This window comes from Anomaloglossus baeobatrachus, chromosome 6, assembly GCF_048569485.1.
Source record: "Anomaloglossus baeobatrachus isolate aAnoBae1 chromosome 6, aAnoBae1.hap1, whole genome shotgun sequence".
Classification (NCBI taxonomy): domain Eukaryota; kingdom Metazoa; phylum Chordata; class Amphibia; order Anura; family Aromobatidae; genus Anomaloglossus; species Anomaloglossus baeobatrachus.
Genome location: NC_134358.1, coordinates 427,250,140 through 427,394,318, shown reverse-complemented (window position 1 = coordinate 427,394,318; position 144,179 = coordinate 427,250,140).

Genomic DNA, 144,179 nt, shown 5'->3' with positions numbered 1-144,179 from the left:
TGTGAGAGGCGAGCAAGCTCGGTCTGAGGTGACGGGGCAGAGTGTGGGAGTGAGACGAGGCAGTCAGCCTGAGTGAGTACTCTTGGCTAGAAAGCAGAGGAAACCCATGAGAAACGGTGGAAGAGTTGGGACTAGTCCGGAGCCGGTGGTGTGTACTAGAGTGGAGTGCAGCTATCAGGGGGATAACAAGTGGCCCCTGCAGGCGAAGGTTAGTGCCCTGACAAAGAAGTGGAGAGGTGAGAACTTATCCAGAGCCGGTAGTGTGTGCTGGATCTGCCCTACAGTAAATCCGGGTTAGAGCGCAGCTACTAGGGGGTTAACGTATGTCCCCTGCAGGCAAAGGAAAGTGCCCATAGAGAAAAAGGAAACTGTTTTTGTAGAAAAGGACCTGTAACTTGTAACGTACTAAAGTAAACTTGCTGCAAACAAAAAGATGGAAGCTTTGTTTAATAAATCGGTGTTTGGTTTACCCGCTGCCTGCAATTGTCTCTTTCCTGAAAGTGAAAAAGGAGCTGGAGAGCTGAGAAAGAACGCTGTCATGAATGGGCCCCATGCATCCACACTCTGCCCCAACAACACACCTGTTTTGCAAGTAATGGCCGGACCGGGGTTCAGCCTGCGGCCCACAAGGCGAGGGGACCCGACTACACCCCCTGAGGCGCCCCCTGCCCCCGTTACATTTTGGCGTAGTCGGCAGGATCAAGCCCGCAGAAGAGAAACCCCGAGCAGAGACCAAGTGGTGCCTGATGTACTGAACAGGCCACAAGATGGCGGCAAGATGGCGGCCGTCCTCATGGATTTAGTGAAGGCGCGAAAAGTGGGCGCCAAACGAAAAGCGCTGGGCTGGCCTGTAAGGAAGAAGCCCGGAGTGCACCACCCAAAGAGGGGAGGTGCTTGCCCCGAGATACTGCAGAGGTCTAGAGACGTCGGCAGCGCCGCAAAAAAGAAGAGGCGTCGCAAACGCTGTGCCGACCTGGTGGGTGAGGCCGGGGGCGGAGTATGGGCAGAAGCGGGAAAAGAAGAACCGCCTCCACCTTCCCCGGCGCGATTGCAACCCCGGCAGTGGAAGAAGAAGCAAACTCCAATACCTGGACCAAGCAGAATGGAGAATAGAGCGTGGCGCACTCAGCATAAGCAAGCGCTCGCTGAAGCCTGTGGGCTGAAGAGTACCCCGACGGTCGCGCCAAAAGCGGCCGCCGAACCTACGGCTGGAGACAAGCCAAGAGAAGCATCGGCATTACTGTTGATACATCAGAGTATGGTGTCGCACCCGGTAGTTGTTGTCGGCAGCCCACTGCGGTCCCGTCCAGCTACCCCCTCACCCCCGCAGGAGGCTGAAGGGCCTGAACCGGAGTAGGAAGTACCGGAGCCACCGGGTTATGAGCCGTTTCGTAGGCTACCCCGCTTACCTGGACAGTCCCTCTCCGACCATGTGAGGGCCCAGCGGGCCGAATGGCTGCGTGCATACCACCCAGCGTGAAGAGGTGGTCATCCGGAAGAGACGTCTGTTTGTTGTTGGGAGCCGGTGCTGTTAGGAGCCAGCGAATGTTACAGCTCAAGCAACGTTAAAAGTACTGAACCCGGGAGGAGCTTAATACAGAACTGTGCGTGGACTCCTTCCGTGACTGTTAAGAAGGAATCTTGTTGTCCTGTTGTTTTCTGCCCACCCAAAGACCGGGAGCGCTTGGAAATAGCCTCCGGGCAGAAGGTCAGCTAAGACCGGGAGCGCCTGAGGAGGGCCTCCGGGCAGATGTGCGACTAAGACCGGGAGCTTCCCTGGAGGGACTCCGGGCACCAAACTTGTGTGCCAGTCTGTGTGTTTTAAGTATTGTGTTTTCCTACATGTGTTGTTTTGCAGGTACGAACCTCGCCAGGAGGCTGAGGTAAAAGAGGGGAGGAATGTAAGGGGTAGTCAGACCCCTGGTAGTGAAGGAGCGGTTTTTCCCCCCCTGAAGACGCCAAAGTAGTATGGTGGCAAATTGTAAATGTTGATGGTAAAATGTTACCTGTCATAAACTGTTTCCCCACTAGGTGCCAGTGTAGAGCAGTGGTTCCCCTGGTAACAGTGGCAGGGAAGGAAGGGGCAGGGCAGCCTAGGTGGGGAAGGAAGGGTTCTGAATGCAGAGTCCAGTGTGCAGTGAGATGTGAGAGGCGAGCAAGCTCGGTCTGAGGTGACGGGGCAGACTGTGGGAGTGAGACGAGGCAGTCAGCCTGAGTGAGTACTCTTGGCTAGAAAGCAAAGGAAACCCATGAGAAACGGTGGAAGAGTTGGGACTAGTCCGGAGCCGGTGGTGTGTACTAGAGTGGAGTGCAGCTATCAGGGGGATAACAAGTGGCCCCTGCAGGCGAAGGTTAGTGCCCTGACAAAGAAGTGGAGAGGTGAGAACTTATCCAGAGCCGGTAGTGTGTGCTGGATCTGCCCTACAGTAAATCCGGGTTAGAGCGCAGCTACTAGGGGGTTAACGTATGTCCCCTGCAGGCAAAGGAAAGTGCCCATAGAGAAAAAGGAAACCGTTTTTGTAGAAAAGGACCTGTAACTTGTAACGTACTAAAGTAAACCTGCTGCAAACAAAAAGATGGAAGCTTTGTTTAATAAATCGGTGTTTGGTTTACCCGCTGCCTGCAATTGTCTCTTTCCTGAAAGTAAAAAAGGAGCTGGAGAGCTGAGAAAGAACGCTGTCATGAATGGGCCCCATGCATCCACACTCTGCCCCAACAACACACCTGTTTTGCAAGTAACGGCCGGACCGGGGTTCAGCCTGCGGCCCACAAGGCGAGGGGACCCGACTACACCCCCTGAGGCGCCCCCTGCCCCCGTTACAACCTCTCACCAGCAACCTCCTAGCAAGTTACCAGGGATCCCTATCAGGTTGTATCATTGTTGGGATCACTGGTAAGTTGTTTAGTGTGATGGTACCTTAAGGCAGGACAGGACAATTACCTGATAAGCTGGGTGACAAGATGAACACAGGAACCAGCCCACAAGTGTAAATACAAGCCCATTAGATCATACAATCAGGCACTAATGTTCCCAATGCAGCACAGGGAGGCTGTCAGATAAAGTTAATGAGATTACCCCGTTATCAAAGATAGCCTAGTGCATTCATATGATGAAAGCTATTTACAAGGAACACCAACATAAGGCATCTAAGGGAGAGTAGTAGAGTAGGGCTTTCAAAGCCGCGCCAATGAACGCTATGACCGATTGTAAGATTAATGTTACTTTTTATTACATATTCAGGTCAACGCATTTCTGGAGTCTCTGCTCCCTTCCTCAGGACATACAGGAAAAAGTACATCAAATCTGCCTTGGCTGGGTGAGTTGCTGTTCGTTCGCGCTGCCGTGGTGACAGGCTGTGGATCGGCCTGTCGCGTCTATAGGGTCATGTGACTATGAGTCATTACTCTGTCACGTGCCTCTGATGCAGCCGCCGTTCTCCGTCCTGTTTATCCATGATCGCGTGAACGTCATCATGCTCCTCACTCACGATTGGCTGCTTTAGCGGTTATAAACCACATGCTCTCTGATGCTGTTACCATCCCCTGACGAAGGTTTTTCGAAACGACTGTTGGGCTGGTTCCTGTGCTTATCCTGCCACCCAGCTTATCAGGTAATGGTCCTGTTCTGTCCTAATCAGCTAACTGGCTGGTTATCAGATGCCTTATGTTGGTGTTCCTTGTAAATAGCTTTCATTATATGAATGCACTAGGCTATCTTTGATAACGGGGTAATCTCATTAACTTTATCTGACAGCCTCCCTGTGCTGCATTGGGAACATTAGTGCCTGATTGTATGATCTAATGGAATGGGCTTGTATTTACACTTGTGGGCTGGTTCCTGTGTTCATCTTGTCACCCAGCTTATCAGGTAATTGCCCTGTCTTGCCTTAACCAGTTAACTGGTTGGTTGTCAGATATCTTATATTGGCATTTTTTGTAAATAGCTGGCTGTCTTTGATAATGAGGTAATCTTATTAACCCTATCTGACAGCCACCCTGTGCTGCACTGGGAACATTGTGCCTGAGTATATGAGTATATGATCAAAGGCATGGGCTTGCATTAACACTTGCTGTATCCTTATCAAATTTTGAGTGTTCTTAGCCCATCAGCTAAATGGATACTGATTTTTGTGTCCCCAGTACACAGGGTAAGGGGTGCTTCACACATAGCGAGCTCACTGCCGAGATCGCTGCTGAGTCACGGTTTTTGTGACGCAGCAGTGACCTCATTAGCGATCTCGCTGTGTGTGACAATGAGCAGCGATCTGGCCCCTGCTGCGAGATCGCTGCTCGTTACACACAGCCCTGGTTCGTTTTCTTCAAAGCCGCTCTCCTGCTGTGACACACAGATCGCTGTGTGTGACAGCAAGAGAGCGACAAATGAAGCGAGCAGAGGGCAGGAGCCGGTGTCTGACAGCTGAGGTAAGCTGTATCCAAGATAAACATCGGGTAACCAAGGTGGTTACCCGATATTTACCTTAGTTACCAGCCTCTGCAGCTCTCACGCTGCCTGTGCTGCCGGCTCCGGCTCTCTGCACATGTAGCTGCTGTACACATCGGGTTAATTAACCCGATGTGTACAGCAGCTAGGAGAGCAAGGAGCCAGCGCTAAGCAGTGTGCGCGGCTCCCTGCTCTCTGCACATGTAGCTGCATTACACATTGGGTTAATTAACCCGATGTGTACTGTAGCTAGGAGAGCAAGGAGCCAGCGCTCAGTGTGCGCGGCTCCCTGCTCCCTGCTCACACTGGTAACTAATGTAAACATCGGGTAACCATACCCGATGTTTACCTTTTTACCAGTCTCCGCAGCTTCCAGACGGCGGCTCCGTGCAAGCGCAGCGTCGCTTGCACGTCGCTGCTGGCTGGGGGCTGTTCACTGGTCGCTGGTGAGATCTGCCTGTTTGACAGCTCACCAGCGACCATGTAGCGATGCAGCAGCGATCCTGACCAGGTCAGATCGCTGGTCGGATCGCTGCTGCATCGCTAAGTGTGAAGGTACCCTAACTGTTGCACATACAGTAAATCTAAAAAGAGAGGCATATAATGCCCAGCTATTATTAAAATTACTGCTGTGGTCTGTGTAGGCTATATATGGTGTTTATATAAATAATAAATTGAGCCCAATATAGTCGATTATTGTTTGGACGGTTGCCCTGTGGGACTGGGTTACACAGCCATATATGTGCTGATGTGACATATAATAAGCCTATGCCATCTATAATATAGCTGGTTGATCTTTGGCAGATATTCAGCAGGTACTGCGTGATTGTATGCTTAATTTTGTTGTTTATTGACTTTTATTGTTGTGCCTCCATCTCTTGTTCCTTAAAGATCAATATGCATAAATTTATGTAATAAATACCTTTGTAATAGGAATTGGGATTGTGTTCGCCTGTTTCTTGCTCTTTTCTTGTCTGTGATATAGTGAATGTCCAACATAATTATTATAATCCATGTTTTATTGTGACCAAATATGTAAGAATATGAAGTTTTCACTGCATTCACTTTTCTCCATGTATAATGCAGCCCCCCAGGTGTCTGACCACAGTGTATTCACTAATTTATCTAAAAAAAACCCAACAACAAGTACTCACCTCTCTCTCCTCGTTCCACCGCTGTTGTCCACACCTCTTTCCTTGTTCCCCCGCTGCTCCGGTCAGCGTCCTCCCGTCCTGTGCTCTGTGCTCTCAGCACAGCAGTCGCACAGGAGTGATGTCACCACGCAGGCAAAGGGGGAGGCTGATGAAGCATGGAGCGGCACAGGCAGCTCTATGATTTATCATTGCTGTGCGTGGCGATGGAGGAGGGGGCCCCGGTGCCCGCTGGAGGCTGGTGTCAGCGGCGGCAGCGGGTCATATAGCAGCCGCGTGGTCTGAGACAGATCAGCGCAGTTCCTCTCTCACAGAAAGTAGCTGGCTGCTGATCTGCTCTACAAAGCAGGCCCCTAACCTGCCGGGCTTGGTAGCAATGGCAATCTCTGCGACCACGCTAGTTACACCCCTGTGGATGACTACATGGCAGCAGGATTATTAGTTCTGTAGTGAAAAAGTGATTTTATCACTGCTGATAAAAAGTGATTTTATCAAAATAACAGCAAGCAGACCAGTAAGGGACAAAACACTGGAATCAGGGTCTATGTCTCTACATTATGCTCCTCTCAAATTAGGTGGCAAATATCTGGTGAAGAGATTCCCTTTAAGACTGTTTTCAAAAGGTCTAATAAGGCGTTCCATATTCTGCTGCTAAAAAGAATGGTTCTCACTCTGGAGCAGGGGTCCACCACCTATGCCTAGGGAGCCACATGTGGCGTGTGGGCATATGATGTGTGATTCACGGCTGTCTGCCAGCTAGGTGCATTTGCAGCAGGTCTAGCAAACAGCTATGAAGAGCTATGAAGAGCAGGTCTCCAAATGGTGAAAATTGTAGCCCCACACGGAAGAGCAGATCTGGATGGAGGTAGGAATCCCTGGATATTGGTATGCTGCCTTGATGTGGGTATTTCTGTGGAAAAGCTTTGGCCGTTATTATACTGGTAATGGGTGCTCTGGGTGTCTACTGTGAGGGTGCAAGAGCTGAATGTGGCACTCAAGGTCAGAAAGGTTGAGGAATTCTGCTGTGGAGCGTCATATGTGTCCATGCAATAGATGGGCAACCCATTGATTTTAATGGGTGCCTTCAGCACATAAGGGTTTAAATGAGAAAAGAATAGCCAAGGAATGTGAACATTCTTATTAGTATATTTGTTATTCAAAAATATATATTTGATTTTTAGACATTTTCCGTGTGATAGAGAGAACATTGGAACAAAACAGTACTGGAGAACTAATAAAGAAGTAAGTGTGGAAAAAACTTTCAGAAAGTAAACCTGATTCTGCGAGTGTATAAAGTAACATTTGTTATAATTGGATTCCAAAATACAAAATGTAACTCTTTCTTGGGAACAGTGGGTCACCTTCTAGTCTTTGAGTCCTAAGTTAAGGGAAAAAAAAAACCTTTAACCCAATGTGATATGTTTCCCTGAAGTGTTATGTGCATTATTCTCCATGTGAACAATGGCATCAAAGAACCTTACACTACAGTCCTAGCAATTGAGGATTTTATATAATCTACCTGAAAACATTGTGCTTCTTTCCAGATACAGTGGAAGAACAATTTTAAGTATGCAATGTTCTCTTTTGGTTAGGCTAAAAAAATAATGAATGCATACGCTGAAATAGATGGCATTATTCATGTAATCCTAAATCCCTAGCTAATGGAAACTGCATTTAACAACATGCAACATGTAAGCCTCAGAGTAAAAGAAAATATTCTTTAGTTACAGAAAGGGTTAAAGCTTTCAAATGTGATATGTATATTCAGTACCGTAGATAAAGGTTAGGCAAATATGGAAAAATTACTGCAAAATGAGAATGTTTCAAAAGTAGAAGTGTTAAGAGGGTTTTTTTATCAATTAACAAAATACAAAGTGAATGAAGAAAACAGCAATCTAAATAAAATCAATATTTAAATTTAAACAATGTATAATGACATTGGGATTCACAGGAGGATCATATTGACAGACACAGAGGTCAGCAGTAGAGTTGAGCGCGGTTCGCGGTTCGAGGTTCTCCAGTTCTAGGCTCGAGTGATTTTGGGGCCTGTTCTAGATCGAACTAGAACTCGAGCTTTTTGCAAAAGCTCGATAGTTCTAGAAACGTTCGAGAACGGTTCTAGCAGCAAAAAAACAGCTAATTCCTAGCTGGCTTTCCGCTGTAATAGTGTAAGTCACTCTGTGACTCACACTATTATGACATTTCAGTGTATAGTGTGCGTGAACAGCGCCTTCAGATCACTGCTGTTTGTATAATGGCGATCACCATTTTTTTTTTTTTTTCCTTGTCTTCCTTCCCTAAGCGCGCGCGTCTTGTGGGGCGGGCCAGCATGTCAGCCAATCCCAGACACACACACAGCTAAGTGGACTTTTAGCCAGAGAAGCAACGGCATGTGTGATAGGATGTCCATGTCACATGTCCCTGCATTATAAAAACGAGTATCTGCCCATCCGGACGCCATTATCTCTTCTGCGTCCTTGGTGTCAGACATCACTGGCGCAGCTCTGTCCTTTGTCCTATCGCCGATACTGGATACGCTGGACAGCATAGAAATAGCACTATCTATCAGTCCTTTTAAGGGCTCGTACCGGCAGGGTCAGAGCCATAGGTGACAGGTCCTGAAAACAGAGACAGCGTCTGTGTAGCTAAGGTCAGGGATTTCGTCGCTGCATTTCCCCATTAGGAGGGAATAGAAAGGCAGGCTTCCATTCCTCTACCCAGAGCCCCACAATCCTGGCACTGTACCCTCCTGTCCTCTGCACACTCCAACTCATTATAACTAAGCCATTATACTAGCAAACAGTCAGTGTACCTAGTGGCATCCTAAACGTGGCTATTGTACTTTTGTCTAGTCACACTAGTGCAAAGATATTTGCAGCACATCTGCCTGCATTGCACACTCCAACTCATTATAACTAAGCCATTATACTAGCAAACAGTCAGTGTACCTAGTGGCATCCTAAACGTGGCTATTGAACTTTTGTATAGTCCCACTAGTGCAAAGATATTTGCAGCACGTCTGCCTGCATTGCACACTCAAACTCTTTTAACTAAGCCATTATACTAGCAAACAGTCAGTGTACCTAGTGGCATCCTAAACGTGGCTATTGGACTTTTGTGTAGTCACACTAGTGGAAAGATATTTGCAGCACGTCTGCCTGCATTGCACACTCAAACTCTTTTTAACTAAGCCATTATACTAGCAAACAGTCAGTGTACCTAGTGGCATCCTAAACGTGGCTATTGTACTTTTGTCTAGTCACACTAGTGCAAAGATATTTGCAGCACGTCTGCCTGCATTGCACACTCAAACTCTTTTTAACTAAGCCATTATACTAGCAAACAGTCAGTGTACCTAGTGACATCCTAAACGTGGCTATTGGACTTATGTGTAGTCACACTAGTGGAAAGATATTTGCAGCACCTCTACCTGCATTGCACACTCAAACTCTTTTTAACTAAGCCATTATACTAGCAAACAGTCAGTGTACCTAGTGGCATCCTAAACGTGGCTATTGTACTTTTGTCTAGTCACACTAGTGCAAAGATATTTTCAGCATGTCTGCCTGCATTGCACACTCAAACTCTTTTTAACTAAGCCATTATACTAGCAAACAGTCAGTGTACCTAGTGGCATCCTAAACGTGGCTATTGGACTTTTGTGTAGTCACACTAGTGGAAAGATATTTGCAGCACGTCTGCCTGCATTGCACACTCAAACTCTTTTTAACTAAGCCATTATACTAGCAAACAGTCAGTGTACCTAGTGGCATCCTAAACGTGGCTATTGGACTTTTGTGTAGTCACACTAGTGGAAAGATATTTGCAGCACGTCTGCCTGCATTGCACACTCAAACTTTTTTTAACTAAGCCATTATACTAGCAAACAGTCAGTGTACCTAGTGGCATCCTAAACGTGGCTGTTGTACTTTTGTGTAGTCACAGTAGTGGAAAGATATTTGCAGCACGTCTGCCTGCATTGCACACTCAAACTCTTTTTAACTAAGCCATTATACTAGCAAACAGTCAGTGTACCTAGTGGCATCCTAAACGTGGCTATTGTACTTTTGTCTAGTCACACTAGTGGAAAGATATTTGCAGCACGTCTGCCTGCATTGCACACTCAAACTCTTTTTAACTAAGCCATTATACTAGCAAACAGTCAGTGTACCTAGTGGCATCCTAAACGTGGTTATTGTACTTTTGTGTAGTCACAGTAGTGGAAAGATATTTGCAGCACGTCTGCCTGCATTGCACACTCAAACTCTTTTTAACTAAGCCATTATACTAGCAAACAGTCAGTGTACCTAGTGGCATCCTAAACGTGGCTATTGTACTTTTGTCTAGTCACACTAGTGCAAAGATATTTGCAGCACGTCTGCCTGCATTGCACACTCAAACTCATTGTTACTAATACATTATAATACCAAAAATTGAGTAAACTTAGTGGCATACAAGAAGTGGCTGTTGTACTCCATTAATGCCCCACTGGTGCAAATCTATGTGCAGCACCTCTGCATGACACCCTCCTGCTCTGTTTTTAATAAGCTATAATGATAGCAAAAAATACTGCCATTTAGTGGCATCATAGAACTGGCTGTTGTATTCCATTAGTGCCCCACTGGAGCCAAGCTATTTCTAGCACCTCTGCATGACACCCTCCTGCTCTGTTTTTAATAAGCTATAATTATAGCACAAAATACTGCCATTTAGTGGCATCATAGAACTGGCTGTTGTATTCCATTAGTGCCCCACTGGTGCCAAGCTGTTTCTAGCACCTCTGCATGACACCCTCCTGCTCTGTTTTTAATAAGCTATAATTATAGCAAAAAATACTGCCACTTAGTGGTATACAAAAAATGCCTGTAGGACTCCTTTATTGTGCCACTGGTGCCAAGCAATCTCAAGCACCTCTGCATTCTACACTCATGCCCATTTTGCTATGCTAATTTTATAGCAAACTCAGGGAATTCCTTGCTGCATTTGATCATTACGAGGGATAGAAAGTGAAGCTTCTTTTACTGTCCTGGTACCCACAGAACACGGCCACTGTACCCATCTGTCCACTTTTGCCACGCTATTTAATTTGCACAAAGAGCTGACTCTTTTTCTGCCTTCCTAAAATTGTCTGGAATACTAAGTTAGTGTTCCTTTGCTGCCAAGCAAGGTACAACACATGTGCATTCTACACTCCTTTCCATTTCTGGAATGCAATTATTAACTGCAGGTAGTCCAGGCAATCTGTGACGAAGGTGCAGGCGTGGATATAATGTAGCCTGCATCCAATGATGGTTCTCTCGATGTCTGACAGCTCAACAATACCTTCTGTTTCCACTTCCAAAACAAGTGATGACCTGCCAATCATACTCCCTGTTGCGGGTTAAGGAGTGGAAGTTCAGTGTGAAAAACCATGTGTGACTGCTGTCCCCACAGTCACAGAGGATGAAGAGCACGCAGATGCACTTGATGGGGCAGGCGGTGGTTGCACAGGCACGCTAGTCCGCATTGTAGCACAGTGAAATTCACATTGCGACTTATGCTTCATTTTAAGTCGTGTACAGGGTGGGCTCCCCAGTATGCAGCAAAACCAGGCAAAAGGAAAAGGACTCTAGCCAGTTGGGTTGATAAATCATTGTTTAACTTTACCAAAACAAACAATAAGAACCATGCATACAATTAAAATAATTGAACAATCTATTCTGTTGCCTACTACCTGCTAATCCCTCTGTGTAGCAGTAATTGTGTGTTTGTGCATGTGTGTGTGTGTGTGAGCACGACTTACCAGTGGCGCATCACAAGAGCTTCCAAGTTATCTACCTAAACATAGACAAAACACATGACCCCCCCTGAATACCCTTGTTAGCTGAAGCCTCACAGATATTGCAGATAATAACAGTGTGAATGCAAACCACACAGCTCTGCAACACAGTCATGGAAATCTTGAAAAGCAACAGTCAATGCAAACATGTGTTGCTGTCCCTCTATGATTTAAACTGTACGTGACAATTTGACAGTGCAGAGGCAGCAAGTCTTATTGTCTATATAGTCGGCCTACCCAGAACAGATATGTGTTTTGCTAATAAAACAAAGTGTTTTGTGCCCGCATTATTGTCTGGGCACAGCCTACCGTACCCGGGTACTGTGATGTCCAGTTGCCAGAAATACAGACTTTACGCTCCTCTCACGGTAAACAGTATAGACAGCACTGTAAGAATGTTGGTCTGTGGCACAGGATGCTGCTCACTGACGTTACAGTGCTCATCATCAAAGTACAACACAACTCCCCTCACCATTGAACAAAGTGTTTCCGCGGTGGCTCCTTGCTGTAACACACACCTTTAGCTTTTCATTCTGTTCATAGACAGCATCTCCAAGTCCACCCCCGAAGAGCAATTTTCTATTGCTATAGTGACCAAAGGCTGATCCAAAAAAACAGCAGCCCCTTGTGTGTAGTCTGCAACAATGCATGCAATGAACGGCAAATATGCATATTGCGTTGACAGTTGTTAAAGCTGAGCAATACACCTTCACGCTGTCAATTCATATCCATGTGATACTTCATGGAGGAAGTACTCAAAAGTGTGAGTTTTTGCCTTCTACTTACAGATTGTTGACAAATCTTACAGATTCCATGACTTGGGTGATCCTTTGCGATGTCCAAAAATTCACAGGCTAGGAAAGGCTTACAGCCCATGCGACCTGCATAGCCAACACGACATCTGCTCAGAGTCAAAGTTGTGGTCCAGGATTCAGTTGTTGACGTGCTTCCAGTACTTTGTCTCTGGCCAGGAAGACGCAACGTAACCTCGTCGTCAGTAGCATCCTCCTCCACCTCCTCTGCTGACCTCATCGACTGGCTGACTTTGGTTTGACAGTAAGTGTTGTCTCCAACCTCATCAATAACCCTGTGTGTTTTCATTCCCCTCGTCCTGAGTCCTCCGAGACAACCTCTTCCTGCCCTGACCGAATAGTAAAGTTGTCCTTCCAATCAGGTATCTGTGCTCCTCATCATGTTCCCCATTGTCTCCACCAGGAGGATTTACTATTTGGAAATGAGGGTGTAGATTAGGCTCAGCACCTTCTTCATCGGGGCCTGGATCCCAGTCACAAAGCTTCAGGCTATCTGCGCAGATCATTTCCCCTGTCTCATGGAACTCGCTACCTCAACACGTTAGATTATCTGCTACACACGCAAGCTTCAAACTGAATCTGAAAACTCATCTGTTCAGAAATGACTATAACCTTCAATGACACCACCACCATACGTACTTGACGCTCAACCTAAACAACTCCTACTGTCTCCTCCCAAAAATCCTTTAGAATGTAATCCCGCAAGGGCAGGGCCCTCTTCCCTCTGTACCAGTCTGTCTATAGTTACTTGTATATGTATTCTGTATGTAACCCCCTTCTCATGTACAGCACCATGGAATCAATGGTGCTCTATAAATCAATAATGATAAAAATAATAATAACTTCCTTGTCTGTACTCATTGCAGCTTTGGAGCAGACCTCTGATTCCCAGGCTATAGTGCGACTGAACAGCTATGCAAACTCAACCATCTCTGTCACCCCATACTCAGCAGGGCTGGTGGAAACTTGAGAGCTGTTAGGAAGCAAGTGCGATTGGATTGACACCACAGAGGAATGGAGTATTTGGGATCTTGAAATTGGGGTGGAGGAGAGGCCACTTTATGGAGCAATTCAGATCCATTGAAGCAGCTGCTGATTTGGCCTCATCTACATTTGTTAGCGATGGTCGTGTCCATGAAAAAAGGGATCATATCAGATTATCCATGGGAAGAAGTACTCCTGTTCTTTTGGATGTTATTTGTTGTTACAAAACGGTGACGCCTTAAACTCAAGCAGCCTGCTGCGGTTTCAGTTGCGCCCAGGCATCAGCTGCCATTTAGGCCTGTGCCTCGGGTTGTCCAGCTGGCTGCTTTCTCCTCCACGTGTAAGTGTGGAGAGGCAGCTAGTGCGCATGCGTGTGACGAATTACCCCAGCCGCAGCCTAACTCCAGTGTTTCGCCTAGTGAGTATGCTCAGCCTGACTGTGCCATTCCTGAGGCTAAGTCTTCATTTCGGGCTACAGCGCATGCTCCCACACTTAGAGCGAAAAGCCTCTTTGTACAGGTACTTGCACTCCGTGACGGGTCTAAGTCCTGTGTTGTGCATAGACACCATGCTAAAGCTGATAGTCTTTTTTCAGAGACTGTATTTCATGCAACTGACTATGGTCAGGCACTTACTGCATCAGAAACTAGGTCCGGTAATGAACTCTTTGGCCCTGCCCGTGATGTAGGGGGCCCATTTAGACCACAGGGCATCAGGTGTCCTGACGATGTGGCCAGGCCACTCCCAAATGGCTTGCAGAGGCCCGCCCCTATGACTTGTCACCTCATTATTGATGGTCAGACGATGACTTGTGAGGTGTTTGGGTCATGACAGCCATGAGGTCATCATTGAAGTTGTGGTTCCAAATAGGACGCTAGTTATGCCACTCATGACGTGTCACTCTGCTTTTGTCTCCAGGAGGTGCATTGTGGTCCACCCTGGTTTGGGGCGGACCCAGGTTATAGAAGGTGCTGGAGACAACAAGGAGGTGCGCAGTCTTCTATTATGCTCCGAAAGAGCACACCTCCATGTGTTGAACCCATTGTGGCTTTAGGCCAGAGGTAGGCAAAGATAGGGCGTTGATGCAGGCCGCCACCACAGTTGGTAACGCAGAACGGTTAAGACCAGCTCCTGTCCTACAAGTCCTCCTTGTGCAGCCCAGTGGCATTAACAGGCCTGCTGCTGCTGATGCGCCTGCTGTTCACAGGTGTGGCCCCAATGCACACGGTCAGCATACTGAATGGCCCCTGTGATGTTAACAGGGAGTTCCTGGGCTGGGTGGGCGTGTGGACCCTTTGACGCTAACAGGGCTCCCAGTCTCAAGATCCGAGTGGCGTCTAACTTGGATCAGGCTACTATTAGTTTCATAGCCACACAGCTCTGTATCCTCCACCGAACCTTCCAGTTGCCAACCTCTCCTTTTCCATCTGGGAGCACGGTGGACACTGACTGCTGATGGGGATATATACCTTTATCTTTCTTTTCTTATTAATTTTCGTTATATAGCGGTAACATAGTATATACCACCTTATCCAAATCTGCCGGTCCCACCGTAACAGATGGTGTTTCTTCATCAAATGTTACTTTTGCTTAACCACCAAACCCACGGACCAAAACTTTTTTCCCCTTTCCAACACACCTGTTCCCCTTTTTACCAGCATCTGTCCTTTTTCAACTCATTTTGTATATGACCAAAAGTGCAACTCTGCAGGGACACCGTACTCAATGGCATCTCAGCACAACAGCCACCCCTCGGTCCCTCAGATGTGGACAAGTAAAAGACCATTTCCTCCTATCCATGACAAACCGTTGAGATTCACTCTGTGCAGCACTGGTGTTTAGTGGAAAAGCAGATCGAAGATTGCGTAACACCTTCTGAAGATACTCCTGTACACATGCGTCCCTTTATATGGCAGGAATTATTTCGCCAAATTTTGTCTTGTACCGGGGATCTAACAGTGTGGCAACCCAGTAGTTAGCATTTCTTCGAATTCGTACAATCCGAGGGTCATGTTGTAGGTAGTGCAGCAAGACGCTCATGTGTCTTGTGCATCCAGGAGGACCAAGTCCTTGGTGTGTTGGTGGCAGAGAGGTGAGAATCGTGCCTCCTTCCTCTGCCCTCTCCCCCCAACCTCGCACAACCGAAATGTGAGCAAGCTCTCACTCATCTGCTGAGTCTTCCATGCCCATCGCAAGTTCGTCCTCCATTTCTTCATGGCTCCTGCACCTTCCTCAACAATTTTTGCTGATACTATGCGCCCTTGTTAATCCCTATCCCCCACCATAACTGCTGCCTAGGTACCGCTTACCGTATGGACCTTGTAGATCTTATTATCCCTTCTGCATATGACTCCTCCTGTACTTCCTCACCTTCCTCTTGGACCAATACCTGACTCCGAATAATGCTTACAGTGTGCTCCATCATGTAGGTGACCAGAATTGTCACGCTGAGAATGGCATTGCCAGTGCTAAACATCTTCGTCGACATTTGTAAACTGTGTAGAAGGGTGCATAGGTCCTTGATCTGACACCACTCCAGCAGCGTGATCTGCACCACCTCTGGATCAAGTTAGCCCAGGGTATACGTCATACCGTATTTCAGCAGGGCTCTGCAGTGCTGCCACACACGCTGCAACATGTGCAGATTCCAATTCCTGCGTGTCGGAACATCGCACTTCCGGCGTTTAACTGCCAGACCCTAAGACTTCCGGAGCGATGAAAGTTGTTGAGCTGCTGGGTGCGAAGGATGAAAGTGAGCACATAGCAGCGTGCCCGCTGCACAAGGCCATGTAGGCCGGGATGGTATTTTAAAAATTGCTGGAGAATCAGATTCAACACGTGAGCCATACAAGGCCCGTGTGTCACATTGCCCTGACGAAGGGCCGCAGACAGGTTTGCATCATTGCCGCACACAGCTTTTAAGTCACCAACGTAGTCCACTCAATCAATTTGTACTCTGGTCCCAATGGGAAGACACCACACCCTTTTTTAGGCCCCTCCTGTCTGCAGACCACTGCCAGACAAAGCTATGAACCTCTTGTTACTGTTACCCCCAGTTCAGTTTTATGAGTTTGTGTGCTTGTTACCTGACTACGTTTCCTGCTTGCTGTTTATGTACCTCGTTGGCCGATCCGCATTTCACCTCTGCTTGTTTTCTGATTAAGTCCTGGCCATCCCATTCTGTTCCTCTTCCTCAATTAATGTTTTTGAACCTGCATGACTACTATTCTCTGGAACTGAAGCCTTCCACAGGTATTGATCAACGTGGGCCCTGTGTAATTCCAAATCACTGTATAGGGGTTAAAGGGTTTCAGGGTTCTGGGTGTCCAGCTTGGTGAGTGGCTTGCCTCTAGCCTATCCTTTACAGCCCATCTGAGTGTGTCGATCCAGGCAGGCGTTACACCGTGCCCTCTGCAGAAGGCCATGTAGGCAGGGATAGTGTTTTAAAAATTGCTGGACAACCAGGTTCAACACGTGAGCCATACAAGGCACGTGTGTCACATTGCCCTGAAGAAGGGTCGCAGACTGGTTTGCATCATTGTCGCACCCGACCTTCCCTGACTGCTGGTTGACTGTAGACAACCATTGATGAAACTCGGTCTCACTCTCCAGAGCTAACCGTCCACAATTCCTCAGCGGTGTCTCACATTTCCCCTACATTTCAAAGTAAACATTTGACCGCATGATGGCCTTGAGCTCTGCTGCCAGCATAGTAAGGAGGTGTGTGGGATTCCTTGGGCGCAGTTACAAGGAAGGGTGGCCTGACCACACAGGGTTTGGGCCGAGGTGGAGGACCCACACGAAGTTGAGGAGGCAGAAGCAGTGGAGGAACTTGTACATACAGAGGAAGGATTGACACACAAGTCGTGGGGACGGCAAGACTTGTACAGCAAACCCTTCTCCATCTCTCACCATAGTTACCCAGTGCCCAGTCAGCAACATGTAACTCCCCTGTCCATGCTTACTGGTCCAAGTATCTGTGTTGAAATGCACCCTGTCACACACAGAGTTTCTCAAGGAATCGGTGAGGTTGTGTGGGACCTACTGTGGTAGCGCGGGCACGCCTTTCTTGGAGAAGGAGTGACGACTGGCCATCGGCTCTTGGGGCACTGCAATGGGCATAAGGTCTCGAAAATCCTCGGTCTCAAAAGGGTGTAAAGGCAGCCTTTCTGTTGCCAACAAGTTGCAGATGATGAAACTTAACCTCTTAGGCATGTCATGCCCTTCGAAAATCATGTAAAACATAGCGAGGGGACTCCAACCACAGTCTCCCTCGTTTCCACTAATTGGGCCACACACACCCCACTTGACTGGCATCAGTTGACCCCCATTTTCAAGATGAAAAAGATGCTTTGCATGAAGCACTCTCAAAAATACGCGTGCCTTTCCCGTCCCCTGGCTGACCCAGGGGAAGAAAAGTCCTCTGAGAGCCATGACTTGTTCATCTTGGTTCTTTTAGAAACACAGCGAGGGGACTCCAACCACAGTCTCCCTCGTTTCCACTAATTGGGCCACACACACCCCACTTGACTGGCATCAGTTGACCCCCATTTTCAAGATGAAAAAGATGCTTTGCATGAAGCACTCTCAAAAATACGCGTGCCTTTGCCGTCCCCTGGCTGACCCAGGGGAAGAAAAGTCCTCTGAGAGCCATGACTTGTTCATCTTGGTTCTTTTAGAAACACAGCGAGGGGACTCCAACCACAGTCTCCCTCGTTTCCACTAATTGGGCCACACACACCCCACTTGACTGGCATCAGTTGACCCCCATTTTCAAGATGAAAAAGATGCTTTGCATGAAGCACTCTCAAAAATACGCGTGCCTTTGCCGTCCCCTGGCTGACCCAGGGGAAGAAAAGTCCTCTGAGAGCCATGACTTGTTCATCTTGGTTCTTTTAGAAACACAGCGAGGGGACTCCAACCACAGTCTCCCTCGTTTCCACTAATTGGGCCACACACACCCCACTTGACTGGCATCAGTTGACCCCCATTTTCAAGATGAAAAAGATGCTTTGCATGAAGCACTCTCAAAAATACGCGTGCCTTTCCCGTCCCCTGGCTGACCCAGGGGAAGAAAAGTCCTCTGAGAGCCATGACTTGTTCATCTTGGTTCTTTTAGAAACACAGCGAGGGGACTCCAACCACAGTCTCCCTCGTTTCCACTAATTGGGCCACACACACCCCACTTGACTGGCATCAGTTGACCCCCATTTTCAAGATGAAAAAGATGCTTTGCATGAAGCACTCTCAAAAATACGCGTGCCTTTGCCGTCCCCTGGCTGACCCAGGGGAAGAAAAGTCCTCTGAGAGCCATGACTTGTTCATCTTGGTTCTTTTAGAAACACAGCGAGGGGACTCCAACCACAGTCTCCCTCGTTTCCACTAATTGGGCCACACACACCCCACTTGACTGGCATCAGTTGACCCCCATTTTCAAGATGAAAAAGATGCTTTGCATGAAGCACTCTCAAAAATACGCGTGCCTTTGCCGTCCCCTGGCTGACCCAGGGGAAGAAAAGTCCTCTGAGAGCCATGACTTGTTCATCTTGGTTCTTTTAGAAACACAGCGAGGGGACTCCAACCACAGTCTCCCTCGTTTCCACTAATTGGGCCACACACACCCCACTTGACTGGCATCAGTTGACCCCCATTTTCAAGATGAAAATGATGCTTTGCATGAAGCACTCTCAAAAATACGCGTGCCTTTCCCGTCCCCTGGCTGACCCAGGGGAAGAAAAGTCCTCTGAGAGCCATGACTTGTTCATCTTGGTTCTTTTAGAAACACAGCGAGGGGACTCCAACCACAGTCTCCCTCGTTTCCACTAATTGGGCCACACACACCCCACTTGACTGGCATCAGTTGACCCCCATTTTCAAGATGAAAAAGATGCTTTGCATGAAGCACTCTCAAAAATACGCGTGCCTTTGCCGTCCCCTGGCTGACCCAGGGGAAGAAAAGTCCTCTGAGAGCCATGACTTGTTCATCTTGGTTCTTTTAGAAACACAGCGAGGGGATTCCAACCACAGTCTCCCTCGTTTCCACTAATTGGGCCACACACACCCCACTTGACTGGCATCAGTTGACCCCCATTTTCAAGATGAAAAAGATGCTTTGCATGAAGCACTCTCAAAAATACGCGTGCCTTTCCCGTCCCCTGGCTGACCCAGGGGAAGAAAAGTCCTCTGAGAGCCATGACTTGTTCATCTTGGTTCTTTTAGAAACACAGCGAGGGGACTCCAACCACAGTCTCCCTCGTTTCCACTAATTGGGTCACACACACCCCACTTGACTGGTATCAGTTGACCCCCATTTTTAAGATGAAAAAGATGCTTTGCATGAAGCACTCTCAAAAATACGCGTGCCTTTGCCGTCCCCTGGCTGACCCAGGGGAAGAAAAGTCCTCTGAGAGCCATGACTTGTTCATCTTGGTTCTTTTAGAAACACAGCGAGGGGACTCCAACCACAGTCTCCCTCGTTTCCACTAATTGGGCCACACACACCCCACTTGACTGGCATCAGTTGACCCCCATTTTCAAGATGAAAAAGATGCTTTGCATGAAGCACTCTTAAAAATACGCGTGCCTTTCCCGTCCCCTGGCTGACCCAGGGGAAGAAAAGTCCTCTGAGAGCCATGACTTGTTCATCTTGGTTCTTTTAGAAACACAGCGAGGGGACTCCAACCACAGTCTCCCTCGTTTCCACTAATTGGGCCACACACACCCCACTTGACTGGCATCAGTTGACCCCCATTTTCAAGATGAAAAAGATGCTTTGCATGAAGCACTCTCAAAAATATGCGTGCCTTTCCCGTCCCCTGGCTGACCCAGGGGAAGAAAAGTCCTCTGAGAGCCATGACTTGTTCATCTTGGTTCTTTTAGAAACACAGCGAGGGGACTCCAACCACAGTCTCCCTCGTTTCCACTAATTGGGCCACACACACCCCACTTGACTGGCATCAGTTGACCCCCATTTTCAAGATGAAAAAGATGCTTTGCATGAAGCACTCTCAAAAATACGCGTGCCTTTCCCGTCCCCTGGCTGACCCAGGGGAAGAAAAGTCCTCTGAGAGCCATGACTTGTTCATCTTGGTTCTTTTAGAAACACAGCGAGGGGACTCCAACCACAGTCTCCCTCGTTTCCACTAATTGGGCCACACACACCCCACTTGACTGGCATCAGTTGACCCCCATTTTCAAGATGAAAAAGATGCTTTGCATGAAGCACTCTCAAAAATACGCGTGCCTTTCCCGTCCCCTGGCTGACCCAGGGGAAGAAAAGTCCTCTGAGAGCCATGACTTGTTCATCTTGGTTCTTTTAGAAACACAGCGAGGGGACTCCAACCACAGTCTCCCTCGTTTCCACTAATTGGGCCACACACACCCCACTTGACTGGCATCAGTTGACCCCCATTTTCAAGATGAAAAAGATGCTTTGCATGAAGCACTCTCAAAAATACGCGTGCCTTTCGCCTCCCCTGGCTGACCCAGGGGAAGAAAAGTCCTCTGAGAGCCATGTCCACATTGTCAGTGGACAGACGCGTGTGCTTATCTGCCAGCAGACCCCCAGCAGCACTGAAGACAGTTTCCGAGAGAACGCTGGCTGCAGGACACGACAAGATCCCCAAGGCGTACGTGGCGAGCTCAGGCAATTTATCCAGATTGGAAGCCTAAAATGAGCAGGGCTCAAGTTGTACAATAATGGAATCGATGTTTCCTTGCATATACTCATATATCTGTGTGTCCTCCTCTTTTTCCTTGTCCAGCTGTTTTGTTTTCGCATGAGTATATGTCCTTGTCACTTTCCCATGTGCTTGTGTTGTGTTGTGAGTTGTTTGTCACCTTTTGGACACCTTTGAGGGTGTTTTCTAGGTGTTTTTATGTGTTTGTGATTGCCTGCCATTGTTTCCTATGCAGTTCGAGTTCGGTTCGTCGAACGTTCGCCGAACCGAACTCGAACGGGACCTCCGTTCGGCGAACCGACCTCGAGCCGAACCGGGACCGGTTCGCTCATCTCTAGTCAGCAGCTTACACCAAGCTGAAATAACAGAAAAAGAAGAAAATGATCCAGCTGAGGAAACACACAACCACGAGGATCAAGAAATAAAACTTCACAGTTATTTCTTCTTTAAAACTTCATATATGGTTATTGACAGTCAAAAACATGCATAAAAATGCACGGGGGTGTGCAAAAAATCATCACATCAACGCATTTTGGCTGTAATATAGCATTATTCATGTTCATGAGTATTCATGCTCCAAATCACGAATAAGGCTATATTCTAGCCAAAACGCGTCGATGTGATGATTTTTTTATGCACCCCTGTGCATTTTTATGGATTTTTTTGACTGTCAATAACCATATATGAAATTTTATAAGGAAATAAATATGAAGTTTTATTTTTTCATCCTTGTGGCTACGAGATTCCTCAGCTGGATCAATTGACGATGTTAAGGCATGGATTCTGCAGACAGGTTGACAGCAAGTAAATCTTTTTCTTCCATACACACACAAACATACAAATAATCTCAGATGATGGATCAGCAAAGGAACGAGACGTCAACACACCAGAACCTTGATATACTATAATATGCAGTTTTTCACTGCTGTACAGGTGAGCAGAAAAATATCTTTGAAATCTAAATGTAGTACACCTCACAATACCTACATGAGGCTTTGCTCACTTTCTCTCTTTTATTTAATTTTTTTCTTTAGTACAAAAGCATTGATGATTGTCTGAAACATACACTATTGGCAGGAAGAGTTAGATGTAGCTGTTCTGGAACTTTTTGAAAATGTGTTTTATCATTGTTATCTGATGGAAGGCAGACATTAAGTCAGTATACAGAGAAATTAACAGGTAGATCACAGTTGTTGGAAGGGCACACTTTGATTGTGTACATCTGCATCAACAAAGAGGTGCAAATTAATGCTCCCACCTTGTGAATCCATTCCCTGTGTACATAGAAAGGACAGGATCTAACAATATTTTAAGGTTTTTTGTGCTATAATTTTAGTTTTACAGAATTCATGGATGTATCCATGATCAGGGAACATATTCACATCTGTGAGCAAAATCGTAAAGGTTTTGGTAGCTGGCTACCCTCAGGAATGCAAAATCTCGCCAAATTAAGGATATATCATATTCATTTGTGATATGCATAGAAATGCTTGAAAGATGGTCAGTAAGATGACGAACATATTGTTTCTCTAGAAGGTGTCATGCTAGGTACGGGGAAGTACCCAGTAAACAGCGAAAGACCCTGGTGTCTAGGGAAAGTGGAGATGGTGACCCCTGACCAAGCCTACCACTGGGCCGTGGCTTGCCTCACCACCCTAGAGAGGTTCCGCACCTATGCACCGAGCATGACACCTGGCCCTAGGCTGACCATGATCTAGACCCTGGGTTGGGAATGGATGGGACGATCTCTTGGTTATCCCCACTAGGAGCTAAACACACAAGGATAACAAACAAGGAAAAATAAGTTATATGTTATCTCCAAGAAGATTCAGAGGGAGGGACTGCAAAATGCAATGAAGTTACTCCAGATGATTGCAAGCCGACTGCTTGCACTCAGGATCTGTAGGTAATTAGAGCTATCACCAGCACACACCAGGAGGGAATGAAGGAATTTACGGACACAATGAAAGTGCCGATGAAAACAGATGAAAGGGTGAGGAACTCTGCAGGGTCCTAAAGGGAACGGGATGAACCTCAAGCAGAGGAGAAACAAAAGATACCATAAACACCAAGCAGGAATAATAGAAGGTGAGGGAACAGTTTGCGCAGCCAAATGCTATGACCTTCTATCGCTGGACACCACAGAACTGTCTGTCACTCATGTCACACCCACAACAGGTTTCAGAGGCAAAATATGGCGGACCATATAGACATGGCCTTAAACTGGGTTAGAATCAAATCTAATCAACAGTTCTCATCTGACCTAAGTTGAAGGAAAAGTGAGAGGTCTAGTAAGACCCTTTTATAACATTTCAGTCAATGAATATCTTTGTCAGACCCAATATGTAAGACTTATCTGTATTTTATCCCTTTTATTTTACACTTTTTTACTTTATGTATGTCTTTTTATTATTACATATTTTGTAACCTTGTTTTAAGCACTAGTGATGAGCGAGTACTAAAAAGCTCGGGTGCTCGAAGCTCGGGCCGAGCCTCCCAAGATACTCGTGTACTCGGCCCGAGCAACGAGCCCAATGTTATCCTATGGGAGACCCGAGTATTTTTGTGAAATGACCCCCCGGCAGCATGGAGAAACCCTAAAAATGTCACAAAAGTCTCAGAAGAGTGCTCAAATGACATGGCAACAGCATGGGGAAGACCCCTTGAAGCATTTATCACTGAAAAGTCACAGCTGTGAACAATTTTGTCCGCGTTTTACGCCATTTTTACGGACTCACCAGAAAACCTTCCAAAATGACCCCAAAATGATTTTTCATGGCGGAAATGTTAAGGGCACATACCCAATAGTGAGATAGAGCTGGTGTATGTTACTTTTTGAGATTAATACATGAAAGATTTTACGTGAAAACATTGTGTGGCACTCCGATGTCCCTGAGAAGAGACGTACATGAAGGCCTCTTGAGTCTAATGTGCCCATTTTGAGGAAGTGAGTCTTTGTAGTATTTTCCTTTGCCAGGGCAGTCCAAAATTGTGAGGTTCACCAATGCCCCTGCATACAGACGTGCATGAGGGCCTGTAAACCTGAAGTGCCCATTGTAAGGAAGTGGGTCTATTGTAGTATAGCCCTTAGGCAGGGCAGCCAAAAATTGGGAGGCTCCACGTTGTCCCTGGGTAGAGACGTGCATGAGGGCCTGTAAACCTGAAGTGCCCATTGGAAGGAAGTGGGTCTATTGTAGTATAGCCCTTTGGCAGGGCAGCCAAAAATTGGGAGGCTCCACGTTGTCCCTGGATAGAGACGTGCATGAGGGCCTCAAAACATTAAGTGTCCATTGTCAGGAAGTGGGTGTATTATAGTATAGCCCTTAGGCAGGGCAGCCAAAAATTGGGAGGCTCCACGTTGTCCCTGGGTAGAGACGTGCATGAGGGCCTCAAAACATTAAGTGTCCATTGTCAGGAAGTGGGTGTATTATAGTATAGCCCTTAGGCAGGGCAGCCAAAAATTGGGAGGCTCCACGTTGTCCCTGGATAGAGACGTGCATGATGGCCTGTAAACCTGAAGTGCCCATTGGAAGGAAGTGGGTCTATTGTAGTATAGCCCTTAGGCAGGGCAGCCAAAAATTGGGAGGCTCCACGTTGTCCCTGGGTAGAGACGTGCATGAGGGCCTCAAAACATTAAGTGTCCATTGTCAGGAAGTGGGTGTATTATAGTATAGCCCTTAGGCAGGGCAGCCAAAAATTGGGAGGCTCCACGTTGTCCCTGGGTAGAGACGTGCATGAGGGCCTCAAAACATTAAGTGTCCATTGTCAGGAAGTGGGTGTATTATAGTATAGCCCTTAGGCAGGGCAGCCAAAAATTGGGAGGCTCCACGTTGTCCCTGGGTAGAGACGTGCATGAGGGCCTCAAAACATTAAGTGTCCATTGTCAGGAAGTGGGTGTATTATAGTATAGCCCTTAGGCAGGGCAGCCAAAAATTGGGAGGCTCCACGTTGTCCCTGGGTAGAGACGTGCATGAGGGCCTCAAAACATTAAGTGTCCATTGTCAGGAAGTGGGTGTATTATAGTATAGCCCTTAGGCAGGGCAGCCAAAAATTGGGAGGCTCCACGTTGTCCCTGGGTAGAGACGTGCATGAGGGCCTCAAAACATTAAGTGTCCATTGTCAGGAAGTGGGTGTATTATAGTATAGCCCTTAGGCAGGGCAGCCAAAAATTGGGAGGCTCCACGTTGTCCCTGGGTAGAGACGTGCATGAGGGCCTCAAAACATTAAGTGTCCATTGTCAGGAAGTGGGTGTATTATAGTATAGCCCTTAGGCAGGGCAGCCAAAAATTGGGAGGCTCCACGTTGTCCCTGGGTAGAGACGTGCATGAGGGCCTCAAAACATTAAGTGTCCATTGTCAGGAAGTGGGTGTATTATAGTATAGCCCTTAGGCAGGGCAGCCAAAAATTGGGAGGCTCCACGTTGTCCCTGGATAGAGACGTGCATGAGGGCCTGTAAACCTGAAGTGCCCATTGGAAGGAAGTGGATGTATTATAGTATAGCCCTTAGGCAGGGCAGCCAAAAATTGGGAGGCTCCACGTTGTCCCTGGATAGAGACGTGCATGAGGGCCTGTAAACCTGAAGTGCCCATTGGAAGGAAGTGGATGTATTATAGTATAGCCCTTAGGCAGGGCAGCCAAAAATTGGGAGGCTCCACATTGTCCCTGGATAGAGACGTGCATGATGGCCTGTAAACCTGAAGTGCCCATTGTAAGGAAGTGGGTCTATTGTAGTATAGCCCTTAGGCAGGGCAGCCAAAAATTGGGAGGCTCCACGTTGTCCCTGGATAGAGACGTGCATGAGGGCCTGTAAACCTGAAGTGCCCATTGGAAGGAAGTGGGTCTATTGTAGTATAGCCCTTTGGCAGGGCAGCCAAAAATTGGGAGGCTCCACGTTGTCCCTGGATAGAGACGTGCATGATGGCCTGTAAACCTGAAGTGCCCATTGTAAGGAAGTGGGTCTATTGTAGTATAGCCCTTAGGCAGGGCAGCCAAAAATTGGGAGGCTCCACGTTGTCCCTGGGTAGAGACGTGCATGAGGGCCTCAAAACATTAAGTGTCCATTGTCAGGAAGTGGGTGTATTATAGTATAGCCCTTAGGCAGGGCAGCCAAAAATTGGGAGGCTCCACGTTGTCCCTGGATAGAGACGTGCATGAGGGCCTGTAAACCTGAAGTGCCCATTGGAAGGAAGTGGATGTATTATAGTATAGCCCTTAGGCAGGGCAGCCAAAAATTGGGAGGCTCCACGTTGTCCCTGGATAGAGACGTGCATGAGGGCCTGTAAACCTGAAGTGCCCATTGGAAGGAAGTGGATGTATTATAGTATAGCCCTTAGGCAGGGCAGCCAAAAATTGGGAGGCTCCACATTGTCCCTGGATAGAGACGTGCATGATGGCCTGTAAACCTGAAGTGCCCATTGTAAGGAAGTGGGTCTATTGTAGTATAGCCCTTAGGCAGGGCAGCCAAAAATTGGGAGGCTCCACATTGTCCCTGGATAGAGACGTGCATGAGGGCCTGTAAACCTGAAGTGCCCATTGGAAGGAAGTGGGTCTATTGTAGTATAGCCCTTTGGCAGGGCAGCCAAAAATTGGGAGGCTCCACGTTGTCCCTGGATAGAGACGTGCATGATGGCCTGTAAACCTGAAGTGCCCATTGTAAGGAAGTGGGTCTATTGTAGTATAGCCCTTAGGCAGGGCAGCCAAAAATTGGGAGGCTCCACGTTGTCCCTGGGTAGAGACGTGCATGAGGGCCTCAAAACATTAAGTGTCCATTGTCAGGAAGTGGGTGTATTATAGTATAGCCCTTAGGCAGGGCAGCCAAAAATTGGGAGGCTCCACGTTGTCCCTGGGTAGAGACGTGCATGAGGGCCTCAAAACATTAAGTGTCCATTGTCAGGAAGTGGGTGTATTATAGTATAGCCCTTAGGCAGGGCAGCCAAAAATTGGGAGGCTCCACGTTGTCCCTGGATAGAGACGTGCATGAGGGCCTGTAAACCTGAAGTGCCCATTGGAAGGAAGTGGGTGTATTATAGTATAGCCCTTAGGCAGGGCAGCCAAAAATTGGGAGGCTCCACATTGTCCCTGGATAGAGACGTGCATGATGGCCTGTAAACCTGAAGTGCCCATTGTAAGGAAGTGGGTCTATTGTAGTATAGCCCTTAGGCAGGGCAGCCAAAAATTGGGAGGCTCCACGTTGTCCCTGGGTAGAGACGTGCATGAGGGCCTCAAAACATTGTTCCCATTGCAAAGGAGCGGGTCTCCTGTCGTTGTAATGTCCATTCTGCAAAGAATGGGCGAAAAAATTTAACACTGGGGGTATACCTGAAACAAAGGCCTAAGTATTGCAATTTGTAACGGTCATCATCATGGTGGCGCATGAGGAGAAGGAGGAGCAGTCCAGCGATTATCCAAAGTCCAGAAGTGTGTACCCATGGGTGAGTGTAGGTACATGGCAAACTTTAAATTCCGCTCTCATTTGCTGGTGGTGTGGTGAAGTCTGGCCCAATACAACCCTTGTTCATCTTGATCAGAGTCAGCCTGTCAGCATTTTCAGTTGACAGGCGGGTGCGTTTATCTGTAATGATTCCACCTGCGGCACTAAAAACACGCTCTGACAAAATGCTAGCAGCAGGGCAGGCCAGGACTTCCAAGGCGTAGAGAGCCAATTCATGCCACATGTCCAGCTTGGATACCCAATAATTGTAAGGCACAGAGGAATGTCGGAGTACAGTTGTTTGATCTGCAAGGTACTCCTTCAGCATCTGGGCAAACTTAGGATTTCTTGTGGCACTACCCCGCACCTCAGGGGCTGTGGTACGTGAGGGGCTGAGAAAACTTTCCCACATCTTAAAGACTGTTCCCCTACCTCTATATATAAGAATAAGGCTGCACATCAAACTTAGATAATGGTATAATGCCTCAAGCATATGGAAAAATATTGGAATATACAATGAAAAATGCTACTTGCTAATTTGAACATGTGAATAATGAATTGCATACCTGCTATGAATATTAGGAAAAAGGAGATATTTAGCAATCGCATTGATCAATGTAACTGAGCCCCAAAACCTCGTCAAGGTATATCTCTATATTGGGGTCCCTAGCTCTGTGACCCTAACTGTGTGTCATCTCATTGCAATTAAAAACTGCTATGGGTGGAGAGGGGTAACTAAGGACTTTCTTATATAGGAAATGGAAAAAACATGGCCGAAAGGGGCGGAGCTGTGTTCACATTCAGAAAAAAAAAAACATATAACTGAATAGGATAACTGAAGTGAGCACTAATATATATATATATGAGTGCAAGCCAAAAATACATACTATATATAAGAATAAGGCTGCACATCAAACTTAGATAATGGTATAATGCCTCAAGCATATGGAAAAATATTGGAATATACAATGAAAAATGCTACTTGCTAATTTGAACATGTGAATAATGAATTGCATACCTGCTATGAATATTAGGAAAAAGGAGATATTTAGCAATCGCATTGATCAATGTAACTGAGCCCCAAAACCTCGTCAAGGTATATCTCTATATTGGGGTCCCTAGCTCTGTGACCCTAACTGTGTGTCATCTCATTGCAATTAAAAACTGCTATGGGTGGAGAGGGGTAACTAAGGACTTTCTTATATAGGAAATGGAAAAAACATGGCCGAAAGGGGCGGAGCTGTGTTCACATTCAGAAAAAAAAACATATAACTGAATAGGATAACTGAAGTGAGCACTAATATATATATATATGAGTGCAAGCCAAAAATACATACTATATATAAGAATAAGGCTGCACATCAAACTTAGATAATGGTATAATGCCTCAAGCATATGGAAAAATATTGGAATATACAATGAAAAATGCTACTTGCTAATTTGAACATGTGAATAATGAATTGCATACCTGCTATGAATATTAGGAAAAAGGAGATATTTAGCAATCGCATTGATCAATGTAACTGAGCCCCAAAACCTCGTCAAGGTATATCTCTATATTGGGGTCCCTAGCTCTGTGACCCTAACTGTGTGTCATCTCATTGCAATTAAAAACTGCTATGGGTGGAGAGGGGTAACTAAGGACTTTCTTATATAGGAAATGGAAAAAACATGGCCGAAAGGGGCGGAGCTGTGTTCACATTCAGAAAAAAAAAACATATAACTGAATAGGATAACTGAAGTGAGCACTAATATATATATATATGAGTGCAAGCCAAAAATACATACTATATATAAGAATAAGGCTGCACATCAAACTTAGATAATGGTATAATGCCTCAAGCATATGGAAAAATATTGGAATATACAATGAAAAATGCTACTTGCTAATTTGAACATGTGAATAATGAATTGCATACCTGCTATGAATATTAGGAAAAAGGAGATATTTAGCAATCGCATTGATCAATGTAACTGAGCCCCAAAACCTCGTCAAGGTATATCTCTATATTGGGGTCCCTAGCTCTGTGACCCTAACTGTGTGTCATCTCATTGCAATTAAAAACTGCTATGGGTGGAGAGGGGTAACTAAGGACTTTCTTATATAGGAAATGGAAAAAACATGGCCGAAAGGGGCGGAGCTGTGTTCACATTCAGAAAAAAAAACATATAACTGAATAGGATAACTGAAGTGAGCACTAATATATATATATATAAGTGCAAGCCAAAAATACATACTATATATAAGAATAAGGCTGCACATCAAACTTAGATAATGGTATAATGCCTCAAGCATATGGAAAAATATTGGAATATACAATGAAAAATGCTACTTGCTAATTTGAACATGTGAATAATGAATTGCATACCTGCTATGAATATTAGGAAAAAGGAGATATTTAGCAATCGCATTGATCAATGTAACTGAGCCCCAAAACCTCGTCAAGGTATATCTCTATATTGGGGTCCCTAGCTCTGTGACCCTAACTGTGTGTCATCTCATTGCAATTAAAAACTGCTATGGGTGGAGAGGGGTAACTAAGGACTTTCTTATATAGGAAATGGAAAAAACATGGCCGAAAGGGGCGGAGCTGTGTTCACATTCAGAAAAAAAAAAACATATAACTGAATAGGATAACTGAAGTGAGCACTAATATATATATATATGAGTGCAAGCCAAAAATACATACTATATATAAGAATAAGGCTGCACATCAAACTTAGATAATGGTATAATGCCTCAAGCATATGGAAAAATATTGGAATATACAATGAAAAATGCTACTTGCTAATTTGAACATGTGAATAATGAATTGCATACCTGCTATGAATATTAGGAAAAAGGAGATATTTAGCAATCGCATTGATCAATGTAACTGAGCCCCAAAACCTCGTCAAGGTATATCTCTATATTGGGGTCCCTAGCTCTGTGACCCTAACTGTGTGTCATCTCATTGCAATTAAAAACTGCTATGGGTGGAGAGGGGTAACTAAGGACTTTCTTATATAGGAAATGGAAAAAACATGGCCGAAAGGGGCGGAGCTGTGTTCACATTCAGAAAAAAAAACATATAACTGAATAGGATAACTGAAGTGAGCACTAATATATATATATATGAGTGCAAGCCAAAAATACATACTATATATAAGAATAAGGCTGCACATCAAACTTAGATAATGGTATAATGCCTCAAGCATATGGAAAAATATTGGAATATACAATGAAAAATGCTACTTGCTAATTTGAACATGTGAATAATGAATTGCATACCTGCTATGAATATTAGGAAAAAGGAGATATTTAGCAATCGCATTGATCAATGTAACTGAGCCCCAAAACCTCGTCAAGGTATATCTCTATATTGGGGTCCCTAGCTCTGTGACCCTAACTGTGTGTCATCTCATTGCAATTAAAAACTGCTATGGGTGGAGAGGGGTAACTAAGGACTTTCTTATATAGGAAATGGAAAAAACATGGCCGAAAGAGGCGGAGCTGTGTTCACATTCAGAAAAAAAACATATAACTGAATAGGATAACTGAAGTGAGCACTAATATATATATATATGAGTGCAAGCCAAAAATACATACTATATATAAGAATAAGGCTGCACATCAAACTTAGATAATGGTATAATGCCTCAAGCATATGGAAAAATATTGGAATATACAATGAAAAATGCTACTTGCTAATTTGAACATGTGAATAATGAATTGCATACCTGCTATGAATATTAGGAAAAAGGAGATATTTAGCAATCGCATTGATCAATGTAACTGAGCCCCAAAACCTCGTCAAGGTATATCTCTATATTGGGGTCCCTAGCTCTGTGACCCTAACTGTGTGTCATCTCATTGCAATTAAAAACTGCTATGGGTGGAGAGGGGTAACTAAGGACTTTCTTATATAGGAAATGGAAAAAACATGGCCGAAAGGGGCGGAGCTGTGTTCACATTCAGAAAAAAAAAACCATATAACTGAATAGGATAACTGAAGTGAGCACTAATATATATATATATGAGTGCAAGCCAAAAATACATACTATATATAAGAATAAGGCTGCACATCAAACTTAGATAATGGTATAATGCCTCAAGCATATGGAAAAATATTGGAATATACAATGAAAAATGCTACTTGCTAATTTGAACATGTGAATAATGAATTGCATACCTGCTATGAATATTAGGAAAAAGGAGATATTTAGCAATCGCATTGATCAATGTAACTGAGCCCCAAAACCTCGTCAAGGTATATCTCTATATTGGGGTCCCTAGCTCTGTGACCCTAACTGTGTGTCATCTCATTGCAATTAAAAACTGCTATGGGTGGAGAGGGGTAACTAAGGACTTTCTTATATAGGAAATGGAAAAAACATGGCCGAAAGGGGCGGAGCTGTGTTCACATTCAGAAAAAAAACATATAACTGAATAGGATAACTGAAGTGAGCACTAATATATATATATATGAGTGCAAGCCAAAAATACATACTATATATAAGAATAAGGCTGCACATCAAACTTAGATAATGGTATAATGCCTCAAGCATATGGAAAAATATTGGAATATACAATGAAAAATGCTACTTGCTAATTTGAACATGTGAATAATGAATTGCATACCTGCTATGAATATTAGGAAAAAGGAGATATTTAGCAATCGCATTGATCAATGTAACTGAGCCCCAATACCTCGTCAAGGTATATCTCTATATTGGGGTCCCTAGCTCTGTGACCCTAACTGTGTGTCATCTCATTGCAATTAAAAACTGCTATGGGTGGAGAGGGGTAACTAAGGACTTTCTTATATAGGAAATGGAAAAAACATGGCCGAAAGGGGCGGAGCTGTGTTCACATTCAGAAAAAAAACCATATAACTGAATAGGATAACTGAAGTGAGCACTAATATATATATATATGAGTGCAAGCCAAAAATACATACTATATATAAGAATAAGGCTGCACATCAAACTTAGATAATGGTATAATGCCTCAAGCATATGGAAAAATATTGGAATATACAATGAAAAATGCTACTTGCTAATTTGAACATGTGAATAATGAATTGCATACCTGCTATGAATATTAGGAAAAAGGAGATATTTAGCAATCGCATTGATCAATGTAACTGAGCCCCAAAACCTCGTCAAGGTATATCTCTATATTGGGGTCCCTAGCTCTGTGACCCTAACTGTGTGTCATCTCATTGCAATTAAAAACTGCTATGGGTGGAGAGGGGTAACTAAGGACTTTCTTATATAGGAAATGGAAAAAACATGGCCGAAAGGGGCGGAGCTGTGTTCACATTCAGAAAAAAAAACATATAACTGAATAGGATAACTGAAGTGAGCACTAATATATATATATATGAGTGCAAGCCAAAAATACATACTATATATAAGAATAAGGCTGCACATCAAACTTAGATAATGGTATAATGCCTCAAGCATATGGAAAAATATTGGAATATACAATGAAAAATGCTACTTGCTAATTTGAACATGTGAATAATGAATTGCATACCTGCTATGAATATTAGGAAAAAGGAGATATTTAGCAATCGCATTGATCAATGTAACTGAGCCCCAAAACCTCGTCAAGGTATATCTCTATATTGGGGTCCCTAGCTCTGTGACCCTAACTGTGTGTCATCTCATTGCAATTAAAAACTGCTATGGGTGGAGAGGGGTAACTAAGGACTTTCTTATATAGGAAATGGAAAAAACATGGCCGAAAGGGGCGGAGCTGTGTTCACATTCAGAAAAAAAACATATAACTGAATAGGATAACTGAAGTGAGCACTAATATATATATATATGAGTGCAAGCCAAAAATACATACTATATATAAGAATAAGGCTGCACATCAAACTTAGATAATGGTATAATGCCTCAAGCATATGGAAAAATATTGGAATATACAATGAAAAATGCTACTTGCTAATTTGAACATGTGAATAATGAATTGCATACCTGCTATGAATATTAGGAAAAAGGAGATATTTAGCAATCGCATTGATCAATGTAACTGAGCCCCAAAACCTCGTCAAGGTATATCTCTATATTGGGGTCCCTAGCTCTGTGACCCTAACTGTGTGTCATCTCATTGCAATTAAAAACTGCTATGGGTGGAGAGGGGTAACTAAGGACTTTCTTATATAGGAAATGGAAAAAACATGGCCGAAAGGGGCGGAGCTGTGTTCACATTCAGAAAAAAAAACATATAACTGAATAGGATAACTGAAGTGAGCACTAATATATATATATATGAGTGCAAGCCAAAAATACATACTATATATAAGAATAAGGCTGCACATCAAACTTAGATAATGGTATAATGCCTCAAGCATATGGAAAAATATTGGAATATACAATGAAAAATGCTACTTGCTAATTTGAACATGTGAATAATGAATTGCATACCTGCTATGAATATTAGGAAAAAGGAGATATTTAGCAATCGCATTGATCAATGTAACTGAGCCCCAAAACCTCGTCAAGGTATATCTCTATATTGGGGTCCCTAGCTCTGTGACCCTAACTGTGTGTCATCTCATTGCAATTAAAAACTGCTATGGGTGGAGAGGGGTAACTAAGGACTTTCTTATATAGGAAATGGAAAAAACATGGCCGAAAGGGGCGGAGCTGTGTTCACATTCAGAAAAAAAAACATATAACTGAATAGGATAACTGAAGTGAGCACTAATATATATATATATGAGTGCAAGCCAAAAATACATACTATATATAAGAATAAGGCTGCACATCAAACTTAGATAATGGTATAATGCCTCAAGCATATGGAAAAATATTGGAATAAACAATGAAAAATGCTACTTGCTAATTTGAACATGTGAATAATGAATTGCATACCTGCTATGAATATTAGGAAAAAGGAGATATTTAGCAATCGCATTGATCAATGTAACTGAGCCCCAAAACCTCGTCAAGGTATATCTCTATATTGGGGTCCCTAGCTCTGTGACCCTAACTGTGTGTCATCTCATTGCAATTAAAAACTGCTATGGGTGGAGAGGGGTAACTAAGGACTTTCTTATATAGGAAATGGAAAAAACATGGCCAAAAGGGGCGGAGCTGTGTTCACATTCAGAAAAAAAAACATATAACTGAATAGGATAACTGAAGTGAGCACTAATATATATATATATGAGTGCAAGCCAAAAATACTATATATAAGAATAAGGCTGCACATCAAACTTAGATAATGGTATAATGCCTCAAGCATATGGAAAAATATTGGAATATACAATGAAAAATGCTACTTGCTAATTTGAACATGTGAATAATGAATTGCATACCTGCTATGAATATTAGGAAAAAGGAGATATTTAGCAATCGCATTGATCAATGTAACTGAGCCCCAAAACCTCGTCAAGGTATATCTCTATATTGGGGTCCCTAGCTCTGTGACCCTAATTGATCAATGCGATTGCTAAATATCTCCTTTTTCCTAATATTCATAGCAGGTATGCAATTCATTATTCACATGTTCAAATTAGCAAGTAGCATTTTTCATTGTATATTCCAATATTTTTCCATATGCTTGAGGCATTATACCATTATCTAAGTTTGATGTGCAGCCTTATTCTTATATATAGTATGTATTTTTGGCTTGCACTCATATATATATATATTAGTGCTCACTTCAGTTATCCTATTCAGTTATATGTTTTTTTTTTCTGAATGTGAACACAGCTCCGCCCCTTTCGGCCATGTTTTTTCCATTTCCTATATAAGAAAGTCCTTAGTTACCCCTCTCCACCCATAGCAGTTTTTAATTGCAATGAGATGACACACAGTTAGGGTCACAGAGCTAGGGACCCCAATATAGAGATATACCTTGACGAGGTTTTGGGGCTCAGTTACATTGATCAATGCGATTGCTAAATATCTCCTTTTTCCTAATATTCATAGCAGGTATGCAATTCATTATTCACATGTTCAAATTAGCAAGTAGCATTTTTCATTGTATATTCCAATATTTTTCCATATGCTTGAGGCATTATACCATTATCTAAGTTTGATGTGCAGCCTTATTCTTATATATAGTATGTATTTTTGGCTTGCACTCATATATATATATATTAGTGCTCACTTCAGTTATCCTATTCAGTTATATGTTCCCCTACCTCTGGCGGATTGGACTTGTGCCTCTCTCGGCTGTACGCCTCGGTTGTCCACTGATTCATGACCTATGCCGCTAGCGTTTTGTGAAGGGAATGCTTTGCCTACTTCCGTGACTATGGCCTTCCGGAACTGCTGCATTTTGGTTGACCTCTCCTCCACGGGAATAAGAGACAAAAAGTTCTCCTTGTAGCGTGGGTCTAACAGTGTTACCAACCAGTAATGATTGTCGGCCAAGATGTTCTTAACGCGAGGGTCACGAGACAGGCAGCTTACCATAAAGTCAGCCATGTGCGCCAGACTCTTAACAGCCAGGACTTCAGTAGCCTGACCAACAAGATGACTGAACATGCTGTCCTCCTCCTCCTCCTCCTCCTCCTCCTCCTCATCTACCCTGTCCTCTGGCCAGCCACGCTGAACCGAGGATATGACTGGTGTGCATGTCATATCCTCAATTTGGCCGGAGAGTTGCTCCATGTCTTCATCCTCCTCCTCGTCATAGTCCTCCACTGCACGTTGTGATGAGACGAGGCTGGGCTGTGTGTTATCATCACCCACACCCACTACTGTTTCTTGCTGCAACTCATTGCGCTCCGCCTGCAATGCATCATGTTTGTTTTTCAGCAGAGACCGTTTTAGAAGGCAGAGTAGCGGTATGGTGACGCTAATAATGGCGTCATCACCACTCACCATCTTGGTGGAGTCCTCAAAGTTTTGGAGGATGGTACATAGGTCTGACATCCATCTCCACTCCTCAGGTGTTATGTGTGGAGTTTGACCCATTTCCCGACGGCTTAGGTGATGCAGGTACTCAACAACTGCCCTCTTCTGCTCACATATCCTGACCAACATGTGCAGAGTTGAATTCCAACGCGTGGGGACATCACACACCAGTCTGTGAGCCGGAAGATGCAAACTGCGCTGAAAGCCGGCAAGGCCGGCTGAAGCAGTAGGTGACTTTCGAAAATGTGCAGACAGGCGGCGAACTTTTACCAGCAGATCAGACAGCTCTGGGTATGACTTTAGAAACCGCTGAACCACGAGGTTGAGAACATGGGCCACGCATGGAACATGTGTCAGCTGGCCTCGCCTCAAAGCCGCCACCAGGTTCCGGCCATTGTCACACACGACCTTTCCTGGCTTTAGGTTCAGAGGTGTGAGCCAGTGATCTGCCTGCTGTTTCAGAGCTGTCCACAGCTCTTCTGCATTGTGGGGTTTGTCACCTATGCAGATTAGCTTCAGCACAGCCTGTTGCCGCTTCGCCGAGGCAGTGCTGCAGTGCTTCCAGCTTGTGACTGGTGTGGAGGGTACAGTGGATGAGGATGCGCAGGAGGAGGAGGAGGCTGAAGAGCATGACATTCCGGAGCTGTAGAGTGTGGGTGAAACCCTGACTGAGGTAGGGCCTGCAAACCTTGGTGTGGGAAGGACGTGTTCCGTCCCTCGCTCAGACTGGGTCCCAGCTTCCACAATATTAACCCAGTGTGCCGTCAATGAGATGTAGCGGCCTTGCCCACAAGCACTTGTCCACGTGTCTGTGGTTAGGTGGACCTTGGGTGAAACAGCGTTGTTCAGGGCACGTGTGATGTTTTGTGACACGTGGTTATGCAACGCGGGGACGGCACACCGGGAGAAATAGTGGCGGCTGGGGACCGAGTAACGTGGGACAGCTGCCGCCATCAGGTCACGGAATGCTTCTGTCTCCACCAGCCTAAAAGGCAACATTTCCAGCGCAAGCAGTCGCGAAATGTTAGCATTTAGAAGTGTGGCATGTGGGGTGTTGGCAGTGTATTTGCGCCTGCGTTCAAAGGTTTGCTGAATGGATAACTGAACGCTGCGCTGGGACAAGGACGTGCTTGATGATGGTGTTCTTTCTGCGTAGGACTCTGCAGGTGCAGGAGTGGAGGAGGCTTGTTCGCAGGCAGCATGGACAGGGGATTGGCTCGCATGCACAACCAGCGAAGACGTAGCAGTGACATCAGCAAGCACTGCTCCTCGACTCTGTTGTACTTCCCACAAAGTCGGGTGCTTGGCTGACATGTGCCTGATCATGCTGGTGGTGGTCAGGCTGCTAGTTTTGGTACCCCTGCTGATGCTGGCACGGCAGGTGTTGCAAATGGCCTTTTTTGAATCATCTGGATCCAACTTAAAAAACTGCCAGACTCGGGAAGACCTAACATTTGTACAGGCACCTTGTGTCGTCGTGTTGTTCCGGGGAACGGTTGCCTGACTTCTGCCTGGGGCTACCACCCTGCTTCTTACTGCCTGTTGTGATGCTACGCCTCCCTCCCCCTGTGCACTGCTGTCCTCGCTCTGCATATCCTCCTGCCAGGTTGGGTCAGTTACTGGATCATCCACCACGTCGTCTTCCTCTTCCGCACCCTGCTCCTCCTCCTGACTTCCTGACAATTGTGTCTCATCATCGTCCACCACTTGTTGAGACACGTTGCCAACTTCGTGAGAACGTGGCTGCTCAAATATTTGGCCATCTGTACAGACGATCTCCTCATGACCCACTTCAATATGAGCTGGCGAGAGGCCAGAATGTGTGAATGGAAACGTGAACAGCTCTTCCGAGTGTCCAAGTGTGGGATCATTAATGTCCGAGGAGGACGTGTACTCAGCCTGGTGGTAGGAAGGAGGATCAGGTTCAGAAATGTGCGGTGCAGTATCACGGCTACTGACACTTGACCGTGTGTAAGACAGAGTGTTTGTGGTGGTGCCAATCTGACTGGAAGCATTATCTGCTATCCAACTAACAACCTGTTGACACTGGTCTTGGTTCAAGAGCGGTGTACTGCTGCGGTCCCCAAGAATTTGGGACAGGACGTGCGAGCGACTAGATGTGGCCCTTTGTTGTGGCGAAATTAGAGCTTGCCCACGACCTCGGCCTCTGCCTGCACCACCATCACGTCCACTTCCTTGTTCCTTGCCAATGCCCTTGCGCATTTTGCAGTGCTGTGCACTGCTGACGTGTATATTCACTACTTGTGCGTTATATCAAAGTTTGTGGAAATTGCACACAAGTGCACCTGTACGCTGCCACCAACAGGCACACACGTGCGGTTTTAAAAACCAAGCACGGACGCAATAAGAACCTAACAGGTTTTTTTGGGGAGCGACAATTACAGACAAGTCAGACACTATCTGGACTGTTTTACACTGTGTACACCAGCCCCAGATATGATGAAGGCTGGTATACGGTCACCACTAGGAATGGCTATATATACCCTGCCTGCCTGCCTGCCTGTATACTGGTACAATAGTCCTGACAAGGACTCTTCTGGTCACTAGCCTGTATTCAGACCTGGCTATACCCTGCCTGTATATAGCAACAATAGTCCTGAGAAGGACTCTGCTACTGTACTCCGACCTGGCTATACCCTGCCTGCCTGTATACAACTAGAATAGTCCTGAGAAGGACTTTTGGTCACACTGTTTGCAGCCCTGCAACTGAAAAAGCTATAAAGGGCCGCAAAGCTTTCCCTGAATCAGCGACACTCTCCCTGCACTGACTGTCTGGATAGCTGTGAGCAGAGCACAGCGCGCCGGCCGGTATAAAGGCTCGGTCACGCTGTGCAGGCCGGCCAATCACTGCAATTCCACAACTAACAGGGCTGTGGCATTGCAGTGGTCTGCCAGCCAATCCCTGCATGAGGGCTGGCTCTCAAAAGAGCGCCAACATGCAGAAATGAAGACCACGAGTACAGCACGAGTATCGCGAGATTACTCGGTCCCCGCCGAGCAGCCCGAGTACAGCGATACTCGTGCGAGTACCGAGTAGTTACAAGCATGCTCGCTCATCACTATTAAGCACTGTTCTTTTTGTATATTACATCTAAAATGTAAAGTTTCTTCCTTGCTGCTCTAAACATACCCACAAATCCTGAAGAGTGCAAGAATAGCTTGGTTTCGTTACTCTGTGTAAAAAGGCAGAAAATGTCAGCATTGTACAAGGTAATTATCTCCAATATCTATGTTGTCAATGTCCATAACAAATGTATAATGCTTGTTAATCTGTTACTTGAATTAATTTAAGTTACTAAAGGAAAAGTATAAAAGGGAAATAAATTCTTGAAAATCTTTGCGGCAATGTATGACAATATTGTCATACACAGGTCCCATTACAGTCTTGCAGAAATCTTCTATTATGGTAAAAATTGTCGGTCAAGTTAATTTCTGACATTTAAATGTTGCTTCTTACATCTCCTATTTAAATGCTCTTACTTGCGGAAAACACTCTATAAATCTATTCAATTGAATCCAACTGTATGACAGTGTATTATTATAACTTCATATTCCTCTACTCGATTCTTTTCTTCTTCTAACAATTCTATACTATTTTTTACTTCTTCTACTGTAGTTGAAGACATATAATTTTAACATTGAAAAGCGATTTCAGCTTTTTTTCTAAAGAGAAGTTATTCTGTGCTCAATCTTAAGTTTGCAACAAAATACAGTTACAATGAAATTATCTGTACTTTTAAATTGATTTCTAGAGATGATCAAAAAGATTTGTAGGATTCTAGTTCAGCAGCTACTTGTGTATTTGTAGTAAAGGAGCTATGCTAGTTTTCTCATACATAGTGGACCAACAATGGACCAGTTGATGAAGCTGCAGTAGTATTTGCAGAATTTAAATTGAAGGGTCATAGTTAATGGTGAACATAGTTATGTGTGGACATATTTTTGGGCCTGTTGACTACAAGAAAGAGTAGTCTAGGCCTGTGAGGGGTGTGGATAGCACAAAATAATACCAAACCGAAGAACCTTTACAGAATGTTCTAGTCTTTGCAAGTTCCTTAGTAAAATCTTGTACATATCCTTTCCTTTTCTGTAATCTCAAGCTAGACACTTTGCTCATGGCTCTTGAGAAGTGACATGTCTTGGGCTGTTATTTTACTTTCCTCCCCACCAGTTGGCCCTGGGTGAGGCTAGAAATTCAACTTACTTTATGGCAGATGCACCCTACATACAACCCCTGGCAATTATGGACTCACCTGGCTCTGAGGATGTTCATTCAGTTGTTTACTTTTGTTTGAAAAAAGAAGATCACAGACATGGCACAAAACAAGTCATTTCAAATGCCAACTTTCTGGCTTTAAGAAACACTAAAAAAAAAATCATGAAAACATAATGTGTTAGCCAGTAACGGTTATCTTTCAAGACCAAACAGGGGGAAAACTTATGGAATCACTCAATTCTGAGGTAAAAATTAGGGAATCATAAAAAACAAACAAACAAAAGAACACTCCAATACATCACTAGTATTTTGTTGCCCCCCTCTGGCTTTTAAAACAGCTTGCAGTCTCTGAGGCATGTACTTAATGAGTGACAAACAGTACTCTTCATCAATCTGGCTCCAGCTTTCTCTGATTGCTGTTGCCAGATCAGCTTTCCAGGTTGGAGACTGGTCATGGACCATTTTCTTCAACTTTCTACAAAGCACGCCTATTGCGAAATGCGCGTCAGTTTGAGGGGTTGCCGCACCACTTTTGGAATTGGATCAGCTGCCTGTTGGTAATATTGGTTGTTCTTTGTATGATCATTTACTTTTTCTATCTTTTATACATATGGATAATTAATTTTTGTTATATACAACTTTATAACAGGCAACGTTTTCCTCTGCCATGTATAGTTTACTTAAACTGGATGTAACTTATTGAATACTATTATAGATTGTGATTTCTGCTTTGTTTGTGCTGGCTCCCCATATCAATACCATCCGTCATTTGGGGTGGTCCATTCGGGTTTTATGTGTTTATTATTTTTTTATTTAATAAAGTATTATTGAATTTTTGAAATCGGCTTGCTTGCTGTTAATAAGTGTTGCTATTGTTTATGCCTATAGCCTTCCATACTAGTTGTGGTATTGGTGTTAATCCCTTTTTTATACAACTTTTTAGTAATGGAGAGGTCAGAAAGGGACTGCTCATTAGCAGTCAACAGGTCCTCTCAGTTCAGCCAGAGTTGGGATGGCTAATAAACAAGGCCAAATGAAAGACAGACTCTGGTCAGGTCAAGATTTTTCTAGAGATCCATCTAGATTCAATCCATCAATATTCTTTCTTTCCATCCGAAGACATATTCAGGATAAGGTCGAAGGTTTTAAAGGCTCAGAGGCAGCAGAAAACTTCTCTAAGAAAAGCAATGTCCATGTTAGGCTCTCTGTCCACCACGATTCCTGCCCTTTAGTGGGCACAATTCCACATAAGAGATCTTTAGTGGCAAATTCTATCAGTCAAATCAATAGGATTGTGTCATCTAGATCACATGTTCCTGCTGTCTGTAAAGGTTTGGGGTCTGCTGGATTGGTGGTTAGACAAACAAAACCTTTTACAGGGAGTTCCTTTTACTATCTATCTTAGAAGATAGGATCATACTGAAGCCTGACCTACCTTTCCTGCAGAAAGAAAATTCTAAATTCCATAAGAATCACTAGGTCCACTATTGCTAGGTGGGTGAGAGGATCCATAAGTTTTGCTTACTCTGCCTGGGGTCAGGATGCCCCTCAAGTTATTAAGGCCCATTCCACTAGGGCTATAGCTGCCTTCTGTTTGGAAAGGGATAATGCTTCTGTGGAACAAATTTGTAGGACTGCAGTCTGGTTGTCACCCTCTACTTTCTCCTAGCACTACCACTTGGATTTGGGGCCTTCAGACCTCTAATTTGAATGGAAGGTGCTCTCCGTGGTGATCCCACCCTAGAGACTCTGCTATTTTATTCTCTCTCACATGGTGCTGTCATAAGGAAGGGAAAAGATGATAGGGAAAAGATGATAATTACCGGTAACCGGATTATCCAGAGCCATGACAGCACCATCCTAATCCCCTCCCTTCTTTGGTGGTGGAGTTTTTTCTCACAGATATATACAGGGCCGGGGTTAGCCTGAATGGCGCCCTGTGCAAAACTGCTCTTTGGTGCCCCCCCTACTGATTTTTTTACCCAGTTTTCCAGGAAACAAATGAGGACAGGAGGCCATTTTTATTTATATCCTATGAAAAATTATCTCTTCAAATGTACAATAAATTACAAATTTGTGCTGGAGAATCTGCACCTCAAATCCACCACGTCTGATCTCGTTTTTTTAGAGGTCTTCCGATTTTAACCATTTATGCCATATCCATGAATATTACACCCCACCCGTGCTCCAACTCCACCCCTCAAGACCTCCACGCTCACCACCATTCTTGGAAAAATGTATGTGTGTGTATATATATATATTTTATATACGCATACAGACACACACACACACACACACACACATACGGCCAAAAGTGTTAGCACCTTTGAAGTTGTTCCAGAAAATAAAGCATTTATCCTAAAGAAAATTAATAATACACCCCCTACACCTCCCTCTACATAATATACTCCCACACTGCCCCTATTTATAATATTCCCCCCCACTCTGCCCCTCAGTGTACCCCCACACGATATCCCTGTGTATAATATCCCCACACACTGGCCCTCTGTAAGATTTCATACACACACACACTGCTCCTCTGTATAATATCTCTCCCACACACACTGCCCCATGTATAATATCCCCCACAAACACTGCCCCTCAATAGAATATGCCCACACAAAGCCCGTGTATATAATATTCATACACACACTGCTCCTCTGTATAATATCCCCCCAAACACACTGCTCCTCAGTGTAATATATCCAACACACACTTTCTTTTATTAATTAATAGTACATAAAAAATATTTTTGAAATTTTTTTACAAAAACAGTTAAAATATTGTGCTCAGTATTATAGCAATTAAATCCCAGTCAAAGAACAAGGCCGGTCCATGGGGTCCATAAATTAAGCTAATTAAGCATCAATGCACATAGGCAAATATAGGGGGGCAGTTTTTTTATTATATATAATATGTAATAAAGAGATTCCCCTCATAATAGAAGTGAACCACGTGTTTCGCAACTCGCCCCCTTGAAGAAGCGAGTTGCGAAACACGTGTCGGGGTGCCGTCCAGGTGGTTCACTTCTATTATGGGTAAATATTAAACTGATTTAACTCCATCTATTTGAGGGTCATATGCATATGAGCTTTACAATGGTTTTATAAAGCTTGAGGAGTTTGTGACCTGACGGGTGACTGCATGCACTGTATATTTGCCACGTTGGTTATATTGAGATTCTTTTGCCGCATTTGCTACAGAGTGGCGGAGTATATGTTGTATAGCAGTCGCCTTTCAGGACGCAATCATATGAAAAGCAGGATATTAGGGGATCCTTTATTTGTTCACTAAATCCACCGGAGCTGTGGACATTTGAATGTTGATGTGATTAATTAGAAAAATAACAGAAAATAATATTTCAATAACTTTATTGTGGTAATATTTGTACCCCCGCTCCTGGTGGATTTGGGAAACTTCTCAGACTTAAATATACAAATATTCATATTTATGATAAATAATAGACGCTGAGGGGAATCTCTTTATTACATATTATATATAATAAAAAAACTGCCCCCCTATATTTGCCTATGTGCATTGATGCTTAATTAGCTTAATTTATGGACCCCATAGACCGGCCTTGTTTTTTGACTGGGATTTAATTGCTATAATACTGAGCACAATATTTTAACTGTTTTTGTAAAAAAAAATCAAAAATATTTTTTATGTACTATTAATTAATAAAAGAAAATATGTATAAATTGATACTGACTCAAGTTTCTCATATTCTGAAATCGTTGTTGGAGTCATAAGGTATCCAAAAGATGGGTTCTTTGAACTTATGTATTATAACCCAACACACACTGTTCCTCTGTATAATATCCTCCCCCCCACACTGCTCCTCTGTATAATATCCCCCCACACACCACCTCAGTACACTATCCCCCACACACACTGCACCTCAGTATACTATCTCCCCACACACACACACTGCTGCTCAATATAATATCCCCACACACACTGCTCCTCTGTATAATATCCCAGACACACAATGCCACTCTGCATAATACCCCCCACACACTGGTCTTTTGTATAATATCCCCACATACACACTGCTCCTCTGTATAATATCCCCCCTCACACTGATCCTCTGTTTAGTATCCCTCACACACACTGTTTAGCAATATAATATCCCCCACACCCACTGTTCCTCTGTATAATATCCTCCCACACACACTGCTCCTCTGTATAATATCCTCCCACACCCACTGCTCCTCTGTATAATATCCTCCCACACACTGCTCCTCTGTATAATATCCTCCCACACACTACTTCTCTGTATAATATCTCCCCACAAACACTGCTCCTCAATATATCACCCTCCACACACTGCTGCTCTGTATAATGTCCCTACACGTACACTGCTCCTCTGTAAATACCAACACACTGCCCATTGTATAATATCCCACACACTGCTCCTCTGTGTAGCATCCTCCACACACACACACACTGCCCTTCTATATATCCCCCACACACTGCAACTCTGTATAATATACACACACACAATGACCCTCTGTGTAATATCCCTCATGTACGCTGCCCCTTTTTACACTATCTCCCACACAAGCTGCCCCTCTTTATATATATCCTCACACACACAATGCTCCTCTGTATATCACCCCACACACACTACCCCTCTGTATACTATCTCCCTAAACACATTGTCTCTCTGTACAATTTCCTCCTGGTATATATGTCCAATTCCTTGTATATATGTCTGCATCCTGGGCCCTTCCTGGTATGCATGTCCCCATCCTGGTTTATTGTTCCCTTCCTAGCATAAATGTCATCTTCCAGGTATATATGTTCCCATCCAGGGACCCTCCTGTTATGCATGTCCCCATCCCAGTTTATTTGTCCCTATCCTGGTATATATGTCCAATCCTGGGCACCTCCTGGTATGTATATCCCACTCCTGGGCACATTCTGGTATATATGTCCCCATCCTGGTTTCTTTCCCCTTCTTGGTATATATGTCCTCCTCCTGCTATATATGTTCCCATCCTGGTTTATTTGTCCCTTTCCCAGCATATATATCCACATCCTAGGCTCCTCCTGATGTGTATATATATTCCCCTCCCGGGCACATTCTGGTATATATGTCCCCATCCCGGTTTTTGTCCCCTTCCTGGTATATATCTCCTCCCTCTTGTGTATATGTGCCTTTCCTGGGTCTCTCCTCGTACATTTGTCTACTACAAAAAAGAAAAAAAAACAAACATTTTACTCACCCTCCCCGACTCCAACGTCCTGCAGCGTCCTCTCTGAGCAGCGATGCATTTCAGCTGGATGTGTGCCCTCCACACATCCAGCTAAAGCAAGGCAGGGGCTGCAATCAGCGGGTGCCCCCACGACCCGGGGCTGGAACAGCACCCCCCTGCGGCTGTAGTCAGCGCCCTTCCCCGCCCCCGCGGCTGTGGTCAGCGCCCCCCCGCGGCTGTAGTCAGCGGCCCCTCCTGCCCCCCGCGGCTGGAGTCAGCGCCCCCCCGCCCCCCGCGGCTGGAGTCAGTGCCCCCCTTGGCTGGAGTCAGCGGCCCCCCCACCACCCGTGGCTGGAGTCAGCAACTCCCCCCGCCCCCCGCGGCTGGAGTCAGCGGCCCCTCACCACCCCCGGCAATCTTCAGCTCATAGAGCGCCTACCTCTCCCTGCCAGATGCCGCACGCTCGCCAGCTCCGCATTGTCCGCAGCACTATGATGAGGTGCAGAGTGATGACCTCATTACATTGGGCTGCGGGTTGATGCGCCGCCTTTCTGCTCTGCTCCATTCACAGTGCCTCCCCCACCACATGGCTAATCTGCATGCGATGCCCTAGAAGGACTTCGCACGCACCTTAGTCATGTGTAGACTGCAGTTGTGGCTGAAGCAACACCGTCGGGCCCCTCTGATGCAGCTGTGACTGGGGCTCAGTAAAGGTGGTGGACCCGTCTGGCCAGGGGCTACATAAACCTAAGTAACTGGTGGCGGTTACAATAAAAACGCAGTGCTGGGACCGGAGGAGCCAGGAAATTTACGACTTTTTACCTCTCTGCTGCGCCCCCCCCCTGAAGCATGGCCATCGGTCGCACAAGTCGCACATGCCTAAAGCCGGCCATGGATATATATATATATATATATATATATATATGTATATATATACATAAATAAAAAGGGGGAATATGTATATAACACGAAGGATGTCACCTGCATGGTGGTGGATATGTGTATTAATATGGCTTCTACCTCTTATGCTCAAAAAGGACACTGGGGCTTTGGAGAGGTTCTGCCACTTTTATTTTCAATAGGTGCGGTCATAGCTCTGGAAAATCCAATTACCGGTGAGTAGTTATCTTTTTTGCAATGAAGCAGCTATGCGCAAGAGCTTTACTCCTTTGTAGGAAAAACAGAAAACTTTCTCCATTGTTAGGTCTGCATTAAAGACTTGGTTAGTTGAGCTAACTTTCTATAGCCCAAGTCTTTGCTGAAAATAAGATACAAGTCAGGAGCAAATAAACTTTTACATTTTTCCAGATAATTACAGCAAAAATTCTTAATCCAAATTGTTTTCTGATTCAGTCCATCAAAGTGCCTGCACATTGTAGCCATTGTAGCTGCATAATTTTTGCTGATGATAATAATAATTTTATTTATATAGCGCAACCATATTCTGCAAAACTTTACAATTAACCTCTTCACCCCCGGGCGATTTTCCATTTGTTTGCTTTTTTTGCTCTCGAAATCCGTAACTTTTTTATTTTTCCATTAATTTTGCCATATGAGGGCTTATTTTTGTGGGACAAGTTGTACCCATCAGTTTTATCATATAGTGTACTGGAAAATAGCAAAAAATTTCAAGCGCTGAAAAATTGTAAAAGAAGTGTAATCGCACAATTATTTTGGGGATATTTTATTCACTGTGTCCACTATATAGTAAAACTAATGTGTCAGTATGATACCTTAGGTCGCTACGGGTTTGTAGACAATAATATATGTATATGTTTACTTTTATCTAAGAGGTTAAAAAAAATTCACAAGTTTGTCCAAATAAAAGTGGCACCATATTCTGAAACCCATAGCGTTGTCATTTTTTGGGATCTGGGGCTCAGTGATTGCATATTTTTTTGCGTCTTGAGTAGAGATGAGCGATGTTCGAAGCGAACCGTTCGCCAATTTCAAATTCGAGCTGTTTTGGGCGATATTCGAGTCGTTCAACGAACTCGAACGCTTTGCTTTACGTTCGACCGTTCAAGTTACCGTTCGATAACGGTTCGATCACCAAAAGCGTAGCTAGTTACTAGCTGGCTTTTCACTGTAATACTGTCAGTCACTGTTAATAATGATATTTTCAAACTTCAGCGTATAGTGTGCGGGGGGGACAGGGTTTAGATCAGTGCTGCTGAGTGCTGAAAGAATGGTGATCGCCATTTTTTTTTCCCTAACCGTGCATACAGTGGGGCAGGTCTGGCTGTCAACCAATCACAGACACACACACAGCAAAGTGGATTTTTGCCATACAAGCATGTTTCATTGGCTGTGCATGTCACATGTCCTTGCCCTATAAGACCTGGCCATTTTCCCCATCACCGCCATTATCTTAGTGCTGTGGGTGTGTGTCAGTCACCGCTCCCGCTGCTGCTGCTTATACAGTGCTATCGAGACATCGGTTTAGGGATTAGGGACTACTTGTAATTTCAGCACTTTTCAGGGCTAGATTAGAGCAGTTCATAGCCATTTTTGCTAGGCATGTCTGTGCCAGCGCTGTGCAAGTGTTTTTCACAGCATCTGTCTAAATCAGCTCAGGCAATTCTTTGGGGCATAGTATCATTGTCTGTGATAGTCAGTGACATACCTCTGCTGGCAAAAAAGTGACACCACCTCTCCATTCTACACCACCTCTCCATTTCAGCTGTGCAATTTTAATTGCAAAAAGTGCAGGCAATTCTTTGGGGGATAATATCAGTGACTGTGATAGTCAGTGACGTACTTCTGCTGTCAAGAAAGCTACACCACTTCTCCATTCTACACCACCTCTCCATTTATACTATCCAATTTTTACCTGCAGCAAACAGTGTCCAATTTGTTCACAAACAAAATGAGTGGCAAAAGGCCAGATGCTGGTGGAAAGGGGAACAGGAGTGTTGGAAAGGGAAAAAAGTTTGTGTCCGTGGTGTAGGTGGTAAAGCAACAGTAACATCTGCTGAAGAAAGACCATCTTCCAGCCAAAGTAAGATGTCCACTACTTTCCGTGGACAATCTGATATGATCCCTTTGTTACGGAAACGACCATTGCTACTAAAGGTAGATGAGGCACAAAAACAGCAGATGATTGAATGGATCTCAAGTGCTCCATCAAGTGGCCTCTCCTCCACCTGAACTTCAACATCCAAAGACTCCAGTCCTCTGATTTGTCACCCCAATCGCACTTGCTTTCTACCAGCTCTCAAGTCTCCACCCGCCCTGCTGAGTATGAGGTAACAGAGATGGTTGAGTCTGCAGAGCTGTTTAGTGACACTATAGCCAGGGAATCATAGGTCTGCTCCAAAGATGCAGTGAGTCCAGACAAGGAAATGATCTGCACTGATGCCCAGAAGCTTTGTAAGTCATATTCAGGCCCAGATGAAGAAGGTTCTGGGCATAATGTAGACCCTCATTAACAATCTGTAACTCCTGTTGATGGAGACAATGAGGAACATGCTGATGACGATGAGACTCAGATACCTGATTGGAATGACAACTTAAGTATTCGGTCAGGGCCGGAAGAGGTTGGCTCTGAGAAGGAGGGGAGTGCGAACACACAGGGTGATGATGAAGTTGTAGATCCCACTTACTGTCAACCCACAGTCAGGCAGTCGATGAGGTCAGCAGAGGAGGTGGAGGAGGTTGCTACTGACGACGAGGTTAGGTTGCGCCTTCCTGGACAGAGACGTAGTACTGGAAGCACGTCAACAACTGCATCCTCAGCCACAACTCTGCCTCTGAGCAGAAGTCGGGGTGGCTCTGCAGGTCGCATGGGCTCTAAGCCTTGCCTAGCCTGGAGCTTTTTTGACATCACAAAGGATCTCCCAACTCATGTCATCTGTAAGATTTTTCGACAATCTCTAAGTAGAGGCCAAAAACTCACTAGTTTGAGTACTTCGTCCATGAACTGTCACATGGATATGAAGCATAAGTCGCAGTGGGAAGCTCACTGTGCTACAATGCGGCCTAGCGGAGCGGACCAAGCCCGGTCTTCCCCTTCAAGTGCATCCATGTGCTCTTCATACTCTGTGACTATAGGGACAGCAGTCACACATGCTTTTGGACACAGACCTTCCACCTCTTTACCCGCAACATGCAGTGTGATTGGCAGGTTGTCAGTTGTTTTGGAAGTGGAAACAGCTGCTGGTGTTGAGCTCTCTCAGACATCGAGAGCACCACCTTTGGATGAAAGCAACATTATGTCTCCGCCTGCACTTTCCTCACAGACCAGCAGTTTTCCAGGGACACCCCACTCAACGCCATCTCAGCACAGCAGCCAGCCCTTGGTCCCTCAGATGTGGATAAGTAAAAGACCATTTCCTCCGAGCCATGAAAAAGCTAAGAGGTTGACTTTCAGCATCTGCAAGCTGTTGGCTACAGACATGCTGCCTTTCTGCCTGGTGGACACACAGGATTTTCGAGACATTATGTCCGTCGCAGTGCCCCAGTACCAGATGCCCAGTCTCCACTAGTTCTCCAAGAAAGGTGTGCCTGCGCTACACCAGCATGTCGCACACAACATCACCGCTTCCATGAGAAACTCTGTGTGTGACAGCGTGCATTTCACCACAGATACTTGGAGCAGTAAGCATTGACAAGAGTGTTACATGTCACTGACTGGGCACTGGGTAACTATGGTGAGAGATGGAGAAGGGTCTGCTGTACAAGTCTTGCCGTCCCCACGAGTTGTGCATAAATCCTCTGTATGTAGAAGTTTCTCAACTGTTTCTGCCTCTTCTACCTCGTCTGTGTCCTCCACCTCTGACCAAAGCCTGTCTGGTGAGGCCACCCGTGTTGTAACTGCGCACAAGGAATCCCGCACACCTCCTTACTATGCTGGCAGCAGAGCTCAACGGCATCAGGCGGTCTTTAAGTTGAAATGTCTGGGAAATGTGAGTCACACAGCTGACGAGTTGTGGTCAGTTCTGGAGACCAAGTTTCATCAATGGTTGTCTCCACTCAACCTGCAGCCAGGGAAGGCCATGTGCGACAATGCTGCAAACCTGGGTGCGGCCCTTCGCCGGGGCAATGTGACACACGTGTCTTGTATGGCTCACGTGTTGAACCTTGTTGTCCAGCAATCTTTAACCCACTATCCCGGCCTAGATGGGCTTCTGCACATGCCACGGTCACAATGTGCTCACTTTCACCATTCACATGCCACAGCTGAATGACTTGCATCGCTCCAGAAGTCTTTCGGCCTGCCAGTTCACCGCCTAAAATGCGATGTGCCGACACGCTGGAATTCGACTCTCCACATGTTGCAGCCACTGTGGCAGCACCGCCGAGCCCTGGTGCAATACGTTATGACATATAGCCTGGGCTAACAAGATCCAGAGGTGGGGCAGATCATGCTGCTGGAGTGGTCTCAGATCAAGGACCTATGCACCCTTCGGCACAGTTTCGACATGGCGACGAAGATTTTTAGCGCTGACAATACCATTATCAGCATGACAATTCCAGTCATTTACATGCTGGAGCACACTCTAAACAGTATTCAGAGTCAGATGGTGGGACAAGAGAAAGAGGAGGAAGTACAGGATGATTCATATGCGGAAGGGATACCAAGATCTACAAGGTCCAGACGGTCAGCATCACCAAGGCGGCAGGCATGGGACGGAGGGGGAGATGGATTAACAAGGGCGCATGGTAGCAGCCAAACTGTTGAGGAAGGTGCAGGAGCCCAGGAAGAAATGGAGGATGAACTGATGATGGGCATGGAAGACTCAGCAGATGATGGAGACATTGATCACATTTTTGTTGTGTGAGGTTGGGGGGAGAGGGCAGAGGAAGGAAGCATGATTCTTACCTCACCGCCACCAACACAGCAAGGACTTGGTCCTCCTGGATGCGCAAGACACATGAGCGCCTTCTTGCTGCACTACCTACAACATGACCCTCAGATTCTCGGAATCCGAAGTAATGCTGACTACTGGGTTTCCGCACTCTTAGATCCTCAGTACAAGTCAAAATTTGGCGAAATAATTCCTGCCATAGAAAGGGATGCACGTATACAGGAGTATCAGCAGTAGCTGTTACACATTCTTAGCTCAGCTTTTCCAATAAACACCAGTGGTGCACAGAGTGAATTTCACAGTTCTAACTTGCCAACCATGGGACTGTCGAGTCATAATCACTCAAACCGTACCAGCAACACCGTATCTGGTGGTAAAAGCAATTTTATGGAATCGTTTCATGAATTTTTTAGACCATCCTTTGCAAGGCCACAAGAGACAAGAAGTCTGACACATAGTCAATGCCTGAAGAGGATGATACAGGAGTACCTCCAAGTGAATATCGATGCTATGACACTGCAACTGGTGCCTTGCTCATTTTGGGCTTCCAATCTGGAAAAATGGCACTGGGTGTGTGTTGACAGATAAGCACACGCATCTGTCCAGTGACAATGTGGACAGACTAATGTTCATCAAGATGAACAAGTCATGGATCCGCAAGGACTTTTCTACCCCTGTGTCATCCTGGGGAGAGTAAAGGTTTGTGTATTTTTGATTGTGCTTCATGCAAATCAACATGTTAAGTTTGCAACTGTGGGACAATTGATGCCACTTTAGTGATGTCTGTGGCCCAATTTTTTGAAACATGGAGACTCTAGTTGGAATCCCCTTGCTGTGTTTTAGATGATCGTTCATCAAGATGAAAAAGTCATGGATCCACAAGGACTTTTCTACCCCTGTGTCATCCTGGGGAGAGTAAAGGCTTGTGTATATTTGATTGTGCTTCATGCAAATCAACATGTTAAGTTTGCAACTGTGGGACAATTGATGCCACTTAAGTGTCTTTTTGAAAAAATGGAGACTCTTGTTGGAGTCCCCTTGCTGTGTTTTTCATGATCTTAGAAGGGCATGACATGCCTACATCTGTGTCTTCTCCTTTTACTCATCCAGCTCTTTTCCTTCAGCATGAGAGTATATGTACGTTCACTTTTCCATATATTTGTGGTGTCTTCTGAGTTGTTTGTCACCTTAGGTGTTTTCTAGGTGTTTGTATGTGTTTGTGTTTACCTGCCATTGTTTTCAATGGAGTTTGAAGGTGTTCATCAAATGTTCGACGAACACACCCGGCGTTCAACGAACCAAACTGAACTCGAACACTAGGGGGTGGCTTATCTTTTGTCTTGAGCTGACATTTTTAACTGTACCATTTTTGCTCAGATGCTATGTTTTGATCACCTGTTATTGCATTATGCGCAGAATTTGTGGCGACTAAAAAATGTAATTTTAGAATTTGGATTTTTTTTGCTGCTATGTAGTTTACTAATCAGGTTAATTGATTTTATATTCTGATAGATTAGGCATTTCTGAACGCAGCGATACCAAATCTGTATATTTTTTATTTTATTAACCCTTTAATTTTCAATGGGGCGAATGAGGGCGATTTGAACTTTTAGGTATTTTTAAAATTTTTAAAACTTTTTTAACTTTTTTTTATTTTAATAGTCCTTCTAGGGGACTATAAGGATCAGCAGTCTGATCACTCATTCATTTCTGAAGATCACAGCTGCACAGCTGAAATCTGCAGAAAAGTTGCTCTCCTCTCACACACAGCTGCTATGTCAGGTGTAAGAGGAAGTGACTCATGATAGTTACAGGAGTCATCATATGATCCTGTCCTAACATGGCAACCATCGACTCCATGTGATCACATCATGTGACTTCCGATGGCTGCCGGTGAATATGCGATTACCACGCTGGCCATGTACAGCAGGCTGTCACAGTTTGACAGCCCGTTGTAAGGGGTTAATGGGCACGAGTGGATCGCGAATAAACTTGTGCCTGGGAGGCACACATGTCAGCTGTTCAAATCAGCTGACGTGTGGGGATCTCTGCTAGCTGCCTGCTGCTTCATAATAAAAGGTATGAATACATACGCAAGTGGCATTTTATCCCATAAATTTATTTTTTGCCTATGTTTTTCTAACATCACTTCACCAATTTAGACTATATAGTGCTGATGAATCACATACAAATCGGATTACAAAAATATTTAAACACAGATTGCAATGTAACAAAGGGAGTAAAAAGTCAAGAAGAGTGAATACTTTCGCAAGGCTCTGTAGTTAAACAGTTACAGGAGGATATAGAGACACAAGGGTTAGTGGGTGCTCTCATCCACTTGTCTGGCTGTCTTCAGAAAGACTGAATGGGACAGCGCTCATCCCACTGAACACTCGTACTCCTTCCCTGTGGGCATAAACTCATACAACACATGATGAGGAAACCACACATTGATAAGATTTTATTGGTTCACCATCAGGCATAAAAATATCATACATTCCCAGCAAGAACACAAGATTCTCACCCTACCACTGGCCCAACAGAGATTAGAATCTATTAGAACAGTTCACTCTCCCACATTCACACACACACAAGTGTCAAGACGCTGAGTCGTTACAGAGGAGAGAGGGCTCTGCTCATAAGCTTACAATCTATTATTATTATTATTATTATTATTATTTATTTATAAAGCACCATTGATTCCATAGTGTTGTACATGAGAAGGGGTTACATATAGAAAACATTTACAAGTTACAATATACAGACTGGAACAGAGGGAAGAGGACCCTGCCCTTTCAGGTTTACATTCTATAGGATATTGGGGAGGAGACAGTAGGTAGGGTGTTAGCCGGGCGGCAGTTCTGGCACAGTGGTGAGGCAGCAGCTCGGGTGGTGGTGAGTAGAGTTGAGCGCGGTTCGTGGTTCGTGGTTCTCCAGTTCGCGGCTCGAGTGATTTTGGGGCATGTTCTAGATCGAACTAGAACTCGAGCTTTTTGCAAAAGCTCGATAGTTCTAGAAACGTTCGAGAACGGTTCTAGCAGCCAAAAAACAGCTAAATCCTAGCTTGGTTTCTGCTGTAATAGTGTAAGTCACTCTGTGAATCAAACTATTATCACATTTCAGTGTATAGTGTGCGTGAACAGCGCCTTCAGATCACTGCTGTTTCTATAATGGCGATCGCCATTTTTTTTTTTTTTTTTCTTGTCTTCCTTCCCTAAGCGCGCGCGTCTTGTGGGGCGGGCCAGCATGTCAGCCAATCACAGACACACACACACCTAAGTGGACTTTGAGCCAGAGAAGCAACGGCATGTGTGATAGGATCTGCATGTCACATGTCCCTGCATTATAAAACCGGACATTTTCTTCACGAACGCCATTATCTGCCTTCTGCGTCTTTGGTGTCAGACATCAGTGTCGCAGCTCCGTCCTCCTGAGTCCTATAGCCGATACAGCTGTATGCGCTGCATACACAGCGTTAGACAGCTTAGGGAGAGCACATTCTAGCAGTCCTTTTAAGGGCTCAAAGCGGCAGGGTCAGAGAGCCATAAGTGACAGGTCCTGCAAACAGCAACAGCGTCTGTGTAGCCCAGGTCAGGGATTTCCTCCCTGCATTTCACCATTAGGAGGGAATAGAAAGGCAGGCTTCCATTCCTCTACCCAGAGCACCACAATCCTGCCACTGTACCCTCTTGTCCTCTGCACACTCCAACTCATTCTAAGTAAGCCATTATACTAGCAAACATTCAGTGTACCTAGTGGCATCCTATACGTGGCTATTGGACTTTGCTATAGTCCCACTAGTGCAAAGACATTTGCAGAGCACGTCTGCCTGCATTGCACACTACAACTTTTTTAAACTAAGCAATTTTACTAGCAAACACTCAGTGTACCTAGTGGCATCCTATACGTGGCTATTGGACTTTGCTATAGTCCCACTAGTGCCAAGACATTTGCAGAGCGCATCTGCCTGCGTTGCACACTCCAACGAATTATAACTAAGCCATTATACTAGCACACACTCAGTGTACCTAGTGGCATCCTATACGTGGCTATTGGACTTTGCTATAGTCCCACTAGTGCAAAGACATTTGCAGAGCACGTCTGCCTGCATTGCACACTACAACTTTTTTAAACTAAGCAATTTTACTAGCAAACACTCAGTGTACCTAGTGGCATCCTATACGTGGCTATTGGACTTTGCTATAGTCCCACTAGTGCCAAGACATTTGCAGAGCGCATCTGCCTGCGTTGCACACTCCAACGAATTATAACTAAGCCATTATACTGGCACACACTCAGTGTACCTAGTGGCATCCTATACGTGGCTATTGGACTTTGCTATAGTCCCACTAGTGCAAAGACATTAGCAGAGCACATCTGCCTGCATTGCACACTCCAAGTTTTTTAAACTAAGCAATTTTACTAGCAAACACTCAGTGTACCTAGTGGCATCCTATACGTGGCTATTGGACTTTGCTATAGTCCCACTAGTGCCAAGACATTTGCAGAGCGCATCTGCCTGCGTTGCACACTCCAACGAATTATAACTAAGCCATTATACTAGCACACACTCAGTGTACCTAGTGGCATCCTATACGTGGCTATTGGACTTTGCTATAGTCCCACTAGTGCAAAGACATTAGCAGAGCACATCTGCCTGCATTGCACACTCCAAGTTTTTTAAACTAAGCAATTTTACTAGCAAACACTCAGTGTACCTAGTGGCATCCTATACGTGGCTATTGGACTTTGCTATAGTCCCACTAGTGCAAAGACATTTGCAGAGCACGTCTGCCTGCATTGCACACTACAACTTTTTTAAACTAAGCAATTTTACTAGCAAACACTCAGTGTACCTAGTGGCATCCTATACGTGGCTATTGGACTTTGCTATAGTCCCACTAGTGCCAAGACATTTGCAGAGCGCATCTGCCTGCGTTGCACACTCCAACTAATTATAACTAAGCCATTATACTTGCACACACTAAGTGTTTTTTAGTGGCATCCTATACGTGGCTATTGGACTTTGCTATAGTCCTACTAGTGCCAAGACATTTGCAGAGCGCATCTGCCTGCGTTGCACACTCCAACTAATTATAACTAAGCCATTATACTAGCACACACTCAGTGAACCTAGTGGCATCCTATACGTGGCTATTGGACTTTGCTATAGTCCCACTAGTGCCAAGACATTTGCAGCACGTCTGCCTGCGTTGCACACTCCAACTAATTATAACTAAGCCATTATACTAGCACACACTCAGTGTACCTAGTGGCATCCTATACGTGGCTATTGGACTTTGCTATAGTCCCACTAGTGCCAAGACATTTGCAGCACGTCTGCCTGCGTTGCACACTCCAACTAATTATAACTAAGCCATTATACTAGCACACACTCAGTGTACCTAGTGGCATCCTATACGTGGCTATTGGACTTTGCTATAGTCCCACTAGTGCCAAGACATTTGCAGCACGTCTGCCTGCGTTGCACACTCCAACTAATTATAACTAAGCCATTATACTAGCACACACTCAGTGTACCTAGTGGCATCCTATACGTGGCTATTGGACTTTGCTATAGTCCCACTAGTGCCAAGACATTTGCAGCACGTCTGCCTGCGTTGCACACTCCAACTAATTATAACTAAGCCATTATACTAGCACACACTCAGTGTACCTAGTGGCATCCTATACGTGGCTATTGGACTTTGCTATAGTCCCACTAGTGCCAAGACATTTGCAGCACGTCTGCCTGCGTTGCACACTCCAACTAATTATAACTAAGCCATTATACTAGCACACACTCAGTGTACCTAGTGGCATCCTATACGTGGCTATTGGACTTTGCTATAGTCCCACTAGTGCCAAGACATTTGCAGCACGTCTGCCTGCGTTGCACACTCCAACTAATTATAACTAAGCCATTATACTAGCACACACTCAGTGTACCTAGTGGCATCCTATACGTGGCTATTGGACTTTGCTATAGTCCCACTAGTGCCAAGACATTTGCAGCACGTCTGCCTGCGTTGCACACTCCAACTAATTATAACTAAGCCATTATACTAGCACACACTCAGTGTACCTAGTGGCATCCTATACGTGGCTATTGGACTTTGCTATAGTCCCACTAGTGCCAAGACATTTGCAGCACGTCTGCCTGCGTTGCACACTCCAACTAATTATAACTAAGCCATTATACTAGCACACACTCAGTGTACCTAGTGGCATCCTATACGTGGCTATTGGACTTTGCTATAGTCCCACTAGTGCCAAGACATTTGCAGCACGTCTGCCTGCGTTGCACACTCCAACTAATTATAACTAAGCCATTATACTAGCACACACTCAGTGTACCTAGTGGCATCCTATACGTGGCTATTGGACTTTGCTATAGTCCCACTAGTGCCAAGACATTTGCAGCACGTCTGCCTGCGTTGCACACTCCAACTAATTATAACTAAGCCATTATACTAGCACACACTCAGTGTACCTAGTGGCATCCTATACGTGGCTATTGGACTTTGCTATAGTCCCACTAGTGCCAAGACATTTGCAGCACGTCTGCCTGCGTTGCACACTCCAACTAATTATAACTAAGCCATTATACTAGCACACACTCAGTGTACCTAGTGGCATCCTATACGTGGCTATTGGACTTTGCTATAGTCCCACTAGTGCCAAGACATTTGCAGCACGTCTGCCTGCGTTGCACACTCCAACTAATTATAACTAAGCCATTATACTAGCACACACTCAGTGTACCTAGTGGCATCCTATATGTGGCTATTGGACTTTGCTATAGTCCCACTAGTGCCAAGACATTTGCAGCACGTCTGCCTGCGTTGCACACTCCAACTAATTATAACTAAGCCATTATACTAGCACACACTCAGTGTACCTAGTGGCATCCTATACGTGGCTATTGGACTTTGCTATAGTCCCACTAGTGCCAAGACATTTGCAGCACGTCTGCCTGCGTTGCACACTCCAACTAATTATAACTAAGCCATTATACTAGCACACACTCAGTGTACCTAGTGGCATCCTATACGTGGCTATTGGACTTTGCTATAGTCCTACTAGTGCCAAGACATTTGCAGAGCGCATCTGCCTGCGTTGCACACTCCAACTAATTATAACTAAGCCATTATACTAGCACACACTCAGTGAACCTAGTGGCATCCTATACGTGACTATTGGACTTTGCTATAGTCCCACTAGTGCCAAGACATTTGCAGCACGTCTGCCTGCGTTGCACACTCCAACGAATTATAACTAAGTTACATTGTCAGGGATATTTATTCTTTATTATTCTGCTGTTAATAAAGCTAGACCACCACTGCAATCTTCACCACCTCTCAATTTTTACTACCACATTTTCAGTCCACAATCTTGTCGCAATCAACATGAGTGGCAAAATGACAGATGCTGGTGGAAAGGGGAAGAGGCGTGGTGGAAAAGGCAAAAAAGGTTTTGTCAGTGGGGAAGGTGCCAAAGCTCCATTATCATCTGCTGAAGATAGACCATCTACTAGCAAAAGTAAGATGTCTACTACTTATTGTGGACAATCCGATGTGCTCCCTTTTTTACGGACACGAACAAGAGGAACAAAGGTAGATGATGGGCAAAAAAGGAAAATGCTTGAATGGATCTCAAGTGGTCCAACAAGTGCCCTCTCAGCCACTTCATGTACCGCATCCAAAAAACACCATTCCTCTGAGTTGTCATCCCAATCACACTTGATTTCTCCCAGCTCTGAAGTCTCCATCAGCCCTGCACAGTATGGTGGAACTGAGATGGCTGAGTCTGCAGAGCTGTTCAGTCACACTATAGCCTGGGAATCAGAGGTCTGCTCCCAAGCTACAGTGAGTACAGAACAGGAAATGGTCTGCAGTGATGCCCAGAACCTTTGTGACTCAGATTCAGGCCGTGAGGACCAAGTTTCTGAGCATAATGTTGACCCTTTGTCACAAACTGTAACACCTGTGGTTATAGACAATGAGGAACATACTGATGAAGATGAGACGCAGATACCCAATTGGGATGACAACTTAAATATTCGGTCAGGGCAAGAAGAGGCTCGGTCTGAGGGGGAGGGGAGTGCGAACACAACAATTGATGATGACGTTCTAGATCCCACCTACTGTCAACCCCCAGTCAGGCACTCGAGGAGGTCAACAGAGGCGGTGGAGGAGGATGCAACCGACGACGAAGTTACCTTGCGCCTTCCTGGACAGAGTCGGAGCACTGGTAGCACGTCTACAACTGCATCCTCAGCCACCACTCTGCCTATGAGCATTATTCGGGGTGGATCAACAGGTCGCATGGCCTCTAAGCCTTGCCTAGCCTGGGCCTTTTTTCACATCGAAAAAGATCGCCCAACTCATGTGATATGTAACATTTGTCATGATTCTGTTAGTAGAGGTCAAAACCTCAGCAGTTTGACAACTTCTTCCATGAATCGTCACATGAATAAATATCATAAGTCCCAGTGGGAAGCTCACCGTGCTGCAATGCCGGCTAGCGGAGCGAACCATCCACCGCCCGCCCCTTCCAGTGCATCCGCGCGCTCTTCATCTTCTAGGACTGTGGGGACAGCTGTCACACCTGTTTTTCCACGCAAAACTTCCACCACTGTAACCGCAACAGGCAGTTTGCTTGTAAGGTCGTCAGTTGGTTTGGAAGGGGAAACAAGTGAGTGTGTACAGCTCTCTCAGACATCGATAGCACCAACGTTGGATGAAGGCAACATCATGTCTCCGCCTGCACTTTCCTCACAAACCTGCATTTTTCCAGGGACACCCTACTCAACACCGTCTACACACAGCAGCCAGATCTCTGTCCCTCAGATGTGGTCAAATAAAAGGCCACTTCCTCCGACCCATGACAAAGCTAAGAGGTTGACTCTATCCCTCTGTAAGCTGTTGGCTACCGAAATGCTGCCTTTCCGCCTAGTGGACACACAGGATTTTAGAGACCTTATGTCTGTCGCTGTGCCCCAGTACCAGATGCCTAGTCGCCACTACTTCTCTAAGAAAGGTGTGCCCGCGCTACACCAGCATGTCGCACACAACATCACCGCTTCCTTGAGAAACTCTGTGTGTGAACGGGTGCATTTCACCACCGATACTTGGACCAGTAAGCATGGACAGGGACGTTACATGTCGCTGACTGGGCACTGGGTAACTATGGTGATAGATGGTGAAGGGTCTGCTGCACAAGTCTTGCCGTCCCCACGACTTGTGTGTCAATCCTCTGTCTGTCCAAGTTCCGCCACAGCTTCTGCATCCTCCACCTCATCTGGGTCCTCCACCTCCGCCCCAAGCCTGCCTGGTCAGGCCACCAGCGTTCTCACTGCGCAGAAGGAATCACGCACGCCTCATTACTATGCTGGCAGCCGAGCGCAACGGCATCAGGCGGTCTTTAGCTTGACATGTCTTGGTAATAAGAGTCACACAGCTGAGGAGTTGTGGTCAGCTCTGCGGTCCGAGTTTAATAAATGGTTGTCTCCACTCAACCTGCAGCCTGGTAAGGCCGTGTGCGACAATGCTGCAAACCTGGGTGCGGCCCTTCGCCTGGGCAAGGTGACACACGTACCTTGTATGGCTCACGTGTTGAACCTTGTCGTGCAGCAATTTTTAACACACTATCCCGGCCTAGATGGCCTTCTGAACAGGGCACGAAAACTGTCTGCTCACTTCCGGCGTTCAAGCGCCGCAGCTGAGCGACTTGCATCGCTACAGAAGTCTTTCGGCCTGCCGGTTCATCGCCTGAAATGCGATGTGGCGACACGCTGGAATTCAACTCTCCACATGTTACAGCGACTGTGGCAGCACCGCAGAGCCCTCGTGCAATACGTCATGACGTATAGCCTGGGCCAACGAGATGCAGAGGTGGGGCAGATCACCCTGATGGAGTGGTCTCAGATCAAGGACCTATGCACCCTTCTGCACAGTTTCGACATGGCGACGAATATGTTTAGCTCTGACAATGCCATTATCAGCATGACGATTCCAGTCATTTACATGCTGGAGCACACGCTAAACACTATTCGGAGTCAGGGGGTGGGACAACATGAAGAGGAGGAACTACAGGAGGATTCATATGTGCAAGGGACAACAACATCACCAAGGTCCAGACGTTCATCATCACCAACGCAGCAGGCATGGGACCATGGGGAACAGGGATCGACAAGGGCGCATAGTAGCAGGCGAAATGTTGAGCAAGGTGCAGGAGAACATGAAGAAATGGAGGACGAACTGTCCATGGACATGGAAGACTCAGCGGATGAGGGAGACCTTGGTCAAATTTCAGTTGAAAGAGGTTGGGGGGAGATGTCAGAGGAAGAAAGAACGGGTAGCACCTCTATGCCACAAACACAGCGTGGACTTGGTCCGCATGGCTGCGCAAGACACATGAGTGCCTTTTTGTTGCACTACCTCCAACATGACAGTCGTATTGTCAAAATTAGAAGTGATGATGACTACTGGATTGCCACACTATTAGATCCCCGGTACAAGTCCAAATTTTGTGACATAATTCCAGCCATAGAAAGGGACGCACGTATGCAGGAGTATCAGCAGAAGCTGTTACTCGATCTTAGCTCGGCTTTTCCACCAAACAACCGTGCAGGTGCATGGAGGGAATCTCCCAGTTGTAACTTGACAAACATGGGACGGTCTCGTCATCTTCACCAGTCTACCCGTACCAGTAGGACCGTATCTGGTGCCGGTAACAGCAATTTTATGGAATCTTTTCATAATTTTTTTAGACCCTCTTTTGCAAGGCCACCAGAGACAACAAGTCTGACACATACTCAACGGCTGGAGAGGATGATACAGGAGTATCTCCAAATGAACATCGATGCCATGACTGTGCAACTGGAGCCTTGCTCCTTTTGGGCTTCAAACATAGAAAAATGGCCAGAGCTCTCCAGTTACGCCTTGGAGATTTTGTCGTGTCCAGCTGCCAGCGTTGTCTCTGAACGTGTATTCAGTGCTGCTGGGTGTGTGCTGACAGATAAGCGCACGCGTCTGTCCAGTGACAATGTGGACAGACTGACGTTCATCAAAATGAACAAGTCATGGATCCAGAAGGAATTTACTACCCCTGTGTCATCCTGGGGAGAGTAAATGCTTGTGGATTTGGAATGTGCTTGATGCAAATCAAAACATCCTGTTTGCAACTAGGGCCCAAGTGCTGCCACTGATGGGGTGGGTGTCTGTGTGGCCCAATTTTTGGAAAAAAGGGAGACTCCGCTTGGAGTAACCCTTGCTTACATTGTTTTTAAAAGAAGCCAAGATGAACAAGTCATGGGTCAGCAAAGACTTTGCTACCTACCCCGGTGTCATCCTGGGGACGGTTAATTATGGGGTATTTTTGAATGTGATTGATGCAAATGTAGCTGTGAAGTGTACAACTAGGGCCCAAGTGCTGCCACTGATGGGGTGGGTGTCTGTGTGGCCCAATTTTTGGAAAAAAAGGGAGACTCCGCTTGGAGTAACCCTTGCTTGATGTGTTTTTAAAAGAAGCCAAGATGAACAGAGCTGGGATCAGGAAAGACTTTGCTACCTACCCCGGTGTCATCCTGGGGACGGATAAGAATGGCGTATTTTTGAATGTGCTTGATGCAAATCAAAACATCCTGTTTGCAACTAGGGCCCAAGTGCTGCCACTGATGGGGTGGGTGTCTGTGTGGCCCAATTTTTGGAAAAAAGGGAGACTCCGCTTGGAGTAACCCTTGCTTGATGTGTTTTTAAAAGAAGCCAAGATGAACAGAGCTGGGATCAGGAAATACTTTGCTACCTACCCCGGTGTCATCCTGGGGACGGATAAGAATGGCGTATTTTTGAATGTGCTTGATGCAAATCAAAACATCCTGTTTGCAACTAGGGCCCAAGTGCTGCCACTGATGGGGTGGGTGTCTGTGTGGCCCAATTTTTGGAAAAAAAGGGAGACTCCGCTTGGAGTAACCCTTGCTTGATGTGTTTTTAAAAGAAGCCAAGATGAACAGAGCTGGGATCAGCAAAGACTTTGCTACCTACCCCGGTGTCATCCTGGGGACGGATAAGAATGGCGTATTTTTGAATGTGCTTGATGCAAATCAAAACATCCTGTTTGCAACTAGGGCCCAAGTGCTGCCACTGATGGGGTGGGTGTCTGTGTGGCCCAATTTTTGGAAAAAAAGGGAGACTCCGCTTGGAGTAACCCTTGCTTGATGTGTTTTTAAAAGAAGCCAAGATGAACAGAGCTGGGATCAGCAAAGACTTTGCTACCTACCCCGGTGTCATCCTGGGGACGGATAAGAATGGCGTATTTTTGAATGTGCTTGATGCAAATCAAAACATCCTGTTTGCAACTAGGGCCCAAGTGCTGCCACTGATGGGGTGGGTGTCTGTGTGGCCCAGTTTTTGGAAAAAAGGGAGACTCCGCTTGGAGTAACCCTTGCTTGATGTGTTTTTAAAAGAAGCCAAGATGAACAGAGCTGGGATCAGGAAATACTTTGCTACCTACCCCGGTGTCATCCTGGGGACGGATAAGAATGGCGTATTTTTGAATGTGCTTGATGCAAATCAAAACATCCTGTTTGCAACTAGGGCCCAAGTGCTGCCACTGATGGGGTGGGTGTCTGTGTGGCCCAATTTTTGGAAAAAAAGGGAGACTCCGCTTGGAGTAACCCTTGCTTGATGTGTTTTTAAAAGAAGCCAAGATGAACAGAGCTGGGATCAGCAAAGACTTTGCTACCTACCCCGGTGTCATCCTGGGGACGGATAAGAATGGCGTATTTTTGAATGTGCTTGATGCAAATCAAAACATCCTGTTTGCAACTAGGGCCCAAGTGCTGCCACTGATGGGGTGGGTGTCTGTGTGGCCCAATTTTTGGAAAAAAGGGAGACTCCGCTTGGAGTAACCCTTGCTTGATGTGTTTTTAAAAGAAGCCAAGATGAACAGAGCTGGGATCAGGAAATACTTTGCTACCTACCCCGGTGTCATCCTGGGGACGGATAAGAATGGCGTATTTTTGAATGTGCTTGATGCAAATCAAAACATCCTGTTTGCAACTAGGGCCCAAGTGCTGCCACTGATGGGGTGGGTGTCTGTGTGGCCCAATTTTTGGAAAAAAAGGGAGACTCCGCTTGGAGTAACCCTTGCTTGATGTGTTTTTAAAAGAAGCCAAGATGAACAGAGCTGGGATCAGCAAAGACTTTGCTACCTACCCCGGTGTCATCCTGGGGACGGATAAGAATGGCGTATTTTTGAATGTGCTTGATGCAAATCAAAACATCCTGTTTGCAACTAGGGCCCAAGTGCTGCCACTGATGGGGTGGGTGTCTGTGTGGCCCAATTTTTGGAAAAAAAGGGAGACTCCGCTTGGAGTAACCCTTGCTTGATGTGTTTTTAAAAGAAGCCAAGATGAACAGAGCTGGGATCAGCAAAGACTTTGCTACCTACCCCGGTGTCATCCTGGGGACGGATAAGAATGGCGTATTTTTGAATGTGCTTGATGCAAATCAAAACATCCTGTTTGCAACTAGGGCCCAAGTGCTGCCACTGATGGGGTGGGTGTCTGTGTGGCCCAATTTTTGGAAAAAAGGGAGACTCCGCTTGGAGTAACCCTTGCTTGATGTGTTTTTAAAAGAAGCCAAGATGAACAGAGCTGGGATCAGGAAATACTTTGCTACCTACCCCGGTGTCATCCTGGGGACGGATAAGAATGGCGTATTTTTGAATGTGCTTGATGCAAATCAAAACATCCTGTTTGCAACTAGGGCCCAAGTGCTGCCACTGATGGGGTGGGTGTCTGTGTGGCCCAATTTTTGGAAAAAAAGGGAGACTCCGCTTGGAGTAACCCTTGCTTGATGTGTTTTTAAAAGAAGCCAAGATGAACAGAGCTGGGATCAGCAAAGACTTTGCTACCTACCCCGGTGTCATCCTGGGGACGGATAAGAATGGCGTATTTTTGAATGTGCTTGATGCAAATCAAAACATCCTGTTTGCAACTAGGGCCCAAGTGCTGCCACTGATGGGGTGGGTGTCTGTGTGGCCCAATTTTTGGAAAAAAGGGAGACTCCGCTTGGAGTAACCCTTGCTTACATTGTTTTTAAAAGAAGCCAAGATGAACAAGTCATGGGTCAGCAAAGACTTTGCTACCTACCCCGGTGTCATCCTGGGGATGGATAAGAATGGCGTATTTTTGAATGTGCTTGATGCAAATGTAGCTGTGAAGTGTACAACTGGGGCACAACTGCTGCCACTGAAGGGGTGGGTGTGTGTGTGGCCCAATTTTTGGAAAAAATGGAGACTCCGCTTGGAGTCACCTTGCGGTGTTTTACATAATTTTAGAAGGGCGTGCCATGCCTATATCTGTGTGTCCTCCTCTTTTTCCTTGTCCAGCTGTTTTGTTTTCGCATGAGTATATGTCCTTGTCACTTTCCAATGTGTTTCAGTTGTTTGTCACCTTTAGGACACCTTTGAGGGTGTTTTCTAGGTGTTTTTCTGTGTTTGTGATTGCCTGCCATTGTTTCCTATGCAGTTCGAGTTCGGTTCGTCGAACGTTCGACGAACCGAACTCGAACGGGAGGTCCGTTCGGCGAACCAACCTCGAGCCGAACCGCGACCGGTTCGCTCATCTCTAGTGGTGAGGCAGCGGGGTCATTGGAGATTATAGGCATTTCTGAACAGATGGGCTTTCAAGTTCTGTTTGAAGCTTGCAAGTGTAGCAGATAATCTGGCAGTGAATTCCAAAGGACAGGAGATACTCGGGAGAAGCCTTGTAGGTGGTTGCATGAAGAGCGAATGAGTGAGGAGGAGAGAAGGAGGTCTTGGGAGGACCGGAGATTACTTGTAAGAGTGTAGCGGGAGATTAGTTCGGAGATATATGGAGGAGGCAGATTATGGACAGCTTTGTAGGTCAGTGTTAGTAGTTTGAATTGGATACGGTGGAGGATAGGGAGCCAATAGAGGGATTTGCAGAGGGGAGAAGTGGGGTGCTATTGAGGAGAGAGGTGAATCAGTCGGGCAGCAGAGTTAAGGTTGGACTGGAAAGGTGCACAGTTGTCACAAAGCTCCGGCGGCTTTTCCTCTTTTGAAAAAGCCGGCCGCTCATTATTCAATCTCGTATTCCCTGCTTTCCCCGCCCACTGGCACCTATGATTAGTTGCAATCAGACCCGACTCCACGCTGAGTGACAGCTGTCTCACAGCAAACAATCACAGCCACCGGTGGGCGGGTCTATATAATGCAGTACAATAAATAAATAAATAATTTTAAAAAACCGGCATGCGGTCCCCCCCAATTTTCATTCCAGCCAAGGTAAAGCCACACGGCTGAAGTCTGGTATTCTCAGGATGTGGAGACCCACGTTATGGGAAGACCCCCAGCCTAAAAATATCAGCCAGCAGCCGCCTGGAATTGCCGCATCCATTAGATGTGACAGTCCCGGGACTCTACCCAGCTCATCCCGATTTGCCCTGGTGCGGTGGCAATCGGGGTAATAAGGAGTTAATCATGGCAGGCGTCTCCCCGAGATACCTTCCATGATTAACCTGTAAGTGAAAGTAAATAAACACATACAGGGAAAAAATCCTCTATTTGGAATAAAAGACAAAAAAAACACCCTCCTTCACCACTTTATTAAAATCCTTAAATACTCCTCCAGGTCTGGCATAATCCACGATGTCCCACGACACATCCAGCTCTGCTACATGAAGCTGACAGGAGCAGCAGTAGAACACCGCCGCTCCTGTGAGCTCCACGCAGCAACTGAAGTGAATCGCGCTGTCAGCAGGGACGTCACTGAGGTAATACCGGTGTATGTGTGCGGTGATGATGGGTGCGGTAGTGCTGGAGTGTGTGTGCGGTCATGATGAGGGCTGTAGTGTCGGGATGTGTGCGGTGAAGATGAGGGCTGTAGTGTCGGGATGTGAGCGGTGAAGATGAGGGCTGTAGTGTTGGGATGTGTGCGGTGATGATGTAGGCTGTAATGTTGGGATGTGTGCGGTGAAGATGTGGGCGGTGATGTCGGGATGTGTGTGGTGATGTCGGGATGTGTACGTTGATGTCGGGGTGTGTGCGGTGATGTCGGGATGTGTGCGGTGATGTCGGGATGTGTGCGGTGATGTCGGGATGTGTGCAGTGAAGATGAGGGCTGTAGTGTCGGGATGTGAGCGGTGAAGATGAGGGCTGTAGTGTTGGGATGTCTGCGGTGAAGATGAGGGCTGTAGTGTTGGGATGTGTGCGGTGAAGATGAGGGCTGTAGTGTCGGGATGTGTGCGGTGAAGATGAGGGCTGTAGTGTCGGGATGTGTGCGGTAAAGATGAGGGCGGTAATGTCGTGATGTGTGCGGTGATGTCGGGATGTGTGCGGTGATGTCGGGATGTCTGCGGTGAAGATGAGGGCTGCTGTGTTGGGATACGTGTGGTGAAGATGAGGGCTGTAGTGTCGGGATGTGTGTGCTGAAGATGAGGGTGGTAATGTTGCGATGTGTGCGGTGATGTCGGGATGTGTGCGGTGATGTCGGGATGTCTGCGGTGAAGATGAGGGCTGCAGTGTTGGGATACGTGTGGTGAAGATGAGGGCTGTAGTGTCGGGGTGTGTGTGGTGAAGATGAGGACTGTAGTGCCGGGATGTGTGCGGTGAAGATGAGGGCTGTAGTGTCGGGATGTGTGTGGTGAAGATGAGGGCGGTAATGTTGCGATGTGTGAGTTGATGTCAGGAACAGGATGTGTGCGGTGAAGATGAGGGCTGTAGTATCGGGATGTGTGCGGTGAAGATGAGGGCTGTAGTGTCGGGATGTGTGTGGTGAAGATGAGGGCGGTAATGTCGCGATGTGTGCGGTGATGTCGACATGTGTGTGGTGATGTCGGGATGTGTGCGGTGATGTCGGGATGTGTGCGGTGAAGATGAGGGCTGTAGTGTCTGGATGTGTGCGGTGAAGATGAGGGCTGTAGTGTCGGGATGTGTGCGGTGAAGATGAGGGCTGTAGTGTCGGGATGTGTGCGATGATGATGTAGGCTGTAATGTTGGGATGTGTGCAGTGAAGATGTGGGCGGTGATGTCGGGATGTGTGTGGTGATGTCGGGATGTGTGCGTTGATGTTGGGGTGTGTGCGGTGATGTCGGGATGTGTGCGGTGATGTCGGGATGTGTGCGGTGATGTCGGGATGTGTGCGGTGATGTCGGGATGTGTGTGGTGATGTCGGGGTGTGTGCGGTGATGTCGGGATGTGTGCGGTGATGTAGGGATGTGTGCGGTGAAGATGAGTGCGGTAGTGTCGGGATGTGTGCGGTGAAGATGAGGACGGTAGTGTCAGGATGTGTGCAGTGATGATGTGGGTGGTAGTGTTGGGATGTGTGCGGTGAAGATGAGGGCTCTCTCTCTTGGCTAAAGAAAACTTAACATAACGCGTTATTTCACTGGAGTCTGTGGCCTTTATTATCACACTTTTTGCAAGGCATCCGTCACATGCGTTACACAACGCATTGTGACAGATGCCGTTCAACGCAAGTGTGAAACTAGCCTTTTTAGTTTGAATCAGATACGGTGGAGGATAGGGAGCAAATGGAGGGATTTGCAGAGGGGAGAAGTGGGGTGGTATTGAGGAAAGAGGTGGATCAGTTGTGCAGCAGAGTTAAGGATTGACTGGGAGGTGTGAGAGTGTTAGCAGCAAGGCCACAGAGGAGGATGTTGTAGTAATCCAGGCAAGAGATTATGAGGGCATGCACTAGCATTTTTGTAGAATGAGAATTGAGGAAAGAACGGATTCTGGAAATATTTTTGAGTTTAAGACGGCAGGAGGTGGTGAGGGATTGGATGTGTGGTATGAAGGACAAGGCAGAGTCAAAGGTCACTCCGAGGCACCGAACTTTGGGTACTGGGGAGTGCGTTTTCTTCCACCGCCGCTCAGCAACCCTAGACACTTGCCGAAGTTTCAAGTTCCGTTTGAAGCTTGCATGTTTAAATCTATAAGGGAATAGGGGTGGCACAATAGGTAGAACATGCTCGTAGTGTCTGGTCCAGCCATCATTATAATAAATAAGAGGCTTTCAAATAAAACTGCTTTATGCAGTCATCATTTAGGATTGTTTAAGTGCTGTTATTATGTGCTATTGGGTGCATGGGGAATGTGGAAACAGACGAACAGGAGGGAGCAGATTATATTTAACATTAAGAAGGAGGGAACAAGGGAGAGTTAGGTTAGTGAGTTGAGGTGATAGGCCTGGCTAAACAGATGGGTTTTTTAAAGAACACTTAAAAACATGGGGGCTAGATATTAGTCGGATCATTTGGGGTAGTCCAGAACACTGCTGCAGCATAAGAGAAGTTTTGGATCCAGAGGTGCGAGGTTTGGATTATGGAAGATGTGAAGTTTAGCTCAGTTGCAGAACAGATTACATAGGTAAGGTGATAGACAGAATTAGGAGATTAGGATTATGAGATATAGAGTGGTGCATAACTGTGAGGAGCTTTGTGAGTGAGAGCGATAAGTTTATATTTTATTCTGTAAAACTGAGGACTAATTTGAAAACGATGTTACCATTGGCTGCTGATTGTCCCATGGTATTAACTGCGTGTCATCTTCAGCAATGGTAGACTAGCTTTAGTGTCACTTTGACAACAAGGTGCCTCTTTTAGACATAAGCAAACTGAAATCAGGCAATAACAAAGAAAAACTGAGAGAATGAAAAAGTGACACTGTAAATCAGCAAGAAACATTTTAAAATGAATGTCAAAAACAAACAAATGCTAGCAATTAGCAAACAAATGCAAAACCTTGTAATGCAAAAGATACATATCAAATGTGTGTATGTTATATATCTATATTCAAAGAAATTGTGACCTATGAATTTTTCAGCAGTGGCCCCATTCATAGAAAAGGCTGTAAATAATTTATTATAACATAAATGCTGAATATTGGAGACCATTAAAGGATTTATGCATCTGTAAAAACATAAATAATTTCTTAGAGTTTGACTAGGATAACATTATGGCCCTAGTTTGATCATCCAAATGTGTATCTCTCACATAAAAGGGTCTTTTAAGTCATTTTGTACATAAACACATTAAAATAGCTGGAGATGAATTTGCACGAGAAGCAAGCTACTGCCTTCATGATACTCATTAAATTCACTCATGGCAAAAACTCAAAACTGATTTTAAGTCGACTGCCAGCATTCTTATTATACATGACTTAATCTAGTTTTGTGCGGAGAGGTTTGTTTCAGTGAACAGCCATGAAAAATGTGCTGAGAAAGACAAATATTCCAATATTTACTGATGTATCAAAGCAAGATATAACGCTGTTACATAAAATAGTACTTCAAAAACATTGTACATTGAGCATTAATCGTCTTCTCAGCTTTCTTTAATTCAAGTTTAATACTTATGGATTTTTCTTAATTGTATACATTGATATTATAAGTCTGTAATAGATCCTGCCAAGGGCGGACGCAGAGAGAAGTATCCTGTGCAAGAATCATATATGGGCCCTTTGTAGTCCAATAATTTATCATACTATACCCATTTATATGTTGTGATCGAAACTGCTTTCTGATGTAGTAGGTGAAGTAGGCTACTTAAGTACTGGGCCCCTGAATCCTGTTGACTTTTATAGAATCTGCTAAGTGTCTGTTTATAAGGCACTTCTCCATGTGCAATAACACTGGTCAACACAAAAAAATCATCAGCAAAGGTAATATGTCTGTTTTATGGAGTTTGATGTGCTGATTCCAAAAATATGCTTAGTTTTGCTCGATCATATAAAGTTTCTGAGATAGAAGTATTTTCGTTATTATGTTATTTCTGCATGTTCAATGTATGCTGGTCCACTCGTGATATACTTAAGTTGTTCAAATGGTCTTCGTGACTGGTTGAATATGAGGAAAGCGGCTATGCCATTTGCTGTTCCTATGATTTAGAGAGAACCCAAAAATCATAGTGATGACTGCTACTTTTGTTTTGTCAAACTGAAGGGCTTTTCTTCAAAGAACATTCATAAGATTAATTACCCTGAACTTGAATCTGCGATTAGGCCATTTTCACATGATGGTACCTTGCCAATTTGTGTACCACCATTGTCTGGATTGGATGAAAATTAAGTAGAATATGAAGACTATGGAGCTGAAGCTACTGGCAAATACATGGAGACCTCAAGTCAAGATGAGTATGTACTTGATGGAGCAGCCAGAACGCTTTACTCACCATGAATTAAATGATCTCATCAGAGACTTTTCTTGTCAAAAGATAAAGCTGAACTTCTTGCATCAAGGTTGAAATATAAGAATCTTCTTCATGATGATGTCATGAAGTTTGTTATTACCGAAACAGAAGTAACACATTAACACAATTTTTCACAGTTGATGGACCAATGGTGTACTGTAACAATGTGAATGGGCTCTTTGAAGAACTGAATCAAGAGTATTTTGTTGCAGATTGGCGATTGTTTATTGACTTATTTCAGAGAACTTTTAAAGCAGTGTTGCTTCACAATGAAAATATGAAACCATCAATCCCTATTGCTCACTCATTCCATCTAAGGGAAAGTTACGAAAATCTGTCAGTTGTTTTGGATGCTATACAATATAAGCATCATCAATGGAATATCTGTGTAGATTTGAAAGTGATTGTTTTGCTAATGAAATGCAAGGAGGTTTCACAAAATATTGTTGCTTCTTGTGTTTATGGGACAGTAGAAATACAGTAGAATACAGTAGAGCATTGTTGTCGTGATTGTGGACAGAGAAACATCTATGCTCCAGGTATAGACAATGTGCAGCATAATCCTTTAGTTGCTCTAAAAAAAATCTTTCTTCCTCCACTACATATAAAGTTGAGATTGATTAAAAACTTTGTGAAAGCCATGGCAAAGACAAATTCACGAGGATTCCAGTACATTTCACAGAAATTCCCCAGCATTTCACCAGCAAAACAAAAGGAAGGGGTATTTGTTGGTCCTTATATCAGAGAGCTTATGAGTAGTGATGGGCGAACCCGAACTGTAAAGTTCGGGGTCGGTACTGAACACATTGGGACCATGGGCACAAACACTAACACTAGTTTTCCTGAGAAGCTCGTGTTACAGTTCGGGTCCAGGGGCTGTTAAAAAAGCACATTAGTAAAAGACATTATGATTATACTTACCGGTCTCGCAACGTGTCCTGCAGACCCGCTCAGTTGCGGTATCCTGGCCGCTTCTGCTTCCGGGTCCGATCATTAATTTCCGGTGGTATGCACTGCACTGCTCGTCACTTAGCAGTTTTCAGCCGTGTTCGCGGTGACGTCAGGGTTCACACAAGTCCATGGACTCGATTGAACTTTGACTGTCACTGTGCGAGTCTCGCATCGGTATCACACGGCATGGTGCACACTCTCCTTAAAGGATCTGGTCGGCTGCATGCATTTCCATGCAGCTGAGGCGCTCCTGTCAGGAGAGTGTGTGCTATGCTGGGTGATACCGATGTGAGACTCGCTGGAGTCATACGCATCGGGACAGTCTTAGGGGTACTTTGCACACTACGACATCACAGCCGCGATGTCGGTGGGGTCAAATCGAAAGTGACGCACATCCGGCGTCGCTGTTGACATCGGAGTATGTCAATCCATTTTACTAAGATTAACGAGCGCAAAAGCGTCGAAATCGTATGATCGGTGTAGCGTCGGTCATTTCCATAATTTCGGAAGGACCGATGTTACAATGTTGTTCCTCGTTCCTGCGGCAGCACACATCACTGTGTATGAAGCCGCATGAGCAAGAAACATCGCCTTACCTGCGTCCCGGTTGCAATGAGGAAGGAAGGAGGTGGGCGGGATGTTTACGTCCCGCTCATCTCCGCCCCGTGCTTCTATTGGCCACCTGCCGTGTGACATCACTGTGGCGCCGCACGACCCGCCCCCTTAGGAAGGAGGCGGTTCGCCAGGCAGAGCGATGTCGCAAGGCAGGTAAGTGCATGTGAAGCTGCTGTAGCGATAATTTTCGCTACGGCAGCTATCACAAGATATCGCAGCTGCGACGGGGGCGGGGACTATCGCGCTCGGCATCGCTACCATCGGCTTGTCATTGACATCAATATGAATAAGGGCAGAGAAGCATAGTACTACAGCAACCTGTCCATGAGAAGCCATCAAGATGAAATGCCTAGCTCAGAGGGAGGGACCACACTCCCATTTCTACAGAGAATAGAAAAAAAAAGAGCGAAAGCACAAGTTGGTATTTGTGTAATAAGAGCATGTTCACACTTAGGGCATTTCACAGACAAAACCCAAGAGAACAACACAAAATGAGCATGTACTCTATAATAAAGTAAATAATAGTAGTACATTTAAATATCAAATAAATATAGTGTACTCATTGGAACGGTCCTACTCTAGTATTAAAACCTTTTAATACTAGAGTAGGACAATCCCAATGGCTAGACCTTGTCGCGGTGGGATGGTTTTTTGATTAATCAGTGTTAACCAATCACCCTATGTTATTTTAATGTACTGCTATTATTTTCCTATTTATTTTACTTTTTTAATTAAAAAAAAATCGGCGTTGCGTACTCCTTATTTTTGATAACCAGGCAAGTTAAAGCACACAGCTGGGGGCTCATGTTATTAGGTTGGGAACTCCCATGGTTATTTGTCTCTACCCAGCCTAAAAATAGCAGCCCACAGCCTCCCCGGAAGTGGCACATAAATTAAATGCACCGATTGTGGCATTTTGTCGTCTCTTCCCAATTGCTCTGGTGACGTGGCAGTCGGAGTAATACTTTTGGGTATCAAATCAGGTATAAATTGAAAACTGGCATCAAGCCCAGTGGTTAGTAATGAATAGGCGTCTATTAGACACCCTTATTACTAACCTGGTAAGTGTGCATTTAAAAAACACACAGGAAAAAAATGTTTATTATTCGAATAGAGACTCCCCCTATACTCCCTCATTCACCAGTTTACTAATTAAAAATAAATCTTAGAAGTTTCTTCGTAATTCAATAGTGTAATGTCTAACGATTCATATCGAATCCTATGGAGCCTCCTTCTGAAAACAAAACTCTATAGGTCCCTTGTTGTCAGTGGCAGACCCAGAATTTCTCACGTTTGTAAGAATTTCTGTACTTGTCGCTGACTTATAGAACCTTGTTCTGAGAACGTGGGTCCATAGGTCACTCACAGTCTGCAGCAGGTATGGAATTTCTCATGAGCATGAGAAATTCTATGTTTGCTGCTGAGTGGCCTATCGAGTCCCGTGTTCAGCTTGAAGCTTCATAGGATTCGATGGGCGTATCGAGACATTACACTATTTATTTACGTCGGGACTTCGAGGATTTATTTTTAATTAATAAATTGATGAATGGAGGGAGCGTGGGAAAGTATTTTTTCACCATTAAACTACGAGAGAAATTCAAGGATCCTTTCTAATTAATAAATTGGTCAACAAGGGAGAGTGGGAGAGTATTTATTCAATTAAACTATTTTTTCCTGTGTGTGTGTGTGTGCGTGTGTGTCTTTTTAACTGTACACTTACCGGGTTTGTAATGGGGGTGTCTGATAGAAGCCTATCCATTACTAACCGCTGGGCTTTATGCCATCTGTCAATTCACAGTTGACATCAACCACAAAAGTATTACCTGATTGCCACTAAACCATGTCAATAGGTAAAAGTCAGGCAAAGCACCAGAATTGGGACATCTAGTAGATGTATGCCGCCCCTGCAGCAGTCGAACTGCTTGGATCTGGGGTTGGTGTGGCTCGAGGGTCTCTGGACCCGGGGGCTTGCAGCCACTCGAAGATAAAGGGGGTATTTACAGGGAATAAATGTTCGTGACGCCACCTGCGGGTTGCGGTAAGGGGAGTACCGCCGCTGCCGATAGGACTACCAGGGCTGATGGTGTGGGGGCAGCAAGCTGTCAGTCCCTCCGCAGGTAGGGATGGCCCCGGTTAGTGGGAGGGGGTATGGTAGTCGGGTGGCTTGGCCTTGGGAAAGCAGGGTGCAGGGGTCAGGTTACTCACTGCGGTAGTCTTGGTGTTGGATCAGGCAGAATAAGCAGATGAGCAAAGATGGTAAACCAAAGTCTCTAGGTAAAGCAGTCTCTGCGGGGAGAGCTTGTCCAGGTCCCGCTCCTACCGGTGTCACTTGGTAAATTGATTGACTGTTGTGGCCCCTCGGCTTGAAGCTTTCAGGGCCCTGCTACCTGTGTGTATGGCAGCTGTTCTCTTGATGGCTGGCACTTGGGATTTTAGTGGGTTGTGTGCTTTGGAGAACCCTATCCTCAGCGTTGTGCTGATGCCTTCAATCTCTGAGCTCTTGGGGAAAGTTCATAAAGAGACTATCCTCCACAGGTTAATTATCAAGGCGCCTGAAGCTCTTCCCTGATCTTTGGTCCTGTACCCCACCATCCTCGGACCGAGTAGGTAATTTTCTTTCTGGTGCCAACAGTCCTCCTAGACTGCGCCCGTTACACTCCTGTCCAGTATTCCTGATACCGGTCGCCGACTCCTGTGTTCCCAGACCACCATCTGTGACCCAACCTGTCGCCTCCCTGGGAGCTCCAACTCCCCAGCTCCTTACTCTTTGAGGTCTACTACTTCACTCACTCTAAGCTGACTTCCTGGCTCCCACCAGTCTGCCTGACCCCTAGGTGAGTGGCCGTGCTCCAACTTGACCAACCCACTGGTGTATATGTACAGGTCATGGTGTGAGGTGTGGTTGGAATTTGTAGTGCGGATGTTAGTGACACCGTTGTTAGGAACCTGTAACCATGGGGGGTAGGCCCTACACCCTAGGTGACAGGATGCAGTTTCCTGTAGCACCCTGATGTATTCAGGGGCGCTACATTCCCCTTCGGTTAAACGTAGCTTGTCTCCAAGCTACCGAGCACATAGAGTTTTATTTTTCAGTAACTGGAAAAGATAACAGGTTAAATATTCTTCCCACACAGGGGAGGCAATGCATTTTAAATGTTATAATCTCTCAGAGTTTACTTAAGAACAACTGGGAACGCTACCGGTTGTAGTGGTAGCTGGTAGCTAATCCTACTCTACTGCAGCTCCTTTCTGCGTCAGTCAATTCCCATTGTCCCTTTTCCCTTCAACCCGTCACCCAAAACACCTGAACCCTGGTGCCACCACTAGCCATGGTGTCGCACCACCCCGAGTTCCTTGCACTGTCCATGGTTACAAGGTTGAAAACCCTGATGGTTCAGGGGACAACTCTGGTAAACCTTTTGGACTTTTCTGGTAGTCACTACTCTTGCGCCATCCTCCACCGAGAGTCTCTGGTGTGACGACAGACTTTTTCAATGTGTGTCGTGGGTTAACTTTCTTAACATTCAGCCAGACATGAAGACAGTTTGTTTATAGATGGGGGATAATCCCTCATTGTTCTACAAGACTCTTGGGAGTTTAGTATTGAAGTTTTGTTGACTCATGTAATTGTTTTGGCCACTGAAGGCCAGACACCCAGATAACTCAATTATGTGAACTTCCCATTGTATTACTAAGTGAATTGCTAGATGTGATGTAATTTACCTGTTTCACCCTTGTCTCTGGATATTTGAATATAGCTTGAAATTCATCCAATAAGAGAAGCAACCTTGTACAACCAATCCGATAAGGACTCAGTATATCTTAAGGGAAGGCTCGGGCTATAAAAAGAGGACTTCTTTGAGTCACCAGTTGTTGGATGTTGCATGATCCAGTCTAAGCTCTTAGGAGCTGGCTAGGGGATCAGAACCAGGATGTCTTGTGGACTCGGTCCAGGGACTTTGGCTCTGACTAGAGGATCACTTGGCTACATGGCTTCAATCTAGGGACTCTGATTCCGATTGGAGACCATATCCACAGTCTAGGGATTTCGACTCCGGCTGCCAGGATTATATCATTATACCAGAGACTACTTAAGGAAGAAACCCAGGTTGCGACAATCTTAACTTCAGTGAGGGGATATAAAAAGGTTCAACAAGAATGGCACAATGCCCCTTTAAACATTAACTCCTTTGTCGCCCTCCACCAGGGATTCCTGGTACCAACCTGCGTCGCCCAGGTCCCTGATGGCCCTTCTCACTTAAACAGAACACTGTAGAAGAATTCAACAGGAGCAACAAGTCCCATATTCAACATTTAAACTTCAAACTTCTTTTAATACATCACTGCTGCTGAGAACCGATTCCGGCTCCCTGGTGTTGGCCGTTCCCCGGACACACTCATGCAAAATGTCCTGGCATGCCGCAGCGGCGACAAATTGGCACCAGAACATCAATGGTGTCAGCCAGAGGCTCCTCGTCTGATGTAGACTCTTTTTCACACTCCATCACCAGCACCTCTGGTACCGAACGTGTTGACAGGGAGACACGGTAACTGTTCCTTCCGAAGTGCGGAACCAAGGCTGCTTCTGGTGTACTGGAGCCTGAGTCCATCTCTTCCTCTAGCTCCTCCTCTGCAGCGTTGGACAAATGAACCGACTGTTCCGCAGCTGGGATAGCAGCGGTCAGGTGCTCAGTACCGAGGTATGTGCCTGGTGATGCGGCCGGATCTGGTCTGGCCATGGGCAGGACTGGAGGCATTGCAGCCTGGTCTGGTCTGGCTGGTAGTAGGGCCGGAGGTGCTGCGGCCTGCTTGTCTTCCACGGGGGCTGGAGATTCCACTCGGTCGGGTTTAGCGGCTCGGCTGCAGCCGCAGCCGAGGGTCGAGGAGGTGGTATGGCTATTGCAGTGGCCGGGGGAAGACTGGATTCCGTGACTGGGTAGGCCAGATCAACCGGAACTGGGTTACTGCTTACCCGCTCCACACGCAGGGCGTCCGCATCACGGACCCGCACCGCCGCGGCCATGCTCCTCATCTCAACTCTCCAGTTGTCCAGCAGGAACAGGAACTGCGTCCACATCCTCCTGCAGAGTCACTCCGTCTCCTCTTCAATCCAGGTAGCTGTCCCAGGAACAGCACGTTTTGGTGACCAGTCCCTTGGCGCCGACATCTTGCTGCAAGTTCCAGGAACTTTTTCTGCAGAGTCCTGGTGTCCCTGCGCCAATCTCCTCTCTCACATCCTGTCACGCCCCCCCTTGGTTCTCGTCACCAATCTCTCTGGATGAGGGGCGGGGCTTCAACTTTGCGCTCTTTCTCTGGGAATGATGGCACAGTTATTGTTTTTGGCGACAAAATATGGCAGGCAAGATGGCGGCAAGGAAATTTTACAGTCACTTTTTATATCTGGACAGCTCTGTAAGGTGCACGTCACCTGGGTTAGCGGGCCCAGTTCTTATTCTGTTCGTGACACCAGGAAATTCGAGGTGTGCCGCCCCTGCAGCAGTCGAACTGCTTGGATTCAGGGTTGCTGTGGCTCGAGGGTCTTCGGACTCGGGGGGCTTGCGGCCACTTGAATACAAAGGGGGGTTGTTACGGGGGGACCGGCAGATTAGGACCAGGGGGTATATATCCTAATCGCCAGTCGGGGCCCACCGTGCTCCAGATGACAAAGGAGCTGCTGGCACCTGAGGGTTAGGTGGAGACTATAGAGCTGGATGGCTCTGAGATAACCCAGGAACTCTGGGAACCGGTCACGTGTGTTGGGACACGTCAGACCGGACGACAACCCGATTAGCGTTTTGGTGCACCTAGCACTACACCAACCACGTGTGCAGGAAACACGTCAGGCCGGGTGGTAACCAGGTAGCGTTGACCGGAAGACCGCCACGAAAGCGCCCTGTCGGCCACGTATGTAGGACACGTCAGGCCGAGCGGTCCTCCGATTAGCGTTTCTGGCCACCTCTCGACTGGCCACGTGTGTGTAGGACACGTCAGGCCAGATGAGTACACCAGTAGCGTTGACCGGGAAGCCGAGGAGGATAAGGAACACCTTGTTAACGCCACAGGGGTCCTGGGGTACGCTGTCCGTGCGCGTAGGGGGCACAACCAGACAGGTGGCGCAGCAGGTGCGTTGTCCGTGTGCGTAGGGGGCACAATCGGACAGGTGGCGCAGCAGGTGCGTTGTCCGTGTGCGTAGGGGGCACAATCGGACAGGTGGCGCAGCAGGTGCGTTGTCCGTGTGCGTAGGGAGCACAATCGGACAGGAAGCACAGCAGCCGCAGCCCAGTTAACGCCACTGGGCTGCTATAGCAAGACTGGAACGGCAGGAGGGAAGCACGGCGCCTGACCCTGATGTGCCGAGCCACGAATCTTGGCGTGACAGGCACCGTTCGCCTAACCCTACCTACCGCTTCCCAACATAGGCTTATGCCGCAATGAGGCTCTAACATGGAGGTGTGCTCTGACTGAGCAAAAGTGAAGACTGCGCACCTCCATGTTGTCTCCAGCCCCTTTTATAACCTGGGTCCGCCCCAAACCCAGGGTGGAACCAACAAGGTCCAATAGCAGAGTGCTATGTCATCAGTGACGTCACATGCGACCTATCCGGAACCGCCACGTCATTGATGACCTCATGGCAACCACGCCCCAAACACTTCACCAGTCATCGTCTGACGACCAATACTGAGGTGCCAGATCATAGGGGCAGGCCTCTGCGAGCCAGTCCGGAGTTGCCACGTCTTCAGGACACCTGACACCCTCTGCCTTATCAGGACGTGCCACCTCACGGACATGCTCAGTGAGGTCCTTACCGGACCTAGCCTCTGGTGCACTAAGTGCCTGAGCATGCCCAGTAGCCTGAGCAACAGGCTCAGAAAGCAGACTATCAGTTTGAGCATGCTCAGTAGGCACATCCCAGAACTTAGACACAGCACGAAGTCCAAGTACCTGTGCAAAGAGGCTGTTAGGGTTAATTGTGGGAGCATGCTCAGTAGCCTGAACTGAGGACTTAGTCTCAGACATAACACAAACAGGCTGAGCATGCTCACTAGGCAAAACACCGGGCTTAAACTCTGGCTGGGGTAAATCGGCGCACGCATGCGCACTAGCCGCCTCTCCACACTTAGACGTGGTGGAAGGAACAGCCAACTGGATGACCCGAGGCACGGCCAAGAACGGCAGCCGGCGCCTGGGCGCAACAGGAACCGCAGCAGGCTGCTTGCGGCTATGGCGGCGCCGGTTCGTAACAGGGGTATTTACAGGGGATAAATGTTCGTGACGCCACCTGCGGGTTACGGTAAGGGGAGTACCGCCGCTGCCGATAGGAGTACCAGGACTGATGGTGTGGGGGCAGCAAAATGTCAGTCCCTCCGCAGGTAGGGATGGCCCCGGTTAGTGGGGGGGGGAAGGAGGTATGGTAGTCGGGTGGCTTGGCCTTGGGAAAGGGGTGCAGGGGTCAGGTTACTCACTGCGGTAGTCTTGGTGTTGGATCAGGCAGAATAAGCAGACGCTCACACAGATGGTAAACCAAAGTCTCTAGGTACCATAGACCCACTGGACCGTGCACCGGACTCCCATGAGAAGGCGACCAGCAACGAACCTCTATACAGGGACTGTGCGGCGCCTCCCCAGAAGGCCTAAATGCACGGCAGCCAGGAACCGGTAGTAGGAGTCTCTGTAGGGCCAGGTGTAGCAAGGTTGTGATGTCCACAGCCGGCAGAACACGGAAACTGCACCGGAGATGTTCACAGCAGGTGACGTCCACAGCAGGTACGGCACAGATAATGTCCACGGCAGGTAGGGCACAGTGACGTCCACTGTCAATATGAGCGGTGACGTCCACAGCAGGTACGGCACAGATAATGTCCACGGCAGGTAGGGCACGGTGACGTCCACTGTCGGTATGAGCGGTGACGTCCACAGCCGGAATGGTACGGATGGCACTACGGTGAGACAAGGGATTAGAACCAGGTATCAAAGCACAGAAAACAGATAACAGCACAAGGGGGTCTGGACACTGGCAAGGCTCTAATGGAAGCGTTGCTCGGGCGCCTGCTGCTGGGGGAGGTGGACCTAAATACCCATTAGGTAACAGGTGACCTCTGAGGTCACTTCCAGAAAATGGGGCATACCTCTTTAAGAATGGGGGCGTGGCCTCGCGCGCAGCCTAGAGTCACTTACTGCAGTTCTGTGTAAGGACGGGAGACAGGAAGAGGCTGCAGCATGCCTGGGAGCAGGACGTACAGCAGGACCCAGAGCAGGGGCAGCGCCTGCAGAGCCATGGGACCGGTAAGAGGAAGGCCGTCGCTGCCTGGGGCTAAGACCGGAGTGCAAGTGGGAGCCATGCTGGGACCGGGCAAATGTGAGAGAGCGCGCCCCCCCACGGGGTCTGGTGGGACCAGGCGCTACACCCGTCCAGGTCCCGCTTCCACCGGTGTCACTTGGTAAGTCTGGAGCCCTGCCTCCATGCACAAATTGATTGACTGTTGTGGCCCCTCGGCTTGAAGCTTTTGGGGCCCCACTACCCATGTGTATGGCAGCTGTGCTCTTGATGGCTGGCACTTGGGATTTTAGGGGATTGTGTGCTTTAGAGAACCCTATCCCCCGCGTTGTGCTGATGCCTTCAATCTCTGAGCTCTTGGGGAAAGTTTATAAAGAGACTATCCTCCACAGGTTAATTATATCAAAGCGCCTGAAGTTCTTCCCTGATCTAGGGTCCTGTACCCCACCATGCTCGGTACTGGTAAGGTAATTGGGCTTTCTGGTGCCAACAGTCCTCCTAGACTGCGTCCGTTACACTCCTGCCCAGTGTTCCTGATACCGGTCCCCGACTCCTGTGGTCCCGGACCACCGACCCAACCTGTCACCTTCCTGGGAGCTCCAAGTCCCCAGCTCCTCACTCTTTGAGGTCTACTACTTCACTCACTCTAAACTGACTTCCTCCCTCCCACCAGTCTGCCTGACCCCTAGGTGGGCGGCCATGCTCCAACTTGACCAACCCACTGGTGTGTCTGTGTCATGGTGTGAGGTGTGGTTGGGATTTGTAGTGCGGATGTTAGTGACACCGTTGTTGGGAACCTGGAACCATGGGGGTAGGCCCTGCATCCTGGGTGACAGGATGCAGTTCCCTGTAGCACCCTGATGTATTCAGGGGCACTACAGAGGCACTACTTCTGGGGTGGCTGCGGGCTGCTATTTTTAGGCTGAGAAGGTCCAAATAACCATGAACCTGGTTGCGGACTTGTAATACCAGACCCCCTCTCTGCTTTACTTTGGCTGGTTGGCTGTTTTTTTTTAATTATTTAAATAAATAGTGTAAAAACAGCATGGGGTTCACTATTTTTTTTATAACCAGCCAAGGTAAAGCAGAAAGCTGAGGGCTGCAGCCTGTAGTTGTCTGCTTCAACTGCTTTAACTACGCTTTTTATTAAAAATAGGGGGTACTCTAAGTCATTTTTCTTATTTATTCTTTATAAAAATTTGTTTGCAGGGCAATTGTCCTGCTCATAACTTTATTTTGCTTCTTTTTGCAGCCCCCTAACCCTTTCTATAACTATTTTACAGCCATTATACATCACAAAAGTTCAGGTCCACATTGACTTATATGTGGTCCGGGGTCAAGTTCAGGTCAAGTCCAGCTCTCGAACTGAACTTTTAATTAAAGTCCAGCTAAACCCAGTGAAGCCGAACTTCCACTTTCATCCCTGCTCATGTCCATACCATCTCACAGATTTTATTTCATTGCTTCTCTCATTCACTTCATACTAAATTCTGATATTCAAAGAAGTTGTCTACTACTTTTATATTGATAGACTATTCTTAGAATAGGTCATCAATGTCTGATTGACTGAGGTCCGACACCCCGCACACGATCAGCTGTTCTTGGTCCTGGTAGCAGTAGCAGGTGGACGCAAATGCTCAGTTCTGGAGCTACCCCGTCAACTTATAGTGACCACAGCCGAGTACTGCACATCCACCTCCCGTTCAAATCAATAGGATGCCTCTTATTGGGCAGTACCCGGCTGCAGCTGCTGTCAGAAGATGGGGCAGCTTCAGAACTGAGCATTTCCGGCTACCTGCTGCCACCGCTAGAGCTGTACACAGCGGTTTGGCCAGGGTGTCGGACCTCGGCCGATTAGACATTGATGACCTATCCTAGGGCGGCTTTGCACACTACGACATCGCAGGTGCGATGTCGGTGGGATCAAATTGAAAGTGACGCACATCCGGCATCGCATGCGACATCGTAGTGTGTAAAGCCTAGATGATACGATTTACGAGCGCAAAATCGTCGTAATCGTATCATCGCTGCAGCGTCGGCGTAATCCATAATTACGCTGACGCGACGGTCCGATGTGGTTCCTCATTCCTGCGGCAGCACACATCGCTGTGTGTGAAGCCGCAGGAGCGAGGAACATCTCCTACCGGCGTCACTGCGGCTTCCGTAGGATATGCGGAAGGAAGGAGGTGGGCAGGATGTTTACATCCTGCTCATCTCCGCCCCTCCGCCGCTATTGGTCACCTGCCGTGTGACGTCGCTATGACGCCGCACAACCCGCCCTCTTAGGAAGGAGGCGGGGCGACGGCCAGAGCGACGGTCGCAGGGCGGGTGAGTGCGTATGAAGCTGGCGTAGCGATAATTTTCGCTACGCCAGCTATCACACGATATCGTACCTGCGACGGGGCGGGGAATATCGTGTGCGACATCGCAGCTTCGGCTTGCGATGTCGCAACATGCAAAGCCCGCCTAAGTGTAGGCCATCAATGTAAAATTAGTGGTCAACCTCTTTAATATCCACTCTTATAATACAGCTTAGAATATTCTTCCAATAATTTGTAACAATTGTCTGATCATATCTATTTATGTCAGCCAATGTGTAACGTGTGCCTGAATCCACAGACTCAGACGGGCTGTAATGGACAGGCTAGAGGGAAGCCACTCACCAAGCAGGACCCCTAGAACCCTGAAACCCTTTAACCCCTATACAGGGATTTGGAATTACACAGGGCCCTGGAGATCACTACCTGTGGCAGGCTGCAGTCCAAGAGAGTAGGAGTCAGGCAGGGTCAAACCAGGAATTGCGGAACAGGGACAGAATCAGCAGGCAAAGACGTAATCAGAAACAAGCAGAAGTCAAAACCGGATCGGGCAGCGACATACAAAAACAGCAGGCAGGAGATGTAGTCAGGAAACAAGCCGTAATCAGCACACAAAATCACAGAACAGGACGGAACAGGAACCAGAATTTTCAGAACTATCTCTGGCAGAGGTCAGAAGACAGGAGGGGCATTAAAAAGGGTGTGGTGTCTTCCTATAGGCTGTAGCTGAATGATGGTACTTCACCTGGGAGACACCCGCCACCTACAGTCAGCCAGTGGCACTGCAGATCCCCAGAAAACCCAGACCAGTAGATGAGTGGAGCCTGCACCCACCGTCACTGCTGGCATCGACTACAGTTCCATCATCAGAACTATCCACGGCAGGAACACGGCGTCACCTGGCGATCGGAGTAGAAGGCGATGGAGCGGACTTCGGTGGTGACGTAACACAATGCCAATGAATTGGCTGACATTACAAAGAACAATCCGTATCATATACCAAAAATGCAGAGAAGAGTATCAGTACAATTGAAGTTCATGTACCTGAATGCTGCATAAAGAAATGTAGACATGTTTATGGTACTGCACCTTTAAATGTTACAGGGTTGCCTATTATAGAATCCTGTATGTACGTTAGCAGCAAATATAATCTGCAGAGTGACGTTCAATGCAAGTTTTTGTTTCATTAAATTGAACAGTACTTGGAAACATATTTCAATAGACTTGATGAAAAAACAAGTAGAACATCCTGACTTAGAAAATATGAATTTTCAATGTCCTGACATGGCCATTTGTTGTTTGTACCCCAAAGCCTTCAATAAGTTATTGATATGTACATGTTTTGTTTCCAAGGGCACACAGTGGTCACATTGATTTCTGGGTAATAAACTGCACATTTACTTTTTTTTTTACATGGAGAAAGAAACATTGTGTGCCAGAAGCTGATGAGGTTATCATGCCAACTTCTAATGCATAAAGGTTCCACACTGAAATGTAATCTAGAACAGAATGGATTCAGATGATTAGTAAGGTATTTTCCAGGTTATTAATTCCATGGGATATAATATCAACAATACATAACAACGCTGTTGATGGTTACTGCAGCAGATAAGAATTCTGCAAATAATATAACATTGATTTAAAATAAACATCAAACCATAAAGATACTTTAAGGAAGAATTGCAACAAGGTGCAGTGCTATATTTATGTAATTTGATTTTATATAGTGCCTTAGGCACAGAGTCATGTTCTTCCAGAAAGGAGAAATCAGGACTTAAACTGATTGTCCCATAAAGACAACTCATCCTCAGCTCAGCTGGTAGCTGCAGATACTGCTCCTATTTCTTGCCATCTGCTGTTATTTCTGTAATTTAGGAGAGCTCACACATTTATAATGCTTAATTAAAATTTACTTTATGTAGATTGGCCCTCAAAGTAATTAAGGGGTTTTTCCCATGAAAAAAAAAATATTTTAAAGTTAATTTTAATCAATAGATTTTGGAATAATAATAATTTCCACAATTGGATGTGTTATATAAAAATGTCCCTGTGCTGAGATAATCTTATATATGTGCCCCTGCTATGTACTGTGTAATTGATGTGTCTGACTGTACAGGGACATGGTCTAATCATACCACATCTCCTGGACAGGGAAGTTCATAAAAGAGATTATACAGAGAGGACAGTATGAGATCACAGTTGATTCTTTTTGTGAGGTAAAACATTTCCTGCCTGTTTTTAAAAAAGAAACGTTTTACCTCAAAGAAAGAATAGCTTGTACTCCTATGCTGTAATGTCTTTTTACTCTTTTGTGTCCTCCCCTGCCCAGGAGATGTGTTATGATCAGGCCATGTCCCTGTACGGTCAGACACAGCCATTGCACAGTACATTGCAGGGACACAAATATAAAATTATCTCAGCACAGGAAAACTTTTTTTAAAAAATACTTCCTCTTGTGGAATTTATTATTATTCCAAGATCTGTTTATTAAAATCAACTGTAAAATAAACTTTGTGTGAAAAACCCCTTTAATTGTCGAAGGAGCTCTACAACCATTATAGATAACAGAGTCCTGCTTTTTTTTGGATAGCATACATAAGGAGGATCTATCAAGTCCCAACTGTTATCAACTATAGGGCAGCTGACTTTATATAGCACCTGAATGCCTAAGTACAGTCCAGGGTCTAGATTTTGAATTACTGTGGAACCTTGGTTAATAGTAACTTGGTTTCAGAGCGTTTTGCAAGACGAGCAAAGCTTTTTTAAAAATTCTAACTTTGTTTAAGAGCAATGATTTGCAATAAGAGCAAATACTTACCATGCACACTTCTGGTTCTGTCCTTCCACCGCGCTGTGACCCACTCTGGAGGTAACTTTCTGTACATCTGTGCTGTATACAGTATATGTACAGTATGTACTATATAACATGTCTATCAATTTACATTTGTGAATACAGTATTGTACTTTTTGTCTGCTAACCACTACAACCCATTGCTTGTATTGTAATCTAATTGCCTGGGCAGTATTCCTACCCCACATTTGGCTTAAGGCCCTGTCACACACAGAGATAAATCTGCAGCAGATCTGTGGTTGCAGTGAAATTGTGGACAATCAGTGCCAGGTTTGTGGCTGTGTACAAATGGAACAATATGTCCATGATTTCACTGCAACCACAGATCTGCCAAAGATTTATCTCTGTGTGTAACGGGGCCTTTAGTTCTGCCCTTATTTTTGGGAAAATAGATTTGGGGTGAGTTTTTTGTGTACTGTACTAGAATGAAGGTTGTAACATTTATACATCATTTTTCTCTCTATAGTACCTCCCGTACACCAACAATTCTATTGTAAGATAAGGTGCAGTTAAATTTGTTTTGTTTTTTTACTGTACTGTATAGTAATTTGTATTAGTGTGTTGTAATGATTTTACATGAATACAGTACATTATTTTTGTATTACTGTAATGAGTTTGTATAAATACAGTAAATATTTTTGTTTTGTGGAACGAATTGTCTGCGTTTCAATTATTTCCTATGGGAATATTCACTTCGATATAAGAGGAGCTTGGTTTAACCCCTTCACAACCTTGGACGGAAAGATCCGTCATGGTGCCCTGGGCCTTAAAGACCAAGGACGGATCTTTCCGTCATGGCGGAATCGCGGCACCGGAGCCCCCGGTGACTGCGATCGGTTAACACAAACCGCAGATTCGGGGAGGAGGGGACCTGTACCTGACCTCAGGAGGGGTGGTGCTTCCTCCCCGGACCTACAGAGGCTGTGATTGGCTGACAAACGCCGCTCAACCAATCACAGCCACTGTAATGTTCCAGCCATTTAAAGTGACTGAAACATTGAAATCCAGCCATGGTCAGTGCAGCTGTAGCACTGGCCATTGGCTGGAGCTGGGTGACCTCACTGGATCACCCTCCCTCAGCTCCAGTAGCTCTGATTGGAGAGATCGGCCTTGTGACCGATCTCTCCAATCACAGTGGACCTGTTGCCGGTGACCGCCCCCATCAGCTTCACTTGTCGGTCCCTGCCGCACGCCAGCACAGTGAGTGTATACAGTGCAATGACAGGGCGACAAGCTCCGTTCCCATGCTGTTATGTGACCGGAGCATGGGACCCAGAAGTTGCCGTGCTGCCATTGCACTGTATGAAACCGGCAAAAAGCCTCCCGATCCGCCGCCACCGCCGCTCTCCATCTGCCACAGTGACACAGCTCCCCCCAATCTGCTGCCCGGCCCCTCCCCCTCACCTCCGTGATGTGCTGCCAGCCCCCTCCACTCGTGATCGGCTACCCGCCCCCTCTCCTCCGTATGTGCTGACCGCCCCCTCCCCCTCGTGATCGGCTGCCCCCCCTCTCCTCTGTTATGTGCTGCCCGCCCCCTCTCCTCCGTTATGTGATGCGTGCTCCCTCTCCTTCGTTATGTGCTGTCCGGCCCCTCCCCCTCGTGATTGGCTGCCCGCCCCCTCTCCTCTGTTATATGCTGTGCGCTCCCTCTCCTCCGTTATGTGCTGCCTGGCCCCTCCCCCTCATGATCGGCTGCCCGCCCCCTCTCCTCCGCTATGTGCTGCACGCTCCCCCCCACCTCTCACCCCCATGATCGGCTACCCGCCCCCTCCCCTCTCACCCCCGTGATCTGTGCTCCCTCCCCTGTCACCCCCGTGATCTGTGCTCCCTCCCCTGTCACCCCCGTGATCTGTGCTCCCTCCCCTGTCACCCCCGTGATCTGTTCTCCCTCCCCTGTCACCCCCGTGATCTGTGCTACCTCCCCTGTCACCTCCGTGATCTGTGCTCCCTCCCCTGTCACCCCCGTGATCTGTGCTCCCTCCCGTCACCCCCGTGATCTGTGCTCCCTCCCTTGTCACCCCCCGTTATGTGTGCTCCCTCCCCTGTCACCCCCGTGATCTGTGCTCCCTCCCCTGTCACCCCCGTGATGTGTGCTCCCTCCCCTGTCACCGCCGTGTTGTGTGCTCTCTCACCTGTAACCCCCGTGATGTGTGCTCCCTCACCTGTCACCCCTGTGATGTGTGCTCCCTCACCTGTCACCCCCGTGATGTGTGCTCCCTCACCTGTAACCCCTGTGATGTGTGCTCCCTCACCTGTAACCCCCGTGATGTGTGCTCCCTCACCTGTCACCCCTGTGATGTGTGCTCCCTCCCCTGTCACCCCCGTGATGTGTGCTCCCTCACCTGTAATCCCCGTGATCTGTGCTCCCTCACCTGTAACCCCCGTGATCTGTGCTCCCTCACCTGTCACCCCCGTGATCTGTGCTCCCTCACCTGTCACCCCCGTGATCTGCTGTCCACTCTCCCTCCACCTCTCACCCCTGTAATCTGTGCTCTGCTCACCTGTCTCCCCCGTGATCTGCGCTGCGCTCCCTCTCCCACCTCTCACCCTCACCGATCTGCTGCCTCCTTCATCTCCTGTTATCCTGCTGCCTAGATCTATCCCTGTGATGTGTGCTCCCTCACCTGTAACCCCCGTGATGTGTGCTCCCTCACCTGTCACCCCTGTGATGTGTGCTCCCTCCCCTGTAACCCCCGTGATGTGTGCTCCCTCACCTGTCACCCCTGTGATGTGTGCTCCCTCACCTGTAACCCCCGTGATCTGTGCTCCCTCACCTGTAACCCCCGTGATCTGTGCTCCCTCCCCTGTCACCCCCGTGATGTGTGCTCCCTCCCCTGTCACCGCCGTGTTGTGTGCTCTCTCACCTGTAACCCCCGTGATGTGTGCTCCCTCACCTGTCACCCCTGTGATGTGTGCTCCCTCACCTGTCACCCCCGTGATGTGTGCTCCCTCACCTGTAACCCCTGTGATGTGTGCTCCCTCACCTGTAACCCCCGTGATGTGTGCTCCCTCACCTGTCACCCCTGTGATGTGTGCTCCCTCCCCTGTCACCCCCGTGATGTGTGCTCCCTCACCTGTAATCCCCGTGATCTGTGCTCCCTCACCTGTAACCCCCGTGATCTGTGCTCCCTCCCCTGTCACCCCCGTGATCTGTGCTACCTCCCCTGTCACCTCCGTGATCTGTGCTCCCTCCCCTGTCACCCCCGTGATCTGTGCTCCCTCCCGTCACCCCCGTGATCTGTGCTCCCTCCCTTGTCACCCCCCGTTATGTGTGCTCCCTCCCCTGTCACCCCCGTGATCTGTGCTCCCTCCCCTGTCACCCCCGTGATGTGTGCTCCCTCCCCTGTCACCCCCGTGATGTGTGCTCCCTCCCCTGTCACCCCCGTGTTGTGGGCTCTCTCACCTGTAACCCCCGTGATGTGTGCTCCCTCACCTGTCACCCCTGTGATGTGTGCTCCCTCACCTGTCACCCCCGTGATGTGTGCTCCCTCACCTGTAACCCCTGTGATGTGTGCTCCCTCACCTGTAACCCCCATGATATGTGCTCCCTCACCTGTCACCCCTGTGATGTGTGCTCCCTCCCCTGTCACCCCCGTGATGTGTGCTCCCTCACCTGTAACCCCCGTGATCTGTGCTCCCTCACCTGTAACCCCCGTGATCTGTGCTCCCTCACCTGTCACCCCCGTGATCTGTGCTCCCTCCCCTGTCACCCCCGTGATGTGTGCTCCCTCCCCTGTCACCCCCGTGATGTGTGCTCCCTCCCCTGTCACCCCCGTGTTGTGTGCTCTCTCACCTGTAACCCCCGTGATGTGTGCTCCCTCACCTGTCACCCCTGTGATGTGTGCTCCCTCACCTGTAACCCCCGTGATCTGTGCTCCCTCACCTGTAACCCCCGTGATCTGTGCTCCCTCCCCTGTCACCCCCGTGATGTGTGCTCCCTCCCCTGTCACCGCCGTGTTGTGTGCTCTCTCACCTGTAACCCCCGTGATGTGTGCTCCCTCACCTGTCACCCCTGTGATGTGTGCTCCCTCACCTGTCACCCCCGTGATGTGTGCTCCCTCACCTGTAACCCCTGTGATGTGTGCTCCCTCACCTGTAACCCCCGTGATGTGTGCTCCCTCACCTGTCACCCCTGTGATGTGTGCTCCCTCCCCTGTCACCCCCGTGATGTGTGCTCCCTCACCTGTAATCCCCGTGATCTGTGCTCCCTCACCTGTAACCCCCGTGATCTGTGCTCCCTCACCTGTCACCCCCGTGATCTGTGCTCCCTCACCTGTCACCCCCGTGATCTGCTGTCCACTCTCCCTCCACCTCTCACCCCTGTAATCTGTGCTCTGCTCACCTGTCTCCCCCGTGATCTGCGCTGCGCTCCCTCTCCCACCTCTCACCCTCACCGATCTGCTGCCTCCTTCATCTCCTGTTATCCTGCTGCCTAGATCTATCCTGTAGGGTAACTATCCCCAATCTCACCCCCCCACTCCCCTTCCCTCCCATCCCCCCCATCACCCCTTCCCCCCATCCCCCCTTCCCTCCATCCTCTGCTGCTCCTGCATCAACTGCGCCCTCTCCCATCTGCCCCCACCCTATCCCAGCCGCCGCCGTCTCACATTCACAGATGCTCCCTTTATATGCTGCAGCCCCCCATCTGCCGCCCCCCCATCTGCCGCTCCCCCATCTGCCACTCCCCCATCTGCCGCTGTTCTAATCCATCCTGTAAGTATTGTTAGTGGCTCTTTTCTAACTATCTCCAATCGCATCTCCAACTCCCTCTCCTCCCCCACCTGCTTGCCGCCAAGTGCTGATCAGCTACGTGATTGGCTGATCAGGTACGTCATTGTTGCTCTAGTTTTTGCTTTTTTTTGTGCACCCAAAATAACAACAAAAAAACAAAACTTGAACAATTAGGTACCTGATCAGCAATCGTCCTGCAGTCGTACTCGACTTTGGATAGGACTTCTTTTTTCCATCCCACCTAGCCCCCCCTTTTTTGCAGAACATTTGTGCGTGCGCCCTGTTTTTTTTTTCTATGCCATGGGGGTCTAGTTTCCAAAATGGGGTCACATGTGGGGGAGCTCCACTGTTTCGGCACCTCAGGGGGTCTCCAAACACAACATGGAATATGCTAATTATCCCAGACAATTTTGCGTTTGAAACGTCAAATGACGCTCCTTGCATTCTGAGCCCTGCTGTGCGCCCAAACATTTGATTTCCACCACATATGAGGTGTCTGTGTACTCAGGAGAAATTGCACAATACATTTTATGGTGCAATTTTATCTGATACCCTTGTGAAAAAAAAAGCTACCTGGTTGAACTAACAATTTTGTGGTAAAAAAATGTTTTTTTATTTTCACGGCTCAACTAACTTTTTTGAAGCCCCCAGAGGTTCAAAGTGCTCAATAAACATCTAGATAAATTCCATGAGGGGTCTAGTTTCCAAAATGGGGTCACATGTGGGGGAGCTCTACTGTTTCGGCACCTCAGGGGCTCTCCAAACGCAACATGGTGCGGCTAACGATTCCACCTAATTTTCTGTTCAAAAAGTCAAATGACGCTCCTTCCCTTCCGAGTCCTGCCGTGCGCCCAAACAGTGTTTTTTCGCCACATATGAGGTATCTGTGTGCTCAGAAGAAATTGTCCAACAAATTTTGGGGGTTCATTTAATCCTGCTACCCTTGTAAATATGCAATATTTGAGGCTAAATTAACATTTTTGTTGCAAAAAGTAAAATGTTCATTTTTTCCTTCCACATTGCTTTAGTTACTGTGAAGCACCTGAAGGGTTAATAACCTTCTTGAATGTGGTTTTGAGTAGCCTGAGGGGTGCCGTTCTTGGAATGGTGTCACTTTTGGGTGTTTTGTGTCATGTAGACCTTTCAAAATCGCTTCAAATGTGATGTGGTCCCTAAAAAAAGTGGCTTTGTAAATTTTGTTGTAAAAATGAGAAATTGCTCATAAACGTTGAACCCCTATAACTTCCTTAAATTTTTTTTTTCCCCAAAATTGTTCTGATATAAAGTAGACATGTGGGAAATGTTATTTATTAATTATTTTGTGTCATATGTCTCGTTGGTTTTAGAGCATAAAAATTAAAAGTTTGAAAATTACAAAATTTTCGCGAAATTTCCGTTTTTTTTCACAAAGAAACGCAAAAAATATCGGCCTAAATTTACCACTAACATGAAGCCCAATATGTCATGAGAAAACAATCTCAGAATCACCGGGATCCGTTGAAGCGTTCCAGAGTTATAACCTCATAAAGTGACACTGGTCAGAATTGCAAAAAATGTCCTGGTCTTTAGGGTCAAAATAGGCTTGGGGCTGAAGGGGTTAAGAGCACACACCCGGAATGAACTATGCTCGTAATCCAAGGTTCTACTGTATAAAGTGCTGCAAAATATGTTGGCGCTATAAAAATAAAAATATTAATAATTATTATTATTTTTGTTATCTGGCAGGATTTGTCCTGTTTTGACATTTTATCAGCTTGTTGTTCCTTAGAATACACTGGAAGAATTGATTCACATATTGAATTCTCATATTGAATTCTCATAAATCCACCAAAAGAGAATCACAAACCTGGTGGATCAGATCACTAATGCAACCCAGTGACTCAGCAAATCAGGCAATACTTTACTTCATAATGCATATTGTTACTTTTCAATTACATAAGACGTCCCTGTGTATTATACTGCTTTGATAAACAAGGAGATGTTGCTGCTACTAAATTGTTAGGTCTCTCACTACATACTGTACACAGACAAAACGTTATGACTACAACACACTGAGAAGAAGGTTCTGATAGGATTTACCTCAGTTGTTGTTTCTAACCTTCTCTTGCAGTTTAATAATACACAGAAATCCATTTTACATCTATTCTTTCAGATATCTAGCGTGAAATAAGACATCAGCACAGATCTTCTCTCATACTCCGTATCTGCTTGTTCAAAAGCAGAAAAGGGTGCCCAGCTTTCACAAAAGTGAAAAAGTAGACTTCCAACTTCAGTCTTGTCTCTCATCTTATATGTTCTAATAGTGTATTCTAAAGGCCGCTTTACACACTGCGATATCGGTACCGATATCGCCATCGTGCGTACCCGCCCCCATCGGTTGTGCGACATCGCCCGGACCCGTCACACGTACTTACCTTCCCTGCGACATCGCTGTGACCAGCGAACCGCCTCCTTTCTAAGGGGGCGGTTCGTTCAGCGTCACAGCAACGTCACAGCAGCGTCACTGAACTGCCGCCCAATAGCAGCGGAGGGGTGGAGATAAGCGGGACGAACATCCCGCCCACCTCCTTCCTTACGCATTGTGGCAGGTAAGGAGAGGTTCCTCGCTCCTGCGGTGTCACACGGAGCGATGTGTGCTGCCGCAGGAACAAGGAACAACTTCGTTACTGCTGCAGTAACGATATTTGAGAATGGACCCCCATGTCGCCGATGAGCGATTTTGCACGTTTTTGCGACGATGCAAAATTGCTCATAGGTGTCACATGAAACGGCATCGCTACAGCAGCCAGATGTGCGACACAAAATCTGTGACCCCAACGAGATCGCTGTAGCGATCTCGTAGCGTGTAAAGCCCGCTTTAGAGCATCTCTGGAACATATGTTAAACATTTCTATATTTACATGTTTTATAATAGTACAATTTACTGCACAACCTCTTTGTCATGAATATTTTTTCTGCAGTCTTACTTGAAGATGGGGTACAAGCAGTAAGAGAAGCTCAAGTAAGGGTTAATCCTTCTCCAAATAAAAAAACAACAAGTTTTTACCTAGATTTTATATCGTTTATAGAACTTTTATTATGACAATAGATTAGCACAGTATCAGCACATTGACTGTATAGCAAGTAAACCACATGTGTTTTTCAAACTTGTACTCCGTATTTAGCAGTACCGTGTTTTTGCAAAAATAAGCCCTAGCAGGAATTTTCAGCATAAGGCTTGAATAGAAGCCCTGCCCCGAAAATAAGCCCTAGTCACGGTTTAATAATGAAGAGTCCATGCAGATAAAAAAGTTAAAGAATATTGCAGGACACTTCATTATAGAAAGCAGACACCCTCAAAAGGGAGAAGAAAGAAAACAGAAGACCCCGCAATCATACCCAGATGCCAAATGGGAGGACCTGCAGTGGAACGCAATCAGGACCTATGTGGAATGCACACCCACACACAACAGATCGCACATCCACACACATCAGATCGCACATCCACACACATCAGATCGTACACCCACACACATACACACACACATACACATCAGATCGCGCACACATACACATCAGATTGCGCACACATACACATCAGATTGCACACACGCACCACATCTGGCACTACTGATTCCTTCCGACCGCCAGAGGAACCTGGACACAGTGCAGTGGAGCATGAGGAACTGCGGTGGAACACATTCCATTATAGGTCCTCGATCTGATGTGTGATTGTGTGTGCAATCTGATGTATGTGAGTGTGTTGGCCATAAGCAGGGGAGGACAGCTGTGAAGCACACCTGCTGGGAGTGCCCGCCAAAGATCGCAGGAAGACCTGGGGGCCACGCAGACAACCAGGGTCTGGTAAGTATAATTCTCCTGGGAAGGGCAGCTTGCTTTTTTGAAGGGGTAAACTTACCCCAACTGTGTTTCCCCAATAATAAGCCCTGACCAAAAAGAAGCCCTAGCGCATGTTTCGGGGCAAAAAATAATATAATACAGTGTCTTATTTTTGGAGAAACAAGGTACATATAGACAGATGACAATAGCTTTCCAGTTTACTAAATACATGCATCCTGAAATTTCTCAATTTGAAAGCACATAATACATTCATGTAATGCATTGCAGTATATAACAATTTTTCAATTCATGTGCTTATAAATAATGTTATCCTTTGGGCTGGGGCTAATTAAAAAATTTGTGAGGAATTGCATATTTAGGCTCTATTAGCATGAAATTAGTTAACGTGCACACTAAATAACTGATTTTCTGGTGTAAAGCCAGGATAAAAACACAACACCAGATGTGTCATCATCACAGAGGAAATCACATTGAAAGATAAAGGATATATGTTTTCTTACATCTGATGTCTATGTTTACACGTTTTTTAGGAATTTTTGGTTTTATTCCCATACATATTCTCAACATTATGAAGTGATAATGAATAATATTGTTTTAATGTAAATTCATGAGTTCAAATTATTATGGCTGTTACAGAGTTTTCACATAGTATATTTTTGCTCAGGTTTCCGGAACCTATGGCTCTTTTGATGGCCGCATCTGGCTCGCAGAAAAATCTTCCGGTTTGCAAAATTATTTTTTTTACTCAAAAAACTGGGGGAAAAAATGGGAGTGCGACTTACACACCGCATATAGCTTACTAGTAGCGCAGGGTAGGTGATACTGCGGGCTCTTGGGGTGTCATAGCGGTGGGCACCATTGATTTGCTGGCGTGCTGCTTTGAATCTCCCGCAGTTGACGAGATCGACTTCAAGAAAATGGCCGCGAAGGTGGCACGTGCACAGATAGGACTCCGCGGCTATTTTCTTGAAGTTGATCTCGTCTACTGCGGGAGATTCAAATCAGCATGTCAGCAGATCAATGGTGCCGTGACACCCTACGAGCCCGCAGCAGTATCACCGACCCTCCGCACACTGACCCTCTTGAGCGACAATACCCACTTTGCCGTGCCCGGAGCATCGCCTACCCTGCTTCCTGGGATCTTCTGAGTCGCTCCACCACTGCTGCTCCCCCTTATGAGTATGGCTCTCACGGAAATACATTTTAAAATACGTGACGTTCATGGCTGCCAAAAAGGTTCCCGACCCCTGTTCTAGCTTATCCACTTGTGTCACATATACACATGATGAAAATAAGCCCTAGTTGCGGTACACTTTTCTGTACCATACTAATAATATGCTAAAATAGAGCTTGAGCAGCCCTTTCAGGGTATATAACTTTTATTGCTGTATGTTGCCCCGTTGTCATTGTGTCACTGTAATGCGGGCATCACATGAGACGATATATCGTGCGATATGTCGGCGGGGTCACGTAAGTGATGCACATCCGACATTGTTTGATATATCGCAGAGCGTGACAGCTACGAGCGACGGTGAACGAGCAAAAATACTTACCTTATCGTTGCTAGTTGACACGTCGCTCATTTTCAAAAGTCATTTCTTCTTCTCTGCGCCAGTTGTTCATCGTACCCGAGGCAGCACACGTCGCTCCATGTGACACCCCGGGATCGATGAACACAGCTTACCTGCATCCCGCCGGATATGCGGAAGGAAGGAGGTGGGCGAAATGTTTATGTCCCGCTCATCTCCGCCCCTCCGCATCTATTGGCCGGCCGCTGTGTGACGTCGCTGTGACGCCGAACGTCCCTACCCCTTCAGAAAGTGGATGTTCGTCGCTCAGCAGGTAAGTGCTTGTGACGGGAGTTTAACGACTTTGTGCGCCACGGGCAACTAATTGCCCGTGACGCACAAACGACGGGGGCGTGTGCGATCGCTCGTGCGATCGCACGATAGATCATCTCATGTGACACCCGCATTAGTCTCTGAAAATGTATACTCACGCGCTGGCCGTCAATGCAAAATAAATATTCACCCCTTCTTCCACCCATAATCCTGTGACTAACTGCTTGTCTGAGGATCGTATTGTATTTCTATGCAGCTTGCACTCTCAGATCAGAAGAACAGATGACCATTACAAGGATTGCGATACCATCATGGCAGTCTGACTGCACCCAATTACTAACACTGGCAAAGAGGGGTGGGTGAAATTATGGATGGGTGAAGGGTGAATATTAGTTTTTCAGTAACAGCCAGCGCACGATTATAGATTTTCTGGGGTGTACAGCAACACAACGGAGCAAAGTACAGCAAAAAAAGTTACATATCCTAAAAGGGCCACCCAAGTTACTTTTCAGGATGTTAGTTATTAGTATGGTAAGCAAAAATGGCCTGACAGATTACCTTTAAAATATTTAGCAGTACCTTTCATCAAAGAAAGCTGGGGGCAGTCCAATAAGCATGGATCTCCCCAGCCTGATGATACCAACCCCCAGCTGTCAGGCTTTATCTTGACTGGGTATCAAAATTGAGGAACTGCACGCTGTTTTTTAAAATGATTAATTTAAATAATTTTTATACGTTTGCATGCGGTTTCTCTTATTTTAATACACAGCGAAGATAAGCGCACGGCTGGGGGGTACAGCATGTAGCCATATGCTTTATCTGTGCTGGTTATCACAATATGGGAGGACCCTATGCCAAATATTTTATTTATTTATTTTTTTTACTGTACAATATAAACTCTTAGATAGTGCCTGTGATTGGTTGCAGGCAGACACTGTAACACAGGCTGGGGGCGCGTCTGACTGCAAGCAATCCCAGATGCCGGTGGGCGGGGAAAGTAGTGCATATGCATGAGGCTAATTATCATCCCTGGATGTGAATGGGAACGACATCCGCGACAGAGCCTCGGTAAGAATAAAACGCTTGTGTCACTCTTATTTTCTTTATTTTTTCTTTTATATATATATATATATATATATATACAGTGGAACCATGGTTAACGGGAACAATCCGTTCTGGGAGTGTGCTTGTTAACCAAGTTACTCGTTCAGCAAAGCAAGATTTTCCATAGGAAATCACTGCAATGCAGACAATTCGTTCCACAACTTGTTAAATGTCCCATCCTGGTCCCCGTTTCTGTCATTCCACACATGCACAAACACATACAAACACATACGCACACACACATATTACGCTCACCGTTCCATCGCCGGTCTCCTGGGACTTGCTGTTCGCTGGTACGGGATGTGTATCGGGTAACCATCACGACGAGGGAGGAACTTCCGTTGCCAGAGCACTGATGTTAAAGGCAGGAGCTGCTTGCCTCTAATTGGCTAGCGCGCTGCCTTTGAGTAGCAGCTGACAGGGGAAGTTCCTGCCTCGTCGCGATGCTTGCCGAATGCTGATACACATCCTATACCGGCGAACTACAGGACCCAGGAGGCCGGCGATGGAACGGAAGGTACACATATTATGCTCACCTTACCTACCGTTCCATCGCCGGCCTCATGGTTCTTGTAGTTCGCCAGTACATTGCAACGAGAGAGGAATCCTCGCAGTGAACTACACGAACCATGAGGCCGGCGATGGAACGGAGGGTAAGGTGAGCATGAAAGAATCTTACATAAAAGAAAAAACATCAAGAATCTGATTGATGAGATAGTTGATGTTGTTTCTTTGATGTCCTGATGAAGGAGACAGCGATCTCTGAAATGCGTTGACCTGTACAAAGAATAAAAAGATGAAATAGTCAATCAACATCTATTCCATTGGTGATAGCGTGGCTTAAACCTGATTCATTTGGCCTGACTTTATAGCTTCTTCCCAGGGCCTTTCTTACAACGTGTTTATAGGAGTTGTGACAGTCACAACCTCACTAAGTGAGTGTCTACCTACATTTGCCAGTTGCCTTGCCTGGTAAGACCCTATTGCGCTTTTTTCCACAGTCTATCCTCTGAATGATTGAGCCATTGCAAGGTCTGGGCACAAAATGCAAACCTTTTTTCAAACAAAATTATTCTGCTTCCATGATTTAAATTTTTAGAAACTTTCCACAGCCACCTAATAAAGCAATATATAATTGTGAATTAATTTATTTTTGGAGGGTTGGCAGGCAGGGAGAACCCTGCACAGGATAGGGCACAAAATGAAAACTTGCGACTTAGCAATGAAAATTTCTTTAACAGAGTTACAGTAATGATTGATTGGGTGAATTTCCCCAGTAGAACCCTGGGCAGGATTGATCACCTGCCCAATTATCAGTTAGCTTAGGAGTCAGATTGATCCTGTTCAATGTTGTCAAATACATTTTCAAGAGATGACGATTCACACTGAAGAAAGTTCTTATTAACATTGGTTGTATATTTGGGGTCGTTATTTTGCTGCAGACTAAATTGGGAGCCAATCAGATGCTTCTCTTATGGTACTGCATTTTTTCTGCAGCAGGACAATAACCCCAAAGATACAGCCAATGTCATTGAGAACTATCTTCCGCATAAAGAAAAATATAGTGATGAAATGACCACCAGAGAGGCAAATGGAAAAATAGTAACTTTAAATAGAACATTTGATTGTATAATTTATTATATACTGAAAAATGTTGGCTAATATGGAACTTTGTGTAAACAGTTCTAAAGTGCCCCTGAAAAAGCTCCAGGAAGCGAAACTCAGATTAGGCTCAGTACACTGTAAGATCTGTTTAAAAACATGTCATCACGATTTTACATCCATATTTTTGACTATGTTTGTGAGTATGCAAAAACCTTTATGAGGAAAAATTATTGTGTTACAGATAATGCTTCACTATCCAAGAGAGCTATTCTATAAAGGAGCTATCAAGGAGTACTAGATATTATATATCTATTGTTACATGCACAGAAATTACAGCATTATGGCTGACCCGACTAAAAATCTTTTCCCAGGTAGCCTTCCTTTCCCCATTTCTTATTATTTATATATTCACATGAGCTAAGTATGCTAGTTCATTATTTAGCAGCTTATGCAAGCATAGAAATCCAAGGTTTACTGCCAAGACAGAACATGGACGAGGTCCCCAAGATACGCACGCTGCCTTTGGCAGGCATCTAAAAAATAATAAGACCATTAAATCTAGATGCTACTTTTCAGTTGTTGGCCAAGACATGCAAAATGACAAGAAAAAGAACCTTTTTAATACATTGCTAATGCTGTTTTTGTAACATTTAATAAAAGTCATTGAATGCACACAATTATTAAGACTCGTGATGTTATAAAAATAATATTGTGCAAAGCCATCCTGCTGACCGCAGATAAAATGGGAAATTTCCTGCCAATCACTTGCCAGTTGCCGCAGCTTAAGAAGGAAATCTGTACACAGCAAAATAGCCTTCATTGAAAATCTGACTCCTACGGGAATTCTGACAAATATAAATATTTTAGAATGGATGAGCTGTCAAAACCTATTATATGTAATACACTCTGACAGCAAAAAAATGAAACAGTATTTTTTCAATAGAGACATTTTTATGGAATTGGAAACATTGAAATGTTAAAATGTCAGCGCTCCCGGAGACAAGTATGGCCAGTTGGATAGTTGAATCCAGTATTTTCCAAGTAAGGATCAGATATCCTGTCTATTAATAGTATTTTCACTTAAGTCAAAAGATGGATGGATGGATGGATGGATGGTAGAAGGAGGAGAGAGATGTTAAATAGTAACCAGAATATATACTGTATAACACACTAATAACTGGGAGGTTTCACATTCTACAATTTTATCATAGAACTCCTGGATAACACATTATTAAGAGCGTGTGTGCATGTGTGGTGCCCCTGAGGCTTCAGTCGCCACAGGGTACTGCACCTCACTTAAGGTGCAGTTCTCAATCTGTATCCAGAGGAGGTCGGTGCGGGTTCCACAACACACTAATTTATATACACAACCAGATTGCTCCTCCTTACCATGGACGGGGCTAGGTTTGGGTCAAATGGGGTCGCCAGCGTGGTTGGGTCTTTAGGACACCACCACACCTGGGATCCCCAATCTACTGGTGGCGGGACCTGGGATGGGAGGAGCAGCCACCAGGGTGAGTCAGGAGCCAACACAACAGTTAGAGAGTTCTTCAGCAGGAGAGAAAGAGAGCAGTCGAGTTCCACCAGTGGCTCTGGTGGGACGCAGGAGTCAATACGGTCGCCAAAGGGAGAGTTTGATTGCTCCCTCGGCACCGGTGTTGACAGGGTGCAGAATCCTAGGGTGGATTATACTCCAAGTTGTCCACCAAAATCTGCAGGCTTGGGGGATTGCATGTCCCTCCTGCCCCCACAGTGCCTGGAGCAGTGATATTGTAGCGCTCCTGAAGCCGTCAGGGAGCTAGAAGGTACTGCATCCCCACCAGGATGCAGAGCCTACCCCCAAGGGACTCAGAAGACCAGTGCCGGTAACACACAAACACTCCAGAAAATCCCTGTTTTATCCCCCATAGAATGTTACCGGGCTTGGGATGGACCAATGGATGGCCGCCTAGAAGTGGAACCAATCCAGTCCACTAGACAACCAGGTGGAGGGGCAGACAGTGAGGAGTCAGACAGTGGAGAAGAGACACAGTAGTAGTAGTAGTAGTGGAGGAGAGTGTGTCGGAGACAGTGAAAGTGAGCAGACGGACTGACAGGAGTGAACAGAGACCTGAGGGCCCAGGCAGTTAGTTGCCTGTGGAGTACGGTGGAGTACTCCCAGAACTACGCACCAACGGGGTACAGAATCCTAGGTCAGGCAAAAGCTCCAGGCAGACCTGATAAAATCTGCACAGTGAGGGGACAATCAAGGACCTCACTGATCTTGAAGTTCGGGACTCAGTAGCAAAGGGAGAACCGGGGACAGGACAAGAGACTCCAACCCCATAGGGTTCACGCTACTATCATATGGACTACCGTTAAGAGACTACCAGGAAGGGACCCCTAGCCACTCCAAGCCATGGGGACCCACCAACCAATGACAGATGCAGGTGAAAGAAGCCACCAGGTCACTATACTGGCACTGGGACAAAGGGGACCTGCGGTTAAGACCAGCCAGCCTTGGGTGACCAGTTACCAGCTAGCAGTGAGTAAAAAGAACCAGTTAACCCCGAACTCTCTTTGAGGCCTACCTTCTTTTAACATCCACTTGCGTCACCTATCCTCTGGGGCCTGGCCCTGCTTGCGGAGGGCCTAACATCCAGGCTGCCACTAATATCAGCCCCATCCCTATAGCCGCAAAACCACAAGTAGAGTCACATATAAACTTTATTCAACAAACCCCTGTAAATATACCCCTTTTTAAAAAGCACCCAGGGCACGGAACCGGGCAATGGCCACCAAAGTGACATTCCCCAGTTACACATTGGCCGTGACCGAGTATCCCATAACCCTGGGCGACACAATATCCCAACAAAACATAGCCAATAGGGATTAGAGATAAACTGCTAGATGGACCCATACACCAGCTCACAGTCCGCAATAAAAAGGATGATAGGTTCGTCAGTGTAGCAAAAAAATCCAGAGATGGTAGAGGATGGACTTGTGGTAATATACCGTATTAAGGTATATTACCAGTGTACATTAGATGATAGGTTGAATCCGATGGACATGTCTTCTTTCAGTCTTAAAACTATGAAATGTGAAACAATGAAAGTATACTACAGTTTTCCTTTTAAGCCAAGACTGGTGACAGTGTGGTTCATGAATTAAAAGTAGGACATATTAACTATTCCCCTTGCTCAGTAATATTTTTAAAATATTTAAAACCATTGTCTGTTTAAAATATTGAGCTTTTACAGAAAATAAAAAAAATGAGCTGAGACAAGAAAATAATAAGCCTAACAAAAGGGAAAATATACATTTTTAATCATTTTAAAATGAAATTTTTATCTTAATGTCACATCTGCTTTATCAAGAAAGTATTTTTTTCATAGTAGCTGCACTGAAATTAAATGTTTAATTCAGAAACTGAAGTGGTAAAAGCTTGGTTTTCTAGGGAAAAAAAGAAACATTATGATGAACATAGGCCTTTGAGATTAATAAATCACTTAATGTTCTAAAATTGTATCTATTTCTTAGCAGGAAGACAGCACTGATATAGAGGCTGTTATGTGGCCTACATGGAACCACAAACAGCATCTATATCAATTTATATCTTTCATGAAAAATCCACCTACTTGCGTTATGTGGATGATGTGTTCATGGTTTGGGATGGCTCTGAGGAAGAGTTTTTAAATTTTGTTGGATTTTTGAATGACGAGAATACCATGAATAGGAGATTCACAGCATGCATCGGGGGTTCCCATTTGGATTTTTGGACGTCAGACTGTCCATTAGTCAGGGTCAAATTCATACAGAAACATTTAGGAATTCATCCTATACTAATATGCTGCTACACATAAAGATCTCTTCCATATAGCCAGTTTTTGAGAGGCCTCGGTTCCACTTGCATTTTGCACAGATGAGTGCAATCTGATAAAGCATCGGACTGCACTCGCACCAGTGCAAAACTATGAGGCAGTGTCCATCTGCGATTGAGTTCTCTTGCCATATCGGCATGAGCAATAAATCACAGCATGCTGAGTTTGGCAGTGAGTCTCGGCTCACACGCACCCATCCAAGTCTATGGGTGTGTGTGTGAAACATCACATCACATTTGCATGTCATACAACAACATTGCGATGTACGCAGTGACAGGCCGAGGAGGAGATGAGAAGAAAATGCTCCCCCCCTTCTCCGCAGCTGTGATCTGATTGCAAGAGGGTCATTAACATATTGCTTCCAATGGTCTCACATCGAAAGCTATGCACAAGTGGAACTGGGCCATAAAGAAAATGAGTAGCAATGCGAGTGTGCGTGTGGCATAGCATTGCGGGCGTTCATTAATGCAGCAGAGCATTGCAGGTGGGCGTACTGCAGAGCATTGCAGGTTGGCATATGTGCGGCAGAACATTGTAGGTACGGGGCATGCAGAGCGCTATGTGGGGAGCACTATGCAGCTGTCTTAGATGACACTTTAGACATTAGGATCACTTTGCGGTCATCAACAATATGGCTCCGCACTGTGATCCTAAACTTCATCTTCCCTTATCCTTTTGGAAACACACAGAATGGAAGGGGGAGGTGACATTACACACAAGAAAGCAGATTCCACCCACTTTTACTGCAGCTGTAATGTGAGCTGGTTCTACAGTAGGATTTCAAAGCTGCTCCCACTAGTGTTTAAGAGTGGAAAATATCAAACTTTTATTTTTTTTGTATTTTGCTCAATTAAAAACAAATAATAATATTTAAATAAAACATTGAAATATTAATACTTTACATTTTTTCAGTAATTTAATTTTTTTTTTGCCAACATCTTCCCTTTAAGCCAGAATTTTGCTAAAATTGCTTTGATAATGTGATGCTAGTCCAGGAAGGCCCGTAGTGGATTCAGAGAGAAAACTGTCAGGTAATCATCCGAGGTCAAAAGCCAAGAGGTCACGATAGGAACAAGGAATGGGCAAGGAGGAGTCAAGCAACAGTTCGGGGTCACGAAACAGAGATATGAGCACAGGCAGGAACACAGGCCAACAGCACAACAACAGAACCATATAGTACGACTGGCAAGGTTCTGGGAGAGCATGCTTACTAAAGAAGCAGAGCAATTACCCAGAAGATGGAACACCTGAGCAATCAGCACCTCCGAGAACCAGCATAGATGCCTGCACTGTCAATCAACCTGCCAGCCAGTAGCTCAGGAAAACACAGCAGAGCATCTCCTAGTGTGGAAAATGCTCTGAGGATTCGGGATGGATTACAGCTAATGTTCAGTGAAGAAATAACTGTGTAGATGTGTTACAAAAAAGATAGATGCAAGCTTACACTAAACTTGAGTATAAATTAAATCAAATGTGGTGCATTTTAAGACAGTCTAAAAACTAATTAGTTTGCAAAACTGTCCTATTGTTTACAAAAACATTGGAAGCTTCTGTCTATATGTCTTCAGACAACCATAAACTATACAGCTTTAGAGTTCTAGAATGCATAGATTATTCTGACTTAAGTAACATTAAACTCATGGGCTTTTGAATGACGTCTGAATATTCCACTACTTCTTACTCCCTATGGTTGAGAAATCCTTCAATTACCTACGATGAATTATTCCATAATGCCTTGACATATTAAAAATCAGATTTTTTTTGCTCCATGGATTCCAAAAAGAATTAGTTGCAAATAATTCATACATATTTCTATCCACAGCTTGGCACATTAGCATAAAATGTAATTGAAGCATGATATTCAAAAGTGTGATCTTGTTTCTCAGTCTATTACTACTACATAATTTATGGTGAAACTGTATGAAAAATACAATATGCAGAGATGTAGATAAACATGCCCACTGAGCACACAGCAGTGGTAGAAACGTGGACAAAGCAAAGTTCTAAAGATATATCGTACATAAAGAGGTTGTCCACTACTTTAATATTAATGGCCTATCCTTAGTAGCTTAGGATAGATCATCAATATCCAATTGGCTGGGGTCCGACACCCAGCCCCCTGCCAATAAGCTGTTTTTGGTGCCAGCAGCAGCAGCAGGCAGCTGGAAATGCTCAGTTCCGCAGCTGCCCCATCTTTTAATAGCAGAGGAGGGTGTGCAGTGCACATAAAACAATCTTTGTTATCTATGGGATTAAATGTTGACTATTGTCTTAATAGCATGTATGAAAATACAGTATACTGGGGTCAGGTGTCCACTGTTGGTTTCCTGTCCTATAATGAATTAATATTTTAAAAAAAAAAGCTACAAGTGACACATAATTTCCTTATGAACCTATTTATCTAAAACTACATTTTTATTCCTGCCTGTTGGGTAAAAAGAAAAGAAAAACAAAGCAGGCTCTACAGAAAGTTATGGAGGTTGTCTACTACTTTTGCATTGGTCAATCCTTGTATTGTTGATTTTTTTTGGTCCTGAGGAAGAGGTCCCATACCTCGAAACGCGTAGACCTATGGAATAAAATAATTATTACTTAAATCAACAATTTTACATTCTTTTTGGCGACTGCACAGAGTTAACCCCTTCTCCTCTCCTGCTTTGAAGACTCGTCCGCGTGGGGCTGTGGCAGCCGCCATTATCTGTATGTTATCTCTGGTGGTTGTCACCCTCACAACCACACAAGGTGAGTGTATATTATTACACATTGCCCTTTTATTTATCTGGTAAGATCCTATCAACGCTTCTTTTTCCTAGTCTGGATCATTGGTCAATCCTTAGTATAGGTCATCAATGTCTGATCGGCCGGGGTCTAACACCTGGAACTCCCGATCAGCTGTTCTTGGTGTTGGCAGTGGGCAGCAGGAAATGCTCAGTTATACAGTATTTTCATACATGCCATTAAAATAAAAAATCAACATTTAATCCCAAAGATTGTTTTATAGAAACTATTAAGGCCACTTTACACGCAGAGATAAATCTTTGGCAGATCTGTGGTTGCAGTGAAATCATGGACATATTGTTCCATTTGTACACAGCCACAAACCTGGCACTGATTGTCCACAATTTCACTGCAACCACAGATCTGCCGCAGATTTATCTCTGTGTGTGACAGGGCCTTTACTGTTTGAAATTCGTATCCTCACGAGAAATATGAAGCATTTAAAGTAAGTTAATCTGTCACCTGATAGCCGGAAGGCTATTAAAAGTATAAGAAAATTTCTCAAAACATGAGCTATAAGGTAAATACGCCACCGGCACACATATACTGGTGGCGTAAATGCACCACTCAGAATAGAATGCAATCAAGAATGACAAATGAGTGTATGTGCAAACAAGAATTTTTTATTTTGTGAAAGATACACACAAAACAGCAATATAAGATAGGATAAAAACTACCACTGAATCAAGGGGGGCATACAGTGTGACAATGGATGATACAATGCATATTAAGTACCAGTAGCCGTGGGAGAGGTGAACACGTAATAATGTTACAATGGAAAAAACAAAAAACATATGGTAAAGCAGAGTTCACAATCCCAGGTAGCCGTGGGAGAGGTGAAATGTTGAATAAGAGGGGTCATTTGGAGACCAAAATCAACACAATCTGAGTCACAAAATAGCCGTGGAAGAGAGGTATAGGTATAAATGGACTCACTCTCAAAAGCCGTGGGAGAGGTGTAACAATTTTTGTCCAAAAACACTTCTATTTAGTGACCCAAACCGTATAGTATGATGACCAAGGTAACATTGGAAAACATATTATCAAGAGGCATAAAGTGCAAATGCATAAGGATGGTAAAACGGTCCCAAAAACATGGAGAGGATAGTAAAAAATACCCACAGATAAAGCCAGCTACTGGCTACAAGTAAAAAATAATAATGGTCACATGATGCACATACCCAAATGGACAAGGGATCGCCACCAAAGTGCGTTTCGCGGAGGTATTGTTGCTTCTTCACGGAGGAAACCCTCAATTAAAAGTATGTCTGAAAATAGCCATGTTGTCTTAAAGCTAACTGATGGAATGATGGGGGGGGTCAATTGTCATTTTAAACTGGTCTGTATTGTGACGCCCTGGGCGTTATAGTGCAGGACGGCAGTGACACAAACCCCAAACAGTCCATATATAGGAAATATAGAGCTTTTATTTCCAGCCTGCCGGATCCCACAAAACACATCATATGGCAAACACCTTGCATCATATGACATAACAATAAAGGCTGGCCTGGCTGGGCACTAGATAATACAACATACCTCTGTCTGACACTACCAGGGGTGCATATGGGCCTGACTCTCCAGTTACAGGCCTCCAGCTTGCACCACTGTGCACACCCACACGCTGACTCCAGTCAGTACACACACAGCCTCCTGAAGCAACATTCAAACGTGCTCTTATAATGCCTTTAATCGATCTTGTGGCACTACAAGTATCAGAGTAGCCAGTCACCATCCTACACTATATATAAGAATGCCTACAAATAGCGATACTTAATATTATGTATTTTTAACATTGTATATCCCTGCAACTTTTAAAGGGGATGCCCAACACTGACATGTTAATGGTCAATTTGTAGGATACATCATTAGTATCATAAATTTAGGGTCCGACACCTTCACTAATCAATGATTTATGGAGTGGAACACAGCCAGCACTTCATGTCCCATTCAAGAGAACTCCACGTCTGCCTGCTGCATTGCTTAGTGATTTTTCCAACACAGTGTCACTTTTAATGGCCACTGCAGTGGGATAAATATTTAACCCCTTCATAACATAGCATGTTTAATACTTTTAAGGGATTAACCAGTGTTACAGCATTCATGGGACATATAAATGTCACAAGTTTAGGGGGGTTCCAGGCTCAGTCACCCCTGCAGAAGTGTCTTAGTGCCCTTCCCCCTGTATTGGGATCCATTAAAGTACTTATTGTGCATGATGTGGCCACTACGTGGCAGTGTGACCTAAGAGACTGCTCCCTTGGACTCCTGGTTAGGAAGGGGTTAGGATCAGGAAGGGCTATAGGTTATAAAAAGAACAGGAAAGAGGAAGAGTGCAGGAGAGTCCCACAGTAGGAGCAAGGAGAAGTAGCCCCAACAGAGAGAATTGAGCTGACCCTCAGGTACTCCATACCTGTTTGCAGACTCTTTCCTGCACTTGAGTACTCATTTGCTACTACTGATTATATTCTACTTCACACCCCAACAATTTTTAATTTTTTGTTTTATCCTCCCCTTCTTCCATGAACCGCAAGTTTTTTATTTTTCAATCAACATTTGCCATATAAGGGATTGTTTTTTGCAGGACGAGATGTACTCTTTAATGAAACCATTAGTTTTACCAAATAGTGTACTAGAAACGGGAAACAAATTCCAAGTGCGGTGAAAATGCAAAAGAAGTGCAATTGCACAATTGTTTTTGGGGTCCTTTACTCACCCTGTTCGCTATATGGTAAAACTGACATGTCCGCATAATGCCTCACATGAGTACAAGCTTGAAGATACCAAACATGTATATTTTTACTTTAATCTAAGGGGTGTAAAAAATTTCAAACCTTTGTCCAGAAAAAGAATTATACTTTTGTCGCCATTTTCCGAGACCCGTAGTGTTCTCATTTTTTGGGATATGGAGCTCAGTGATGGCTTTTTTTCTTGCATCTGGAGCTGGCGTTTTAATTATACCATGTTTGTGTGGATACAATGTTTTGATAGCTTGTTATTGCATTTTAATGCAAAGGTGTGGCAACCAAAAATGTAATTTTGTCATTTGGATATTTTTTATCACCACGCCAAGTACCGATCAGATTAATTGATGTTATATTTTGATAGATCGGGCATTTATGAACACAGTGATACCAAATATGTGTATATGTGACGCCCCTGGACTACTCAAGTCGTCAAAGGGTACTGCACAAACTGCCCTCCCCGTTCAGTATTCAAAACCCTCATGGTTCTGGGTCCCCATCTTGCAGTACTGCCTCCACCAGCAAATCAAATCCTAGATACACCTTGCACCACACCCAGTCAGGCACACTTGTGGTCAGCTTAAGTGGAATAGGGCCGCCCACCTAGGGGTCAGGCGGGGAGATGGAAGGTGTTAGAGTAGAACTTGAGCTGAGAGGAGCTCTGAGGAAGCTGGGAGTAGTGACTTCCAGGGGAAGCAGACTAGGTTGCAGACGGTGGTCTGGACCTAGAGGAGTCGGACCCCCGGTCGCAGGTGATTGAGGCTAGGTGCCTGGGACCTGCCAAAGAGGACGGTCAGCAGTCTGGTCCTATCACCGGTCCGGGACCGAAGGCCCGGTGGGGTACACGGAGCCTAAGTCGGGGAGACGCTTCAGGCAACCCGGCAATTAACCTGTTGAGGGCAGGGCCTTTATGGACTGTTCCCACAAGCTCAGAGATCGGGGGCACTAGCGCAATGAGGGGGATAGGGCTTTCCAAACAAGCGGTCCACTGAAATCCCAAGCATGAGCCCCTGAGAGGAGGCTCCCTCACTTAGCCACAATGGGGAACGTGGCCCGCCAAGTTTCAAGCTACTGGGCCCCTACAGAGAACTTAAACTTTGTGCCAGGAGGCAGGTCACATATTATCAGGCAGTGCTGCAGGGGACGGGACCCGGACGAGCTCCCTTCGAGAGACAGTGGCAGTCAGAAACTTGGTTTACCCGGTTGTCAGCGTCTGTTTATTTGCTGAGTGAGTACCTGAGTAACCCTTGCGACCAGCGAGCCTGCACTCCCCCTGCATCCCATGACATCCCACAGAGTCCCAGGGCCTTCCCGTACCCGTGGAAGGTCACGACACCTTGCTGCCCCACTCCATCACCCCGGGTACTCCCAACGGCAGTGGCGGTACTCCCTATTACCGTACACCATGAGTGGAGTCACAAACTAACTATAACTCCTCTGTACATACCCTCTTTACATTTGAGTGTGGCCCCTAGCCGCCGTGTCCGGAGACTCTCGAGCCACGAGTAAACACCCCGACGGATCCGAGTAGTTCAATCTGCTGCTGGGGCGGCACATATATTTTTTATTGTTTTATTTTCATTGAGGCGAAAGGGGTCTGATTTTAACTTTTAGGCTTTATAATTTTTTCATATTTTTTTTTATATTTTTTATATTTTTTATTTTACTAGTCCCCAAAGGGCAAAGGCATTAAAGGGTGCAAGTGTATAATATGTAAGGGGATGAGACATTACTTTGCTTTGGTCAACTTCCTGTTGGTTCTGCGTCATGTCTTTTAACCAACTTTATAGCAATAAAAACGCATAATAAAACCACAAGGAGAAACGCACGTGAGCAGAGGTGCGGGATTCATGCGGTAATTCAGCTGCGTGAAAGCCTGAATAATCACTGATCGTGTGTACATACCCTAAAGGGTGGAGGAGGCGTTTTTTGTTTTTGTTTTTGCCTTATATACAAGTCACTATACAGTAAATAATGTTTCCCAACATTTTTTCCTGTAAAATCCATTTTATCTTCGGTTTTGCATGTTTTATTGTCAATCGGTAAAAGAGGGGTAATACTCTGACATTGTTCCTAGAAGTGACCTGGGAGTCAGAGATGCAGAGATACATCAAGGCATCTTCCTCATGCTGTTCCCCTTCAATTGGAGCACCGCTTCCATCGATTTCAGAGATTTTCCTGCTTCCCCAGCCCTCCTATTATGGTCTTTAGGATAAATGCTTGAGTTTACCTTTGATTTCCATTATACTTGGTACTCGAGTCAAGCCTGTCTGAGTGTCCGACCTGCTTGATTCGAATACCGAATACACAAGCATTTTAGTGCTCACTCATCACTAAATACAAATACATAGAAATACACTGCTATTTACAATGTGTCTATATGTACCAGTATAATTTGCCTGTAGAGAAGGAGGCTGCACTGCAGATCAAGTAGAAAATTCAGTCGATACCATCACCAGAACCTGTGGCCCTAGACTTTAGCGCCTGTTCAAATGTTTAAAGGTTGTCAGTTTGAGGCCCAGGAAAGGGGAGAATAAAAAAAGATATTTTTGTAATTGTTTCTAATTATTTTTAGTAGTTTTATAGGAACAAAAAAATCTTATTTATTGTTCACCTTTAGAATACAGGTACCTATATGTACCTGTATAATCTACTTCTGGGTTTTCTCCATGTAATACAGCTGAAGTATACCAAATCCTCCTATCTCTCTGTGTTGGTAGTTGCTCATTGGTTGAGCTTCTACCTATGGACAAGAAGGGAAGAGAATTATAAATTTAATTTATGCATGTGCAGAGAGATTCCGACCCTGCCTTCCTCTATGGAGCTGGCAAAGAGTGGTGAGAAGTTGGGTCAAAAGTCCTGCTTGTGAGGACAACGGGACTGAGCCCTTAAATTGGGACAGTCATGCTGAATCTGGGAGCTATGGTTGGAAGCTATGAGTCATATAGGTTACAAAGTGTATTTCTAACTAATTCTCACATTTGGTAAGGAGGTTTAGTTTTCTTTTCTTATTTGCATGTTCACCAATATTAATTCATCCCATCTTCATACGTAGATTAATTTGTAATATTTCAAGTTGGCATAATTTGAATTACCGGTATTGAACAATATTATTACAATTAAGCAATTGGATTTTACATGTCAATTACTGCGGAGGTTTGTATTTCCACTCTTGGTTTCATTATCTTTGAGTGATCATTGAGTGATCATTTTTAATTATACACGTGGCTAAATTACATGTCACCTGCGTAATCGGAATAAAAACGTGTTTAATAACAGCAGAATCCAATATTAAATGTTATTGATTTGAATTTGTTATCAATAGTCATTTATTTAACCATTTTAAATATCTTCTCTCTCAGTTCATGATTAGTAAGAACAGGCATATTGGATATTCAGTCCACTTCATGGACAATTTATAAGATCTTATGTACCTTTTAAGAGAACCTATTATGGCTTCATACAAAATGGAACAGTAATATGTACGTTAGAATGTTTCGGTAAATATACATTATTGCTGTTCTTCTGAACTAATTATTTTCTACTAAATTATTTTCTGTTGTCATCTTCCCTCCATAATCGTCAGAAGGAACCTGTCATTAGATTAATACTGCTCAAACCATAGGAACAGGCTGCATGAAAAATGTATGTGTTAAACATAAACATATTTTGAAACCAAGCAAAGGATTATTCTTCTCCACTGAATAGTCCGATTGAGTCCCCATCTTGGTTCTCCACATCCTATTCCTTTAAGTGGTGGGTGTTTCACTATGTTAAAATGTAACGCCCCTGGACTACGCAGGTTGCCACAGGGTACTGCACAAACTGCCCTCCCCGTGCAGTATTCAAAACCCTCATGGTTCTGGGTCCCTATCTTGCAGTACTGCCTCCAACAGCAAATCAAATCCTAGATACACCCTGCACCACACCCAGCCAGGCACACCAGTGGTCGGTGTCATGTAAAACTCTTGAAGGGTCCTTACCAAAACCATCAGCCACAGATCGTCATGACGATTATCTGATCGGCCTGGAAGTTTAGGAATTCACGACTCGGGGATGGTAGAGCTACAGCCAAAGGATGCATAGAAAATACATTCCTTTGTTCTGTTGGAGGGAAAACTCCTAATACAGTTTTTTACGTGGCCCGTTAATGCTAGAAAAACGAAAAACATACTGCCAGAATCCCTGTAGAGCGCTGAACCATTTAGCTTGACTGGGAGATCGCTGATATCACGACAAATTAGTATTGGCCAGTAAAATCATGCTAGATGCATTGTGTTTGGTATCTATGTAAATGTAAAATCGAGATATAAAATATGACGCTAATATCTTTCACCTGTGTAGCCCATGGGCAAAGATATGTGAAAAGCTAGAATTAAAGAACTTTGTGACACTCTTGGCACAGCCTACAAGAGACTGTAAAATGAGGTCACAGAGAGGGGGTTACCTGAGGACATAAGAGCGATTAGCTCCTTGCTGGGGGGGGTCAGTATTGGAGGGCATCAGTAAGTGGTGATGCTGGCCGTCTTTCTACCATCTTCTTCTCTTGGAGCCCCTCCCTTCCTAAATTCGGATGTCACATCTATGGCACGAGTTTAGTAAGTCTCACGTTTATACCTTTTATTTTTATGTAACTGTCTGTACTGTATTTGTATTGTTCCCTTTCGTAAATTCTTGTATATTTTTTTAAACACTGCCTATTTTCGGATTAAATATATACAATTTAATAGTTCATTTCCTCCTGTTCTATATATGAACCCAAACCCGTCCAAAAAGCATTCCGCTATCTGAAACTGGTCCCCAGCTACCTGTAGAAAGTCTGCGTGGTGGCAGCGTAATTATTATTGCATAGAATTATTGGAGTGCTATCATTAAGGGTACCAAGGTATATATATTCCATTAGCGGGAATCGGTGATATATAAATTTACCCTTGCTGTGAGACCTCCAATATTTGGCATTATTAGCTCAGCAGCCTCCTTTTATGCATTGTCCTGCAGTACCAAAAGTGGCCTGCCGACAAGGGGGGAGCTAGAGAGTAGTCGTGTTCATGACAAATTAGTGAACAGCTGCGGGATATCTGAGTTACTACCCTGGCTGTTCGTGACAGTCGGCTTAAGCGGAATAGGGCCGCCCACCTAGGGGTCAGGCAGGGGAGGTGGAAGGTGTTTGTTAGGGCAGTGAAGTGGTAGCCCTCAAGCTGAGAGGAGCTCTGAGGAAGCTGGTAGTAGTGGCTCCCAGGGGAAGCAGACTAGGTTGCAGACGGTGGTCTGGGCCTAGAGGAGTCGGACCCCCGGTTGCAGGGGATTGAGGCTAGGAGCCTGGGACCTGTCAAAGAGAACGGTCAGCAGCCTGGCTCTATCACCAATCCGGGACCAAAGGCACGGCAGGGTACACGGACCCTAGATCGTGGAGAAGCTATAGTCAACCCGGCAATTAACCTGAGGAGGACAGGGCTTTTATGGACTGTTCCCACCAGCTCAGAAATTGGGGACACTAGCGCAACGAGGGGGATATGGCTTTCCACACAAGTGGCCCATTGAAATCCCAAGCATGAGCCCCTGAGAGCAGGCTCCCTCACTTAGCCACAGTGGGGAGCTACCAGGCCACTACAGAGAATCTACACTTGGTGCCAGGAGGCAGGTCACAGATCATCAGGCAGTCCTGCAGGGGACGGGACCCAGACGATCTTCCCTCAAGAGGCAGCGACAGTCAGAGACTTGGTTTACCCAGTTGTCAGCGTCTGCTTATTGACTGAGTGAGTACCCGAGTGACCCCTGCATCCCATGGCATCCCATAGAGTCCCGGGGCCTTCCCTGCCCACTGGGGGCCACGACACCTTGCTGCCCCACTCCATCACCCCGGGTACTCCCAATGGCAGCGGCAGTACTATCTATTACCGTACACCACGAGTGGCATCACAAACTAACTATAACTCCCCTGTATATACTCCCATTTACATTTGAGTCTGGCCTTTAAACCCCCGGGTCCGGAGACCCTCGAGCCATGAGTAATCACCCCCATGGATCCGAGCGGTTCGATCCACTGTTGGGGTGGCACACCTCAGATTTCTGGTATCACAAACAGGATACGAACTTGACACACCTGGGTGAAATGCGCCTTAGAATCCGAAAACTGCGTGTCAAAGTCCCATTCCCGCCATTTTCCCCATCTTTGGTGTCAAAACGCCATCTTCCAAACCAAAAGCGAGCGAAACAGAAGCCCCGCCCTTCGTCCTAAGATTTGAGCTGGAACCGGTAGTTCCCAGAGGGCTCCAGCGCAGCAGTGACTGGCTTGTGACGACATGGACTCTCATGGGTTAAAGTTTCTTAAAATTCAGCCAGACAGGATGATAGATTGTTTATAGACGGGGAATAAGTCCCTCATTGTTTCTACAAGGCTCTTGTTGACTCATGTAATTGTGTTGGCCACTGAAAGCCAGACGCATTGTTTCTCCAGACTCTTTCAGTAACCATTGTAATGTAGTTGTGTATTGCTAATGTGATTACCTTAGTAGCCATTGTCGAGTCTGTGACTTGCAGACTTCATGTAGATATCTTCAGTCTTTCTATGCACATCATTTAAATGAACATTGTCCATGTAGCTTGAGATTCATCCAATGGGAGAAGCAATCTTGTCCAACCAATCGATGAGGACGCAGTGTATCCAAGTGGAAGGCTGTGGCTATAAAAGGGATTTCTTTAAGCCACCAGTGGTTGTTGATGGATGCTGATGGATCCAGTCTAAGCTCTTTGGAGCTGACTAGAGGATCAGGATATCTTATGGCTTCAATCTAGGGACTCTGGTTCCGGTTGGAGACCATATCCACAGCCTAGGGATTTTGACTCCGGCTGCCAGGATTGTAACATCATACCAGGACTACCTAAGGAGGACACTCAGGTTGGGACAGTTCAGTCACCTGTTACAGACTTTGCAGGCCTCACACAGCTTCCTGAATCTGGCATTATTCCTTTCTCGGTGGGTGCCCGCCAAAAGCGGGGTGCTGCTGGATTGGAGTAAATAGCCCTGAAACCTCTGAGGCATGGACATTCTAAATCCTTGGTGAGCCAGCGGAAGGGTGAGACTCTGTTGCCTGTTACATTTGTGTTTTGCTGGTTATGTGTTATGTGCCATTAATTGTTTGGGGATCCAATAAAGTATAATTATTGTGGTTCCCTCACCCTGTGTTGTCTGAGTAGTGTTACGCCCACGGTTAAGGAGGCCGGCGTTCAGTTGGGATGAGCCCTGAGCCACGCTGTCTTTCTAAAGGCAGCGGGTTTTAGTGGACGAGAGCACCCACTGAGCCCCGTGTCTCCACAATTGGTGGCAGCGGTGGGATACTACTCTGCCTGGTTTACCCAGGGGAGCTGCAGCGGACTGGTGTTTTCAGACACCGTCCAGGGCTCAACAACCAGGGAGGCACATAAGCATACCCAGCAGGCCATAGGGGAGGCATTCAGGTTTCGGACGCTGCCATGTCCAACCCCACCAGCTCAGCCATGGGACAAGGACCAGAGAGGAGTTACGACCGCAGCAGTAAATGGATGCTACAGGATCTGTGCCAGATGCGAAAGATTGACTACAGGAACACTGACACTCGGTCAGACTTGATCCGGAAATTAGTCTGTTGGGATGCCCAGAATGATGCAGAGGATGATGAGGACACTGCCGTTGTGGTATCAGAGGAGGTAAACCCTGTATCTCATCCTAGCCTAGATCCAGTGACAGTCTGGAAACAAACCAAACCCAAGCAGACCGAGTCAAGGAATTGTTTACTGCATTGGGGCCTGAAGCTTCAAGGGAAGAGAGGGCTGGTGTTCTGCAATTTGTGTTTGGATTTCCAATTTCCTTAACATCAGCACCTACCTCCAGGATAGACGACCACCAAGGAAGTCATCTTCGCTACAGGGATGTGCCAGTGTTTAATGATTCCAGCACTGAGATAGATGAACACTTGCAAAACTTTGATATGCTAATGCTTATGCACCAGGTGCCCACAGATGAGTGGTCCAAATACCTGTGGACAAGCTTGCCGGTCCGGGCCCAGGAGGCTGTCCGATCACTTGGGCCTCAGGACTGCTTGGACTACGGAATTATTAAGGACACTTTGTTGGCCCTTTTTACCATAACACCCGAGAGACATCGCACTAAGTTCCGGACTATGTCTCGCCAGGGTGTCTCGTACGTCGAATTTGGCAGTCAACTCCGATGACACTGTAATCGCTGGCTCGATGGTGAGGCTGCCCACTCCGCTGCTGCCCTCTGGGATGTGATAGTGCTTGAACAGCTGCTGGAGCAGATGGACCCGGAAATCCGAGAATGGGTAGCTGACAGGAAGCCCGACACCCCAGAGCAAGCAGCGCGATTGGCTGACGAATTTACAGCCAACCGACCCAGCTGGAGGCCCAATAGGCCCACTGATCTGAGGAGGTCCCTCAACCATGGATCCAAGCAACCCCCAGACTCACGTGCTGTACTAACTCATTACCCCACAGAAGCCCCAACAAGACAAAGGTTTACCAACAGGGTGGGTGACTTGTCTAACCCACGGCGCTGTTATACTTGTGGGCGCCTTGGACACATGGCCAAAGAGTGTCAACAAAACCGGGGCCCCATGCCTGGAGCCCGTCTACCAGTCAACTTGTGCTGAGATGAACCAACGAGACCTGAGGAATGCTACTCCTGAGAAACACCAATAGCTGAGGAAGTGGTTTATCCAGTCCACACCCTACGGCAGGCCGGACACCGTACACCAGCCAACCTCCATCCCCACATCCAGACAGTCAAGGTCGGTGATATACAGGCTCAGGGACTTCGAGACTCGGGATCTTCCATCACCCTGGTGAGCCCAGATATTGTTCCCACAGAACATCATTTACCTGGCCGCCAAGTGACCATCACCCTTGCTGGGGGCCAGCGCTCGAACATCCCTCTGGCACGAGTGCAGTTGGACTGGGGAACTGACCAAGGAGAGGTTGAAGTGGGGCTCATGGACGGTCTCCCCACCCCTGTAATTTTGGGAAATGACCTAGGACAAGGACTATCCAGCCAGTTTGTCACCGCCATCACCCGCAGCCAAGCCAAACACCATCCTGGTGCAGGTTTTTCTTCCAGCCCATCAGAAGAGAACCCTCCTCCTCAATCTTCAGCCTCCTCATCAGAGCCAACAAATGTGAGTACATCAGACCCAACTGTGGCCATTGATTGGGGGGAGATAGATCGTAAGGAGTTCAGGGAAGCTCAACTGTCAGACCCCACCCTAGAGCTTATCCGTAGTGTGGCCGCCCAACCTGGGGGAGGAAATCAGGGGGAGGTATATAGATGGGAAAAAGGCCTCTTATATCGGGAGAAGCCCGCATCCTGCCCAGAAAAACCCTGGACCCGTGTACATCAGCTTGTGGTACCCCAGCAATACCGACGCCAACTATTGCGTTTAGCTCATGATGTTCCTGCGGCTGGGCACATGGGGACCAAAAAGACTCGGGCCCGCCTGCTGCGTAGTTTTTTCTGGCCAAGGGTCACTCAAGAAGTGCAAAAATACAGAGCCTTTTGCCCAGTGTGTCAGCGTATGGGGGGAGCCCCATGCCGTGCCCCACTTCAACCCATGCCCTTGATAGGAGAACCGTTCCAGAGAGTTGCCATTGATATAGTAGGCCCCTTAGCCATCCCGAGCCGCAGTGGAAAAAGATTCATCCTCACCCTGGTAGACTTTGCCACCCGTTACCCAGAAGCCGTTGCCTTAACCTCCATAGATGCAGAGCACGTTGCTCAAGCTCTACTGGACATCTTTAGCCGGGTAGGGTTTCCACCGGAAGTATTGACTGACCAGGGGGCACAGTTCCAAAGTGAACTGATTCACACCCTGTGGGAAAAACATGGAGTCCGCCCCATGCGCACAACCCCCTACCATCCTGAAACAAATGGATTGTGTGAGCGCTTCAACAAAACGCTCAAACAGCTCATTAGCCGATATGTGGAGTCCGAGGGGGGGGACTGGGAGAAAAACTTGCAGCAGCTCCTTTTTGCTTACCGGGAGGTGCCGCAGGACTCCACTGGGTTCTCTCCCTTTGAATTGCTGTACGGCCGAAAAGTATGAGGGCCCCTTGAGCTGGTACGAGAGAGTTGGGAGGGCACCTTCCCCACAGAAGAGGTTCCCATACTGGACTATGTTCAAAAGTTTAGGGAAAGGATGAGGCACCTCATGGCGTTAGCCCATGGGAATTTTGAAGTGGCTCAGGAAAGGCAAAAACGATGTTACGACCGCACTGCCCGGCCCCGAGAATTTACCTGTGGACAGAAGGTCCTAGTACTAGTACCGGTGCGGAAAAACAAGCTGCAAGCCATGTGGGCGGGTCCATTCACCATTACCAAGAAATGTGGCAATACTGACTACACCGTGGCCCTGGATCGAGCAGGTGTTCGTGAGCGTACCTACCACATCAACAGGCTAAAAGCTTATGAGGAACGAGAAGTCACCAATTTAGCAGTTTGCTGTCCAGAGTTAGATGATCCAGAGTTGGACCAGATCCCAGACCTATAAGTGGACTCCAAACGGGAAATGGGGGTAAAAGATGTATCACTAGGGGAGCAGCTTTGTCCATCACAGAAGCGACAGATATCAGACATACTCGGAACATATGAAACCCTGTTCACCAGTGAGCCTGGTAGAACCCCCCTGGTCCAGCATCTTGTCAATACAGGGGCAGCCACCCCACTAAGACAACCCGCCTACCGGGTGACCCCTCCTGTGTTGGCAATGATGAAGGCCGAGGTGGATGACATGTTAAATATGGGAGTCATAGTTCCCTCCCATAGCCCATGGGCTGCCTGTGTGGTGTTGGTGCCAAAAAAGGACAAGAGTACTCGTTTCTGTGTGGACTATAGACGGCTCAATGAGGTCACGATTACAGATGCTTATCCCATGCCCCGGGTGGATGAACTACTAGATAGGTTAGGGGGTCTCGGTTTATATATACCCTCAATTTGAGCAAGGGATACTGGCAGATCCCACTCACAAAAGACGCTCAAGAGAAATCGGCCTTCATAACCCCTTTTGGCCTCTTTGAGTTTACCAGCATGCCTTTTGGGATGAAAAATGCCCCAGCCACCTTCCAGAGGATGGTAGACCATTTACTAGAGGGTTGTCAGGGGTATGCCCAGGCCTATTTGGATGACATCGCTATCTTCAGCGACACTTGGGAAGAGCATCTTCAGCATGTGTCCCAGGTGCTGCAGAGGGTAGCCAAAGCCCAGCTCACCATCCGACCTGACAAATGCCAAATGGGGATGGCCGAAGTGCTATACCTGGGACATCGGGTGGGAAGTGGGTGCATTCATCCCGAACCTGCAAAAGTAGAAGCCATTATCCAGTGGCCACGCCCGGTCAATCAAAAACAGGTCCATGCGTTTCTAGGAACCGCAAACTACTATCGAAAGTTTATCCCCAATTACAGTACCATAGCAAAACCGCTCACTGACCTCACAACGAAAAGATATGCCCGTAACCTTATCTGGACCCCAGAATGTGAAACTGCGTTCCTCCAATTGAAAGACCGGCTAGCCCAAAGCCCAGTCTTGACTGCTCCTGACTTCTGTCGCAGATTCATTGTCCAAACAGACGCATCGGACACAGGACTAGGAGCTGTACTTAGCCAAGTGGGGGACAACGGTGAGAAACATCCGATAGTGTACCTCTCCCAGAAGCTGTTGGACCGAGAGAGGGCTTGCGCCACCATAGAAAAAGAATGCCTGGCCATAGTCTGGGCCCTGAGAAAATTGCAGCCCTACCTCTATGGCAATGAGTTCACAGTCCTCACTGACCACAATCCATTGAGTTGGCTAAATCGCACTGCCGGGGACAACGGACGCTTGCTCAGGTGGAGTCTGGCATTACAATCTTACAATTTTTCCATCTCCCATAAACAGGGCAAGAACCATGGAAATGTGGATGGGCTTTCCCGACAAGAGGAGAAGGATGATCGGAAGCCTACCATGTCTGGCTAATATTAAGAAGGGGGAGGAATATGACGACATGGACTCTCATAGGTTAAAGTTTCTTAAAATTCAGCCAGACAGGATGATGGATTGTTTATAGATGGGGGATAAGTCCCTCATTGTTTCTACAAGACTCTTGTTGACTCATGTAATTGTGTTGGCCACTGAAAGGCAGACGCATTGTTTCTCCAGACTCTTTCAGTAACCATTGTAAAGCTGGGTTTACACACTGCAACATCTCAAACGACATCGCTGTAACGTCACCGGTTTTGTGACGCAATAGCGATGTTGTTTGCGATGTTGCAGTGTGTGAATCCTATCAGCGACCTGGCCCCTGCTGTGAAGTTGTAATCGTTAAAAATCGTTCAGGACCATTCCTAGGTCCTTTGTTTCCCGCTGTGCAGCATGAAGTTTCATTGTGTGAAGCCTTTTCAGCGACTTTGTTTGCAACTTCCCTTTCAAAAGGCTGCTTATCAACGTCCCCAACAACCAGCTAGGTCGCTCTGCAGGTCCGGATCGCTGTTGAGTTGTTGGCCAGGTTTGCCTGTTTGAACGCTCACCAGAGACTTAGCAGAGACTTAGGGAGGTCGCTATTGCGTCACCAAACCGGTGACGTTACAGCGATGTCCTTTGCGATGTTGCAGCGTGTAAACCCAGCTTAACGTAGTTGTGTATTGCTAATGTGATTACCTTAGTAGCCATTGTCGAGTCTGTGACTTTTAGACTTCATGTAGATATCTTCAGTCTTTCTATGCACATCATTTAAATGAACATTGTTCATGTAGCTTGAGATTCATCCAATGGGAGAAGCAATCTTGTTCAACCAATCGATGAGGACGCAGTGTATCCAAGTGGAAGGCTGTGGCTATAAAAGGGATTTCTTTAAGCCACCAGTGGTTGTTGATGGATGCTGATGGATCCAGTCTAAGCTCTTTGGAGCTGACTAGAGGATCAGGAGATCTTATGGCTTCAATCTAGGGACTCTGGTTCCGATTGGAGACCATATCCACAACCTAGGGATTTCGACTCCGGCTGCCAGGATTGTAACATCATACCAGGACTACCTAAGGAGGACACTCAGGTTGCGACAGTTCAGTCACCTGTTACAGACTTTGCAGGCCTCACACAGCTTCCTGAATCTGGCATTATTCCTTTCTCGGTGGGTGCCCGCCAAAAGCGGGGTGCTGCTGGATTGGAGTAAATAGCCCTGAAACCTCTGAGGCATGGACATTCTAAATCCCTGGTGAGCCAGCGGAAGGGTGAGACTCTGTTGCCTGTTACATTTGTGTTTTGCTGGTTATGTGTTATGTGCCATTAATTGTTTGGGGATCCAATAAAGTATAATTATTGTGGTTCCCTCACCCTGTGTTGTCTGAGTAGTGTTACGCCCACGGTTAAGGAGGCCGGCGTTCAGTTGGGATGAGCCCTGAGCCACGCTGTCTTTCTAAAGGCAGCGGGTTTTAGTGGACGAGAGCACCCACTGAGCCCCGTGTCTCCACAATTGGTGGCAGCGGTGGGATACTACTCTGCCTGGTTTACCCAGGGGAGCTGCAGCGGACTGGTGTTTTCAGACACCGTCCAGGGCTCAACAACCAGGGAGGCACATAAGCATACCCAGCAGGCCATAGGGGAGGCATTCAGGTTTCGGACGCTGCCATGTCCAACCCCACCAGCTCAGCCATGGGACAAGGACCAGAGAGGAGTTACGACCGCAGCAGTAAATGGATGCTACAGGATCTGTGCCAGATGCGAAAGATTGACTACAGGAACACTGACACTCGGTCAGACTTGATCCGGAAATTAGTCTGTTGGGATGCCCAGAATGATGCAGAGGATGATGAGGACACTGCCGTTGTGGTATCAGAGGAGGTAAACCCTGTATCTCATCCTAGCCTAGATCCAGTGACAGTCTGGAAACAAACCAAACCCAAGCAGACCGAGTCAAGGAATTGTTTACTGCATTGGGGCCTGAAGCTTCAAGGGAAGAGAGGGCTGGTGTTCTGCAATTTGTGTTTGGATTTCCAATTTCCTTAACATCAGCACCTACCTCCAGGATAGACGACCACCAAGGAAGTCATCTTCGCTACAGGGATGTGCCAGTGTTTAATGATTCCAGCACTGAGATAGATGAACACTTGCAAAACTTTGATATGCTAATGTTTATGCACCAGGTGCCCACAGATGAGTGGTCCAAATACCTGTGGACAAGCTTGCCGGTCCGGGCCCAGGAGGCTGTCCGATCACTTGGGCCTCAGGACTGCTTGGACTACGGAATTATTAAGGACACTTTGTTGGCCCTTTTTACCATAACACCCGAGAGACATCGCACTAAGTTCCGGACTATGTCTCGCCAGGGTGTCTCGTACGTCGAATTTGGCAGTCAACTCCGATGACACTGTAATCGCTGGCTCGATGGTGAGGCTGCCCACTCCGCTGCTGCCCTCTGGGATGTGATAGTGCTTGAACAGCTGCTGGAGCAGATGGACCCGGAAATCCGAGAATGGGTAGCTGACAGGAAGCCCGACACCCCAGAGCAAGCAGCGCGATTGGCTGACGAATTTACAGCCAACCGACCCAGCTGGAGGCCCAATAGGCCCACTGATCTGAGGAGGTCCCTCAACCATGGATCCAAGCAACCCCCAGACTCACGTGCTGTACTAACTCATTACCCCACAGAAGCCCCAACAAGACAAAGGTTTACCAACAGGGTGGGTGACTTGTCTAACCCACGGCGCTGTTATACTTGTGGGCGCCTTGGACACATGGCCAAAGAGTGTCAACAAAACCGGGGCCCCATGCCTGGAGCCCGTCTACCAGTCAACTTGTGCTGAGATGAACCAACGAGACCTGAGGAATGCTACTCCTGAGAAACACCAATAGCTGAGGAAGTGGTTTATCCAGTCCACACCCTACGGCAGGCCGGACACCGTACACCAGCCAACCTCCATCCCCACATCCAGACAGTCAAGGTCGGTGATATACAGGCTCAGGGACTTCGAGACTCGGGATCTTCCATCACCCTGGTGAGCCCAGATATTGTTCCCACAGAACATCATTTACCTGGCCGCCAAGTGACCATCACCCTTGCTGGGGGCCAGCGCTCGAACATCCCTCTGGCACGAGTGCAGTTGGACTGGGGAACTGACCAAGGAGAGGTTGAAGTGGGGCTCATGGACGGTCTCCCCACCCCTGTAATTTTGGGAAATGACCTAGGACAAGGACTATCCAGCCAGTTTGTCACCGCCATCACCCGCAGCCAAGCCAAACACCATCCTGGTGCAGGTTTTTCTTCCAGCCCATCAGAAGAGAACCCTCCTCCTCAATCTTCAGCCTCCTCATCAGAGCCAACAAATGTGAGTACATCAGACCCAACTGTGGCCATTGATTGGGGGGAGATAGATCGTAAGGAGTTCAGGGAAGCTCAACTGTCAGACCCCACCCTAGAGCTTATCCGTAGTGTGGCCGCCCAACCTGGGGGAGGAAATCAGGGGGAGGTATATAGATGGGAAAAAGGCCTCTTATATCGGGAGAAGCCCGCATCCTGCCCAGAAAAACCCTGGACCCGTGTACATCAGCTTGTGGTACCCCAGCAATACCGACGCCAACTATTGCGTTTAGCTCATGATGTTCCTGCGGCTGGGCACATGGGGACCAAAAAGACTCGGGCCCGCCTGCTGCGTAGTTTTTTCTGGCCAAGGGTCACTCAAGAAGTGCAAAAATACAGAGCCTTTTGCCCAGTGTGTCAGCGTATGGGGGGAGCCCCATGCCGTGCCCCACTTCAACCCATGCCCTTGATAGGAGAACCGTTCCAGAGAGTTGCCATTGATATAGTAGGCCCCTTAGCCATCCCGAGCCACAGTGGAAAAAGATTCATCCTCACCCTGGTAGACTTTGCCACCCGTTACCCAGAAGCCGTTGCCTTAACCTCCATAGATGCAGAGCACGTTGCTCAAGCTCTACTGGACATCTTTAGCCGGGTAGGGTTTCCACCGGAAGTATTGACTGACCAGGGGGCACAGTTCCAAAGTGAACTGATTCACACCCTGTGGGAAAAACATGGAGTCCGCCCCATGCGCACAACCCCCTACCATCCTGAAACAAATGGATTGTGTGAGCGCTTCAACAAAACGCTCAAACAGCTCATTAGCCGATATGTGGAGTCCGAGGGGGGGGACTGGGAGAAAAACTTGCAGCAGCTCCTTTTTGCTTACCGGGAGGTGCCGCAGGACTCCACTGGGTTCTCTCCCTTTGAATTGCTGTACGGCCGAAAAGTATGAGGGCCCCTTGAGCTGGTACGAGAGAGTTGGGAGGGCACCTTCCCCACAGAAGAGGTTCCCATACTGGACTATGTTCAAAAGTTTAGGGAAAGGATGAGGCACCTCATGGCGTTAGCCCATGGGAATTTAGAAGTGGCTCAGGAAAGGCAAAAACGATGTTACGACCGCACTGCCCGGCCCCGAGAATTTACCTGTGGACAGAAGGTCCTAGTACTAGTACCGGTGCGGAAAAACAAGCTGCAAGCCATGTGGGCGGGTCCATTCACCATTACCAAGAAATGTGGCAATACTGACTACACCGTGGCCCTGGATCGAGCAGGTGTTCGTGAGCGTACCTACCACATCAACAGGCTAAAAGCTTATGAGGAACGAGAAGTCACCAATTTAGCAGTTTGCTGTCCAGAGTTAGATGATCCAGAGTTGGACCAGATCCCAGACCTATAAGTGGACTCCAAACGGGAAATGGGGGTAAAAGATGTATCACTAGGGGAGCAGCTTTGTCCATCACAGAAGCGAGAGATATCAGACATACTCGGAACATATGAAACCCTGTTCACCAGTGAGCCTGGTAGAACCCCCCTGGTCCAGCATCTTGTCAATACAGGGGCAGCCACCCCACTAAGACAACCCGCCTACCGGGTGACCCCTCCTGTGTTGGCAATGATGAAGGCCGAGGTGGATGACATGTTAAATATGGGAGTCATAGTTCCCTCCCATAGCCCATGGGCTGCCTGTGTGGTGTTGGTGCCAAAAAAGGACAAGAGTACTCGTTTCTGTGTGGACTATAGACGGCTCAATGAGGTCACGATTACAGATGCTTATCCCATGCCCCGGGTGGATGAACTACTAGATAGGTTAGGGGGTCTCGGTTTATATCTACCCTCAATTTGAGCAAGGGATACTGGCAGATCCCACTCACAAAAGACGCTCAAGAGAAATCGGCCTTCATAACCCCTTTTGGCCTCTTTGAGTTTACCAGCATGCCTTTTGGGATGAAAAATGCCCCAGCCACCTTCCAGAGGATGGTAGACCATTTACTAGAGGGTTGTCAGGGGTATGCCCAGGCCTATTTGGATGACATCGCTATCTTCAGCGACACTTGGGAAGAGCATCTTCAGCATGTGTCCCAGGTGCTGCAGAGGGTAGCCAAAGCCCAGCTCACCATCCGACCTGACAAATGCCAAATGGGGATGGCCGAAGTGCTATACCTGGGACATCGGGTGGGAAGTGGGTGCATTCATCCCGAACCTGCAAAAGTAGAAGCCATTATCCAGTGGCCACGCCCGGTCAATCAAAAACAGGTCCATGCGTTTCTAGGAACCGCAAACTACTATCGAAAGTTTATCCCCAATTACAGTACCATAGCAAAACCGCTCACTGACCTCACAACGAAAAGATATGCCCGTAACCTTATCTGGACCCCAGAATGTGAAACTGCGTTCCTCCAATTGAAAGACCGGCTAGCCCAAAGCCCAGTCTTGACTGCTCCTGACTTCTGTCGCAGATTCATTGTCCAAACAGACGCATCGGACACAGGACTAGGAGCTGTACTTAGCCAAGTGGGGGACAACGGTGAGAAACATCCGATAGTGTACCTCTCCCAGAAGCTGTTGGACCGAGAGAGGGCTTGCGCCACCATAGAAAAAGAATGCCTGGCCATAGTCTGGGCCCTGAGAAAATTGCAGCCCTACCTCTATGGCAATGAGTTCACAGTCCTCACTGACCACAATCCATTGAGTTGGCTAAATCGCACTGCCGGGGACAACGGACGCTTGCTCAGGTGGAGTCTGGCATTACAATCTTACAATTTTTCCATCTCCCATAAACAGGGCAAGAACCATGGAAATGTGGATGGGCTTTCCCGACAAGAGGAGAAGGATGATCGGAAGCCTACCATGTCTGGCTAATATTAAGAAGGGGGAGGAATATGACGACATGGACTCTCATAGGTTAAAGTTTCTTAAAATTCAGCCAGACAGGATGATGGATTGTTTATAGATGGGGGATAAGTCCCTCATTGTTTCTACAAGACTCTTGTTGACTCATGTAATTGTGTTGGCCACTGAAAGGCAGACGCATTGTTTCTCCAGACTCTTTCAGTAACCATTGTAAAGCTGGGTTTACACACTGCAACATCTCAAACGACATCGCTGTAACGTCACCGGTTTTGTGACGCAATAGCGATGTTGTTTGCGATGTTGCAGTGTGTGAATCCTATCAGCGACCTGGCCCCTGCTGTGAAGTTGTAATCGTTAAAAATCGTTCAGGACCATTCCTAGGTCCTTTGTTTCCCGCTGTGCAGCATGAAGTTTCATTGTGTGAAGCCTTTTCAGCGACTTTGTTTGCAACTTCCCTTTCAAAAGGCTGCTTATCAACGTCCCCAACAACCAGCTAGGTCGCTCTGCAGGTCCGGATCGCTGTTGAGTTGTTGGCCAGGTTTGCCTGTTTGAACGCTCACCAGAGACTTAGCAGAGACTTAGGGAGGTCGCTATTGCGTCACCAAACCGGTGACGTTACAGCGATGTCCTTTGCGATGTTGCAGCGTGTAAACCCAGCTTAACGTAGTTGTGTATTGCTAATGTGATTACCTTAGTAGCCATTGTCGAGTCTGTGACTTTTAGACTTCATGTAGATATCTTCAGTCTTTCTATGCACATCATTTAAATGAACATTGTTCATGTAGCTTGAGATTCATCCAATGGGAGAAGCAATCTTGTTCAACCAATCGATGAGGACGCAGTGTATCCAAGTGGAAGGCTGTGGCTATAAAAGGGATTTCTTTAAGCCACCAGTGGTTGTTGATGGATGCTGATGGATCCAGTCTAAGCTCTTTGGAGCTGACTAGAGGATCAGGATATCTTATGGCTTCAATCTAGGGACTCTGGTTCCGATTGGAGACCATATCCACAACCTAGGGATTTCGACTCCGGCTGCCAGGATTGTAACATCATACCAGGACTACCTAAGGAGGACACTCAGGTTGCGACAGTTCAGTCACCTGTTACAGACTTTGCAGGCCTCACACAGCTTCCTGAATCTGGCATTATTCCTTTCTCGGTGGGTGCCCGCCAAAAGCGGGGTGCTGCTGGATTGGAGTAAATAGCCCTGGAACCTCTGAGGCATGGACATTCTAAAACCCTGGTGAGCCAGCGGAAGGGTGAGACTCTGCTGCCTGTTACATTTGTGTTTTGCTGGTTATGTGTTATGTGCCGTTAATTGTTTGGGGATCCAATAAAGTCTAATTATTGTGGTTCCCTCACCCTGTGTTGTCTGAGTAGTGTTACGCCCACGGTTAAGGAGGCCGGCGTTCAGTTGGGATGAGCCCTGAGCCACGCTGTCTTCCTAAAGGCAGCGGGTTTTAGTGGACGAGAGCACCCACTGAGCCCCGTATCTCCACATGGCTGGCGAAAACCAAGGGGGAACGTGAAGATGTCGGCGCCAGATGATGGAAGCGTCGCAGCGCTACCCCCACCAGACCAGGGTGAGGCGGTTGCCTCGAGTGCTGCTCTGGTCGCAAGAGCGGCGGCACCCGGGACCAAGGCAGTCGTACCTATTATGCCGATCACCTTACCCTACGTCCCCGGCACTGCCTGGCTCCCACAATACGATGGCCGACCTGATGCATTGCAGGGGTTCAAGTGGAAGATATGTATGCCCTGGCCGACCAGCAGCGAGCGTCTGTGGTACTCAGTCAGTTGACAGGTGTCACTGAATTGGAAGTGGAAACGTGGACTGATAAGGACTGGATCTCGGTCCCTGCCATCTTTAAATGGCTGGGAGATGCCTTTGAGACCCGCACCGAAACTGAGCTGCGAATAAGGTTCCACAGCTGCAAACAGCGCCCCCAAGACAGCATCAGAGATTAGACCCTGAGACTTCAAGCAGCGCTCCGGACTCTGAAACTGATCAACAACATCGGTGAACAGGAGAAGAACAAGATGCTTGTGGAGCAGTTCCTGAAAGGACTAGGATCAGTGGAAGACCGTAAGCAACTCTGGCTGTCGGCCCTGGAGCATCCCACCTTAGACTTTGCTGTATTAAAAGAACAGGCGATCAAAGCCCTGCAGCCCCCGGAGGCTACTGACTCTCCCCTCCAGAACTGGTAAGCCTGCACCTCCCCCTACATGTGAAGCCCCCTGCCTTAGCGTTACCAGAACCAACATCTTTTGTAGTCCCCATAGGCGGAATCAGCAATTTATCTTCCCAGGTGCAGCATCTGAGCAGTGATGTTGCAAGGATCTTAGAGGAGATGCAGCTCAAGCCAAAGACCAAGCCAGCTGTGAAGATCCAGCTAGCCGACTGCCCAGAGGATGTCCCCTGAATGAGAGGAAGGACCTCGACATACAGAGGACGGAACAGCAACCTGTATGGACAGCTTGTTTTTTACAAATGTAATAAGACTGGCCATTATGCTCGGATCTGTCCTTCAAACGGGCAACCCCTGGGGCCAAGGGCCAATCCCCAGGAATAAACGCCCATGGCCCAACAGACTGGCGAGAGTGGTAAGGAGGGGGACGGCCCATCGTTTCCATCACCCTGGATGGGATCCCGACCTCTGCACTTCTTAAAACTGGCTCCCAGGTAACAACTATTCCCTACGAACTGTATAAGAAGTTTTGGTTAGATGATGAACTCACCCCGCCAGATGACAGCATTACCATATACGCCATCAACAGGTTACCAGTGACTCAAATTAGGTTCAAGGAGGTGACCATTAAGGTGGGCCGGGTAGAGTTGGCGCAACAAGGACTCATAGTCGTACAGAATGACCCTAGTGATCGGTACCCTAAGATCATTTTAGAAACAATTGTTATTGAGAACTGTATGGGGGAAGTGCTGTTTTTGCTCCAATAGCTATCTGAGACTGCAGGAGCAGGGCGACAGAGGGTCCTGCAACGAGAGATCCGAGCCCTCCTGCAACGGCAACAGTTAAATCTATCTAGAGGCGAAATTGGTGGTGTACGGGCGATGGATGTGACCCCTCTTGTAGTGCCCCAGCGGAGTCAGATGATGATATGCTGCAGGGCAGCTGTAGGCTCACGCAGACAAGATTACCAGGCAGTGGTAGAGCCCCTGCCCTCAGAGCATTGGCCAACGGTATTAACGTCCAGGGGGTAGTCGATGTCCGGAAAGGGAGGGTGCCTGTGCGAGTGTTGAATTGCGGGGAAGAGGAGGTTACATTGCCCAGGTATACCACAATTGCCAAGCTGTTTACAGTAAAAACAGATTCCGTCCATGCAGTGAGTTCCCCAAACAAATCAGATCAGTCCTCCAGTGACAGTTACCAGGGACAGTTAGAAAAGTGGTGCCAAGAGCTACATGTGGGCACTGACTCTACACCTTCACATCAAAAGCAAGGGGTCTACAGGGTTGTGCAGGAGTATGAGCAGGTCTTTAGCAAGCATCTACTAGATTTTGGGCAGATAAAGGGGATGCAACACTATATAATCACAGGCAATCATCCACCCATCAAGGAGAGGTATAGGCCCATACCACCTGCCCATTATCAGTGCGCAAAAGACATGTTCAAAAACATGAAGGAGGCTGGGGTCATCCGTGATAGCTGTAGCCCCTGGGCAGCTCCCCTGTTATTGGTGAAAAAGAAAGTTGGCACCATAAGAATGTGTGTGGATTACTGACAAATCAGCAAGATCACACACAAAGATGCATACCCCTTGCCTTGAATTGATAAATCATTAGCTGACCTGAAGTCTGCTAATAATTTCTCCACTCTTGATCTTACTAGCGGATACTGGCAAGTGGCTGTTGCTAAGGAAGACCGCAAGAAGACTGCCTTTGCTACCACGATGGGGTTATGTGAATTCAACAGCATGCCATTTGAGCTGTACAACGCACCGGGAACGTTTCAGAGACTCATGGAGTGCTGCTTGGGTCACTGCAACTTCAAAACTGTCCTGCTGTATTTAAATGACGTCATTGTATACTCCAAGATGTATGAAGCGCATCTGGAACACCTAGCGGAAGTCTTCGAAGCCCTATCCAGGTATGGGATGAAACTAAAACCGTCCAACTGTCACCTACTGAAGCCTATGGTCTAGTACAGGGTTCCCCAACTCCAGTCCTCGAGGGCCGCCAACATTGCATGTTTTCAGGATTTCCTTAGCATTGCATGGGTGTTGGAATCATCAACTGTGCAGGTGATTAAATTATCACATGTGCAATACTAAGGAAATCCAGAAAACATGCACTGTTGGCGGCCCTCGAGGACTGGAGTTGGGGACCCATAGTCTAGTACCTGGGACATGTGGTCAGCACCGAGGGCGTGGTACTTGATCCTGAGAAGATCACAGCCATTCAGAACTGGCCAAGGCCCAACACTGTCAGAGAAGTGCGGCAGTTCCTGGGCTTGATTGGGTACTACCGTAGGTTCGTAAAAGGCTACACCAAGATGGCAGCTCCCCTACAAGACCTCCTGGTGGGGCAACCAAAGCATGGCAAGGCCTCGGGCCCTCTGTTCCAGTGTAATAGGAAACAAGAAGAATCCTTTGAGCAGATGAAGTCAGCTCTGATGGGGGATGAAATCCTTGCATATCCCGATTATGGTCTCCCATTCGTAGTGTATACAGATGCCAGCAATGTAGGATTAGGAGCAGTCCTGTCGCAGGTGCAGAAGGGCAAGGAGAAAGTAATCGCTTATGCCAGCAGGAAACTGAGGCCTAGAGAAAGAAACCCAGAGAAATATAGATCTTTCAGGTTGGAGTTCACTCGTATGGGCCATAACCGAGAGATTCAAGCACTACCTGGCCTCCACGAAATTTACCGTGTATACGGATAATAATCCATTGACTCACCTGGACACGGCGAAGCTTGGAGTGCTGGAACAGAGTTGGGTTGCAAGACTGGTGAACTATGATTTTACTATAAAATACAGGGCTAGCCACAAGAACGCCAATGTGGATGCACTATCCAGGATGCCCTATTTATCCGATGATGGAAGGAATGAAGATGACCTGGAGGAGATTGAATTGCCTGCCTTCCATCGGCCTGTTCATGTAGAATGGCCCCGGTCCCATAGCAGTCAACAGCAGGTAGCCTTCAACCTATTATGCCTGCTTTACACGGGTCGACCGATCATGCGATTTCACGATCGATCGTACCCGTCCCCGTCGTTTGTGCGTCGCGGGCAAATCGTTGACCGTGGCGCACAAAGTCGGTAACCCCCCGTCACACGTACTTACCTCCTGGGCGATGTCGCTGTGGGCGGCAAACATTCTCTTCCTGAATGGGGAGGGACGTTCGGCATCACAGCGACGTCACCCAGCCGCCGGCCAATAGAAGAGGGGTGGAGATGAGCAGGACGTAAACATCCCGTCCACCTCTTTCCTTCTGCATTGCCGGCAGGTGCCGCGTGATGCAGGTAAGATGTGTTCATCGTTCCCGGGGTGTCACACACTGCGATGTGTGCTGCCCCAGGTACAATGAATAATCAGCGCCATTGTAATTAAACGATATTATGGAACTGAGCGACGTGTACACAACACACGATTTGAGCGATACTGCGTCACTCAGAGGTGTTACACGAGACGACGTCGTGTACGATGCAGGATATGCGTCACGAAATCCGTGACCCCGACGATGCATCGCATGATAGTTCGTCTCGTGTAAAGCACCCTTTACCCCATCACGGTTGGCAGGGAGCCCAGTATGAAGACCCTGCAATCTGGCTAGTCAAAACGCTGATAGCCCAAGCTGGCTCCTGTCTTGAGCCAGGTGCCCCAGAAGAAGCAAAGACGTTGTGGCAGGACAGAAGTTGACTGTATCTCCATCAAGGCAAGTTACATAGTTACATAGTTACTAAGGTTGAAAAAGACCTAGGTCCATCTAGTTCAACCTTCCTCCACCAGTTCTACATTTGGTCACTAAGTCATTTATAACCAACAATGTTTTGGGTACTGAGGAAATCATCCAGCCCTTTTTTAACCCCTTCAGCCCCAAGCCTATTTTGACCCTCAAGACCAGGACATTTTTTGCAATTTTGACCAGTGTCACTTTATGAGGTTATAATTCTGGAACACTTCAATGGATCCCGGTGATTTTGAGACTGTTTTTTCGTGACATATTGGGCTTCATGTTAGTGGTAAATTTAGGCCGATATTTTTTGCGTTTCTTTGAGAAAAAAATGGAAATTTCGCAAAAATTTTGTAATTTTCAAACTTTTAATTTTTATGCCCTAAAACCAACGAGACATATGACACAAAATAATTAATAAATAACATTTCTCACATGTCTACTTTACATCAGAACAATTTTGGGGGAAAAAAAAAAAAATTAAGGAAGTTATAGGGGTTCAAAGTTTATGAGCAATTTCTCATTTTTACAACAAAATTTACAAAGCCACTTTTTTTTAGGGACCACATCACATTTGAAGCAATTTTGAAAGGTCTACGTGACACAAAACACCCAAAAGTGACACCATTACAAAAACGGCACTCCTCAGGCTACTCAAAACCACATTCAAGAAGGTTATTTACCCTTCAGGTGCTTCACAGTAACTAAAGCAATGTGTAAGGAAAAAATGAACATTTTACTTTTTGCAACAAAAATGTTAATTTAGCCTCAAATATTGCACATTCACAAGGGTAGCAGGATTAAAAGAACCCCCAAAATTTGTTGGGCAATTTCTTCTGAGCACGCAGATACCTCATATGTGGCAAAAAACCACTGTTTGGGCGCACAGCAGGACTCGGAAGGGAAGGAGCGTCATTTGACTTTTTGAACAGAAAATTCGTTGGAATCGTTAGCCGCACCATGTTGCGTTTGGAGAGCCCCTGAGGTGCCGAAACAGTAGAGCTCCCCCACATGTGACCCCATTTTGGAAACTAGACCCCTCATGGAATTTATATAGAAGTATATTGAGCACTTTGAACCTCTGGGGGCTTCACAAAAGTTAATAAAGTTGAGCCATGAAAATAAAAAAACATTTTTTTACCACAAAATTTACTTCAACCAGGTAGCTTTTTTTTCCACAAGGGTATCAGGAAAAATTGCACCATAAAATGTATGGTTCAATTTCTCCTGAGTATACAGATACCTCATATGTGGTGGAAATCAAATGTTTGGGCGCACAGCAGGGCTCAGACTGTAAGGAGCGTCATTTGACTTTTCAAATGCAAAATTGTATGGGATAATTAGCGTATTCCATGTTGTGTTTGGAGACCCCCTGAGTTGGCAAAACAGTGGAGCTCCTCCACCTGTGACCCCATTTTGGAAACTAGACCCTTCATGGAATTTATCTAGATGTTTATTGAGCCCTTTAAACCTCTGGGGCTTCACAAAAGTTAATAAAGTTGAGCCGTGAAAATAAAAAAAAAATTTACCACGAAATTGATACTTCAACCAGGTAGCTTTTTTTCACAAGGGTATCAGGAAAAATTGCACCATAAAATGTATGGTGCAATTTCTCCTGAGTACACAGATACCTCATATGTGGTGGAAATCAAATGTTTGGGCGCATGGCAGGGCTCAGAATGCAAGGAGCGTGATTTGACTTTTCAAACGCAAAATTGTCTGGGATAATTAGCGTATTCCATGTTGTGTTTGGAGAGCCCCTGAGGTGCCGAAACAGTGGAGCTCCCGCACATGTGACCCCATTTTGTAAACTAGACCCCCATGGCATAGAAAAAATCAGGGCGCACGCACGGATGTTCTGCAAAAAGGGGGGGGTGACTAGGTGGGTTGAAAAAAAGAAGTCCTGTCCAAAGTCGAGTACGACTGCAGGACAATTGCTGATCAGGTACCTAATTGTTCAACTTTTGTCTTTTTTTTTTTATTTGGGATGCACAAAAAAAAGCAAAAACTAGAGCAACAATTACGTACCTGATCAGCCAATCACGTAGGTGATCAGCACTTGGCGGCAAGCGGGTGGGGGAGGAGGGGGGGAGAGGGAGTGGGAGATGCGATTGGGGATAGTTAGAAAAGAGCCATGAACAATACTTACTGGATGGATCAGAACAGCAGCAGATGGGGGGCGGCAGATGGGAAGGCAGCGGCATATAAAGGGAGCATCTGTGAATGCGAGATGGCGGCGGCGGCTGGGATAGGGTGGGGGCGGATGGGAGAGGGCGCAGTGGATGCATGAGCAGCGGAGGATGGGGGGAAGGGGGGATGGGGGGGAAGGAGAGTGGGAGGTGAGATTGGGGATAGTTACCTTACAGGATGGATCTAGGCAGCAGGATCACAGGAGATGAAGGAGGCAGCAGATCACAGGAGATGAAGGAGGCAGCAGATCGGGGAGGGTTAGAGGTTCGAGAGGGAGCGCAGATCACGGGGGAGACAGGTGAGCAGAGCACAGATCATGGGAGTGAGAGGTGGAGGGAGAGCGGACAGCAGATCACAGGGATTACGGGTGAGGGAGCACAGATCACGGGGGTGACAGGTGAGGGAACACAGATCACGGGGGTGACAGGTGAGGGAGTGCACATCACGGGGGTGACAGGTGAGGGAGCGCACATCACGGGGGTGACAGGTGAGTGAGCGCACATCACGGGGATTACAGGTGAGGGAGCGCACATCATGGGGGTGACAGGTGAGGGAGCGCACATCACGGGGGTGACAGGTGAGGGAGCGCACATCACGGGGGTGACACGTGAGGGAGCGCACATCACGGGCGTGACAGGTGAGGGAGCGCACATCACGGGGGTGACAGGGGAGGGAGCACACATCACGGGAGTGACAGGGGAGGGAGCGCACATGACAGGGGTGACAGGTGAGGGAGCGCACATCACGGGGGTGACAGGGGAGGGAGCACACATCACGGGGGTGACAGGGGAGGGAGCGCACATCACGGGGGTGACAGGGGAGGGAGCACACATCACGGGGGTGACAGGGGAGGGAGCGCACATCACGGGGGTGACAGGGGAGGGAGCGCACATCACGGGGGTGACAGGGGAGGGAGCACACATCACGGGGGTGACAGGTGAGGGAGCACACATCACGGGGGTGACAGGGGAAGGGGCGGATAGCCGATCACGAGGGTGAGAGGTGGGGGGGAGCGGGCAGCACATAACGGAGGGGAGGGGGCGCGCAGCACATAACGGAGGAGAGGGGGCGTGCAGCACATAACGGAGGAGAGGGGGTGGGCAGACGATCACGAGGGGGAGGGGCCGGGCAGCACATAACGGAGGAGAGGGGGCGCGCAGCACATAACGGAGGAGAGTGGGCGGGCAGCACATAAGGGAGGAGAGGGGGCGGGCAGCCAATCACGAGGGGGAGGGGCCGGGCAGCACATAACAGAGGAGAGGGGGCGCGCAGCACATAACAAAGGAGAGGGGATGGGCAGAACATAAGGGAGGAGAGGGGGCGAGCAGCCGATCATGAGGGGGAGGGGCCGGGCAGCAGATCGGGGAGAGCAGTGGCACTGTGGCAGATGGAGGCGGGCAGCGGCGACGGCGAATAGGTAGGCTTTTCGCCGGTTTCATACAGTGCAATGGCAGCGCGGCAACTTCCGGGTCCCATGCTCCCGTCACATAACAGCATGGGACCGGAGCTTGTCGCCCTGCTATTGCACTGTATACACTCACTGTGTGTGCTGGCGTGCTCAGGACCGACAAGTGAAGGTGACGGGGGCGGTCACCGGCAACAGGTCCATGGTGATTGGAGAGATCAGTCACAAGGCCGATCTCTCCAATTAGAGCTGCTAGAACTGGGGGAGGGTGATCCAGTGAGGTCACCCAGCTCCAGCCAATGGCCAGTGCTACAGTTGCACTGGTCAGGGCTGGATTTCAATGTTTCAGCCATTTTAAATGGCTGGAACATTACAGTGGCTGTGATTGGTTGAGCGGCGTTCGTCAGCCAATCACAGCCTCCGTAGGTCCGGGAAGGAGGCACCACTCCTCCTGAGGTCATGTACAGGTCCCCTCCTTCCCGAATCTGCAGTTTGTGTTAACCGATCGCAGTAACCGGGGGCTCCGGTGCCGCGATTCCGCCATGACGGAAAGATCCGTCCTTGGTCTTTAAGACCCAGGGCACCATGACGGATCTTTCTGTCCATAGTCGTGAAGGGGTTAAAAGCTGTTATAGTATCTGCCATTACTACCTATTGTGGTAGGGCATTCCACAGTCTGACTGCTCTAACTGTAAAGAACCCTTTCCTATTTAGCTGTCAGAATCACTTTTCTTCCACTCGCAGTGAGTGCCCCCTGGTCCTTAGTATTGTCTTTGGAAGAAATAAGTCATGTGCCAGTCCTTTATATTGACCACACATGTATTTATACATAGAAATGAGATCTCCTCTGAGACGTCTTTTTTCTAAGCTAAACATATCTAACTTTTTCAACCGGTCATCATATGGGAGGCCTTCCATTCCTTGTAGTAGTCTAGTTACCTGCCTTTGAACTGACTCTAACTTCTGAATGTCCTTTTTAAAATGTGGAGCCCAAAACTGGATCCCATATTCCAGATGTGGCCTTACAAGTGATTGATAGAGGGGTAACAATACGTTGGGATCACGGGATCTAATCTCTCTTTTTATACACCCTAGAATCTTGTTTGCTTTTGCAGCTGCTGCTTGACATTGAGTGCTGCTGCTCAGCTTATTTGTAATGAGAATACCCAAGTCCTTCTCCTGTATTCGCAGTTATAGTATTACTCCGTTCTAGGTGGATTACTTTACATTTATCAACATTAAATTTCATTTGCCAAGTATCTGCCCATTCTGACATCTTATCCAGATCTTTTTGTAATATTGTACTATCAAGGTCAGTTTTTAATATCCTACATAGTTTGGTGTCACTAAGATATATAGCACAGACAGACAGGGGAAGATACTATATTGTAATTTCATCCTAGTGGATTACATCACACACCCCAGTAAATGGATGTCATAGAATAAACTCCAAAATTCAACTCTGAAACTCGTGTAAAACACGCATAGGAGACTGATTCAAATAGTAAGATATTAAATTTTATTAAATATTAGCAAAAAAGATAAAATTAATTTCACATAATTGTAAGATATGAGGTAGGTGGATTCTATACTCACCCACCCATCAAAAAACCACCCAGGTCAACCCATCATAATCTCAAGATGATATGTAAACAGCTAGTGCAGATACAATGTGGAAACACTATGTGATTAAATAGTCACATCAAACAACAGCAGTTCTTAGACTTACCCATGGTGTAAAAAAATGGAGAGCCTGACAATGGTGGTTCAGAGGTGGGTAGGTGAATATCCTTCTACCCGGACGCGCGTGTCGCCAAAGCTTCATCAGCGGGGTGCAGGCGAATGGATAATCGCACACCACGCTCCTCATTTATAACAGTGAGTAAACTGATTGCTCGTGCCATTTTCCATGTGTGTGCAGCGCCAAACTAGCGGCGCATGCGCGCGGGACGGGGCACCCGGAAATGACGTCGCTGCACGGCGGCTCTCATCCCCGAAGCGCACGTCAGAGGGAATTCCCTCAGTGACGTCACCAGACATGCGCATCGGGAATATTGAGGCCGCCCCGCGACGACATCCGGAGGCCGCGCCCCACGCGCACGCGCAGCGGCAGCACCCATACACAGGAAATGTTAATGTGGTGACCGATGTGCGATGCACATGAACAATCTGACCATTAGGATGACAAAAGGGAAGTAAAAGAGAAGCAAGGGAACATAAGCCATCAATGTGCCTTGCTAAAGCATGCACCTGATAGAACATAGCTATACAAGTTCCCATCATATATATGCATTACTTTACATTTATCAACATTAAATTTCATTTGCCAAGTATCTGCCCATTCTGACATCTTATCCAGATCTTTTTGTAATATTGTACTATCAAGGTCAGTTTTTAATATCCTACATAGTTTGGTGTCATCAGCAAAGACTGACACTTTACTATCAATCCCATTCACAAGGTCATTAATAAAGAGATTTAAAAGAATTGGTCCTAGCACAGATCCCTGCGGCACCCCACTGCTGACTATAGCCCATTTAAAGAATGTACCATTTATGACTACTCTTTGTTTCCTATCTTTTAGCCAATTCCTTAACCAGTTGCATATAGTTTCCCCTAGTCCTTGCTTCTGGAGCTTTAGTATAAGGCTATTATGTGGTACAGTATCAAATGCCTTTGCAAAGTCCAAATAAATCACATCAGCTGCATTACCAATATCCAGGTTTGCACTTACCCCCTCATAGAACCCCAACAGGTTGGTTAGAGACGACTTATCTTTCATGAATCCATGATGTCTGTCAGTTATTATATTATTTTCTGCAACATATTTTTGCATGTCATCTCTTAAAATGCCCTCAAAAACTTTGCATACTACTGATGTCAGGCTTACTGGACTGTAGTTGCCTGGATCAAGTTATGCAGAAGTCTTACCAATCCTAAGACGCATGAAAGGATCTGCCAGATAGTAATACCTCAAGCATATGTCCCGGTGGTCCTAGAAGCATACCACGACAGAGCAGGGCACTTTGGGTGGAAAAAGTTGGAAATGTTGCTGAGAAGTCGCTTTTACTGGATCGGAATGAGTGACAACATAGAGGCCTAGTGCAGGAACTGCGGTCCTTGCGCCTTGAGGAGGCAAGATGGCACCAGTCAGCGAGCACCACTCCAACCAATAGTCACCAAGCAGCCCCTGGAAATCGTAGCTTTGGATCACGTCAAGCTAACCCCAAGTAGGAGTGGTTACACCTACTCACTCATGATGGTGGATCACGATTCCCGATTCCTGGTGGTGGTACCTGTGAAAGATTTAACTGCTAGCACAGCGGCGAAGGCATTCCAAGCACACTTCTGCAGGCCGCATGGGTACCCCGATCAAGTCCTCACCAATCAAGGTCCAGCGTTTGAGGCTGAAATCTTCCAGAAATTCTGTAGTTTGTATGAGTTTAAAAAATACGCACTACACCCTACCATGCTCAGACAAACGGGATGTGCGAGCAGATGAACCACCTGGTGATGAACCTCCTGAAGACTCTTCCACTTGAGGAGCGGAACCAGTGGCCTGAAAAACTGCCAGATCTCGTCAACATCTATAATAACATTCCTGTGGGATCCACTAGGTGTGCACCCGCTTACCTGATGAGAGCCAGACCTTGGAGACTCCCAGTGGACTTAGAAATGGAGGTCGAACTGCCTGAAGCCTACTCCCCCGAAGCGGATTGGGACTCACGTCGCCAGATCCAGTATAAACAGATTCAAGGGTATGTTGAAGAGAATTTGAATCAGAGTACAGAGAACCAAGAAAGGAACTTCAACAAGCAGGCAAAAGCTACCCCTTTCTCACCAGGTGAGATGGTGCTGAAGAGGAAGAGAAAATTGCACAAACTGGATGACCAATGGGAGAAGGAAACTTACGTGGTGCAACCATCCACCTTTGACAACCAGAAGACTTGCCTCATCAGCAAGGATCAGGGAAGAACCACATCCACTGTTTCCTGGGACCACTTGAACAGGTGTCCAGAACCCCTAAGAATCCCAGATGAACCCCAACCTCGACCTCAGATCGTGGAAAGAAAGAAGAGGATGATCCGTACCATTCTAGGTGATTTCCCAGAAGACTGACCCATGCAGAATGGAGCAGTGATAGTCCCTGTGTTAACATTCTATTAGCATCAACAATAGAGGAAATTATAATACATAACGTTTATTCAAAATCTTTAAAAATTGCGCAGTGATGCAATCACAAAAAATTGTGCAAACAAAAAGAGAAAACAACATTCATGGCCAGAAAGGACCAACAATAAACAAATCTGTATCACAGACACCACTCCTGTTAGAGATGGTGTCACGCTCTCCGGTGCCCGTGCCATGCTCCCCGGTTCCCCTGCCACGCTCTCCGGCTCCCCTGCCACGCTCCCCGGCTCCCCTGCCACACTCCCCGGCTCCTCTGCCACGCTCCCCCGCTCCCGGACCTCGCTTCCCCGCTCCCGTGCCACGCTCTCCGGTCCCCCGCTCCTCAGCCTCCATGCTCCCTCACCTGCGTCCTCCAGGCAACCTGGTCCCCGGTCCCGGCGCCCGTCTGCTGTCCTGAGCCGGCCCGGCACTCCTGCCTCCTGTACACCGCATCCTGCTCTGGCTTCTGGCACCCGGGCCTCGCGCTTGCGCATTAGGGAGCGCGCGCGGTCATTGACCTTTTCTTAAAGGGCCAGCATCCTCCAACAGGATATTGAAGAGGCAGGTACAGGGTATATAGGGGGTTCTTTTCCAAGTGGGCGGGGCCTGTTCTTCGTGTTTGCTAAGCTAGGAGTCAGGTCTCCTTGTGCCATTGTCTCGTACTCACCTATCTCTCTTGTAGAGCCGCTCCTGTCCCGCCTACCGGTCCTGACGGTTCCAGAACTCCGAACGGACTGTCCGCCATCTTCTCAGTCCCTACTGTCTCCGATTCCTGGATCTGTGTGGTGACCGACCCCCCGTTCCGCTGGTTCCGGACCCTGCCTGACATCATCTCGGCCTCCGAACCTGCGCTCCGTCACCCGGACTACCTTCAGAGACTCCGTGATTCCAGGGACTTCTACACCCACTCCTCTGAACGGACTGTCCTGCTACCCGTAGTGCTTCGGCTACCGGGCACCTTGCCCTCGGTGAGGTATTCAGCCCAGTGGATCCACCTCCTGGGCTTACCCGTCCTCCTGGTTCTAACAGTAAGAACAGGCCATGGATCCCGCCGAAGCACTAGCGGCCCAGCTGGGCAACTTGCAGCAGGAACTCGGACGACAGCGCGAGACTCAGTCCCGCATGCTGGCCTTCATGTCCTCGGTGGATACCCGCCTGAACACGCTGCAAGCAACTGCCACGTCCCTGGCATCTCAGGCTTCAACATCACAGTCCACGGCCGCAGTTCCCTTGGCGGCTTCCTCGGAAGCCTCTAAACTCCGCTTGGCCTCTCCACCCCGATATGCCGGAGATCCTAAGACCTGCAGAGGATTCTTGAATCAATGCTCCCTCCACTTTAAGCTGCTTCTGCACCTGTTTGCCTCCGACCAAGCCAAGGTGGCGTTTGTGATGTCCCATCTAGAGGGTGAGGCACTGGCCTGGATGAACCCCTTGTGGGAGAGGGAGGACCCTGTAACTATTAACATCCAGGAATTCCTGCAGGCGTTTAGAACCACCTTTGATGAACCCGGACGTGCCGCCGCGTCCGCCTCATCACTCCTCAGGCTACGTCAGGGGACCTTGACGGTGGGCCAATATGCCATCCGCTTTCGCACCTTGGCCTCAGAATTGGGGTGGAACAATGAGGCCCTCACTGCCGCCTTCTGGGAAGGACTCTCCAGTCGTATTAAGGACGAGCTGGCAGGCCGCGATGTTCCTTCCACCCTGGATGCCCTGATCGCACAAGCCACCCGCGTGGACCTCAGATTCCAGGAACGATCCAAAGATCCGTGAGAGACGTCCGATACGGCATTCCTCTCCTCCGCAGAAGCCCGCCGTACTTCAGTCGGCGTCGTCTGGTGTCTCTGTCCACGAGCCCATGCAGATTGACCGTTTGCGGCAGTCCGAACAACGCCGAGCAGAACGGCTCGCCAAGGGCCTCTGCTTCTACTGCGGAGAGGGCACACACCTGCTACGTTCCTCTCCAGAGAGGCCGGGAAACTCAAAAGCCTAGGGCTGGTAGGAGAGGCAACCCTAGGTACTGGGATTCTCTCAGACCCGGTTACGTGGACGGTTCAAGTGACAGCGGGAGAGACGCGGTTCACGGCGGAAGCATACCTCGATTCCGGGGCAGCAGGCAATTTCATCCAGCAGGCCACGGTGGACAAGTACCAGGTGCCTGTTACTCCACTCGACAAACCCCTCGTGATTGCCTCTGTAGATGGGAGACCTCTCTCTGACACCATCTCTTGGATCACCAAGCCTGTAGTACTACGCATCGGTGCCCTGCACACTGAGAAAATCACCTTCTACGTCCTCCCGCATATGTCTCATCAAATCCTGCTGGGACTCCCCTGGTTACGGACACACGAACCGTCGGTCAGCTGGCGCGCTGGCGAAATTACCCGATTTGGCCCCTCTTGCCACGAGAACTGCTTGAGGTCCATACAGCCCATCCGACGACCTCCGGTCCCGGAGTCCCTACCAGGACTGCCTTCGGCCTATTGGTCCTTCGCGGACGTCTTTGATAAAAAGGAGTCAGAGGTACTGCCGCCACATCGTCCTTACGACTGTGCCATCGACCTACTCCCGGGAATCACACCACCTCGAGGACGGATATATCCTTTGTCCCCTGCTGAAACAAGGGCCATGTCTGCCTACATCACTGAGAACCTGGCAAGGGGACTCATCCGGAGATCCTCCTTTCCTGCTGGAACAGGCTTCTTCTTCGTTAAGAAGAAAGAGAGCGACCTGCGCCCCTGCATTGACTACCGGGGATTGAATCAAATCACCGTTAAAAATAAATACCCCCTGCCGCTCATCCCCGAATTGTTTGATCGGCTTAGAGGAGCTCGTTTGTTTACCAAGTTGGATCTTCGTGGTGCCTACAACCTGGTCCGCATCCGCTCTGGGGACGAATGGAAGACCGCATTCAACACTCGCGATGGGCACTACGAGTATTGTGTGATGCCCTTCGGCCTGTGTAACGCACCGGCAGTCTTTCAGGAACTAGTGAACGACGTGTTCCGGGACCTTCTCTACATCTGTGTGGTGGTATATTTGGATGACATCCTGGTCTTCTCTCCGGACCTCCAGACCCACAGAGAGAACGTGCAGCTGGTACTACAAAGACTGAGAGAGAATCGTCTGTACGCCAAGTACGAGAAGTGTGTCTTCGAGCAGTCTTCTCTTCCCTTCCT